This window comes from Notolepis coatsorum, assembly GCF_963971535.1.
Source record: "Notolepis coatsorum genome assembly, chromosome: 19".
Lineage (NCBI taxonomy): Eukaryota > Metazoa > Chordata > Actinopteri > Aulopiformes > Paralepididae > Notolepis > Notolepis coatsorum.
The window spans coordinates 31842199-31966095 of NC_140183.1; the positions used below are offsets into that span (position 1 = coordinate 31842199).

The 123897-nt window shown below is 43.6% G+C and overlaps 2 protein-coding genes and 1 long non-coding RNA gene across 7 annotated transcripts; 2 read left to right on the forward strand and 1 right to left on the reverse strand.

Annotated features, from left to right (window-relative positions):
* Window positions 1-8933: 8933 nt before the first annotated feature.
* Window positions 8934-21524, forward strand: LOC311246378 (protein JTB-like). Of its 3 annotated transcripts, XM_084336539.1 has the most exons (6): window positions 8934-9059; window positions 9325-9410; window positions 9522-9559; window positions 9932-10002; window positions 13000-13079; window positions 21190-21524. In XM_084336539.1, exons 2-6 carry the CDS (start codon window positions 9352-9354, stop codon window positions 21344-21346), a joined length of 405 nt encoding a protein of 134 aa, XP_084192665.1. In that variant the 5' UTR covers window positions 8934-9059; window positions 9325-9351; the 3' UTR covers window positions 21347-21524. The 3 variants fall into 3 exon arrangements, 1 of the variants encoding a protein (XP_084192665.1); XR_014620802.1 differs by lacking the exons at window positions 9522-9559; window positions 9932-10002 and adding an exon at window positions 14253-14429; XR_014620803.1 differs by lacking the exons at window positions 9522-9559; window positions 9932-10002.
* Window positions 21525-36897: 15373 nt separating this feature from the next.
* LOC311245797 (E3 SUMO-protein ligase ZBED1-like) lies at window positions 36898-42122 on the forward strand. 3 transcript variants are annotated; one of them, XM_084335783.1, is made up of 4 exons: window positions 36898-37907; window positions 40282-40789; window positions 41183-41369; window positions 41537-42122. In XM_084335783.1, exons 1-4 carry the CDS (start codon window positions 37034-37036, stop codon window positions 42008-42010), a joined length of 2043 nt encoding a protein of 680 aa, XP_084191909.1. In that variant the 5' UTR covers window positions 36898-37033; the 3' UTR covers window positions 42011-42122. The 3 variants fall into 3 exon arrangements, with proteins under 3 accessions (XP_084191909.1, XP_084191910.1, XP_084191911.1); XM_084335784.1 differs by having other exon boundaries at window positions 36898-37399; XM_084335785.1 differs by having other exon boundaries at window positions 36898-37132.
* A 12467-nt stretch (window positions 42123-54589) lies between these two features.
* LOC311246379 lies at window positions 54590-109949 on the reverse strand. Its single transcript, XR_014620804.1, has 5 exons — window positions 109859-109949; window positions 93823-93924; window positions 74630-74721; window positions 73367-73448; window positions 54590-59008 (listed from the first exon to the last, which is right to left on the reverse strand). It is a non-coding gene; the product is annotated as an uncharacterized lncRNA (long non-coding RNA).
* Between the last annotated feature and the right edge of the window lie 13948 nt (window positions 109950-123897).

Here is a 123897-nt window from a genome sequence, read left to right on the forward strand (position 1 = left end):
GGTATGTTGTCTGTGATGCCAGTGTAGTTAAGGCTTTGTGTCGTTATATTTGGGGATCTGTGGGGATTGGTGCTACAGCCAAATGGATAAAGTAATTTACAAAAAAAATATGGTAGATTACATTAGATTAAATGCACAAGTAATATAATAATAATAATACAACTTTATTTGTATAGCACCTTTCATACAGAAACGGCAGCTCAAAGTGCTTCACAACAGAAAAAAGACAGGCATAAAATGAGCACATAAAGTGCAGACATATAAAATCACAGTTTTTCACATTAGGATCTAACATTCCAACAGGCCACCTTGTTTATGGTTTGATTCAGTTTTTAAAATGGACAATAATAAAAAGAGTAAGATAGAATAGACAGAGTAAAATAGTGTGCAGTGCAATAAGTATTAGAATAGAATAGACATGAGATGAGCACAAAGTGCAGACAAAATCAGTTTTTTTACAGTGCAATAAAATAGTTCTGGATTACTGTTTAAAAGTTTAAAGTCGTCTTTACCTTCTCTGTTTGGTATCTACAGTTTAAAACCTGACAGTCTTCCCTCCTGTTTGATACCCACTTTGACCCATCGAACCTCCCACTCAGGGCGCAGTTCTAGGCCTGGGTCCTACACAGTTTTAAAGCCTGACAGTCTTTCTTGTTTGATACCCACACAGTTTAATACCTGACAGTTTTGAATATGTAATAAAAAATCAATAGACAGAGTAAAATAGTGCAATAAAATAGTATTAAAATTATGCAACAGTGCAGTGCAATAAAAAGTAAAAGAAATAGTGCTACAGTACAATCAACAGTATTAAAAGGCTATGGTGAAGACTGAGGTACGTTTTTAGCTAATTTTCTTTTTTAAATATTAAGAGATCTAGCTTCCCTAATGTCCATAGGTAGTGTGTTCCGAAACCGAACCGTTTCAGTGTGTACCGTACCATACCGAGCGGCTGTGTAGTGTACCAAACAAATACAACGGTATGTTAACCACTAACGACCACCCACCGGGGGCTGTTTTTTTCACAATCTAATATAATTATTATTATTTAAAAAAAAAATTCAAGTCGATTATTAATTTCAATATAGAATATTCGTTGACAGCCCTACAAGTACAATTAGTTACTGCACACTACATCACCCCTGAGTGGAACATGGAAAGCCAAACTTTCCCCCACTGTACCGAAAACCCGTACCGAACCGTGACTTCAAAACCGAGGTACGTACCGTACCGTGGTTTATACCGTTACACCCCTAGTGGATATAGTGGTATAATGAAAGTAGGTATGAATACAGTGTAAGACGGTTGTAGGCTAGATAAATATGGGTTGAGTAAAGACAACAGAGTTCATGAGCAGCATGAAAAGTTTGATGGTAATTTGTTTCACTGTGGTACCAGCCATGGTATGAATAATTTACCATAGTACTGCCAAGGGAAAAGCCATGATTGCCATGGTACCACATTTTGATTTAAATAATACCATGATTATAGCGACAAATGGATGTACCAGGATACCTTTTATGTAAGGGACACACCCACTATCCACCAGAGCCATGTATTACCAGAGTTTGGACAGCAAGGTTTCAGAAAGAGTTCTAGCGAGTCCTTATGACTCACTATGATAAGGAGGCCATAACACGCCAACCTTCTTTTTGTTGCTTCTTTTTTCAACTCTTACAATGTCCAGTTTACCATATTTACATCAATGTATCAACAGGGGGTCATGAAATACTAGTCTACACTGCCCAAATCACACTCACTACATCCCTTCCCACTCTGCTATACGTGTCTATTTCTCAGGTTTCTGGGAGGGACTCAAGACTTCTCCCAACAGCTGCTGCACACCTTCTCCAGAAATCTCTCTGCATCTACAATTATGTGAATTCTCTCAGATGTTCTTTCTACTTCAGCAGCAGTTAATTACTGTTACCAAAAAGGTGAAAACCTTCACCTGATCCTTATAAAACCAGACCTCTACATTCATTCTTCCAGACTGATCTTTCCTCCTTAGCTTTTTGTCTCACATCATCATCTTTCTTACCTCCTTCCTCCTTCCAGCAAGGCCGACGGCTTCTCAGTTACAGTGGGTGACAATATTGTCACAAGGAAAGAAGATATTACCTACCTGGGTTCCATCCTAGAGGCAAATCTTTCCTGTGACAAAATGGCATCCAATGTAATAAAAAAAGTCAACCAACGAACTCGATTCTTGTACCGGATCTCCTCACTAGTAAACAAGAATACCCTGAAGACTCTGGCAGGAGCACTCATTCAAGGGTACTACGACTATGCTTGCACCTCATGGTACCAAAGCACCTCAAAGGCGCTAAAAACAAAATTACAAACATCTCAAAACAAACTGGTCAGACTACTGCTTGACCTTACTCCTAGAACCCACCTCACCCCTGCCCACTTTGACAACCTAGGATGGCTTAGAGTAGACGACAGAGTACAGTAACTTGCAATGGGCCTGGTCTACAAGATACACTACTACACGACCAAGGTACCCATGTACATGTCAATATACTTCCCAAAGGTCAGTGAATACCACGATCACAACACCAGAGGGAGCTCCACAAATCATGTTAAACCCAGATTCGGCTCAAACAAGGGACTAAACACGTTTCGCAATTATGCCACATCAATGTGGAACGCGGCGCCCTACCCAAAGCTGTAAAGGAATGTGAATCACTACCCACTTTCAAAAACACACTAAAAAAACACCTACGGGAGACTGCAATTTGAAACTGGCCCCTGTAAATGTTCTAACACAACCCCCTCCAATGTACAGTAAATGACCAAGTATGGTCTTGTCAATATTCCAATGTACAGTTTTGCTTGTACAGTTGTACAGTGTCCCCCACCCACCCCTCCTACCCAACCCCCCCCCCCCCCCCCCCCCAACCACCTCCAATGTACAGTGCCCCCCCCCCCCCCCCCCACCTACCCAACCTCCTCCAATGTACAGTTTCTACGTCAAATGTATATACTCTCTTTTCTGGACTCTTTTCGTATCACAAACAGTACTGTATTTGCAAATCTGGTATGTCATAAATGTATAGATGTACTGTCTATCTGTATGTCATGTATGTCATATAATGTTATGATGAATTGAAAATGGGGGACCCTGATGTAAACAAGACGAAAGTCTTTCTCTGGTCTGCATCCCCTTAACAATTGTATGTATTGAGCTGTACTGTACTGTACCCATTCTGCAATCTGTTAATAAAGTTTTCAATCAATCACTTATGCTTAGGTCTCTTCTCAGATCTAACCCTGATTACTTCTGCCTCCCTTACTCTCTCTGGACACGTAGCCTCTCATGCTGCATGATTCTCTTTAGACATGTAGCCTCTTTAGACACGTAGCCTCTCATGCTGCATGATTCTCTTTAGACATGTAGCCTCTTTAGACACGTAGCCTCTCATGCTGCATGATTCTCTTTAGACATGTAGCCTCTTTAGACATGTAGCCTCTCATGCTGCATGATTCTCTTTAGACATGTAGCCTCTTTAGACATGTAGCCTCTCATGCTGAATTATTCTCTTTATACATGTATACTCTCATGCTGCACAATTGCATGAGTGTTCTAGATAGAGTCATCAATAAATAATCATACATCTGAGTATTCCAATGCTTTTCTAATGCTCAAAGTGCATAAAATCACCAAGTTTGCCTAAAGTTATGGTAAAACAAAGTTGTGAGCAATCACCATCTTGGAAATATGCAAATTCACTGATTATAAATATCTTGGTGTGTGGCTCGATGAGAAATGTAGGCTACATTTAATTTCCATGTGGACAACCTTGCCTCCAAGTTGCGACAGAAAAGTGGCTTCCTAAACCAGCTTTCCTTTGATTAGTAGGTTGTCGAAGCAGTTTTCTTATCAGTCTTGGACTATGGTGATGTAATTTATAGACACGCTGTGGCCTCAACCCTTAAATCCCTGGACTGTGTCTATCACTCTGCCCTCAGATTCATCACTAATGATAGATATGATACTCATCACTATGTCCTTTATGAGAAGGTTGCTATGTCCTTGCTGATGGAGAGGCGCAACAGACACTGGTATTTGTTCATTCTTAAGGCCCTTGGTAAGCTACCTCCAGTCCTTATACTACATTATTGGAATGGAATTTTGGAACCTATGGAACCCATTCTAGTGACTGGCTGATCCTCAAGGTCCCCAGAGTTTGCTCTGAACAGGGTAAATCTGCATTTTGCTATGATGCCTCTAGCTCAGGGGTGGCCAACCAGTCAGAGACTAAGAGCCACAAAAAAATGACTGTGGTACCACAAAGAGCCACACCATATACCAGCGTTTCTCAACCTTTTTTTTCAGTCACGGCACCCTTCATGTGTTTATAGGTCTCACCCTCTGGCCTCTGAAGTTGCTAATGTCTTTTTTATTTGGGCCTCACAGGGTTAAAAGTACCCTGTGAGACCCACGGTTTCAAAATTACAAAATCACTTTTAGCCATTTAAAAAAATAATGTTTATTTAAATTTTTTTAAAGGGGAACTATTTTACTATTTCTTTCACTATTTGGGCACTTTTACACAATTCCTGTGAGTCTATGGAACACCTAGGTTTTTTTCAAAAAAAATGCATTGTTTTGTATTTCTAATCAAGTACTAAAAACCGCATTTTTCTACCTTAAGATCTTAAGCCGTTTTGAGGCTGGGCTCCAACCACTGTGTGGCCTGGTGCCAACTGCCACATCAACTGCCACATTATTATGCAGCTGAGAAATCTCTGACATCACAGATATGCACATTTTCAGATGACTCAGTTCAGTGAGGGTGAATATTGTGAGAGGAGAATTGGAAGAATTCGCCAATATGAGAATTAGAGACATATATCCTATTAATATAAGTCCACATAGCTAAGAAACAATGGTAAACACTGAAAAAAGCCATTTATAAGATAGTTCCCCTTTAAGCACATGTATAGTCAATTGGTCCTGTTGTTCAGCCTCACAATGCTATTTGATAGTAAATGTGTTTATATGTCCCACCCTCTGGCCTCTGAAGTTGCTAATTTCTTTTTAATTTGGGCCTCACAGGGTTAACCTCTTAAGCCCGAGATATACAGTAAAAGTGTATATTTTCAGCATTATGTTTGTTTACCAATTATTTGAACTGTTATTAGTGAAATATAAGATTATAGAAATCTCAGGGCATTGAGTCGGAAACCGGCGCATATTGACAGGAGGAAGTGGCACAGCCAAAAGTGAGTGTAGTCTTTTGAAGGAAGAGACTCAGGGCTTTCAAATTTCGAAAAACTACCCTACCCAGCTCACACCAGCCCCTGTCAATCATCTGACTTCTGGATTTACTTTTTAATTTCTCTTATTTTTTGGGATTATCTCCCACAAACCTGAACGTTATTGCCATAAAACAGAACGCAGTTAGTTTCTCTACCTTTCTGTGAACGTCTTGCAAAAAACGGTGTTGCAATATGATGAAAAATGGTGGAGAAATTTACATTATAAAAAAGATGGCAGAATTCAGTACTGTATCTACAAAACCTTCTGTTTAATCATCTTCCCTTTATTCATTTGCTTAGATTTTTCAGGTCTGGTCAATTTTAGCATGGTGTTATTTACAGTTAAAGATAATCTTTTTTTTTAAATAGAATTGATATTCTCCTTTGGTTCATTACAATTTACTCAAGCCTAGTAACAGACACACTATTTCTGACACTGATCCATATATGTCCCTAGATTCAGATACCAAGAACATGCAAATGGACCATTTAAAAAAAAAATGTAAATGTTTATTCTACGTCCTTATGGAATGAGTGACATAAAAAAAAAAAAAGTAAAAAAAAAAAAAAAGTAAAAAAAAAAAAAAAAAAAAAAAAATTATTTTTTTTTATTTTTTTTTATGGATGGAAGAGCCGCACATTGACGGGCAAAGAGCCGCATGCGGCTCGCGAGCCGCGGGTTGGCCACCCCTGCTCTAGCTCATGGAATGTAACTCCAACAAGCTTGAGATTCTCCCCTTTAAATTTAAAACCTTGATCTCCAACCATTGTCAATCAAGTTGTACGTGTTTTAATTGATTTGTTATCACACATAATAAACCTCTCCATAAAACAGGGACACGTCCCCAAGGACTTCAAAATTGCGAGAGTAACACCCCTGCACAAAAAGGGCAGCAAATTAGACCCGGGTAACTACCGCCCTGTTTCTATCCTTACATCCATCTCGAAAGTCATGGAAAAAATAGTATACGAACAGATCGAAAAGTACCTCGCGGAAAAAAATCTAATCTACGAATTCCAATCTGGCTTCAGAACATCCCACTCCACTGACACATGCCTTCTCTACTTGAACGACCACATCAAACAAGAGGTGGACGCGGGCAAATACTGCGGCATGGTCATGCTGGACCTACAAAAGGCCTTCGACACTGTCAATCACACCATTCTGATTGACAAGCTAAAAGCAATTGGTTTTGATAGTTTATCAGTGAGCTGGATACAATCCTACCTGGAGGGGAGGGAACAGATGGTGGAAGTAAACGGTACCCTATCCCCCCCCCCTCACAGTGAGCTGTGGTGTTCCACAAGGAAGCATACTAGGACCGCTACTATTCCTAATTTATGCAAATGACATGTCGTCAGCTTGTGACTGCAACTTGTTCCTGTTTGCGGACGACTCAGCCCTGCTGGTCTCTGACAAGAACAAGTTACAGGTTGAAAAAGCCCTCAGCTCGGAACTAGGCAAAATCTGCATATGGCTCGCCGACAACAAACTATCATTACACATGGGCAAAACAGAGTCCATTCTCTTCGGTTCAAATAACAAACTCAGCAAGACCGACGGCTTCTCGGTTACAGTGGGTGACAATATTATCACAAGGAAAGATGAAATTACCTACCTGGGTTCCATCCTAGAGGCTAATCTTTCCTGTGACAAAATGGCATCCAATGTAATAAAAAAAGTCAACCAACGAACGCGATTCTTGTACCGGATCTCCTCTCTGGTAAACAAGAATACCCTGAAGACTCTAGCAGGAGCACTCATTCAAGGGTACTACGACTATGCTTGCACCTCATGGTACCAAAGCACCTCAAAGGCACTAAAAAACAAATTACAAACATCTCAAAACAAGCTAGTCAGACTACTACTTGACCTGACTCCTAGAACCCACCTCACCCCTGCCCACTTTGACAACCTAGGATGGCTTAGAGTAGACGACAGAGTACAGCAACTTGCAATGGGCCTGGTCTACAAGATACACTACGCGACCAAGGTACCCATGTACATGTCAAAATACTTCCCAAAGGTCAGTGAATACCACGATCACAACACCAGAGGGAGCTCCACAAATCATGTAAAACCCAGATTCGGCTCAAACAAGGGACTAAACACGTTTCGCAATTATGCCACATCAATGTGGAACGCCCTGCCTAAAGCTGTAAAGGAATGTGAATCACTACCCACCTTCAAAAACACTCTCAAAAAACACCTACGTGAGACTGCAATTCGAAACTGGCCCCTACAAATGTCCTAACCTAGTTGTACAGTAAATGACCAAGTAAGGCTTTGTCAATATTCCAATGTACAGTGTAAAATGTGTGTGTGTCCCATACCCAACCCCCCCCCCCCCCTCCCCACCTCCAATGTACAGCCCTCACCCAACCCACCCAACCCCACCCCACCAACCTCCTCCAATGTACAGTTTCTACGCCAAATGTATATACACTCCTTTTCTGGACACTTTTGTATCACAAACAGTACTGTATTTGCAAATCTGATATGTCATAAATGTATAGATGTAGCAGTACTGTCTATCTGTATGTCATGTATGTCATATATGTTATGATGAATTGAAAATGGGGGACCCTGATGTAAACAAGACGAAAGTCTTTCTCTGGTCTGCATCCCCTTAACAATTGTATTGAGATGTACTGTACTGTACCCAGTCTGCAATCTGTTAATAAACTTTTCAATCAATCAATCAATCAAATTACTTTTGTCTCGCCTTGTTGTCTTGTTATGATTTTATATGCCTTTTTTGGCTGATTTCTGTATGTACACTCGACGTGACTGTAAATGAGGGAAACCTCAGTTGCCTTTCGTTTAAATAAAGGTTTGAAATTTTATTAAATGAAGATTAGGGGTCCAGATGTTTTCAATTACAAATAAGTATTCCATGTGTTTCTAATGGTCAAAATACATGAAATAGACACCAAGTTTGCATTTGTAGCTCATCTGGTTCATAAGTTATAAGGTGGGCATATTGGATTTGGCTGCCATGGTGACCCAGGTGTCACCGGCTCAGGTGCTCTCACTATATCACTACAACATGCCCTGGGCTACATCTGGGCCAAATTTTGTACTTTTTGCATGAAAATATCCCTATTGGCTCTCAACTATTGGTCACTTTTCAGAAATCATCATCATCAACCTTTATTTATTCTCAAATACAATTGAGGTCACCCTCATTTTCAATGCCGTCGAGACTTTACAGACATTTCAATGCACACATTTCTACAATATAACAATTATACATATTAATAATTATCTATATAGTATGTTTATTGTTCTAAATAGAGTGATAAAACACAAAGCTACCACAAGGCTATCACATATTTTCTATCTCTAATGTATACAAACATCACTACGAGCATTAGTCCCCTCGATGGTACCGACCAACCCTACTGGCTCATAGACTCGTTTTACTTTGGCAAATGTACATAATAAAGTATCATACATTATATATATATTTTTTGTGTGTGCAGTTTTACATTCATAAACGATTTAATAATAATTAGATAATAATTAGATAATACTCTTTTTCATACATTGTGTTGATCATTTGAAAAACTAAAACCACAACAACCAAAAGCCAAACAGGTAATTCAGGGCTCTGCTACCTGCAGTAAGTCAGTCATCAGCTGATCCCAACGGGAAGCAGAACAAGACACCGTGACGTCAGGTCTACCTGGAATAATTTAACACTGAATTTGCGACCATACTTGATTATACCGCGTTTAATGTTATCTATTGAACGAACAACAGCATTCATTGACAAGTATACATTTTGGTAAGTTTAAGTAATCTCCCGGCCGTTACATTATTTATATTTACTTCTAATTTCCTGGTTTGTTTACAGTAGGCTATGTATTGCTGTAGGAAACATGAGCTCAGCCTCAGTTTGAACATGAAAATGGAACTCATAGAAACTCAATGTGATGACTGTGATGGCCACGCGTTATAATAAAGAAATGAGCAGTCACATGTTGTTTTCATTGAAAAAGTACTCGGGAAAAGTTTAGCTTGGAATGAAACCATGACTTTGTGTTGCTCAGGTTGTAGTGTGTTTCCTGGCCAGCAGGATGCGCTGTTTCCCAACATTCCCGCTCTGTACATTCCTTGTTGTTGGTCTACCAGTCAGGCAAGTATTACCTAGATAAGAACGTTACCTCTCCATTCATATGTATTTGGCTAAATCAGTGGATGAATGAGTTGACCATTAACAGTTACAGGTGTCTTGTCTTTGCTGTAGTGTGTATTGTGCTGCTCTGCTGGGGAGCCATGCAACAGGTAGACTTGTCATTGCTTGAATGTAATGCTGTAGGTTAGGTTTGAAAAGCATAATATCATGTCTCATTATAGTTCCCTTAGGAAAAAGCATCATGGTCTTTTCAGTTTTACCATGTTACCAGCCATTGTATATAATTGACCAGTGCCACTTTTGTATAATATGATGGTATAATTTAATTTAAACCAAGATACTGGTGGGAATATAATGATATTTCCATCATACCATCATCATAGTAGTGACCAAAAATTATGGTAATGCCATGATGCCATTTTGTAAGGGATGTAATGTTAGGTTAAGGTTGAAAAGCAACAATATCAGTTATATGTCTTGTAGAGTTCCTATGACCATTTCACATTCTCATATCACTACAACCCTACCCTGCTGGCGAGAGGAGGACTTTACCGTTGTGAAATATTGTACACATTGCAGTCCATTTCAGATGGTATGAATCAAGGAATTCGTTTTTATTTATTCATGTTATTGTCATTTTACCACAGCCAGTGATTCTCATGGAATGGTTTTGAAACCATTCCTCTTTTTTGTTTAAGCATCAAGCTATTCCTTCTAGCATCCTGGCCTGTCCTACAGAGCTGTCAGATATCTGGTTTTGACAAGGCTTCACATTTACATGAAGTCTTATCTAACTACATTTAAATGAAGAAGTGTCTTCATGAACTATTATCTAACTACATTTACATTAAGAAGTGTCTTCATGAACTATTATCTAACTACATTTACATTAACTCATTCCCCGCCAACGACGAGTATACTCGTTATTGGCCGCCAATCGTTGGACGCCAACAACGAGTATGCTTGTTATTTGACCGTTATTTCTTTTATTCGCTATTTCCAATCGTTATCCATCCAGGGAGCCTGTGTAACTATAGGGAATGAGTCTGAGATCACAAAAGTCCAATACCGCCACCTGGTGGTATGCGGCCGATGTTTCATTCCCTTTGAGACTCTGTGTATGTGGCTGTGCGTCGATGAAATTTCTCCGGGCAGACTTTTCTAGTAGCCTGGACTGAGGGCTACCCGATCGCATTGAATCGTTTTCGGGACCCACGATTCATTATGCTGTGGTGGGTTATGTCGTGGCCCAAATGGACATATGATCTACCAGATGGCAATAGTGTTGTCAAAAATATCGAAGTATCGATACATATCGATACTGAATATTTAAAATGGTTTCGATACTAATTTCCCGAAATACCGATACTTTCTGCAGTATCGGTACCAGCTGGCGAGTGTTCTACCGCAAGTTGTTGACACGCTGTTCAGAGCACGCTTGCCCCTCCGCCTCCTCCGAGTCCAGCCCTCCCCCTCACAGAGCCGTCTTCAGTTTGTAAACAAACATTTTAGCTGAAGATGGCAAATGCAGAGCCTCCGCAACTTGTGCTTGTGGATAAAGAAAACAGCAGAAGTACTGTTTGGAGGTACTTCGGGTTTGAAGTAAACAACGAAGGATGAGCTAAAGATGCCCCAATGCTATTTGCAAGCAGTGTTACAGAGCAGTGCCAACGCGGATGTCCATAAAGAAATGATAGAGGTTCGTGACAGCTGCTCTTTCAACGTCACTGTGACTGAAGCATTAAACCATTAACTCTAGTTTAATACATGATACGTTGTCTACTGATGGCGCATAATATCAACAGCTGATTCGTTGTTAGTAACGTTACAGGCAGCTATCGGCTAACGTTAGCTACTGCTAGCCGTTAGCTCCCTTAGCTTAGCTGGCCACCTTTTATAATTACTGCATGGAAACGGAGTAACGTTAACGTTTAAACGTTATGTCAAGGTCATACAGTTGACATAAGGTTAACGTTACCCCGTTTCCATGAAGTGTTTAAATAGCAGCAATCTTGTTGAAAATGTAACGTTACTAAAATGCTCCGAGCATAGCCTCTCTCTATCTCTCTCTCTCTCTCTCTCGTTATCTTTAAATGAAAATCGAAACTGTTACTAACTGTAATACAAACAGTTCAGTTTGTCAGGTACATGCAACACAGATTACAGTGTTTACATCTGTCTGCTTGAGAAAATACCATGTTCTGCATCTGCAATAAAAATGATTGAAGTGAGATGAACAGTTATTTTTAAATGTGTGATCTAAAGATAAACAAAGGGTTTTAAAAGTGTTATATTTATCTTCTCTTATAGTACCAGAGAGAAGCTGAGGAGAATCAACCAGCAACAAAAGCTAAATTTGTTTATTAAAAAAAAAATATATATATATATATAATTATATATATATATAAGCGTATGCTGTTGTACTAACAAATGCCGTTATTGACAATCAATTAATCAGAAACGACCCCCCCCCCCCTTTCATGCATTCATGATGGAACATAATATACAGATCATATGCATTTGAATTTTTTATTGTAGCGTGTATAGGGACGAAATGCCAATGGATTAAGTATAATATGCGTCGCGGTCTATTACTAGCCTCCCAGGAATGACCCTAAACCACTCTAAAACCATACTTATATTCACCACGGTATAAAACGGGAATGTATGGATGGAAAAATTCTTCCTTTTTCACATCTTGAACGATAGATACTCGATGTCAAATGGGCCATAGTATTGCATCCATAGCTATAATATATATATATATATAGTTATAGCCCTGCAAACAAGGTGAGCGACTCCATTGGTTTAATACGTGGCAGCACATAGTCATATCCCAGCGTGGCAGAGAAAGAGTTAAGAAGTGTCTTCATGAACTATTATCTTAACTACATTTACATTAAGAAGTGTCTTCATGAACTATTATCTAACTACATTTACATTAAGAAGTGTCTTCATGAACTATTATCTAACTACATTTACATTAAGAAGTGTCTTCATGAACTATTATCTCTATACTATAGTTGGTTCCACGTCATTACTGAACATCTTTATCACACTACCATTGATTCTGAAAAGATGTCAGAATCAGAACACCACATAAACCCATGTACATGTAAGTCACATTCGAGGTGCATTAATTTTCCGGTAACGTTTTTAATTGATTTTTTCTGAAAAGGCTCTATTGTGCCTTAATACGGTGTCTAAAAGGAAGAAGAGGAATTCTTTCTGAGAGAACTTTCAGAAAACGGTGATTAAAATGATAGCATGACATTTTAGTCAGATGTAGTGACTTTCTTCAATTTATGTGGTGTTTGAGACACATTTTAGATACAATAGAAGCCAATAGCAGTAGTAAATCGGCAGAGAATAACTACCACAAATTTCAGTACTGTTAAAATATTGTGAAAAAAAGAAGGGTCTTGACTTTTGCAACATGGCAAGAATGACTTGGAACTCACATGTCAAAAACATTGAACCCCAAAATACAATATATCCACAGACGGGAAAGCCTAAGTAAAAGTATAGGCCTGTAAAACACAACAAGCGTTTGATCTATTGTCTACGTTTTTTTTATTGTAACCATCAGAAATCATGGTCACCGTGTCACTCAACTGGATACATCGAGGAGGTCAACTGTTCGCTGTCCAACAAAGTTGAATATAAGAGGTATGTACACTGTACAGTATCTTTGATCTAAAGAAATTATTAGGGTGCATTCAGACCTGCCTTGCTTAGTCCGGTTAAATCGAACCCTGGAGCGTTTACCCCTGTGGTGCGTGCGGTTCACTTGGGTCAGTGTGAATAATAATAATAGCTTGGATTTATATAGCGCCTTTCATGAAACCCAAGGATGCTTTACAAAGCAACAGAAAGACACATAAAACATAAGCAGAAGAAATAATAATAACAATGAAGGACAGAGGGACTTCTAGTGAACAGATGGGGTTTCAGGGCCGTCTTGATGGAGTCCAAGGATATAACGGAGCGGATCTCAGCCGGGAGAGAGATCTAGACGGTGGGGGCTCTGTCCCCAAACGTTACTAGGTGTGTGTCCAGGATGGAGAGCAGATCCGTGTCTGAGGATCCCAGCTTCTGGGAGGGGGTGGAGGGGTGGAGGCGGTCAGATAGGTATAGGGGGACATGGCATGGAGGGATTTGAAGGATGAGGATCTTGTATGATATACAGGACTTGACAGCGGATACAGTAATCAAACTCATGTCTGCACCAAACAACCACACCCTGGTCCACCTGTTTGAGGTGGTCTCACCCTGGTCCTATTTGAGGTGGTCTCACCCTGCTCCTGTTAGAGATGGTCTCACCCTGGTCCTGTTTGAGGTGGTCTCACCCTGGTCCACCTGAGGGGGAGTGAGGGAATGAAATAGAATGCAGACAACAAGGCAATCTAAAGCTCTAGCTCTAGCAGAGTAATGAGTCAGAAAATATCACTGATATAGGTTGCTTTTTTTTGTTTTGTTTTTTTGATAAGCTCTGACTGCTCTCAAAATATGAAATCACCTTAGAGAAGTGTATCCATGTAGCTCTGCAACAACACAGCATGCATGTAACTGATGTAGCTGGTAAAGTTAGTCTTCTATAGTCTTTTATAAAGTTGTTTTCTTATATCTTGTATTGTACCCCATGAAGCTCTACAGTTAGTCTTCTATAGTCATTAATAAAGTGGTTTCTTATATCTTATATTGTACCCCATGAGGCCTTACAGTTAGTCATTAATAAAGTGGTCTTCTTATATTGTACCCCATGAAGCTCTACAGTTTGATATAGTCATTAATTAAGTGGTTTTCTTATATCTTATACCCCTGATCTTGTGTCTCACAAAGACCTAGGAGAGGTAGAGAAGACTCTAAGTAAGGAGCTTCAGAGTGTGGGAACCTGGCTGGCCGATAACAAGCTGTCTCTCCACCTTGGGAAAACTGAGGCCATATATTTTGGATCCAAAGTTAAGCTGCGAAAGTCCCCAGGGTTGAAGTTTCAAGTAGGAGAGTCAGTCATTGCAGGTAAGGATTCAGTAGTTTATTTAGGATGCACTCTAGACAAACATCTCACAAGGGAGGCTATGGCCTTGAAAGCCCTCACTAAATAAGCCATAAAGCCACATTCCTGGCTCGTAAATCTGAGATGTTGGATACTCAACCCTGAGGATGTTATCAGGTGCCCTGATTCAGAGCCATTTTTACTATTCTGCCCCCTACTGGTATAGTAGTGCACCCCAGGGAATCAAAAATAAAATGGTTAGAGTAGTAATGAAGCTTCCTACCCGCACGCACCTGGAATCTGGATGTAGCCATATTTAACCAACTTAACTGGCTCCCAGTAGAAGAGCGGGTTATACAAATTAAGTTGGGCCTTACCCATAAAATCATGTTCAATAGGGTCCCCTCATACTTGTCCAACTATTTTATGTGCTTTAGGGACACCCACACATATGTGACGACCAGGGGCAGTTTAACTGACATTAAACTGTGCAAATTCAAGAGCTCAATGGTGAAAATACCTTCCAGTACTCAGCAGCTAGTGAGTGGAATAAACTGCCAGTGTCCAGAAAAAGTATTGAGTCAGAAAGAATCTTCAAACAGGCCCTGAAGAAATGGCTTAGTCACTCAGATAGGGAAAGATCAATGCAGGAGGTGCACTGTTGACTTTGTGTTTGTTTGTTTTAATGTATTTTTTATATTCAAGTGTAGTGCTTGATTGCATTTGTGCATGTCATATTTGTGCCTACTCGTCATCTCTGAAGTTCATCCTCTCCTCCTCACTCTTTCTGTCTTGTTTCCTCCTCACTCTTTCTGTCTGGTTTCCCCCTCACTCTTTCTGTCTGGTTTCCTCCTCACTCTTTCTGTCTGGTTTCCTCCTCACTCTTTCTGTCTGGTTTCCTCCTCACTCTTTCCATCTTGTTTCCTCCTCGCTCTTCCTGTCTTGTTTCCTCCTCACTCTTTCTGTCTTGTTTCCTCCTCACTCTTTCTGTCTGGTTTCCTCCTCACTCTTTCTGTCTGGTTTCCTCCTCACTCTTTCTGTCTGGTTTCCTCCTCTCTTTCTGTCTGGTTTCCTCCTCACTCTTTCTGTCTTGTTTCCTCCTCACTCTTCCTGTCTTGTTTCCTCCTCACTCTTTCCATCTTGTTTCCTCCTCACTCTTTCTGTCTGGTTTCCTCCTCACTCTTTCTGTCTTGTTTCCTCCTCTCTTTCTGTCTTGTTTCCTCCTCTCTTTCTGTCTGGTTTCCTCCTCTCTTTCTGTCTTGTTTCCTCCTCACTCTTTCTGTCTGGTTTCCTCCTCACTCTTTCTGTCTTGTTTCCTCCTCACTCTTTCTGTCTGGTTTCCTCCTCACTCTTTCTGTCTTGTTTCCTCCTCACTCTTTCTGTCTGGTTTCCTCCTCTCTTTCTGTCTGGTTTCCTCCTCTCTTTCTGTCTGGTTTCCTCCTCACTCTTTCTGTCTTGTTTCCTCCTCACTCTTTCTGTCTGGTTTCCTCCTCACTCTTTCTGTCTGGTTTCCTCCTCTCTTTCTGTCTGGTTTCCTCCTCACTCTTTCTGTCTGGTTTCCTCCTCTCTTTCTGTCTGGTTTCCTCTTCACTCTTTCTGTCTGGTTTCCTCCTCACTCTTTCTGTCTTGTTTCCTCCTCACTCTTTCTGTCTCGTTTCCTCCTCACTCTTTCTGTCTTGTTTCCTCCTCACTCTTTCTGTCTGGTTTCCTCCTCACTCTTTCTGTCTGGTTTCCTCCTCACTCTTTCTGTCTTGTTTCCTCCTCACTCTTTCCATCTTGTTTCCTCCTCACTCTTTCTGTCTGGTTTCCTCCTCACTCTTTCTGTCTTGTTTCCTCCTCACTCTTTCCATCTTGTTTCCTCCTCACTCTTTCCGTCTGGTTTCCTCCTCACTCTTTCTGTCTGGTTTCCTCCTCACTCTTTCTGTCTTGTTTCCTCCTCACTCTTTCTGTCTTGTTTCCTCCTCACTCTTTCTGTCTTGTTTCCTCCTCACTCTTTCTGTCTTGTTTCCTCCTCTCTTTCTGTCTTGTTTCCTCCTCACTCTTTCTGTCTTGTTTCCTCCTCACTCTTTCCGTCTTGTTTCCTCCTCACTCTTTCTGTCTGGTTTCCTCCTCACTCTTTCTGTCTGGTTTCCTCCTCACTCTTTCTGTCTTGTTTCCTCCTCACTCTTTCTGTCTTGTTTCCTCCTCTCTTTCTGTCTGGTTTCCTCCTCACTCTTTCTGTCTGGTTTCCTCCTCACTCTTTCTGTCTGGTTTCCTCCTCACTCTTTCTGTCTTGTTTCCTCCTCACTCTTTCTGTCTGGTTTCCTCCTCACTCTTTCTGTCTGGTTTCCTCCTCACTCTTTCTGTCTGGTTTCCTCCTCACTCTTTCTGTCTTGTTTCCTCCTCACTCTTTCTGTCTTGTTTCCTCCTCACTCTTTCTGTCTGGTTTCCTCCTCTCTTTCTGTCTGGTTTCCTCCTCACTCTTTCTGTCTGGTTTCCTCCTCACTCTTTCTGTCTGGTTTCCTCCTCTCTTTCTGTCTGGTTTCCTCCTCACTCTTTCTGTCTTGTTTCCTCCTCACTCTTTCTGTCTGGTTTCCTCCTCTCTTTCTGTCTGGTTTCCTCCTCACTCTTTCTGTCTTGTTTCCTCCTCACTCTTCCTGTCTTGTTTCCTCCTCACTCTTTCCATCTTGTTTCCTCCTCACTCTTTCTGTCTGGTTTCCTCCTCTCTTTCTGTCTGGTTTCCTCCTCACTCTTTCTGTCTGGTTTCCTCCTCACTCTTTCTGTCTTGTTTCCTCCTCACTCTTTCTGTCTGGTTTCCTCCTCACTCTTTCTGTCTTGTTTCCTCCTCACTCTTTCTGTCTGGTTTCCTCCTCTCTTTCTGTCTGGTTTCCTCCTCTCTTTCTGTCTGGTTTCCTCCTCACTCTTTCTGTCTTGTTTCCTCCTCACTCTTTCTGTCTGGTTTCCTCCTCACTCTTTCTGTCTGGTTTCCTCCTCACTCTTTCTGTCTGGTTTCCTCCTCACTCTTTCTGTCTTGTTTCCTCCTCACTCTTTCCATCTTGTTTCCTCCTCACTCTTTCCGTCTGGTTTCCTCCTCACTCTTTCCGTCTGGTTTCCTCCTCACTCTTTCTGTCTGGTTTCCTCCTCACTCTTTCTGTCTTGTTTCCTCCTCACTCTTTCTGTCTTGTTTCCTCCTCACTCTTTCTGTCTTGTTTCCTCCTCACTCTTTCTGTCTTGTTTCCTCCTCTCTTTCTGTCTTGTTTCCTCCTCACTCTTTCTGTCTTGTTTCCTCCTCACTCTTTCCGTCTTGTTTCCTCCTCACTCTTTCTGTCTTGTTTCCTCCTCACTCTTTCTGTCTTGTTTCCTCCTCACTCTTTCTGTCTTGTTTCCTCCTCACTCTTTCTGTCTGGTTTCCTCCTCACTCTTTCTGTCTGGTTTCCTCCTCACTCTTTCTGTCTTGTTTCCTCCTCACTCTTTATGTCTTGTTTCCTCCTCTCTTTCTGTCTGGTTTCCTCCTCACTCTTTCTGTCTGGTTTCCTCTTCACTCTTTATGTCTTGTTTCCTCCTCACTCTTTCTGTCTGGTTTCCTCCTCACTCTTTCTGTCTGGTTTCCTCCTCACTCTTTCTGTCTTGTTTCATCCTCACTCTTTCTGTCTTGTTTCCTCCTCTCTTTCTGTCTGGTTTCCTCCTCACTCTTTCTGTCTGGTTTCCTCCTCACTCTTTCTGTCTGGTTTCCTCCTCACTCTTTCTGTCTTGTTTCCTCCTCACTCTTTCTGTCTGGTTTCCTCCTCACTCTTTCTGTCTGGTTTCCTCCTCACTCTTTCTGTCTGGTTTCCTCCTCACCCTTTCTGTCTTGTTTCCTCCTCACTCTTTCTGTCTTGTTTCCTCCTCATTCTTTCTGTCTTGTTTCCTCCTCACTCTTTCTGTCTGGTTTCCTCCTCACTCTTTCTGTCTGGTTTCCTCCTCACTCTTTGTCTTGTTTCCTCCTCACTCTTTCTGTCTGGTTTCCTCCTCACTCTTTCTGTCTTGTTTCCTCCTCTCTTAAGTCTCTTTCTGTCTTGTTTCCTCCTCACTCTTTCTGTCTGGTTTCCTCCAGTCCTCACTCTTTCTGTCTGGTTTCCTCCTCACTCTTTCTGTCTGGTTTCCTCCTCTTTTAAGTCTCTTTCTGTCTGGTTTCCTCCTCACTCTTTCTGTCTGGTTTCCTCCAGTCCTCACTCTTTCTGTATGGTTTCCTCCTCACTCTCTGTCTGGTTTCCTCCAGTCCTCACTCTTTCTGTCTGGTTTCCTCCTCTCGTAAGTCTCTTTCTGTATGGTTTCCTCCTCACTTCCTCCTCACCTCCTCAAACATAAACATAAAGACGGACAACACGCTCATCACAGAAAAGCTGGATGTAGCCAATTACTTAAATAGTTTCTTCACAAACATAGCCACAACACTGGTAAACAAACTACCCTCCCACTCAGGGCATTATGGGGTAGAACACATAGTAGCTTACTACAAAAACCTAGGGGTCCACAAAGACGACTTCAAACTGGAAATGGTAACAACAGATGAGGTACTCAAAAAACTGAGCGCCCTCCAACCTAACAAGGCCACTGGCCATGACAACATCCCCTCCAAATTCCTCAGAGACTCAGCAGCCGCCATCACCCCAGTCATCACACACATAATAAACCTCTCTATAAAACAGGGACACGTCCCCAAGGACTTCAAAATTGCGAGAGTGACCCCTCTGCACAAAAAAGGCAGTAAATTAGACCCAGGCAACTACCGCCCTGTTTCTATCCTTACCTCCATCTCGAAAGTCATGGAAAAAATTGTATACGAACAGGTCGAAAAATACCTTGCGGAAAAAAATCTAATCTACGAATTCCAATCTGGCTTCAGAACATCCCACTCCACTGACACATGCCTTCTCTATTTAAACGACCACATCAAACAAGAGGTGGACGCGGGCAAATACTGCGGCATGGTCATGCTGGACCTACAAAAGGCCTTCGACACTGTCAATCACACCATTCTGATTGACAAGCTAAAAGCAATTGGTTTTGATAGTCTATCAGTGAGCTGGATGCAATCCTACCTGGAGGGGAGAGAGCAGATGGTGGAGGTAAACGGTACCCTATCCCCCCCCCTCACAGTAAACTGTGGTGTTCCACAAGGAAGCATACTAGGTCCGCTACTGTTCCTAATTTATGCAAATGACATGTCGTCAGCTTGTGACTGCAACTTGTTCCTGTTTGCGGACGACTCAGCCCTGCTGGTCTCTGACAAGAACAAATTACAGGTTGAAAAAACCCTCAGCTCAGAACTAAGCAAAATCTGCATATGGCTCGCTGATAACAAACTATCATTACACATGGGCAAAACAGAGTCCATTCTCTTCGGTTCAAATAACAAACTCAGCAAGACCGACGGCTTCTCAGTTACAGTGGGTGACAATATTGTCACAAGGAAAGAAGATATTACCTACCTGGGTTCCATCCTAGAGGCAAATCTTTCCTGTGACAAAATGGCATCCAATGTAATAAAAAAAGTCAACCAACGAACTCGTTTCTTGTACCGGATCTCCTCACTGGTAAACAAGAATACCCTGAAGACTCTAGCAGGAGCACTCATTCAAGGGTACTACGACTATGCTTGCACCTCATGGTACCAAAGCACCTCAAAGGCGCTAAAAACAAAATTACAAACATCTCAAAACAAACTGGTCAGACTACTGCTTGACCTTACTCCTAGAACCCACCTCACCCCTGCCCACTTTGACAACCTAGGATGGCTTAGAGTAGACGACAGAGTACAGCAACTTGCAATGGGCCTGGTCTACAAGATACACTACACGACCAAGGTACCCATGTACATGACTAAATACTTCCCAAAGGTCAGTGAATACCACGATCACAACACCAGAGGGAGCTCCACAAATCATGTTAAACCCAGATTCGGCTCAAACAAGGGACTAAACACGTTTCGCAATTATGCCACATCAATGTGGAACGCCCTACCCAAAGCTGTAAAGGAATGTGAATCACTACCCACTTTCAAAAACACTCTCAAAAAACACCTAAGGGAGACTGCAACTCGAAACTGGCCCCTGTAAATGTCCGAACACAACCCCCGCCAATGTACAGTAAATTACCAAGTATGGTCTCGTCAATAATCCAATGTACAGTGTTGTTTGTACAGTTGTACAGTGTCCCCCACCCACCCCTCCTACCCCCCCCCCCCCCCCCCACCCACCCAACCACCTCCAATGTACAGTCCCCACCCACCCCTCCTACCCAACCCCCCCCCCCCCACTCCTACCCAACCCCCCCCCCCCCCCACTCCTACCCCCCCCCCCCCCCCCCCCCCAACCACCTCCAATGTACAGTCCCACCCCCACCTACCCAATCCAATGTACAGTTTCTACGCCTAATGTATATACTCTTTTCTTTCTGGACTCTTTTTGTATCACAAATACAGTACTGTAATTGCAAATCTGGTATGTCATAAATGTATAGATGTAGCAGTACTGTCTATCTGTATGTCATGTATGTCATATATGTTACGATGAATTGGAAATGGGGGACCCTGGTGTAAACAAGACGAAAGTCTTTCTCTGGTCTGCATCCCCTTAACAATTGTATGTATTGAGCTGTACTGCACTGTACCCATTCTGCAATCTGTTAATAAAGTTTTCATTCATTCATTCATTCATTCACTCTTTCTGTCTGGTTTCCTCCTCTCTTAAGTCTCTTTCTGTCTGGTTTCCTCCTCACTCTTTCTGTCTGGTTTCCTCCTCACTCTTTCTGTCTTGTTTCCAGCTGCCGTTCCTATGAGACGGAGGACAAGGTCTTCTGGAAGTTCCAGGGCGTCGTGATGAGTCTGACGGTGGTCTTTGTGCTGGTGGTCATCAGACGGCATGGGACCCTGGACCGTCAGGCCACAGAAAGAGTCCGCAGGCAAATTGAGTCCATATGAACCGCTCTTCTGGCTTCAGATACCATTAGATGGGACTCTATTAGAGATTCTATTTATTCAGATGAAGAACCATTGGAGATACATTTTCTAGATTTTCAGATGAGTGAGACTTCAAGATATCACAGGCTGTAAATGTGAGTGTTTGGGTGTTTATATAATTAAAGGATATTTCTGGTTATTTTTGTCCTAGAGACTACATGTATGTTCTCATCCAACACCTCTTTACCTATGTGTTTTTTTTGTTGTTGCTTCTTTAAAGCGTATTCATGATTTGAAAGCTGAGTTTTAGAAATGAGAAATGTGTTTATTTGTTTAGAAAAGAGCAAGCATGGAGGTTTTAAAGCAATGCATCATGCAGCTCCAGACTTTATACCTGATGAGTCATGCCATCGCAAGTTTGAGTCTGACTCTGATTTCTAGCTTTGGTATAGAGTAACTCATGTTCACAAATATTGATTGAATTTCCCAGGCCATGGAAATAAAATTGAACTTCTTTATTTTGATGGTATTGCCATTTAAAAACAAAACTTGTTCAGCAGTAGCCCAATTAGAATGATGCAAGACAATATAACAAATACTGTCTAGGTTGAAGATGAGCAGAATTATCCTTTAAATATAATAGATAATATAATAGTCTACTTCCTGGTGAACATTCACACTCCAAACTATATAGAATACATCAGTAATTATGGTGATTATTCAAAACATGGACTTGAGTGGTTTTTCATACCTGTTAAGCTGTAGCCCTATTTTCAGAAACTTCGCCTAAAGGTACATGCCTAAGTAAATGTAAGATTGCTCCACTTCTACAAGGTCAATTTGCATGTTCTTGGTATCTAGGAACATCTAGGGACCTGGGGCTATGTATTCCCAGTGTCAGAAATATTGTGTCTGTTACTAGGCTTGAGTAAATTGTAATGAAATAAAGGAGAATATAAATTATGATTTTCTTTTTTGCATCTGGCCAAATCATACATCTATGGATAGGGAAAAAGCTCCTATTTCCAATGGCAGTGTTAAATCTGGATTTAGTCATTTCCTCACGGTTTTACGATAAAAGAGATATAATTAGATTTTTTTTTCGATAAATTCTTATTTTCGGTAAAAAGAAAATTGTATCCACTTTTTCTCCCCATTTTCTATTTTTTTCCCATCCCAATTTCATATTTCCAATTCTTCCCTCCCCTGTCTTGAACGTTGCTAGACTATGCCTCCCACTGGTCGGCTGTAGTGAGGATAGAAGCCTTGCATCACGTGTCCCCTCCGGTACACGAGGAGGCAGCCTGTTGCATCTTTTCGCCGCAGCAGCTCGAACTCTGTGGCGAGGAGTAACGTGTGGGAGGCTCACGCTGCCCCCGATACTTCCTGGTTCCGCCGCACCGGCGTCAACCAACCGACCTGTAGGAGTCGCTGTCCACAACGTCCAATCCCCACCCACCAGCTTTCCCACCCTCTAACACTAACAACCAATTGTGTTAGTATGACAGCCGGCCAAGCCGGTAGCAACGCAGAGAGCTTGGCTCGATACCAGCATCTCCTGCGTTAGTGGCGAGCGCCTTGCCCACTGCGCCACTCAGCCGCACCATTTTCGGTAAATCTTAAAAACATCGGTAAAAATGTAAATATACACTTTGACTCAGGGACCGAAACTAGAGAGCGCCACCCGCCATTTGCGCTCAGTTTTTACGTTTGGCGCCTCCCACTGAGACGTCTGAGCGCCGTGTGACGGGCAATCAAATAGTCATGTGAAAACCGAAAATCATGATCCAATTCTTTAGCGGAGTTCTCACTCGCTGTCTCAGCACAGACATGAAGCGCGCACTGCGCACTGCTGCTACCCCCTCCCCACCTGTTTCTGTATGCCTGCATGTAAACAGAGGCTATTGCCTCCGAGTCACCATGACGTTAGTTAGCACTGCTGCTGCTGCTCCTACCCCTGTATGCCTGCATGTAAACAGAGGCTATTGCCTCACCGTGACGTTAGTCTAGTCAGTGTGGGACCTTCGTGAGATAACGTTAGCTACCGTTACAAAATTACCCAGTCAACTATTCACTTAGTTTAATACATGAGGCATTGTGTAACGTTATCCAGCCGGCTAGCTACGGATAGCTCCCGACATCAACAAATCCTCCAGCAATAGTCCAGTGCATAATACCTCCGTTGGCTAGGTAACTAGTCACTACGAAATGTCGCAGTAAACTAAATAGTTCACTGAGGCGTTGTCCCAAAGCCATCCAGCAGTAGCTACAGAAAGCTCCTGACATCAATGTCCTACAACAACAACATGCGTATTCGAGTCCCTGGCTTACATCGCATGAGTGAGGGCTGCTGACTAGGGTCCAGGTGCAGCGCCGGAGAATTCTTTTGCATGCTGAATGTAGCGTTTAGGGTCCAGCTGCACCCCCGGAGAATCCTTGCTGGAGCTGGAGGCCACTCGAGTATACACACAGACAGTGGAGCTGTTTGCAGACAGCGAGGTGGCGATGTCTCGCAGATAACACAATCACAAGTATGATTATATAATATATATATTTTATTAAAAAAAAAATGTTATATAAAATAATAATAAAAAAAAAAATTTATCAAAAAAAAGTTGGCAGGTAAGAAATATGCTTGGCGGGTAGATTCTTCCCATCTACCCGCCACTGGCCGGTGAGTCAAAAAGTTAATTTCGCTCCCTGCTTTGACTGCTGTTTTGATAGGGTTAAGGTCTTTACTCTTGGCTACATTTGAAAAAGAAACACAACATTAACCTCCACATGTGGGCCCTCTTGAGGACGATTCGCGACGCGCCACTTTGCCGACCTCTCGCGGCTCGGGTGTGCATTTATTTTAATACAATATATATAGAGAATTAAAGCCCTATTTGTTGCCTGTCGATTGCCGTTTCAGACGACCAAATGCGTTCAGCGGTTCTCGAGTTACATGCCGATATGTGAGGCGTGCGCCAAAGTACACATTACCACCCCTGACTCCAGGGGCTCTAGCTCCGTCAATAATTTGGCGATCTCGAGAATATTTGGACAGGGTTGTAGCCAATGAGTGTGGCTTTCCAATGATACCCCACGTGGGGATCTAATATGGTCTGTATTGATCGATTTATGATTTAAAAACAGCTTAACAGTTTACAGCTTAACAGGTTAAGAGATCATTCTGATTTGTGGCCCACTATCCCTGTTTCCTACTTACCAGTGATGATGTTGATCAGTAGGGGGAGCTACAGTGGGAGGAGCTACAGTAGGGGATATACAGTAGGGGAGCTACAGTAGGAGGAGATACAGTAGGAGGAGCTACAGCAGGATGAGCTACAGTGGGAGGAGCTACAGTAGGGGAGCTATAGCAGGGGGAGCTACAGTGGGAGGAGCTACAGTAGGAGGAGCTACAGCAGGAGGAGCTACAGTGGGAGGAGCTACAGTAGGGGAGCTATAGCAGGGGGAGCTACAGTAGGATGAGCTACAGCAGGAGGAGCTACAGCAGGAGGAGCTACAGTAGGATGAGCTACAGCAGGAGCTACAGTAGGAGGAGCTACAGTAGGAGGAGCTACAGTAGGAGGAGCTAAACCTTCTTTCTGTTTATCAACTCGAACATTAGAAAATAATTTCCTTTCTCAGTCCATGTGCCGAATCGCCATCATCCTTTCTCAGTCCATGTGCCGAATCGCCATCATCAGCAAGAAAACTGTATTAATCTGATGAAGCCGGGACTCCGTGTAGGCAGCCTGATTTGTGTTTGCTAGGATCGCTCATGCATTTGTGTTATAGCTTGGCTTTATTGCTTGCATTTGACCTATCCGTGTGTTTATTATGCTGTGCCTCCCTCAGATCAAATGTCTAAATAAGATTGTATGTTGTATGTTTGTAGCAAAATTGCACAGTCTGATAGATGTAATATATGGCTGATCTTGCTTGCCATACTATGGATTACAGACGTGTGCCTGAATTCAGCACAGAATCGTCAGGAAACGGCGGTGGAAAGCAACAAACGTAAATCTACAGTCCCATTGTGACTTTTACCTGTTGAATGGCTCGGAGAGGAAACATCCGGCTATTGGAGCGGCAACTATTCACAGGCTGTTGACGGCGAATCCCGAAAGAAAGAAACAACCCCCGACAGGCAAGTTTGATAGAAAATCGATGTTTTTATTGTATTTGCTCCTGTCTGGAGACATCCACCAGAACCCAGGACCTGTTTTAACACGCCAACAGGCGAAGAATCAACAGCTCATCCTCACACCGTCGCCGGCCGACGACAGCGTCAACAACAGCAACGCAGCCTCCACTACAGACAGCAGATGCACCAACCCACCAGCAGGCGGCGACATCCCCTCACCGAAGCCCATGCAGAGGAGCCGAGAGACGAGAGGGAGAGAGCTTGTATGGGACAAGGGACACAGATCAGCGCGGGACGAGATCACCAGGGACCCGCTGGTTGACTCGGCTAGCCCCGCCAGGCCAGGTAGGCTACCCGGGCCAGGACAAAGGACAGACCCACCCCCCCTCCCCCACAACGGAGGGCCTCCAGACACACATGAGGACAGCAACCAGCCCCCCCCCCCACGTCGCGGGCTTTCACACCGACCAAACACACCAGCAGAGGACAAAGGATCATCCCCACCCCCCTCCCTTCGCGGGACACCCACCTTGATCAAAGGATCCCCCACCCCCCCTCCGGACATCACAGAGCCCCCCCCCCCTTCCCACAGAGATTGACGACACAGCAGATAAAAACGGATTAGGATCCCCCACCCCCCCTCCGGGCATCACAGAGCCCCCCCCCCTTCCCACAGAAGAAGAATCCTACCTATATCTCAAGGATATTGACGAAACAGCAGATAAAAACGGACTACATATCTTTCATCTCAATGTAAATAGCCTCAGGCACAAAATGGCAGAAATAAGACAACATTTCAGTAACGGAAAGGTAAACATACTATGTTTCTCAGAAACTAAACTGGACGTATCAGTAACAGACCCGGAAATTGAATTAGAGAACTATTCTTTAGTCCGCAATGACAGGAACAGGCATGGAGGAGGTGTCTGTATGTACATCCATCAAGACACCAAATTTATTAACCGTACAGACCTAGATCATGAGGCTATTGAAACTGTTTTTGTAGAAATTCTATTTGAAAGGGCTAAATCTGTTCTAGTCGGCACAATTTACAGACCGCCAGACCAAAATGGCTTTTATGACGTGTTGGATGCGTGCTTAGCTGGAGTCGAGGATACAGAAATTATTCTTATTGGGGATTGGAACACGGATATGCAACAAAAAGATGCACCCGTCTTCAAATCCTACAATAGGTTTTGTGATCTGCACGGCCTCAGCCAGCTAATCACACAACCCACACGTGTGTGTGAGTCAACTCAAGACTACCATTGACCTCATCCTGACCTCTGACAAGTCCAAGATCGCCAATAAAGGGGTTATAGCATGCGGGTTAAGTGATCATTATATGATATTCTGTACCCGCAAAAAGCTAAAACAAAAGGCTGGCTGTCACAAAACAGTCACATCTAGAGACCTCAAAACGTACTCTAGCGAGGCCTTTAACCTTGAACTGAAGAGCCTGGACTGGTCAGATGAACTCAATGGTACACTGGTTGAAGAAACATGGCTTGGCTTCAAAACCAAATTTTCAACGATACTAAACAACATGGCCCCCCTAAGAACCACTAGGGTAAAAAATCGCGCGGAGCCGTGGATGCACGCTGAAATACTGACCGCTATGAAAACCAGAGACAAAAAATGCTCTGAGTTTCGTAAAAGTCAGTCAAAGCTTAACATAAGCACGAGCAGTGAACTCCAAGCCCACGTGACTGAACTCAAACTAGAAAGAAACAGACTAAGAAATGATGTAAACTCCATGATCAAAACAGCAAAGAAAAAATTCATCAATGACAAAACCGAGGAAAACAAAAACAAACCCAGTGAACTTTGGAAATTACTCAATAACCAACTAGGCTGCAGTAAAAAACTTAAAACCAGATTCTCAAACATAAACATAAAGACGGACAACACGCTCATCACAGAAAAGCTGGATGTAGCCAATTACTTAAATAGTTTCTTCACAAACATAGCCACAACACTGGTAAACAAACTACCCTCCCACTCAGGGCATTATGGGGTAGAACACATAGTAGCATACTACAAGAACCTAGGGGTCCACAAAGACGACTTCAAACTGGAAATGGTAACAACAGATGAGGTACTCAAAAAACTGAGCGCCCTCCAACCCAACAAGGCCACTGGCCATGACAACATCCCCTCCAAATTCCTCAGAGACTCAGCAGCCGCCATCACCCCAGTCATCACACACATAATAAACCTCTCCATAAAACAGGGACACGTCCCCAAGGACTTCAGAATTGTGAGAGTGACCCCTCTGCACAAAAAAGGCAGTAAATTAGACCCAGGCAACTACCGCCCTGTTTCTATCCTTACCTCCATCTCGAAAGTCATGGAAAAAATTGTATACGAACAGGTCGAAAAATACCTTGCGGAAAAAAATCTAATCTACGAATTCCAATCTGGCTTCAGAACATCCCACTCCACTGACACATGCCTTCTCTATTTAAACGACCACATCAAACAAGAGGTGGACGCGGGCAAATACTGCGGCATGGTCATGCTGGACCTACAAAAGGCCTTCGACACTGTCAATCACACCATTCTGATTGACAAGCTAAAAGCAATTGGTTTTGATAGTCTATCAGTGAGCTGGATGCAATCCTACCTGGAGGGGAGAGAGCAGATGGTGGAGGTAAACGGTACCCTATCCCCCCCCCCTCACAGTAAACTGTGGTGTTCCACAAGGAAGCATACTAGGTCCGCTACTGTTCCTAATTTATGCAAATGACATGTCGTCAGCTTGTGACTGCAACTTGTTCCTGTTTGCGGACGACTCAGCCCTGCTGGTCTCTGACAAGAACAAGTTACAGGTTGAAAAAACCCTCAGCTCAGAACTAGGCAAAATCTGCATATGGCTCGCTGATAACAAACTATCATTACACATGGGCAAAACAGAGTCCATTCTCTTCGGTTCAAATAACAAACTCAGCAAAGACCGACGGCTTCTCAGTTACAGTGGGTGACAATATTGTCACAAGGAAAGAAGATATTACCTACCTGGGTTCCATCCTAGAGGCAAATCTTTCCTGTGACAAAATGGCATCCAATGTAATAAAAAAAGTCAACCAACGAACTCGATTCTTGTACCGGATCTCCTCACTGGTAAACAAGAATACCCTGAAGACTCTAGCAGGAGCACTCATTCAAGGGGTACTACGACTATGCTTGCACCTCATGGTACCAAAGCACCTCAAAGGCGCTAAAAACAAAATTACAAACATCTCAAAACAAACTGGTCAGACTACTGCTTGACCTTACTCCTAGAACCCACCTCACCCCTGCCCACTTTGACAACCTAGGATGGCTTAGAGTAGACGACAGAGTACAGCAACTTGCAATGGGCCTGGTCTACAAGATACACTACACGACCAATGTACCCATGTACATGACAAAATACTTCCCAAAGGTCAGTGAATACCACGATCACAACACCAGAGGGAGCTCCACAAATCATGTTAAACCCAGATTCGGCTCAAACAAGGGACTAAACACGTTTCGCAATTATGCCACATCAATGTGGAACGCCCTACCCAAAGCTGTAAAGGAATGTGAATCACTACCCACTTCAAAAACACTCTCAAAAACACCTAAGGAGACTGCAACTCGAAACTGGCTCCTGTAAATGTCCGAACACAACCCCCTCCAAGTACAGTAAATTACCAAGTATGGTCTTGTCAATATCCAATGTACAGTGTTGTTTGTACAGTTGTACAGTGTCCCCCACCCACCCCTCCTACCCAACCCCCCCCCTACCCAACCCCCCCCCACTCCTAACGAACCCCCCCCCCCCCACCCACCCAACCACCTCCAATGTACAGTCCCCCCCCACCCCACCTACCCAATCCAATGTACAGTTTCCACGCCTAATGTACATACTCTTTTCTTTCTGGACTCTTTTTGTATCACAAACAGTACTGTAATTGCAAATCTGGTATGTCATAAATGTATAGATGGAGCAGTACTGTCTATCTGTATGTCATGTATGTCATATATGTTACGATGAATTGAAAATGGGGGACCCTGATGTAAACAAGACGAAAGTCTTTCTCTGGTCTGCATCCCCTTAACAATTGTATGTATTGAGCTGTACTGTACTGTACCCATTCTGCAATCTGTTAATAAAGTTTTCATTCATTCATTCATTCATTCATTCATTCATTCATTCATCAGCTTCTCTGTCTCCGTTTTGGCAAAACTGCACTTTTAAGAGTACACAGTTTATTCAGAGCTAGGAGGAGAGAGGCGTAATCAGGCACTGGTCCAAATCAGGAGATATTTACTTGCTTTAAAAGTGAAATACAAATACTCATTGAAAAGAAATATGTGCTTTAACTCAATCAGCGCCGGAAGCCTAGAGCATCTTTGTTCTTGTTCCTACCACGCCAACGCTCTAAAATATATGAATAAGTGGCTGTGTTTGCAGGGCTATATATATATATTCTATATTATAGCTATGGATACAATACTATGGCCCATTTGACATCACCTATCGTTCAATATGTGAAAAAGAATACTTTTTTTCATCAATACGTTCGTGTGTTATACCGTGGTGAATGAGTATAGTTTGAGTGATCCTGTCTAATCCCAGAAAACGACGATATGCAGCAAAATGTGAATTTCACTAAAAGCGTTGCCGTTTCTCGCCTGGATGCCTATTCTTTAATTGGAGCCGAAGAGTGCTGCCGAGTGCTTCCGCGTTTTCCCTGATTGGCTGCGACACGCCCCGCGGCAGCGCGGCAGCCGCGGAGCGGAGCAGCAGAGCTTGCGGCATTATGTAGCCGTAATCCCAGATGTTTTTCATTCGACGCTTAGCTCAACTGGTATGCCGCCGTGCTGTGGAGCCTGCGGTGCGGTTGGTCACAAGTTCGAATCACTTCAATTTTTTTTTCTTTTTTACGTTTATCCGCTGGTTAAGTTTAGGCATTCTTTCGGAGTTGGTTAAGGTTAGGGTTAAGTTAAGGTTAGGCATTATTTCGGAGTTGGTTAAGGTTAGGGTTAAGTTAAGGTTAGGGAGGGTTAAGGTTAGGCATTCTTTCGGAGTTGGTTAAGGTTAGGGTTAAGTTAAGGTTAGGCATTATTTCAGAGTTGGTTAAGGTTAGGGTTAAGTTAAGGTTAGGGAGGGTTAAGGTTAGGCATTATTTCCGAGTTGGTTAAGGTTAGGGTTTGTCACAGAGAATGCCTGTCTGTCTTTCTTGACGTGGAGGATGCAGCCTATTTCCGCACTGCCGCTCTCTCGCGCTGCATGGGCGTCATGGCCAATCAGAGAAACGCAACGCACTCTTCCGCTGGGATTAAGCTACACGCCGCCTGGACACGCTACTATTTCCAAATCAAATATATATAACGGGTATTATGTTTCATCATGAATGCATGAAAGGGGGGGGGGGGGGGGGGGGGGGTCGTTTTTTTATGCTTTGATCGTCACCAACAGCATACGTTGTGGAGTAACGTTACACACACACGTTGCGATCGAGGTGAAATGGTTGGATCAAAGCAGGATTGATATAATTTAATCCTTACCTTCACTAGGAGGTACCCCAAAAAGAATATTTCAATTGTCTGATCGCGAGTCCAAGTACCGGTGTCCATCGTGTCGCCAACATAATCCACCACAACAGATGCAACGGAGGCATTTGACGCTTCTCAATGGGATCAGGATACCCACTCGCCTCGCCCGACAAAGAAAAGTGCGCCCGGAGACATTTGATCGACGCACAGGCCAAGATATGTTTCAAAGGGTGCTCGATACTGCCACCTGGGTGGATGCGGCCGGTATTGCACTTGGGCATTCTCAGGATGATTCCCCATGTTAACCCAGAGTCTGTGTGCCTGTAATGAATGGAAATATCGAATAAAAGAAATAACGATGAAAACCCGACTATACTCGGGTTTTCGGGGGTCCTGGCGCTCAACACATGGCGAGATAACCCGACTATCACCGGGTCTGGCGTCCAAAGAGTTAAGTGCAGAATTTCAGCTTTAATTTGGGGGTATTTACATCCAAATCAGGATCAACCATTTCTATATGTGCCTCCTCCTTTTTTAAGGACCAAAAGTAATTGGACAATTGGCTGCTCAGCTGTTCCATGGCCAGGTGTGTGTTATTCCCTAATTATTATATATTTTTTTTGATTATCTTTTTTCCCCTCCTTTTTCCGATTTTTCTCCCATCCCACTGTTAATCGTTATGCCAATTCCCAACCCCCTTCCTGGTTGTTGCGCACCCCCCCCCTACTGTTGGTCCGGGAGGCCGGAGACTGTCACATGCTTTCCTCCGAGACATGTGCAGCCAGCCGGCAGCCAGCCTGGCAGCGCAGATTCTCACCGGGAGAGTGTAACGTGTGGAAGGTCGCACTACCTCTCTCCAGATCCTACCCTCGCTGAGCAGGCGCCCCGACCGAACTGTAGGGGTCGCTGTCCACAACGCCCAGGACCCACCCACTGCTCCCCTCCCCCTAACTCAGCCAAACGAGTTAGTATAGCGATCAGCCCGAGCCAAGGCAATGCTGACTCTCCGGGAGTCGAGATCGCAGCCTCTTGCATTGGTGACGAGCACAATCTCCGCTACGCCACCTGACCGCCCTCCCTAATTATTTAATTTACACGAATCAGCGGGCGACAGTGGCTCAGGAGGTAGAGCAGTCGTCTGGTAATCCGGAGGTTCCCGGTTCGATTCCCGCTCCTCCCAGGCAGCGTGTCGATGTGTCCTTGAACACTTAACCCCTAATTGCTCCTGATGAGCAGGTTGGCACCTTGCATGGTTGCCTCCGCCATCGGTGTGTGAATGTGTGAGTGAATAGGTAAAAATGTGAGGAACAAATTGTAAAGCGCTTTGGCGCTATATAAATGCAGTCATTTACCATCTTCATTTACAAGGAGCAGATACAAGGTCTAGACTTAATTTCTGACTTAAAGTGTGGTATTTGCATTTGGAGTCTGTCAACTCTCAATATGAGGTCCAAAGAGCTGTCACTATCAGTGAAGCAAGCCATTATTAGACTGAAAAACCAAAACAAACCCATCAGAGATAGAAAAAACATTAGGTGAGGCCAAATTAACTGCTTGTTTTTAAAAGAAAGAATGCACTACACTCAGCTAAACCAAAATACCCAGAAGACCACTGAAACAACTGTGGTGAATGCCAAGAATTCTTTCCCTGGTGAAGAAAAACCCCTTCACAACAGTTGGCCAGATTAAGAACACTCTCCAGCTAGGCATATCTGTGTCAACAATCAAGACAGTACGGTGCGGCCGGGTAGCGTCTGTCTACCACCGCAGAGACAGTGGGATCGAATCCAACTGCCAGCGGTACCTCCGGCTTGGTCGGTCGTCCATACTGACACAATGGACCTGTCTCAAACCCTGCCCTCTTTTCTTGATCCTCCAATCACAGCTGTCGCTTACCTCGGACTTCCTCGTAAGCGACAGCTGTGATTGGAGGATCAAGAAAAGAGGGCAGGGTTTGAGACAGGTCTATTGGCAGTGTCAGCGGGTGGAAAGCCGGTGGGGTGGGTCCTGGTCGTTGTAAACAGCGACTCCTACAGGTCGGTCAGGGCGCCTGCACAGCGAGGGAGGGAACTGGGGAGGGTGAATGAATGAAAACTTTATTTAACAGATTGCAGAATGGGTACAATACAGTACGGCTCAATACACACAATTGTTAAGGGAATGCAGACCTGAGAAAGACGTTTCTCTTGTTTACATCAGGGTCCCCCATCAGGGTAGTGTGATCCTCCCACGCATTACACTTCCTCAGTGAGAGTCCTCGCTGTCAGGTGAAAAGAAGCGGCTGACTGTCTCCACATGTGTCGGAGGAAGCATGTTATAGACTTCAGGGCTCCCTAGACTGGCAAGTGGGGGGCAAATGCGCACAACGACCAGGAAGGGGAGGGGGGAATTGGCATAACGACTAAATTGGGATGGGAGAAAAATACAGAAAAAGGGAGGAGAAAAAGTAGATAATCAAAAAAAATCAAGACAGTACAATACAGAGGGTTCACCACAAAATGTAAACTATTGGAGAGCCTCAAAACAGGAAGACCAGATTACAGTTTGAAAAAAAAAAAACATTAGAAAAGCCTGCACAGTTCTGGAACAACATCATATGGACAGATGAGACAAAGATCCACTTGTACCAGAATGATGGGAAGAGAAGAGTATGGAGAAGGAAAGGAACTGCTCATGATCCAAAGGTAGTGTTATGGCGTGGGCATGTATGGCCATAGATATATATAGAACACTAGATAGCTTACCCGCGCTGCCGGCCAATGGAGAGCGACGTCACTGAACCGCCGCCATCTTGCCGAGGTCAGCCTTGAGTGAGAGTGAGTGAGCTGCACAGACAAAAATATTCATAACTCGCTGAAATATTGACGGATTTACAAACGGTTTGGTTTATTACAAGCAAACACTTTGACTGCCGGAAAACGCTTAAAAGCATCATTCCCGGCCATGCTCAAGTTGCCGGAGGACGCTTTACAGCGTCCTTATATCAATATTTCAAAAATCTGCGATCGGATTCATATTTCCCCTCCGCTGGCCTGAGATCCACCAGGAGGACCCACTGAGCTCTCTGGCGATTCAGGAGCGCCATCTGGAAGTGCTATGGAGGTTGTGCTGGTCGGCCGTATTACTTCCGGGCAGCCTATTCCTTAATGACAAGCAAGCAGTGCAAGAATGCGGAAGCATTCTACCGTAGTGGCGTGCGGTAATGCGCCTTTCATTTTCCTTCGCCCAGCGCCCAGGTGCGTGCACCGGCGGCGGCGTGCTCGCTCAGGTGCGTGCGTGCGCCGGCGTGCTCGCGCGAGGTGCCCGCGCATGCGCATGAGATCCCGCCTTGGTTCGACACGAGCGGAGCTCAATATATATAAGTCACCGCCCCTTATTCAGTATCCAGAAATAGCTCAATTGGCAAGACTGCATGGCTGTGGATCCTATGGCTCGTTTGCTGGCGAGTTCGAATCCCATCAAATTTTTTTTTTAACGTGATTTTTTTTTTAACGTGTATTCTTTCGCCGGTTAAGGTTAGGCATGGTTAAGGTTAAGGTTAAGGTTAGGCATTGTTTCGGAGTTGGTTAAGGTTAGAACGGTTAAGTTTAGGCGCTGTTAAGGAGCTGGTTAAGGTTAGTTTGTCAAAGAGAATGGCAATATTCTTTCTATGGTTAAGGTTAGGCATGGTTAAGGTTAAGGTTAAGGTTAGGCATTGTTTCGGAGTTGGTTAAGGTTAGAACGGTTAAGTTTAGGCGCTGTTAAGGAGCTGGTTAAGGTTAGAGTTTGTCAAAGAGAATGGCAATAGACAGCCTATTTCCGCGCGACAGCTCCCAAAGCGGGCCTGAAAAGAAAGGCGCTTTACCGTAGTGGCGTGCGGTGACGAATGCTTCCGCATTCTTGCACTGCTTGCTTGTCATTAAGGTACACGCTTCCGGGCACTCTGTTTGGCTACCGGGACTCGATCTCGACACAATACATAGCGATCGATTGCCAATAACTCGATAAACAACATGATTTGGACATATATACTATTATACAAGCTGGAAATGGACCCGATATTTCTACATACCATAATAGGTAAATGACTGTTCCACGCTCATCGCCCAACGGCGCGAGGAGGATACGGTAAGATTCAGCGTTATTTTTTATCGTATTCCATATAAACTGTTATGATGAACATATCACCCACACTAGATGAATGATATAACGCTGCCCACGGAATTATAAACGATCCCCCGCCCATCCGGTCATCATCCGATCATACGTAGATCATTCTAGAAGTACGTCCAATTGAAATTTTTTATATCGCCCCGATTGCCATCAAACTGTATTTCATCATCAATATAATGCATTTGGGGCTATATATCACGTTCTGGAGAAAGCTGCAGAAAGAGATGAAAACATACTTATACATTAGACCATACTTTACTATGAATATGTGAATGAAAAAGTTTAACGTTGCTACACAATGAACAATACATATAGGACTTTGAATGGGCCCTAATAATGGCAATGTAGCAATAGAATTTAAAAAGTTATAGCCCTGCAAAGAAGGGGAATTTCTCCATAGACAAATAGCGCTGGCAATCCACAGTCATTTTCCGGATTTCTGGCCGGCACCCATAGTGTTAACGTGGCTATGATTCAAGCGGTTTGAAAAAAAAACATCTTTAAAAAAAAACATTTTTATAAGTATGCAGTATCATAACTACATCTTCGATGTTTATAGCAAACCAACCCGTTTGTAAATCCGTCAATATTTCAGCGAGTTATGAGTATTTTTGTCTGTGCAGCTCACTCACTCTCACTCAAGGCTGACCTCGGCAAGATGGCGGCGGTTCAGTGACGCTGGTGACTTCGCCTTAAGCTATCTAGTGTTCTATATATATATCTATGTGTATGGCTGCCAATGGAACTGGTTCTCTTGTATTTATTGATGATGTGACTGCTGACAAAAACAGCAGGATGAATTCTGTAGTGTTTCAGGCAATATTATCTGCTCATTCAGCCAAATGCTTCAGAACTCATTGGACAGTGCAACAATACTGCAAAAGCAACCAAACAGTATTTTAAGTCAAATAAGTGGAATGTTATGCAATGGCCAAGTTAATCACCTGACCTGAATCCAATTGAGCATGCATTCCACTTGCTGCCCCGAAATGCCCCAAGAACAAGCAGGAATTGAAGTCGGTTGCAGTAGAGGCCTGGCAGAGCATCACCAGGGACGAAAACCAGCGTCTGGTGATGGTCTATGCCGTTCCACTCATTGACAGCAAATGATTTGCAACCAAGTATTAAAAGCGACAATTTGATTTATGATTGTTAGTTTATCCAATTACTGTTTTAATTCCTACGCTGTTCACCTGATTTGGATGTAAATACCCTCAAATTAAAGCTGAAAGTCTGCAACTAAAGCACATCCTTTTGAAATGATTGTTTCATTTCAAGTCCATTGTGGTGGTGTACAGTGCCAAAATTGTGAACATTTTGTCAATGTCCAAATATGTGTGGACTTGATTGTATGGACACTGATCAAACACACTACTTCTCTCAAGGATCATTAACACTTTTAATCACTTCAGTTCATAGTATGCATATTCTACAATAATAAAGTTATGACACAACTGACAACACATCACTGATCGTTAACACGGTATACACTTATCATACACAGAGAACCACTTACTAGAATGAAGTTACACTAATGGACTTACGTAACAACCAGAGGAAGGATCAGAGAGGTTTTAGTATCATATCACCATTGCCTGGGGCAAGATGGCCGCCCTACGACGACGTCGCTCTCCATTGGCCGGCAGCGCGGGTAAGCTATCTAGTGTTCTATATATATCTATGTTTAAGATGGCACGGTAATGTTGCGACAGTGCTGTGAAATATACCGTAAAGCGTTGTAACGAGAGTTGGTGTGGTGTGTTGTTGTTGTGGTGGAGCACGCAAATAAACGGTAAAACGTTACGTCGCAGTCCGGTGCGTTTTTTAAACATAATAAACGACACGTCCGAGCGGGTCATGGGTGAAAATAATTACCATATCAAAACATCAGCTGCATGACAATGGAGGACGCTGTGAGCACTGTGAAGCCGCGTTTGCTTCAGGGCTATTTTATTTACAAAAAGCTTCCCGATGGAAACCTCGACAAGACCAAGGTGATTTGCACTTTGTGCAACGCTCAAATGGCTTACTGTAGGAGTTCCTCGAGTCTCAAATATCACCTAAGCAAAAAGCATCAAATTGATGTTAGCAAGGAAGGTGCCGCCGGGCCAAGCACTGCTGCACCGGGGGAAAGTGTCCGTCAAACTACAACGTTTGAGTGCAAGATGGAGGACGCTGTGAGCAGTGTGAGGCAGCCGGGTTTGCTTCAGGGCTATTTTATTTACAAAAAGCTTCCCGATGGAAACCTCGACAAGACCAAGGTGATTTGCATTTTGTGCAACGCTCAAATGGCTTACTGTAGGAGTTCCTCCAGTCTCAAATATCACCTAAGCAAAAAGCATCAAATTGATGTTCGCAAGGAAGGTGCCGCTACTGCACCGGGGGAAAGTGTCCGTCAAACTACAACGTTTGAGTGCAACCGAGGCAAGCCGATCAGCACAGCTTTATCAGCCAAGCTAACTAACCTCCTAGCCCAGTGGATTGCAACCAATTGCCGGCCTATCGACGTGGTTGAAGATGATGGACTCGAGCTTCTTCTCCGGGCGGCAACAGGCGACCCGTGTTACAAACTGCCTGCGAGGCGAACTATCGTGAGGAGAATCCATGACCAACACGCCACTGAGAAAGCGGTGAAAGATGAGAAGTTGGCCGGGGCGGCGTGTGTAGCACTGACTGGGGACCATTGGACATCTGTCAGCAACGATAACTACCTAGGCGTTACTGTACACTTCATCGATGTCAGCTGGGAACTTCACTCGTTCGCCTTGGGTACGTTTATGTAATTTATTTAATTGACCACGGTTAAGTTGGTTTTAGGCTGGATACCCAGCCATCCAACCATAGCATATAACCATCCAACTGGCTGAATATTCATTCCAACCTGAAACCAACCCACCGCGCCGCGGCATGTAATATTAAATACAATTTTAAACATCAGTTTGCACGTACCACACTTAAACAGATGTGTCCTTCAGTTATTGGTGTAAAGTTGTGGAATTATCTCCATAGCCAGTTGCTTAAGGTATGTAATAGTGTTTGTCAATTAAAAAAGAATTATAAAAAAAATAAAAATCAGTATGAAAGTCAAATGTGATAGTGAGATCTTTTCTTTCTTTCTTTTATTCTTTATTATTATTATCATTTAATTTTGTCTTGTTTAACACTTTGAGGACCGGCCGTCGCCGTCTAATATGTGGCTGGAGGACAAAGCTTTGTAAACAAACCGATGTACTTCGGTTGGTTGTCATTTTATAGCGCCGTGAATATAAGGTTTATCGCACTTTTCGTCTCATATATTTTCTGGGAAGCTAGATATGAGGCTAAACGTTATATCGAACGGCATTTCTGTTGTATATATTCGAATGAAATAAAACAAAATGCTTATCATCCGGACTATTCCAGAGCATCTATGGATGAAATGGGGGCGGCGGGGGACGCCGATTAGTAGGGGTGGGAATCACCAGTTTCATCATGATACGATACGATATCGATTCTTTGGACAACGATACGATATTTGCCGATATCACAAAGTCTCTCACGATACAATACGATACGATTAGATTCAGGTGCCTGCAATCGATATGAGATGATATCATATGCCCATTTAACACAATCAGTAACATTTAGATCAACAAAAAAAAGGTAATGAAAATATCATTTGACATTTGTATTTTTGAGCTCTTCCAGACATTTAAAGGAAAATCAATCTATTGTTTTTAATACAAATAGACCTCCTGTTCACTGTAAAGTGCCACGTTTTTATATATTGAGCTTTAAACTTTAAGCTACATTTTTTGGAACTCAAAACTCACAACCTCCCTCTCCCAAATCGTTCCTACAACAATTTGTTGATGTTGCATGATCATGTATAGGCCTACATTTATTATGTATTATATTGTTTATGTTTAAATAACATTTAAACATCAAACTCCTCTGACCTCATCTGGTCTTTCCAAAGACACGCGCACACACACACACACAGAAAGGGAGAATGCTATGCTGTAACATCTACACACACGGAGCTACTGCTGTTGTTTTTGGGCGGATATGAGACTCGCCACATGATTTTCAAAATAAGAGTATCGATATGAATCGATCTTATTACATCGCATCGATCCGATTCGATTGTTGATCATTACATCGATGTATCGATCTGGATCGATGTATCGTCCCACCCCTACCGATTAGTATTATTGATTAGCAATAGAGTGTCCGTGCAACTAGCCACATTCACTGATAGATTGCTTGCGTTTTACAAAAAGCTCCAATCCGGCTATAATTTTGGTTAATAATGTCTTACCGTCAGCCCATGTGATAGCCGGCAGCATTTTGCCCTTATCGATCGGCATCTGGTAGATCGATATGCCCATTGGCCGATCATAAATCCCATTATTCCAGGCTGAAATCTGCTAATCGAAACGTGAACAACGGTGCGGGCCCTTCGTTTGGGATCAGGCTAATATGAAACGGCCATAGACAGTAACATTTACTCAATGATACTGCAGTGGAGCGATGGCGCCCTTAAGAGGATCTGGCCGGTATTGCATGTTGCCGAAATCACAGATGCGGGTAGATCTGCAGAGTCGATGGGGGATGTTGATACAGTGATTAATATGGAATAAAACAATAACAACTTGCCACAAGTTAACTCGTGGCTCTGGTCCTCAACGCATGGCACCGAAACCCGAGTTAACTCGTGGTTGGGCGGCAAAGTGTTAAACTGTGGATTGTTTGTTTCTTTGTATATGGTATAAATGATTATTTTGTGTAAATTAGGTTATACGCCGACCATCAAGTAATACTTGTTTAGTTTAGGAATAAGGGGCAGGTAACTATAAGATTTATTCTTCTTCCTGCTCCTTTTGCTCATGGTATGGTATTTATGATTTTGTATGAAAAACTCTATGATTGTATTGTTTTTCCATGTGGCAAATAAAACTCTGAATCTGAATCTAATTTAGTTAATTCAGCTTAACATTTACACAGCTTTAGCTAAAGTTATCAGGGATCGATTGATACATTTGACCACAGGCCAACAACATTAGCTACGTTTGCTATAGCCCCGACAACACCAGCCTGCTGATTTTTAGTTGACTACTACTAGCAAACTTATTCTGATCTACTTTGTCTGTCCTAATGTTAGGTGTGATTAAAACAGAGGAGCGCCACTTTTCAGAAGCGTGTGCCAAGCAGTTTCTGGACGTCGCTAATCAGTGGGGGATAACCGACAAAATCACCACCATTGGGACAGACAGCGCTCCCAACATGATACCAGCAGGGAGGATACTGCCATTTGAGCACATGCCCTGCGTTGCGCACCTTATACAGAGGGCCATTGTAATGTCACTTCGGGATAGTGGTTTTGATGGTGTCCTGGCCAAGTGTCGAAAAGTGGTCGGACATTTCAAACACAGTCCGGCCAACTCAGATGAGCTGAATGTCCAGCAAGCATCCAGTGAACAAGAGCCAGAGTCACTCGTGCAAGATGTTCCAACACGTTGGAATTCCACCCTTGAGATGATCAAGCGTTTGAGGCACAACAGAGTCCCAGTGCACGCAACGCTGGCCCAGCATAAACACAAGCTGGTCCTCCCAACAGATGCTGAATATGAGAAGTTGGCAAAGCTGGAGAAACTGCTGGAGCCATGCAGGTATGGTCTACAAAGATAGCATGTTCTTAAATTGGCATACAACTTCTTTAAAAGTCACTTTGTATTTCATTAAGAAATGCATGCCCTTAAATACTATAAATGATTCAGAACTTATAAAAGTGTAATCTTAGTTAAAAGGTGTGTGTGTGTGTGGGGCTGTGTGGCTGTGCCCGTGGCCATGTTTCCACCGGGGTTGAACCGGTTCAGTTCTTTCAAAAATAACTCATAGCGCAGCACCGAGTGCCATGCTATGAGCTTGTATATCTGCTATTTTTTTAAGAACTGAACCGGTTCAACCCCGGTGGAAAAGGGGCCTGTGTGTGAGATTCAGAACTTAAAAAAAGTGTAATCTGAGTTAAATTAATTGGCCATATTTTGTGTGTGTATGTGTAGGTACATCACTGAGGTCCTTGGTGGGGAAAAGTATGTATCCTGCTCTGTGGTTCTACCTGCCCTGCGCCACCTCCAGCACGCAATGCAGATCTCGGATGATGATCCTGCCTACATCGTGCGATTCAAGAATGCCTTCACCCAGGACCTCAACCAGCGGAGGGAGAAAACAAACCTGGAATGGCTGAAGGTATGTGAGACTGACCAGAAAATAACTGTATTGTCTGACCATTATAGACTGTTAAGCCAGTAGACTGATCAATAGATAGATGAATGAGTCATGAAGAAATATGGTGGTTGGATTTGCAAAGTTACTTAATTTTTTTTCCATCAATTATTTCTTTTTGTTCATCAAAGGTGGCTACTGCTGTCGATCCACGATTTAAGGACCTCAAATGCCTGCCCAAAGCAGAGAGGGGGCCAGTGTGGGCAACACTGAGTGAGTTGGTGAAGGCAGAAGAACCTGTTCTGCAGCCGCAGAGGGAGGAGAACCCTGAGCCACCTAAAAAGAAACCAGCCCTTCTACTGATGGGATCAGACTCTGAGTCAGATGACGACTCACCAGTGCCCAATGCTGTGGAGAGGTACAAGGTGGAGCCAAGTGCCAGCTTTGACCAGTGTCCACTGAAGTGGTGGTCAGACCACACTGCCGTCTATGGTACGCTGGCCCACATTGCCCTGAAGTACTTGGGTACCCCTGCCTCAACTGTCCCATGCGAGAGACTGTTCTCTTTATCAGGCCATATTGTGCAGAAGAGGAGAGCTAGTTTGTCACCAGACAATGTGAAGGAGCTGGTCTGCCTGAGTGACTGGTGGAAGAAGGAGAAATAGAGATTGGACTGATTGAGTCAAGCCATGTCACATAGTTCAAGTTCAAGTTTGAAATGCTTCTTTCTGTTTAGCTCCTGAGAGTGTGCTAGATACTGTACTGTTCTGTACTGGTAACATTATATATTTGTGTTAACTTCTGAATAAAACAATTTATTAAACACAAGTACATCTTATTGAACATTATTTTGATATTTCATTACCAATTATAATGGCAAAACAGTCTGTAATGCATTTTGGAAACGGGAGATGGGCTCATGGTGTAATGGGCCACCTGGCCTGAGAAACGTAGGGGAGGAAAGAAAAAGTAAGGACTTAATTCTGGTCATTATTTGGGTAGAACACACATATTTTGAATGCCTTCGGCAGACTTCAAACGAGCCATTTTAATCTAGATTAACTCCAGGATTGCAGATAGATTAATCTAGATTTTTTTTTTATCTATGCCCACCTCTCTCTATATATATATATATATATATATACCACCAATGACCTTTTTTATACCAAATGGGGTAAAGTGGACCTGATGAAGCTCTGTGCACAGCCCTCCTTCATAAGATGGAAAATGTGATGAGTTCTTCTTTGCCGGCAACATTACATACATACTGTGTGTGAACGATGTAGAAGGCCTATTAACTGGTGACCCGTTGCATAAAGAGCTCGGATGGCTCTCCCCAACGTAATCTTTTCCTTATTTAGATGGAATTAATGCTCTGTGGAAAACCTCACGTTACATTCATCCCCCCCTCTCTTCTCGGGCGCTAGAAATCAGCGCCAGCGTCAGTGCGCAACTCAGCCAATTGAAAAATAAATTAATTAATCTAGCAACACGTCTTAATCACGGGACGTTCAACACTCCGGTCATCGCTCCGAGACAGCCGGAGACATGGAGATAGGGGGCGGCGCAGAGAGGGTCGCAACCTCCCCGTCATCATCGCGGGACGTCCAGCACTCCGGTCATCACTACGAGACAGCCGGAGACGGAGACAGGAGGGCACGCAGAGAGGGTCGCATCCTCCCCTGATTGGATACAACAAAATTGTATCCAATCAGCGTCTTCAAATATGATGCCTGTGGGCGCTTTTATTGTCGAATTGTCTATTCACTCTATTCTTGGCTGAGTGTGGCACGTCCACCAGGAAAATCCCATACGTTCCGCTCGGCTACTAGTTGTTGTCATAGATATGTCTACTCTATGGTTGTTGTAACTTGTCATCGTCATTGTCGGAAATTGATAATAATCACAAGACCGTGTTGGACTTGGATCTAACTAAATGAATTTATATGGACACGTTTATGGAAAGTTCAAGCTGCGACACGGCTTTAAAAAAAATAGTGGATTAAGGCTTGTGAACGGCCGAATGTGGACAAATTGGACAACATCAACAACAAGGCTGTATGCTCGAAGGTAAGCAAGCAAAAAATATGCTTCAGTATGCTTCAACATTTGAGTTAAACAGAAGTCATCACTTATCTTATAGATAGATAGATGGCTTAGCAACTGAGCTAACGTTAGCTATCTGCTCCGTCCGAAATCCGAATTTCATGGATATATCCTTGGGTAAAATAGTTCGTTTATTAACACAATGGACGCCAGACCCGACATAAGTCGGGTTAACTCGCCATCGCTTGAGTGCCAAACCCGAGAAAAGTCGCGTTTTGGTCGTTATTTCTTTTGTTCGATATTTCCCTTCATAATTCATCCATCCAGCCTGATGTTATCATTGGGAATGTGTCTGAGATCGCAAATGTCCAATACCGCCGCCTAACGCCTTGCGGTCGCTATTGCACTCCATTTGAAACGATGTGGCTTGGTGTCTGGGCCGAGCTGCGGTATGCGGGCGGGGTCTAACTACTCGGGCAGGGCAATCGGTTATAACGGATGCATCGACGAGGGTCACCCCCCCCCCCCTGTTCATGTTCAATGCTGGATTACGTTGGAAACACGATCGCGTTCAGTACTTGGAATGGCGATCAGATAATTGGAATATTCTTTTTGCAGTACACCATAGACAAGGTAAGGGCTATATGTTATCAATCTTGCGTTGATCCGATAATTCCTTCCCCGCTATCAGAGCGTGTGTCTGTAATGTACTGTGTAACATATTCCGTTGGTGACGATCGAAGCATATAAACACCCCCCCCCCCCCCCCCACCTTTTCATGTGTAGCAACCTGAATAGATCTGGCTATTATTCAGAGTGGCTAACGTAATCTTTTGCATTCCCTGTGTTCACAAGGACGTTGTAACCAGTTGTCCGCTCTTGATCATACCTGCCCGGACATGGGCAATTAACGTGCGGTTCTCTTTGATCACTCCTCCCTGACATTGGCTATTAACTTGCTGCTCTTTGATTATCCTATTCAAAACATTGGCGTTTCATAGCGAGACAGTACTACAGGTGCCGGCAGGCGGCGGTGGTGGTCGCTGGGCAGGAAGGACATCAGACGAGGAAGAAGGGAGTTCAACGGCAAGTGCACCAGAGGAGGACTTCCTCTTGGACGTTCTACTCGGAGGAGGGAGGACGTCTATCCCAGGAGCAACAGAGGAGCGAGCGTGCGAGGAATAGACTCAGCTACCAAACGGGTTATTCCAGAAATACATGCAGTAGTTGAGCGTTTGATTAATGCGCCAGATAAAGGATTAGACTCAGCTACAAAACGGGTTATTCCAGAAATATCTGCGGTAGTTTAGCATTTGGTTCATGTGCCAGAGACACGGTGAAGGCTTCACCCGGCGAGCAGAGCCGAAGACCAGGTGATAGGCATTGGTCACCTTGCGTTAGCTGTGTATATAGGCGTCATAGTATAGAGGGTTCAATATGACCCACAGTTTAGCTGTGTTTAGGCGAGCCCCACAGTTTAGCACGCGCGACGGCTACCCGCTTCAGCCCAGCAGAGGACGCCACTACACTGCACGCTTCTCCAGCCTCTTCAAGCCGTTGCCAGCAGCACCTGCCCCAGCATCCACTCCGCCCCGCTGGCTGTTATCGCGGGATCTCCGTCGGCCATCTTAGCATCCGGACTAGCGGTGCTGAGGTTGGGCCCACCATCTTGGATAAGTAGCTGCGCTCTGAGTGTTGAAACGTGTTCGGTAGACAGTACACTGTGGGGAGCAAGCTCTATAAGAGTGAAGATAAACAGTGCTTTGAATGCACACTGGAGAGCAGTGTAAATGGGCGCCCCAACCATTACAGCCGGCTTTATATAGGAGTTTATTTGCTAAAAGTGGGCCCACTGTTAATTTCTTTTGAGTGTAATAATATGTGTGTTCCTTTATAAAATTCCCATTCAGTAACCCCTTTTATCCCTTCCCTTTTCCTCCCCTCTCTCCCCACCTATGGAGTAGTGGAACAGTATATATAAACCCTTAACAAAGCGCTGCCACACACGGCCATACACCCACATCTGGCGCTGAACCTGTTTATTCAACGTTTATTCAACATAATAACAATAACAATAACAATAATAATAATAATAATAATAATAATAATAATACATTTAATTTGTAGTGCACTTTACATTTGGAACCAAATCTCAAAGTGCTAAGGTTTGACATCAATACAACGTCAAAACTGTCTTGCTAATGCTAGCTAACTGGTAGCTAACTGGAACTGATTTGCCGACAGGAAAGCAACCAACAATATTGTCCGTGCGGAACCCTTATCCCCAACACATAGTTCCGCCCCACCTAGAATAATCTTCAGCAGCCGCCACTGGTATTCAGTAGGCTACTTTAAAACACTTCTTACTGTCTTTATAGGCTTCTTTAAAACGCTTCTTACTGTCTTCAGTAGGCTACTTTAAAACACGTCTTACTATATTCAGTAGGCTACGTTAAAACACTGCTTACTGTCTTTAGTAGGCTACTTTAAAACACTGCTTACTGTTTTTAGTAGGCTACTTTAAATAACTTCTTACTGTCTTTAGTAGGCTACTTTAAATCTCTTCTTACCGTAGGCTACTTTAAATTACTTCTTACTGTCTTTAGTAGGCTGCTTTAAAACACTTGTACTGGATCTCCTCACTGGTAAACAAGAATACCCTGAAGACTCTGGCACGAGCACTCATTCAAGGGTACTACGACTATGCTTGCACCTCATGGTACCAAAGCACCTCAAAGGCGCTAAAAACAAAATTACAAACATCTCAAAACAAACTGGTCAGACTACTGCTTGACCTTACGCCTAGAACCCACCTCACCCCTGCCCACTTTGACAACCTAGGATGGCTTAGAGTAGACGACAGAGTACAGCAACTTGCAATGGGCCTGGTCTACAAGATACACTACACGACCAAGGTACCCATGTACATGTCAAAATACTTCCCAAAGGTCAGTGAATACCGCGATCACAACACCAGAGGGAGCTCCACAAATCATGTTAAACCCAGATTCGGCTCAAACAAGGGACTAAACACGTTTCGCAATTATGCCACATCAATGTGGAACACCCTACCCAAAGCTGTAAAGGAATGTGAATCACTACCCACTTTCAAAAACACCTACGGGAGACTGCAATTCGAAACTGGCCCCTGTAAATGTCCTAACACAACCCCCTCCAATGTACAGTAAATGACCAAGTATGGTCTTGTCAATATTCCAATGTACAGTTTTGCTTGTACAGTTGTACAGTGTCCCCCACCCACCCCTCCTACCCAACCTCCCCCCCCCCCCCCCCACCCACCCAACCACCTCCAATGTACAGTCCCCCCCACCTACCCAACCTTCTCCAATGTACAGTTTCTACATCAAATGTATATACTCTCTTTTCTGGACTCTTTTCGTATCACAAACAGTACTGTATTTGCAAATCTGGTATGTCATAAATGTATAGATGTAGCAGTACTGTCTATCTGTATGTCATGTATGTCATATATGTTATGATGAATTGAAAATGGGGGACCCTGATGTAAACAAGACGAAAGTCTTTCTCTGGTCTGCATCCCCTTAACAATTGTATGTATTGAGCTGTACTGTACTGTACCCATTCTGCAATCTGTTAATAAAGTTTTCAATCAATCAATCAATCACTTCTTACTGTCTTTAGTAGGCTACTTTAAATCACTTCTTACTGTCTTTAGTAGGCTACTTTAAATCACTTCTTACTGTCTTTAGTAGGCTACTTTAAATCACTTCTAACTGTAGGCTAGTTTAAATCACTTCTTACTGTCTTTAGTAGGCTGCTTTAAAACATGTCTTACTGTCTTTAGTAGGCTACTTTAAAACACATCTTACTGTATTTAGTAGGCTACTTTAAAACACTTCTTACTACCTTTACTTGCATGCATCTGGTCACCAAGTAAACGTTTTCAAATATCTTAATACCAGAACGGAGCCCAATGATGTAAAGAAAAATTTAAATAGAAAGAAATGGATCAAAGAAATGGAGCTTTGAAGTTATCCACAAATATGAGTCTTTCATGTCTGGTAACAAACACCTCCACCCCATGTCTTCCTTCCTCTCTCTGTAGGAGCTGCTTGTCTTCTGCTCTCCCACCATGTGGAGCCTGTGGAGTGACTGGCCTCTAGAGGGGGTTTTCTTCCAGTACAAATACATGTAGAGACGCAGACAGATGTTCTGTATCACCTTCCCTCTATATCTACAGCTGAAAGCATACATTTCCAAGGGCTAGGTGGTGTGTGTGTGCGTGTGTGTTGCCTGACGGCCCTGCTTCTTGGGCTTCATGTCTCCAACTTTCACTGAAAATGTAGCATTGTAGCCCACAGTATGAACACATCAGTGTAGCTGCTGGCCACACTGGGCCATTTTGTAGCTTTGTAGCACCTAGTGTGAACACAGGTCAGTGTAGCTGCTGGCCACGCTGGGCCATGTTGTAGATTTGTGTCCGTTACCACCAATACCACCTCTGAACGCTCTGTCACTATTAACTGCAAACGCCCACATCCTCTGTTGAAACTCTATAAGCTGTGTGTCTGTGGATAGATGTACAACACACCCCTCACTGTTCTGTTCATCATCATTACAGACCAAGTCCATCCGCCCATCCCTCTGACCTGACCTCCTCCCTCACATTCATTACAGTAATACCCTCCCAGGGTTGATGAGTCATTAATTATAATAATACCCTCCTAGGAGGGCGGCTGTGTGGCGCAGCAGAGATTGCGCTCGCCACCAATGCAAGAGACTCCGGTCTCGAATCCTGGTGTCAGCATTGCCTCCGGCTTGGGCCGGCCGTCATACTGGCTCAATTGGCAGAGTCAGCGGGTGGAAGTCGATGGGTGGTAATCTGGACGTTGTGGACAGCGACTCCTACAGGTCGGTTGGGGGACGCCTGCACAGAGACAGGAAATAGCGGGGGTAGTGTGAGCCTCCCACACGTTACACCTCGCCAATGAGAGTCCACGCTGGCAGGTGAAAAGATGTGACAGGCTGCCTCCTCGTGTACCGGAGGGGACACATGATGCAAGGCTTCTATCCTCCCTACAACCGACCAGTGGGGGGCATATGCGAGCAACGTTCAAGACAGGGGAGGGGAGAATTGGAAACATGAAATTGGGGTGGGCGAAAAATTGAAAATAAGAAGAAAAACTGGATAAAGAAAATAAAAAAATACCCTCCTAGACAAAGATACAGGGTTGATGAGTCATTCATTATAATAATACCATCCTAGACAAAGATACAGGGTTGATGAGTCATTCATTATAATAATACCATCCTAGAGACAGATACAGAGTGGAGTCATTAGTTATAATAATACTCTCATAGACACAGGTACAGGGTTGAGTCATTGATTATAATAATACTCTCCTAGACACAGGTACAGGGTTGAGTCATTCATTATAATAATACCCTCCTAGACACAGATACAGGGTTGAGTCAATCATTATAATAATACCCTAATAGAGACACAGATACAGGGTTGAGTCATTCATTATAATAATACCCTTCTAGTAGGGCTGTCCCCGACTAAGGATTTGGATAGTCGACTTTGATTGGCTGAAATTTGCAGATAGTCATATTCGACTAAGAGGCTGGCAGTCGACTATGGCTCCTTTCGATCGATTAGTCGACTAATTGGGGTCAGCTCTACATCCTACAGACAGACCTAGATACATCGATACACCGATCAATTTGACACCAGGCTGTTTTAACTGTATAAAACATAAAAAGGTCAACATTTTACACATATTTGTTTTGATTGTTTAGGATGGTATTGAGGTGACTATTACATGCAAATGTATAATCTTAAAAAAACATCCCTCTGCTTTAGGGGCCTAATTTAACATACCATACCTGCAGTGCGAGAACCACATAGTTCACATGGGGGAGGAGAGACTACCCATGAGAACTCTGATATTTCCTGTGAAATGGGGAGGGGGGATGTGCATATAACCCACTTTGCGAGAACTCTGATATTTCCCGCAACATCGGGCGGGAAACAGTTTTGATTATGATCATTTTCTGGAGGTTTACACTGCAAAGCGTTGCTGAGCACCTTCTGACTAGGCTCAGTATACACCCAAGAAATACATTTTACGCGGACTCTCTTACATCTGTCAAATGCGGATACAGTAGATCATTGATTAAAGACATCCGTGTTTGTCACTGAAGACCAATGACGTTGTATAAATGAAGGTGTGTCGCTGCAGTGCTATTTTCACCAAGAACAGCAGAGAGCAGCATCACAGCATCCTCATCTTCAACACAATGCATATTAGCGATATGCTCTGCACTGACCATATAATTTTTCTGAGACAAATTCTTAACAAATTCTTTATTTGAAACAAATTACCTTTATTGTCTCTCTCCAGACCACAGATTGTAGAGGATATGACATTGTTATCAAAAACTTGTTCTCACCATAGCAATATAAAGTAGTCCTTGTAAAAACTTTATATTTTCAAAGGTTATATTTGACGTGATATTGTCTGTAACCACCAAACATAAAATGATTTAATCATACTAAAAAGTTAATTAACACAGTTGCTGCCTATTTTCATAAAACAATTATTTTCCAAAATACATCTTTGACCTCACCTGAATGTGTCATATGTGTCTGAGATGTCTTTGATCTTATATCACATGTATCATATGTGTCTGAGATGTCTTTGATCTTATATCACCATATGTGTCTGAGATGTCTTTGATCTTATATCACCTGTATCCTATGTGTCTGAGATGTCTTTGATCTTATATCACCTGTATCTTTTAATCGCTTTCACATAGTTTTGGTGGACTCGGTGCGGTTCTGGGGGTGAAGTTGCAACATTGTTGCATTCTTCATTTGGTTCGCCTGCGTTCACATAGAAATCTGTGAGGCAGACCGAGACCTTCTGAACAATGTCACGCGTCGAAAAGGGCGCTTGTCTATTGGACAGTGGAAATGTGTGTGTGGCTGCGAGCGCGTGTGTGCGCGCGCGCGTGTGTGTGTCTGTGTGTGGACTGTCTGCGAGCCCTCCAGACAGCGGAGCGAGTTTTGACATGGCATTGATCCATTGTTCTATTGAAGCACATTACCACCATCCTCTCGCTAAACAACTTGTAGACCAATAATAATAATATAATAATAATAATAGTATTGACGTGGCATTGATCCATTATTAATGCGTGCGCCTCAGTAATAATAATAAGCCATGTTTTTTCTTCCTTCTTCCCAAGATGCACAGTTAGATATATAGATAGATAGATAGATGGAGAGATAGATAGAGAGATTAGATGCAGTGTGCTTGTTTTGCAGTGAGTGCTGCGAGCAGTGGTAATAATAATCACTTCCTATATTTGGTTCGCGTTTGGTCCGCTGAAGCGAACCGAGACCGACGTTTTCAGGCGGACCAGATGTCTTTGATCTTATATCACCTGCATCCTATGTGTCTGAGATGTCTTTGATCTTATATCACCTGTATCCTATGTGCAGGGAACAAAATAAGTACCCGCCAAGCGCCAATGGCGGGCAGATTTAAGGTTTGGCGAGTAACAATGAGAGGTCTGCCCGCCACCTGGCCGATAACAAAATAGTTCATATCGATACTCTTATTTTGAAAATCCTGTGGCGGGTCTCATTTACGCCCCAAGCGCAGCTCCAGCTATAATATCTATGACTCCGGCAGCTAGCAACGTTCGGTTCATATCGATACTCTTATTTTGAAAATCCTGTGGCAACTCTGTGAGTCATATCCGCCCAGTCCGTGCTGTCTGCTGGCATTAAGCAGAGCAGGGCTACACAGCAGTGCGCCTATTTTGCGACCCGAAATAAGTCTGTGGTGTTTTTTTTTCTCACAATGGGTCAAATGCATCTAACATGCTTTGCATCGTCGCCATTCCTTTATGCCCACATCGCCCGAAATTAACGTTACGTTAGCATAAGCTAACAAGCTAATCCTGATCAGAGGCAGAGCCATAGAGAACAGCAGAAAGTGGGGACTGAGGAAAGGGAAAGGGGGGGGGGGCACTCCCTTTCTCTGTGTGTGTGCGCGTTTGGAAAGACGATGAAGTCAGGAGTATATTATAGTAAACTGAGGATTACTGAGGATGGACAGATAATGTTGATATTCAAATATAAAAAAAAAATAATAATAAATGAATTCATGATCATCATGCAACATAAAACAATTGTAGAAACGGTTTGGGAGAAGAAGGGGTTTTAGGTTGCGTGTTGTGAGTTGTGAGTTCCAAAAAAAGTTCCAATGCCCTGATAATATATAAATATATATATATATGCAGTAATTAAATATATAAATGTAAATATTAGGGCTGTCAGTTTATTGCGTTAATTAGATTAATGAATTACACAGCAAATTATCTCGTTATGAAAATTAACTCAAAATTAATTACAAAAATAAAATAAATTGAAATAATATTTTTTTTTATCTCATTCATTCCATAAGAATGTAGAATACACATTTACAGATTTTTTTTTAATATGTTCCATTTGCATGTTCTTGGTATCTGATAGGGACATCTATGAATCTCAGGGAATGTATTCCCAGTGTCAGAAATACTGTGGGCTAGATCCACAAAGAATGGATTGCACTATGATGAATTGAAAATGGAGGACCCTGATGGAAACAAGACGAATGTCTTTCTCGGGTCTGCATCCTCTTAACAATTGTATGTATTGAGCTGTACTGTACTGTACCCATTCTGCAATCTGTTAATAAACTTTTCAATCAATCAATCACGGTGCAAGTTGCACCCTTACTTACAATTCATTATGAATTGAAAATGGGGGACCCTGATGTAAACAAGACAAAAGTCTTTCTCTGGTCTGCATCCCCTTAACAATTGTGTGTATTGATCCGTACTGTATTGTACCCATTCTGCAATCTGTTAATAACATTTTCATTCAATCAATCAAATCTGCGCGGTGATTGATTGAATGACAATTTTATTTTGAGTAAATTGAAATGAACCAAATGAGAATATCAATACATTTTTTTTTATCTTTGACTGTGAATAACACCATGCTCAAATTGACCAGACCTGAAAAATCTAAGCAAATTAATAGATGAAAGATGATTAAACAGAAGGTTTTGTAGATACAGTACTGAATTCTGCCATCCGGACACATGCAATTTGAAATATGATTATAGAATATAGAATATCAGGCATAAAATGGTTATGCGATTAAAATGCGATTAATTAGATTAATTAATTACAAATCCTGTAATTAATTAGATTAATTGTTTGAATCACCTGACAGCACTAGTAAATATTATTATTATTAAATGGGTTACAATTACAAATATGTGGATGTGGAACCATATGGAAGGAGTAAACCTGCCGCTAAAAAGAAAACCCACCACGCCTTTCTCAGACGAAAAATAAAGTTTCGAGAGGAGTGGAAGTTTGAAGACAGACTAGACTACAATATGATGCAGGGGTGGTGAGTTGAAAGTGTGTGTGTGTGTGTGTGTGTGTGTGTGTGTGTGTGTGTCCCCACTTCTATGTTTCAATAAATTATTTGCATTTAAAACTATAAAATCTAGTTCCCTGCCTATGTGTCTAAGATGTCTTTGATCTTATATCACCTGTATCCTATGTGTCTAAGATGTCTTTGACCTCGTATCAAGAGAGAGAGAGAGAGAGAAAGAGAGAGAGAGAGAGATGGAGCATGTGCACGAGCATATAAGTTCATGTGTGCATGCCATGCACAAGTTTGTCTGCAAGATGTGTTGCAAAGTGAGACACTATTTCTCTCAACTATTCTCCTTCAAATAAAACATACAGTGATTTTAATATTACATTATATGTCCAAAATGTTTGACTCACCAGATAATGTAACAACCACTGGATAATGTAATACGGTATTACATTACAAAAAGTTGTTATAATAGTTGTTCCACATATTTATTACATTATCCGGTAATTTATTACATGATCCAGTTTTATTACATTATAAAGTCATTCTAAATGAAAAAGTTATCACATTATGAAAAGTTATTACGTTATCCAGTTTGATTACAATATCCAGTATTATTACATTATCCGGTGTTACAAACCCCTTCATGGAGGTTTAGGTGATACTTCAGGACAGATGGATTAACTGTTTTTTGTCAATCCTGTGGAAATGAATTGGAGACAGAGTTTATAAACCTCCAACATGATGTGCAGCTCAAATCTCAACAGCAGTCACAGTATCTCTGGAACCTAGCAGAGCCAGAAAACGACAAGAACCTTTGCCAAGCATTTCTGGAACTTAGCAGATCCAGAGAACTATAAGAACCTTCACCAAGCAGCTCTGGAACTTAGTAGAGCTATAAAACTATAAGAACCTTCACCAAGCAGCTCTGGAACCTAGTAGAGCTATAAAACTATAAGAACCTTCACCAAGCAGCTCTGGAACCTAGTAGAGCTAGAAAACTATAAGAACCTTCACCAAGCAGCTCTGGAACCTAGTAGAGCTAGAAAACTATAAGAACCTTCACCAAGTAGCTCTGAAATTGTCTGCTTTGTTTGGCTCTACCGACATTTGTGAAGCAGCTGTTTCTGACATGAACGAGACTGACAGATTGTTGTAATATGTTTGATTTAAGTAATTAAATCAGGAAATGCATGTTTAGTTTAAACTGTATATCAAGAAATATAAAATACATACTATTTACAGTATTTACATTTATAGTCTTTTAGTTCATTTGACACGCCATGATAAACTGGTAATGTTAATTATTCAATGTTACTATGGAGAATATACTCAACATACATTGTTTCATGTTACAGACGTAATTATTCAATGTTACTATTGAGAATATATTTAAAATACCTTGTTTCATGATACAGACAGAGATGCTTTTATTTTGAAATGTCAAGGAAATACGCAGCTCTATGCTTTGTTGCTAGTTTTCAGGTTTTCTTTCAGCTTTTCTTTGCTATTTGTAAAACCTGCAGCGTGAGAATAAAACAAAGAGTTGAATTATACCTGTTGTTGTCATGAAGAGTAAGCTTCCACTACACAACCCTGAGGAACATTTACATGACTCAAGATCCACTCCAGCGGACACTTGTTGACTGAAGACTGAATGCAGGTCACATGCATGTGAACTACAGACGATGAAGGAGATGTGAATGATACGTGGACAGACAGAACACAAGTCAAATAAGTAATGTTTGGTTTCTATTACAAATATGAATTTAATAGTGTGGCGCATTGAACATGTAAAGAAATGCATACAGAAAATAACGTGCACATGCTGGCTAATTTACCATGTTTTGATACAAAATGTGAATGTTGCATATCAATCAACATTTTGTAAATGTTCACACAAAATAAACGTATTCAGACGGATTGGGTGGAGATCAGCTGTGTGAATGAATGTTACTAATAATATAATCACTTTCTTTTCACTTTCTGCTCTCAGGTGGAAAAGGTTGGAGACCCCTGGTCTACTGTCAGACCGTGTTGTCGTTGTACCATTATGTGTCTCTGAAGTGGCCACCAGCTTCCTGCACATTCACTGTATTTGATGAGTAAAGTGATCTGACTCCGGTGAATGAAACCGTTAAATTAAATCGAAGCGCTAATCACAACATCACTGCCTGGTTTGGAAACAGCACGGCCCAGGATAGGAAGGCCCTACAGAGAGTGGTGCGCTCAGCAGAATGGACTACGGGTATTGCACTACCACCCCTGCAGGACTTATACAATAGGAGGTGCAAATCCAGAGCCTGCAGAATAATGAAGGACCCTCACCACCCCAACAACAGCCTGTTCAAGCTGCTGCGGTGAGGCAAGTGCCTCCGTATACACGCAACAAGAACAGAGAGACTAATGCTCAGCTTCTTCCCTCAGGCCATCAGAACAATGAACACTGATCTCTCCACACACAAGCACACACACAACATTGTGCACTCGCACACACACAAATGCACCATAGGTCACTTTAAACACACAAGAAAAGGACACTTTAAAGGAAGAAAAAGGACACTTTAAGAAAAGTGCTTGTTGTGATTGTTGTATAGTATAGTTAGTAACAGCAAGTATAGCATAGGGACATAGAAGAAAAACTGCACATTGTATAGGAATGTACATAGGATCCAGTGCCTTTAAGCGATTTATTAACATGTCTATTTACCATGTCTATTCTAGTTATCTTTTTATTATTATTACTATTACTATTGTTTTATTGCACAATTGTAGCGGGCATGGCCAACCGCATTTCACTGTATGCCCTGGTATGTATGTGATGAACAAACTCTTGAATCTTGAATCCAATTCTAAATTAATTTGCTGGGATCTGACAGTGTGACCTGTTGGTCAGTGTAAACTTTCGATTATTAAGGATTTCATTCCAGTTTAATGTGAGGGGAAAGAAAATGTTAGATTCAAATTATTACTCTATATTTCCAATAGACAGATAATGATATTTACAATTATGTTACAAAAATATTGTAAGAAGAATATTGTAAGAAGCTGAGCTCTGGTGGAGAGCTTCCCACCCCCTCTATGAGGAGTTAGCCAAGATGAGGAGCACGTTCAGCTACAGACTCATACCCCCCTGACACTCCACTAACCGTCGGGCCAGTCCTTCATGACAGCAGCAGTCAGGCTCCAACTGTGGGCATGGACTGCTGCCAGCAGCTGGATAACTCACGGCTGCAGAACTCGAGAACTATTAGGAACATCTGACCACTTAGGGCTAGATCCACAAAGAATGGATTGCACGGAGCAAGCTGCACCCTTACTTACAATTCATTATGAATTGAAAATGGGGGACCCTGATGTAAACAAGATGAAAGTCTTTCTCTGGTCTGCATCCCCTTAACAATTGTATTGAGCCGTACTGTATTGTACCCATTCTGCAATCTGTTAATACAATTTTCATTCAATCAATCACCGTGCAGATTGATTGATTGAATGAAAGTTTTATTAACAGATTGCAGAATGGGTACAATACTGTTACGATGGGTGGCGAGGGAAGGTGAGGAGAACCCAAATGCAGAACAACGATAACGAGAGAGAGGAGGCAGAGACGAAGGAGTAGGATATAGTGAAGGATATTTACTGAGCAGCCGGTACACAAAAGCGGGCGGCTGGGTGGCGCAGCCGACATTGCGCTCGTCACCAACGCAAGAGACACCGGTATCGAATCCGGCTGTCACTGTTGCCTCCGGCTTGGGCCGGCCGTCATACTGACTCAATTGGCAGAGTCAGCGGGAGGGGAGTCGATGGGTGGTAGTCTGGTCGTTGTAAACAGCGACTCCTACAGGTCGGTCAGAGCGCCTGCACAGCAAAGACAGGAAATGGCGGGGGCAGTGTGAGCCTCCCACACGTTACACCTCGCCAATGAGAGTCCACGCTGGCAGGTGAAAAGAAGTGACTGGCTGCCTCCACATGTATCGGAGGGGACATGTGATGGGCTTCTATCCTCCCTACGACCGGCCAGTGGGGGGCACATGCGAGCAACGATCAGGACAGGGGAGGGAGAATTGGCACGAGAGGAAAATTGGGATGGGAGAAAAAAATCACAGAAAAAGGAGGAGAAAAAGTAGGTAAAATATATATATATATAATAAACAAAAGCGAACTGTAAAACATGGAAAAACAAACCTCAGCAAAAATACAGGGTAAACGGCAGACAGGGAGCTTCACAAATGAAAAACAGAGACACGACAGGATACCGGGGTAGAACAGAGACAATGACGCCACAAGGAAGTCAGTAACAAGCAGGTCTTAAATACTACCACTGATTGTAATGAATAACAGCTGGCAAAAGCCAGGCAATAATACAAAAAGGCTAAATCTGATAAACACACTAGGAATACACCAAACTAGACACAAAAGACAACCATAATACAAAACCCAGACAGGAGGAAGGGAGAGCCAAAGACAACATGAACAAGGACAGAACATTAATCATCTTTAGCCACCCTAGGCATAAATATATAATAGAGTGCACTATCTGGAGGTGCCCGCCAGAGGGCAGCAGAAGGCCACTGTTCACATTGTTCACACTGTCCAGGACAGGACCCCGTCTGGGATCATGACACAATACAGTACGGCTCAATACATACAATTGTTAAGGGGATGCAGACCAGAGAAAGACTTTCGTCTTGTTTACATCAGGGTCCCCCATTTTCAATTCATAATGAATTGTAAGTAAGGGTGCAACTTGCTCCGTGCAATCCATTCGTTGTGGATCTAGTCCTTAAGTGTGTCTGACTCTTAACCACCAAAACCTGTATGGACTACAGTGTATGACGTATATCATGTCAGTTAGGGTACCTTGTGTATACTGCACCTTGTGTATACTGTTTACTTTTACTCTTACTCATAGTATATATTCAGATAAAATTTATTTATTGCCTATCTTTATTATAACGTATAATATAACCGATAGAGCATACAGCCCCTAATCTGCACCTTTGTTTACACTGTTTATTTTTCTCATATTTTACTTTTATATTCAGATCTAATGTTATTGCCTATATTTATGTCTTTCTTCTATTACCCTGCCCACACCTGTACCCTCCTTTCCCCCTCCCCCATGCTGCAATCATGCCCGAATTTCCCCAAGGGGATCAATAAAGAAATATCTTATCTTATGTGCTTTACTTCCATGCTGACAAACATTTTCTGTAAAGTGCCACTTTTTCTCTTCTCAAATGGATCGTATCTATCATATCATCATATCATTTTGTATCATATGATATATCTCACTTTAGAATGAAACTTGAATCTGTTCTTGGTGGAAAAGGTTGTTCCTATGTGCACTTTGTGAATATATACACTCCTTAAAGGGGAACATCATCCAAATGAAGAATTCAAACATGTTATTTCCATGGTCTAGGAAAGTTCAATCAATATTTGTGAACATGAGTTACTCTCTCCCAAAGCCAGAAACCAGAGAAGTAAGAATCAAACCTGTGATGTCATCAAGTATAAAGTCTGGCGCTGCTCCATTGTGATGTCATCAGGTATAAAGTCTGGAGATGCTCCATTGTGATGTCATCACGTATAAAGTCTGGAGATGCTCCATTGTGATGTCATCAGGTATAAAGTCTGGAGATGCTCCATAGACAATGAATGGGAGACAAATTTTCTGATTTAGTTGTATTCTATAGTAGCGTTCTCAGTTCTGAAATAAACAAGTGCAAATTCTCAATAGCTATGACCACAGATTTTTGTGGACCGACCAACCTACAGAGCAATCTATAGAGCTGCTGGTTGCAGCTAGAAACTCAGTGTCATCTTCACAATCTTTCCCAATTAATCTTCTATGGAGCAGCTTCAAACTTTATACCTGATGACATCACAAGTTAGAGTTATTTTTTATTGGTTTTTACTCCCGGGCAGTCCGGTAGAGAGAGAGAGAGAAAGAATGGGAGATAGACGGGGGGGGGGGGGGGGGGGGGATAGTTGTTTGTTTTCACTAATGTTGTTGGACTGTTGAGACCAAAGGAATAACATGCATGAATTCTTATACTGGACGTAGTTCCTCTTTAAATTCATTCTTGTAAATAGTATTTGATGGTTCATCTGATTCCAATGTGGTTCCTGGTCCTCAACGCCAGCTTGTCTCTTCTCGGATAGGAATCCTGGATGTCTAGAAGAGGTTAGAGACTCATGTTAGTTAATTTACAGCCTTGTCTCCCAAGCGCTGAGGACCAACTTTAGACAGGAAACTGTCAACGCTTGACCTGGTTTGTGTTTGAGAGCCTGCGAGAGGTGAGGAACCATGCGGTCCTCTTGACACTTTGCCTCACCCTCGACCTGTGGGTCAAGGTTTAAGGTTTAAGGTTTCCTTCAGCAGAGACCAGCTGTTTCCTTCACTATACACTAGCTGTTTCCTTCACTATACTAATAATAACAATAATATTAATAATAATAATAATAATAATAATAATAATAATAATAATAATAATAATAATAATAATAATAATAATAATAATAATAATATATAATAATAATAATAATAATAATAATAATAATAATAATAATAATAATAATAATAATAATAATAATAATAATACATTCAATTTGTAGTGCACTCTACATTTGGAGACCAAATCTCAGAGTGCTACAGGGTAAACACATAGGCAATTAAAAAACAAGGGATAAAAACATAGAAGAGTTTCCTTCACTCGAGTCGACACTAGCTGTTTCCTTCACTAGACACTAGCAGTTTCCTTCACTAGACACTAGCTGTTTCCTTCACTAGACACTAGCAGTTCTATATCGTATTAGCTGCCGCTCAGCGTCAATCTGCACATATCTCACTCCAGTGACGTGCACTGAATAAAAACTTCACAAATATACCTTTACATACCAGCATCCGTCTGGCCACACCCCCATCTGCTACCTACATAAGCAGGGGTGGGGCCACACACTCATCTCCTTCTCAAATTTCACCCCAAGAGAGTGCCTGTATACCAATCACTTGACGTGGGAAAGAAAGTATTTAGCTGAAGAAAGGAAAACAGAAGAACAAGGAGATACGTTGATGTTATATCTTTATTTTCTCTCTCACTTTTTTCGAGAAAATACGGCGATAATGTCTTCGTCACTGGAGTGTCTGGAAGATGATGATCATTCTGACCTCCACCGGTTTTTTCGTATTAGGGGCTCGCGTCGCTGATATACTCCCCACCTGCAGTCCTCCTTGCTGCGGCTGGATAGGTATTGAACCTCCGGTTATACAGCTGGACTGTGGGAGGCACCGGCTGTTGTGAGAAACTGGTTGCTTCCGAGCTGGGTGAGTAATGTTTTGCTTGCGAGCGCCAGTTGTCTGCTAATGCTATGGGGGTTAGCTGACAATTTTACTAAGGCCGGCCCCAGATTGGGGTCCTCTGCTCTGCCTCTTAGGCGGCGGACGGAGGGTCCTGATCTGACGCCCATAATGGTCAAACTAGTGGGCCGCGACCGAGATCTGGTTTGAACCCGGGATTCTCTGGACAAGCGGATGCTTCTCTGTCCCGTGGAGGCCCCATCTTTCACATGAATGTGAGAGTACACCCTACACACGAGTAGTTCGGTAGTTCCATGCTCAAGTCGGCTGCAGCCCGTATGGGAATTGTGCCGACTCCGCTGTATGTCTGGTAAATCACAGTTGAAAACTGTGTTGGCATTTCTTTTTCTCTTCTCTCTTCGGATGAGGAGGGTTTCAGGCGGCGGCCTGTCTGAAGTGTGGCTTGTTATGTCGTTGTGTACAGTTCAGGTGATAGCTGCTTAGCTTGCGTGCTAGTTTGTGGCCTACTGTTAGCCAGTCAGCTGTTAGCTGCGGCGCTAGCTCGTTGTGTTCACTAGGCTAGGAAACGTTAGCTTGTTGCTATCAGTCGGGCGGCTGTTAGCTTAATGCTACACTGTTGAACGTTACTGTGAGTATAACATGCCTTAAACACTTTGACTACGACGTCATCTTTGACAGAGGATGTTAGTCGACCCTACACCGGGTGCCATGCCAGCGAGGACTTCGTCAACATGGAGAACGGCGGCTGGGTGGCGTAGCGGACATTACCCTCGTCACCAACGCAGGAGATGCCGGGTTTGACTTCGGTGTCCCGTTAACCAGTGTTGCAGTCCTCTCGGCCTGCGCTCAGGGTGGAGGTAGGAGTCCTGACCGGACTTTAAACACTTCTTCTTTCCTTCCCTTCTAAATGTTTTGTAATAAACGTGTGTTGCTGCAATACATTGAGGATACGACGTGTGTTGTGTGTGAATTGTCTTGTCACTGGTATAGCTTCTCTCTATATAGAAAATCGGGTTTGTTTTTTACATGTGTAAAAATGAACTGGTTAGTTGTGATGAGAACATGTGTGTTCATGTAACGTTTGTAACGTGGTTGAACTCACAACTAAGTGGGGTAATTAACCTGTGAAGCTATGCTTAGTGACATGTGATTGAGGAATGAATCCTTTTCTCAGCCTGTGATGACAATGAACAGCATGTTCACATATTAACAGGGGTACCTGTTCAACCTGGTCGTATCAAGGGTAAGGTAGGAGGGGTGACCCCCCCGGTTTCCCTGGGGCTTCCCCCCCTCCTCTCAGACATGTTTGTTTACAGTATATTGTGTCACTGTGTTTGTGGGGATACGATGTAACCCTCAGCTTAAGCTGCTGGGGTTGTGCTTCCGCTTGAAAAACGATTATTTTCCTAGGGAAAAGGTTGTTTGGTCACTATCATGTGTGCTTAGCAAGGCCTGTGGCCAATACGTAATCAAGGACTTATGTCTCTCTCGTTATGAAAAACGGCGTTCCTCTGTAGTAAGAGTGTACTTTTGCCATTTTTTGTTGTGATGAAGGGTTGTGTGTGTCGTTGAGATCTACAACTGCATTAGGTTTTGGCCCACAGAAGCACATGTGTAAGTCTGGTACCGGGGCTCTTAAAGGGGCCCTCTCTGTTCTGTGTTTTTTTCTTAGTAAAGATCAGATAGCAGGTTAGCACATGAGCTATGTGAAGCTGTTAAATGCTTCATGTAGCATGCTATGACTGGGTCATGGCTCTACTTTGTCATTACATCGTATCAGGGGTGAGGGGTCGTAAAAAAGGGGTGAACTGGTAAACCTTTCCTCTCCTTTTCTGATTGGTCAGGGGTTAAAACCACCTGTCCTTCAGGGTTCCTGTCACGTTGCTGTTTGGCATGTTATAGGGTAGGGGGGGGGTTCCTGGTTCCACGCCCAGAAAGATTGGGCGTGTGAACCGCGGAAATTCCCCCGCCATAGAGTATGTCACTGAGCGTGTTTCTATTGGTAAGACTTCCGTGAGTTGTTCAGGTTCCATGTTATGGATCTGTTTCAGGGAGTTGTCAGAGTCTCCTCCTCATGAAGCTCCTCCTCAGGGAGAAGAGCCTTCTGTGAGTTCGGACCCTCCTTCCCAGTGAGGGAGCCTCCTCAGAGTTTCAGAGCCTCCTCCTCAGATTGTCAAGGTGAGTAGAACTTCAAAAAGGAGTTCTGCTCTATTGTATGTGTATTCGATTCAATTCGATTATTGAGTGTGTATTGGTTCAGAGCCTCCTCCTCGGAGAGTCCTAACCCAAGTGTTACATAGCTCAATGTTGCAATATTTCTTTTCAATCTATACAGCTCGCGTGGGAAGTCTCTCGGGGGGTTCCCCGTCCTCTCCTTTTTGGAGTAGGTGGACGGGGTATTGTTTAGGGTTTCCCTGACTCCTCGCCTTACAGGTCTGTTGAGTCATGGGTTTCCCCCCGTCATAGGGGTATGTCGCTCACCGTCCCCTCTTATGAAGTGTGGTTGACGGGGTGGTGTTTCCCTCAGCCGCGTCGCATGGGACCCATGTCCATATTATTTTTTCTTTTTTCTGAAGAAAATTTTAATTAAAAAGCGACTTCTTGTCGTTCCCCAGGCAGCTTGGAGGAACGGTATCTGGTGTCTTGTTAGACTATCCATTGATGTGTTTTGGGTCTCGACGTGTACATAGTGCTGGCTCTGGGTGTTTCTGATAGGAATCACGCATGAGGCTGGCGCGCCTTGGTTGCTCGTTATTAAAACAGCGTTTTTATAGGGCAACTGGGATGGAGTTTGTCTCTTCCGAGCGCCAGTTTACTAGGTTTGTCTTGACGAATTCTCGTTCATATCTGGGGGATGTTAACGGAATAGATCAAAGCATAGGTAGAGGGGTCTCACGCCCTTGGGGTGGGCCACTGAGCGCGGTACGAATAGGACCGTCTGGGTGGCGCCCTCTATAATGTTTTAGATCGACACGCGTACCTACCCCCTCTCCTGGAGTGGGGATGTCGGCGTGTTTAGGGCACGGGACTGGTTCTGGTCACGCTGGTCCAGGTCAGTTAACCCGTTGTCCGCCGGGGACGCAGATCTTCTGTTCTGGTACCCTGAGGGACTTGTGCTTTTTTCAGGGGGAAAAATGCCGGGTCGGCCCGGGTGTCACAGGGTTTGATATTATGGAGATGTTCGTTCTCCATTCTTTTCGCCCCTCTCTTCTCCCGCTTACGCATGGCTGAGAGGGGGCTGTTGAGGTGGTTTTTGTAGTACTCCTCTGGCATCCCTGTGTACGTCCCGGTCCGCCGGGCCCGGTCCGAAGTCGTTTTCGTCGACCCGTAGGCCTGGGATAACCCCTTTTTGAAAACTGAAACACTTGTACTGCGGTATAGCCAGTGTATACCCGCAGGTGTGTTTTGGAGTTTTTTCCTGAGGGGTTATAGGAACAACCACCGCATGAAGAGGGTGGTTGATTCCCTGGTGTGTTGGAGCGGAGTCAACTCCCGGGTTAACCGGTTGAGTGTGCCCCTGCACGTTCATGACGTCTGCCAATCGTGTCAGCCTTCTCTGCCTTGGCCCCTCTAGAGCATCGGGTGGAGGCTTTGACATGGTGCTCAACAATGCCAGCATATGCCCCTTCCGCCGGGGTGCTGTTTTCACTTGACCCCTTTGGCGCCTGTCTCGTCCGCAGTGCTCCAGGCTCAGGTCAAGTGCCTGCTGCCTGGATTGAGGGATCGGCCTCTTCTGGAGGTCGTCTCCCCGGTGCGCTACCTGCTCCCGCTGTAGTGTAGCCTCTTGAGTGCTTCGAGTTACAGCCATGCTGACTGCCTGAGTATGCCAGGGTCAGTGTGCCAGGCGGCGTGCTAGTGGGGGGAAGGGCCTGCTCTTGGATGGGCCCTGTCCGAATACGCTGGCGATGTGGGGGGCGGTGTCACTAGTGACCACCTGGTGAGGTCTTGATGCTGTGGCGTCATTGGCCTCTCCGGGCCCCCTTTTTCCGGGGGGATCCAGTCCCTTCTGGGTCTGGGTCTTCCTTCGCGCTCCGCTGCTACGGCCTTGCCACAGGGTTGAGTTTGCTCTTGACCCCGTGATTTTGGGGGCGGTAACGAGGTTTGTTCCTTCCGTTCGTTCCCTGGTGGCATGCGGGTTGTGCGTGTGCGTAGTCGTGGGGTCAAGCCACGGTCTGCTCACCCTGTGCGTTGAGTTGCTCGAGTTCCTCTTCGCACGGTCGGATCCGTCTCCCTCCCGTCCTCCAATAGGGAGGGTATCCCTCCATTAGGGAGGGTCGGGGGGCTCGGTCCTCCCCGGTTCTGATGGTTGTGGGGGGCCTCAGCGGGGTACATTTGTCGAGCTTCAGCTCCCACTCAGCTCCTGTTGTGCAGATTGACGCTGAGCGGCAGCTAATACTATATAGAACGATAGGTTATGAATATAACCATAGTTCTATGAGTATTAGTGACGCTCAGCGTCTAGACGCCACTGCGGCCCTTGATCTTACCTTGTGGTGAAATGATTGAGAAGGAGATGAGTGTGTGGCCCCACCCCTGCTTATGTAGGTAGCAGATGGGGGTGTGGCCAGACGGATGCTGGTATGTAAAGGTGCATTTGTGAAGTTTTTATTCAGTGCACGTCACTGGAGTGAGATATGTGCAGATTGACGCTGAGCGTCACTAATACTCATAGAACTATGGTTATATTCATAACCTATCGTTTCCTTCACTAGACACTAGCTGTTTCCTTCACTAGACACTAACTGTTTCCTTCACTAGACACTAGCTGCTTCCTTCACTAGACACTAGCAGTTTCCGTCACTAGACACTAGCTGTTTTCCTTCACTAGATACTAGCTGTTTCCTTCACTAGATACTAGCTGTTTCCTTCACTAGACACTAGCAGTTTCCTTCACTAGACACTAGACGTTTCCTTCACTAGACACTAGCTGTTTCCTTCACTAGACACTAGCTGTTTCCTTCACTAGACACTAGCTGTTTCCTTCACTATATTAGCTGTTTCCTTCACTAGACACTAGCAGTTTCCTTCACTAGACACTAGCTGTTTCCTTCACTAGACACTAGCAGTTTCCTTCACTAGACACTAGCTGTTTTTCTTCACTAGACACTAGCAGTTCCCTTCACTAGACACTAGCTGTTTCCTTCACTAGACACTAGCTGTTTCCTTCACTAGACACTAGCTGTTTCCTTCACTAGACACTAGCTGTTTCCTTCACTATACTAGGTGTTTCCTTCACTAGACACTGGCTGTTTCCTTCACTAGACACTAACTGTTTCCTTCACTAGACACTAGCTGTTTCCTTCACTAGACACTAACTGTTTCCTTCACTAGACACTAGCTGTTTCCTTCACTAGACACTAGCTGTTTCCTTCACTATACTAACTGTTTCCTTCACTATACTAGCTGTTTCCTTCACTAGACACTAGCTGTTTCCTTCACTAGACACTAGCTGTTTCCTTCACTAGATACTAGCTGTTTCCTTCACTAGACACTAGCTGTTTCCTTCACTAGATACTAACTGTTTCCTTCACTAGACACTAACTGTTTCCTTCACCAGAGACCAGCTGTTTCCTTCACTAGATACTAACTGTTTCCTTCACTAGACACTAGCTGTTTCCTTCACTAGATACTAGCTGTTTCCTTCACTAGATACTAACTGTTTCCTTCACTAGACACTAACTGTTTCCTTCACCAGAGACCAGCTGTTTCCTTCACTAGATACCAACTGTTTCCTTCACTAGACACTAACTGTTTCCTTCACCAGAGACCAGCTGTTTCCTTCACTAGATACTAACTGTTTCCTTCACTAGACACCAACTGTTTCCTTCACTAGACACTAGTTATTTCCTTCACTAGACACTAGCTGTTTCCTTCATTAGACACTAGCTGTTTCCTTCACTAGACACCAACTGTTTCCTTCACTAGACACTAACTGTTTCCTTCACTAGACACCAACTGTTTCCTTCACTAGACACTAACTGTTTCCTTCACTAGACACCAACTGTTTCCTTCACTAGACACTAACTGTTTCCTTCACTAGACACCAACTGTTTCCTTCACTAGACACTAGCTGTTTCCTTCACTAGACACTAGCTGTTTCCTTCACTAGATACTAGCTGTTTCCTTCACTAGACACTAGCTGTTTCCTTCACTAGACACCAACTGTTTCCTTCACTAGACACCAACTGTTTCCTTCACTAGACACTAGCTGTTTCCTTCACTAGACACTAGCTGTTTCCTTCATTAGACACTAGCTGTTTCCTTCACTAGACACTAACTGTTTCCTTCACTAGACACCAACTGTTTCCTTCACTAGACACTAACTGTTTCCTTCACTAGACACCAACTGTTTCCTTCACTAGACACTAACTGTTTCCTTCACTAGACACCAACTGTTTCCTTCACTAGACACTAACTGTTTCCTTCACTAGACACCAACTGTTTCCTTCACTAGACACTAACTGTTTCCTTCACTAGACACCAACTGTTTCCTTCACTAGACACTAACTGTTTCCTTCACTAGACACTAGCTGTTTCCTTCACTAGACACTAACTGTTTCCTTCACTAGACACTAGCTGTTTCCTTCACTAGACACTAGCTGTTTCCTTCACTATACTAACTGTTTCCTTCACTATACTAGCTGTTTCCTTCACTAGACACTAGCTGTTTCCTTCACTAGACACTAGCTGTTTCCTTCACTAGACACTAGCTGTTTCCTTCACTAGATACTAGCTGTTTCCTTCACTAGACACTAGCTGTTTCCTTCACTAGATACTAACTGTTTCCTTCACTAGACACTAACTGTTTCCTTCACCAGAGACCAGCTGTTTCCTTCACTAGATACTAACTGTTTCCTTCACTAGACACTAGCTGTTTCCTTCACTAGATACTAGCTGTTTCCTTCACTAGATACTAACTGTTTCCTTCACTAGACACTAACTGTTTCCTTCACCAGAGACCAGCTGTTTCCTTCACTAGATACCAACTGTTTCCTTCACTAGACACTAACTGTTTCCTTCACCAGAGACCAGCTGTTTCCTTCACTAGATACTAACTGTTTCCTTCACTAGACACCAACTGTTTCCTTCACTAGACACTAGTTATTTCCTTCACTAGACACTAGCTGTTTCCTTCATTAGACACTAGCTGTTTCCTTCACTAGACACCAACTGTTTCCTTCACTAGACACTAACTGTTTCCTTCACTAGACACCAACTGTTTCCTTCACTAGACACTAACTGTTTCCTTCACTAGACACCAACTGTTTCCTTCACTAGACACTAACTGTTTCCTTCACTAGACACCAACTGTTTCCTTCACTAGACACTAGCTGTTTCCTTCACTAGACACTAGCTGTTTCCTTCACTAGATACTAGCTGTTTCCTTCACTAGACACTAGCTGTTTCCTTCACTAGACACCAACTGTTTCCTTCACTAGACACCAACTGTTTCCTTCACTAGACACTAGCTGTTTCCTTCACTAGACACTAGCTGTTTCCTTCATTAGACACTAGCTGTTTCCTTCACTAGACACTAACTGTTTCCTTCACTAGACACCAACTGTTTCCTTCACTAGACACTAACTGTTTCCTTCACTAGACACCAACTGTTTCCTTCACTAGACACTAACTGTTTCCTTCACTAGACACCAACTGTTTCCTTCACTAGACACTAACTGTTTCCTTCACTAGACACCAACTGTTTCCTTCACTAGACACTAACTGTTTCCTTCACTAGACACCAACTGTTTCCTTCACTAGACACTAACTGTTTCCTTCACTAGACACTAGCTGTTTCCTTCACTAGACACTAGCTGTTTCCTTCACTAGACACTAACTGTTTCCTTCACTAGACACCAACTGTTTCCTTCACTAGACACTAGTTATTTCCTTCACTAGACACTAGCTGTTTCCTTCACTAGATACTAGCTGTTTCCTTCACTAGACACTAACTGTTTCCTTCACTAGACACCAACTGTTTCCTTCACTAGACACTAGTTATTTCCTTCACTAGACACTAGCTGTTTCCTTCACTAGATACTAGCTGTTTCCTTCACCAGAGACCAGCTGTTTCCTTCACTAGACACTAGTTATTTCCTTCACCAGAGACCAGCTGTTTCCTTCACTAGACACTAGTCATTTCCTTCACCAGAGACCAGCTGTTTCCTTCACTAGACACTAACTGTTTCCTTCACTAGACACTAGCTGGTTCCTTCACTAGACACTAGCTGTTCCATTCACTAGACACTATAGCTGTTTCCTTCACTAGACACTAGCTGTTTCCTTCACTAGACACTAACTGTTTCCTTCACTAGATACTAGCTGTTTCCTTCACTATACTAACTGTTTCCTTCACTAGATACTAGCTGTTTCCTTCATTAGACACTAGCTGTTTCCTTCACTAGATACTAGCTGTTTCCTTCACTAGACACTAGCTGTTTCCTTCACTAGACACCAACTGTTTCCTTCACTAGACACTAGTTATTTCCTTCACCAGAGACCAGCTGTTTCCTTCACTAGACACTAGTTATTTCCTTCACCAGAGACCAGCTGTTTCCTTCACTAGACACTAGTCATTTCCTTCACCAGAGACCAGCTGTTTTCTTCACTAGACACTAGCTGTTTCCTTCACTAGACACTAACTGTTTCCTTCACTAGACACTAGCTGTTTCCTTCACTAGACACTAGCTGTTTCCTTCACTAGACACTAGCTGTTTCCTTCACTAGACACTAGCTGTTTCCTTCACTAGATACTAGCTGGTTCCTTCACTAGACACTAGCTGTTCCCTTCACTAGACACTAACTGTTTCCTTCACTAGACACTAACTGTTTCCTTCGCTAGACACTAGCTGGTTCCTTCACTAGACACTAGCTGTTTCCTTCACTAGATACTAGCTGGTTCCTTCACTAGACACTAGCTGTTCCCTTCACTAGACACTAGCTGTTTCCTTCACTAGACACTAACTCTTTCCTTCACTAGACACCAACTGTTTCCTTCACTAGACACTAACTGTTTCCTTCGCTAGACACTAGCTGGTTCCTTCACTAGACACTAGCTGTTTCCTTCACTAGATACTAGCTGGTTCCTTCACTAGACACTAGCTGTTTCCTTCACTAGACACTAACTGTTTCCTTCACTAGACACTAGCTGTTTCCTTCACTAGACACTAACTGTTTCCTTCACTAGACACTAGCTGTTTCCTTCACTAGACACTAGCTGTTTCCTTCACTAGACACTAGCTGTTTCCTTCACCAGAGACCAGCTGTTTCCTTCACTAGACACTAGCTGTTTCCTTCACTAGATACTAGCTGGTTCCTTCAATAGACACTAGCTGTTCCCTTCACTAGACACTAGCTGTTTCCTTCACTAGACACTAACTGGTTCCTTCATTAGACACCAACTGTTTCCTTCACTATACACTAGCTGTTTCCTTCACTAGTTTCAAGATTCAAGATTCAAGAGTTTATTCATCACATACATACCAGGGCATACAGTGAAATGCGGTTGGCCATGCCCGCTACGATTGTGTAATAAAACAATAGTAATAGTAGTAATAATAATAAGATAACTAGACTAGACATGGTAAATAGACATGTTAATAAATCGCTTAAAGGCACTGGATCCTATGTACACTCCTATACAATGTGCAGTTTTTCTTCTATGTCCCTATGCTATACTTGCTGTTACTAACTATACTATGCAACAATCACAACAAGTTATTTTCTTAAAGTGTCCTTTTTCCTTCCTTTAAAGTGTCCTTTTCTTGTGTGTTTAAAGTGACCTATGTTGCGTTTGTGTGTGTGCGAGTGCAGAATGATGTGTTGTGTGCGTGTATGTGTGTGTTCATGTGTGCTTGTGTGTGGAGAGATCAGTGTTCATTGTTCTGATGGCCTGAGGGAAGAAACTGAGCCTTAGGCCATGGTTACACCATTGAATACAGGAACGTTTTTGTTGCTGAATTATTACGTTTGCTGTCCTAGTTAAAAAGAAACGCCGTTTTGGCAGGATAACGCGTTGCCAGTAGGGCAACGCTGAAATTGTGTTTCCGTTTTGGATACTCGCCAAAACGCGCAGAGACAATGCTGCCATGTAATCTGCGCGAGCCGGATACGGAGCCGTTGTTGCTCAACGCCCATGCGCAGTAGAGACCTGCGCGGTTATTTCCAGTGTTTACAGCAGAGCTGTCCCAAATAGCTGCAGCTACCATGTGCTGTCAAGTTATTGTTATAAGGAGCCCAGTCCAAGCTACAACAGTCTGCATTCCCTTAACAATTGTTTGTATTGAGCCGTATTGTATTGTACCCATTCTGCAATCTGTTAAATAAAGTTTACATCCATTCATTCTGCTAGCATTAACGATTGCATGAGCAGCTGGCTAACGTGAGCTAACGTTAGCTACCTACCGTAGCTATCTAGCTACCAGACCCTGTTAGCTCAGAGCTCCTCTTTCAATCTTAACAAGCATTAAACAAAATGGCCCAGTCATCTATTCACTTTTGTTTAATACATGAGGCGTTGTCTAATGTTATCTAGCTACTGATAGCTCTGATATCAATGTCTGATATCATCAGTTTGGCTGGCTCGTCGCTCGTGAGCTAATGTTAGCTACCTAGCTAACGTTAATTTCAGACCCTGTTAGCTGCGGCTACCGTGTTGTCAAGTTATTGTTATAAGGAGCCCAGTCCAAGCTACAACTTTTGTTTAATACATGAGGCGTTGTCTAATGTTATCTAGCTACTGATAGCTCCTGATATCATCAGTTTGGTGCTGGCTGGCTAACGTGAGCTAACGTTAGCTACCTAGCTAACGTTACTTCCAAACCCTGTTAGTTGTTATAAGGAGCCCAGTCCAAGCTACAACAGTCTGCATACCCTTAACAATTGTGTGTATTTAGCCGTATTGTATTGTACCCATTCTGCAATCTGTTAAATAAAGTTTACATCCATTCATTCTGCTAGCATTAACGTTACCAAGCTGCTAGCCACAATGCTATACTGTTGTACTGGCATATTCCATTCACGTTAGCATGTAGCTAACAACATCAGAGATCTTTTTGTGAGACTAAACTATCCGCTCTTGGTGGTCAATTGTGTTGATGTTAGTTTTGTTTCATCAACAAATGAGGCAGAACACACAGTGAATGTATCCGTTTTGTTTATTGCACTTTCTTTGCTGAAAAATAAATGCTACGTCAGCTAAATGGCTCACGCGAGGCGAGGTGTTTTTATTTTTATTTTTCAGGAAGTGTATTGGCACATTCAACTTCTGATTGGTTGAAAATTGCCTTCATGTTCGCCACCTACTGCCACCTACTGCTTTGGCATTGTACTACATCACTGTGCTCAAAAGGCAAAACTAGTGTCTAACTTGCCTGCCATTACGTTGTGTTCTGGAAAGCGAAACTGACCCTGACAACAAAACAAAAACTGGCCATTAGTGTAACCGGCGCCTCTGTTCTTGCTGCGTGTATACAGAGGCACTTGCCTGACCGCAGCAGCTTGAACAGGCTGTTGTTGGGGTGGTGAGGGTCCTTCATTATTCTGCAGGCTCTGGATTTGCACCTCCTACTGTATAAGTCCTGCAGGGGTGGTAGTGCAATACCCGTAGTCCATTCTGCTGAGCGCACCACTCTCTGTAGGGCCTTCCTATCCTGGGCCGTGCTGTTTCCAAACCAGGCAGTGATGTTCCCAGTCAGAATGCTCTCTACAGCCCCGGAATAGAAGGAGTGGAGTATCTTCCCTGATACTCTGAACTTCCTTAATTGTCTCAGGTGGTAGAGGCGCTGTTTTCGCCTTTTTTACCACAGTGGCTATGTGAGTTGACCATGTCAGGTCCTCTGTGATGTGGACTCCCAGGTACTTAAAACTGCTCACCCTGTCTACGATAGCCCCATTTATCCACAGTGGCTTGTGTGTCCCCTGCTGTATTCTCCTAAAATCCACGATCAGCTCCTTGGTTTTACCAATGTTCAGGAGTAGGCTGTTATTCCGGCACCAACGTGCCAGTACATCAACCTCCTCCCGGTAGGCTTTCTCATCATTGTTAGAGATCAGCCCCACCACCACTGTGTCGTCCGCAAACTTCACTATGGAGTTGGAGCTGAACCTGGCCACACAGTCATGTGTGTACAGTGAGTACAGCAGGGGGCTGAGAACACAGCCCTGGGGCGACCCGATGCTCAGGGTGATTGAGTTGGAGGTGTGTCCACCCACCCTGACCGCCTGGGGCCTGTTGGTCAGAAAGTCCAGGATCCAGGCACTCAGAGCGGGGTTCAGACCCAGATCAATCAACTTGTCAACCAGTCTGGTGGGGACTATGGTGTTGAAAGCTGAACTATAGTCAATGAACAGCAATCTCACATATCCCCCCTTCTGACTGTCAAGGTGAGAAAGGGTGTTGTGCAGTACCTAGGAGACCGCGTCGTCAGTGGACCTGTTTGTCCTGTATGCAAACTGCAATGGGTCCATGTTACAGGGGAGGGAGGCACAGATCTAATCCTTGACCAGCCTCTCAAAGCATTTCATGACCACCTCTGAGGTTTTTGGCACAGGGATTATAGTGGACACCGTGAAGCAGGCAGGGACCATGGACTCGGCCAGGGATAGGTTGAATATAGTGGTGAACACTGGGGCCAGCTGATTGGCACAGGACTTAAGTATTCGTCCTGTTATCCCATCTGGGCCTGCAGCTTTCCCAGTGTTCACCCCCAAGAATGCTCTCCTCATGCTGTGTTCCGTCAATTTGAGAGTGTGCTCCTCCCCCGCGGAGCACCCCCTCCCCTCCACGACAACTGGCGCGCCAGTGACGCCGTTAGCCGGTGAGCTAACGTCGCCACTGTTCGCCCCGAATCTCGCGTAAAAGGAGTTAAGCTCGTTCGCAAGGGAGGCATCGGCACTCCCCATTATAGTCAGTTATCGTTCGTAGTCCCCGCCATTTTAAGTGTTTAAGTGTTAAGTTTAAGTGTTAATTCACATGTACTCACAGCTATGCTAGGAAAGTGGCTTGGCTTTGCAAGTTGGCCAAAATGGCAAGTTATGAATATAAATGAAGTTTGGCTTTTGTAAGAATATCACAGTCTCCACAATTTCACTGTTTGGGATACCATGGTACCAAGGACACCTTGGGAGAGAGAGAGCTTACATTCAAGTGTACAATGATGTGTGCAGTGATATATTCAGCTCTGTTCTAAAATGTTATTGTGGCCCAGTTCTTACCTGTTCATAGCATCACATTCACATAATGTTGAGCAGCCAATCCCAGGAGCAGCACTGGGCTTAATAGACCAATCCCTGAAGCCTGAGAGGGTCATACAAAGGTTATGAGAACATGAGAAAGGCTTAATTCCAAATCATTGTATATCCCTATACATCAGGCAAATCCAGGCACCACAAAACAGTTTTGTTGGTGCATCAAGTTAAGTCAACCAATTACTTTTCAACACTGGCCATCATTAAGCATCAGTGCTATTGTGAAATGTTATGTTTGATCTGTTTTAGGCAAGCTCCTTCAGTCTTCCCCTACCTAAAGCTAGGTAATTCGGTAAAATGCCTATTTCTGGATGACATGATCTGACATGATCTGTTTGATTATGTTGTAGTTTGTGAGCTAACGCTGTCTAACCCCTGTTTTCCTGCAAGAAGAGGTGTGGAAGATGTGATGTCGGTCTGATGAAGAGATCTGGGCAGTCACGTGATCCTTCTAAGACCCACCTGGTTCCAGAAGAGTTCTGTCCATGGTCTCTAGTGTCACAATAGGTAATTGTATGATGCTATAGATAATGTTTTTTATGTAGACAAATCATTGATAAAAAAAATATATAATAATTTATTATCGTTTAAAAAAAGAAATTGTATTCATCTCTGTCTGTCTGCATGTCACATATTTTTAGCAATTTCTCAAACCAGAAGTCACACACTGCACATCACGTTACGTTTTCTCGAAACACCACTGGGTGACTGGAACACTAGCTGGCTATCACGTACAATTCACGCTGATTTCAATGGTGAAATCTGTACTGATCACTTTCTCGGTTGCTGGGAAAATAGTGACTACAGTGTGGTAGTTAAAGGGTTAACCATCTGTAGTGTGTTAGTGAAAGGGTTACCCCTTTGTAGTGTGGTAGGGAAAGGGTTAACCCTTTGTAGTGTGGTAGTGAAAGGGTTCATCTCATTGTACACAAGGTTGGGTAGGTAATGATTACAGTTATTCAATTACAAAAAAGATTGGTAATTGTTGTTACTGAGGAAAATAAACAGTAATCACATTGCAGATACTGAAAAGCTGATTACATGTAGGATCTCAGGAGGGAAAAAGGCTTCTGAGGGTGAGATTTGACCCGTTTCACTTCCCCATTCAGTATGAAAGTGCTTCCAGTCTAACTGATTTGACAGACGGTGATACAAACAAAGGTAACAAAGAAAAATATGGATGCATTTTGAATGTAATTATTTCACAATGAAGGAAGGAAAATGTGGCACCTTATTCCCTGGCAATTTGGTGTCAGCCTCCCCCTGGTCTCCTCCGCCTGGACTCTCAAACAAACCATAGTCTACCTCATGACTGGAATTATCTGAGAAGATGAAGAGGAAAAGAACGAGAGGAAGAATGAATTACAAAAATATATACCATGTTTGCCCAAGTAAAAAAAGTATACTTAATTGTATCTTCTTTTTTGTATCAACTTTTTCTCCCCCCTTTTTTCTGTATTTTTCTCCCATCCCAATTTAGTCGTTATGCCAATTCCCTTCCTGGTCGTTGCGCGCATTTCCCCCCCACTTGCCGGCCTAGGGAGGGTTGATAGATACTATCACATGTCTCCTCCGATACATGTGGAGTCAGCCAGCCGCTTCTTTTCACCTGACAGCGAGGACTCTCACTGGGGGAGCGTAACGCATGGGAGGATCACACTACTTCCCCCAGTTCCCTTCCTCACTGAGCAGGCGCCCCGACCGACCTGTACGAGTCGCTGTTTACAACGACCAGGATACACACCCCACCGACTTCCCACCCGCTAACACTGCCAATTGTGTTAGTATGGACGACCGACCAAGCCGGAGATACCGCTGACAGCTGGATTCGATGCCAGTGTCTCTGCCGTGGTAGGCAGGCGCTTAGTCCGCTGCGCTACCCAGCCGCCCACTTAATTGTATCTTCTGATAGTATACTTTGTATGTATTTGTAGTGGAAACCCGTTCAATCTTTCGGTGTCGACTTCTTCAACCATTATCAAAAAAAAAAGAAAAAAAAATATATATATATATCTAACCCTAACTAACCTTACTGTCATGCACTTGTCCTAATAAACTAACCTACACTGTAGCACTCAACACTTTGATGAACATCGTTACTCAGCTGATAGAGTTGTGCCCTTCCTGATGACTTGTCGTACAGAACTTGTAAGTCAGTTTTGGATAAAAGCGTCAGCTAAATTACTAAATGTAAATGTAAATGTATTCAGAAAGTGTACTAAAGTTGGGGCGCCCTCGTGGCGCACCGCATAGTGCCTCGCACACCCACGCGGCCGTCCTGGGTGAGTGATTACTTTACCCAAGGCAGTTGTCCTTCCGCGTTCGGTTTGCGCGCCCTGATTGGCCTCTCAGCGCCCAATCGCGTTAGCCCTACTATCGCTAAGGTTTGCATCACGTCCCACGGTTCTCGGCACTTATTCTACCGGTAGTGCGGTAGTTGTTGCCACGGGTCTTTGGGTGAATACTTCATTGGCGGGGAAGAAGAACACTGATAGCGGGGTGTGGACCGTCCCGCGAGCCGCAGACCACAGTCCCGCGAGCCCCAGAGGCTCCCCAGAGTCTGAGGGGCCTTTCTCACTCACGTATGGGATTGAATCACTGCTCCCGGGAACGGGGGGGAGTGTTCTCACTCAGACGGACACACCCCTTTTTGGGATCGAGCCGGCACTGATTCGTTTTACCCCCCGCTGAACCTGGGACAGTTGGATTAGGTGGTCTCGGAATCGGGCCGTGGGAGCGGGGGGCGTGACACACACAACGTCGTTACTGTCATGCTTGCTTGAATTTTGGGCAGATAAAACCACACTGGACAATACCCACAAAAACGATATTTATGGGCAATTTGAGAGTTCAGACCTCAACCAAAAACAAGCATGTGGAACCTCACAGCTCAGTGGATGAAAACATGAAGCCACATTACAAAGCACAGCACTTCTGGCTCGCATTAGGCCTGGCAATTTTTGTTTGCCATGCTATTGCTATACATTAGTTTCTTGTTTGAATGCATTTATTTCTATTAGACCAGTGGTGCCCAACCAGTCGGCCGTGGTCGACCAGTAGATCAATGACATGTAATATAATTGCCACGAGCGATGGGATAATGTTAGCTGCTGGACAGGCTAAGCTAACTAGTGTTAGCCGTTAGCTTAGCGTTAGCCATTGCTGTATACTATACTTTCTTGTTCGAATGCATTTATTTCTATTAGACCAGTGGTGCCCAACCAGTCGGCCGTGGTCGACCAGTAGATCAATGACATGTAATATAATTGCCACGAGCGATGGGATAATGTTAGCTGCTGGACAGGCTAAGCTAACTAGTGTTAGCCGTTAGCTTAGCGCAGTGTTTCTCAAAGTGGGGGGCGCGCCCCCCAGGGGGGGCGCAGAGGCATGACAGGGGGGACCTTGAGATTAAAAAATAAAAATAAAAAAAATTGGATTCCAGAAAATTATCACTAAAGTGCTATCTGTTGCAGCTGCACTGTTCTCCATGAAAATACCATTTCTCAAAATCTGAAAATCATTATTTAATAAAACACAGAAAAGGATCACCAAGTTACTCTGGATAAAAAAAAACTTTATAGACAACATTGAGACAAAGCTTCCTGACACATCTCCATCCAAACTCTTGGAAGAACTCTTTGAAATCTCATCTGATACCACCTAGAGAGCTAGTTTCAGAGTGTGGTGCTGAGTACCAATCTCATCTCATGGCCCACCAAGTATCTCATGATGCAGCAGTTAAGGTGTTGATACCATTCAGCACCACATACAGTATCTGTGTGAAGCTGGCTTTTCATCCATGACGGCTCTGAAAACAAAATATAGGGCCAATTTGAAAGGTCACGATATTGGTGTTATTTCAATACATTTAAACATGGCCCATTTCATGACTATTTTGTTGGGGCGAGGGGGGGGGGGGGGGGGGGGGGGCCCAAAATATTTTGGTCCGCCAAAGGGGGGCCTGACAGAAAAAGTTTGAGAAGCACTGCTTAGCGTTAGCCATTGCTGTATACTATACTTTCTTGTTCGAATGCATTTATTTCTATTAGACCAGTGGTGCCCAACCAGTCGGCCGTGGTCGACCAGTAGATCAATGACATGTAATATAATTGCCACGAGCGATGGGATAATGTTAGCTGCTGGACAGGCTAAGCTAATTAGTGTTAGCCGTTAGCTTAGCGTTAGCCATTGCTGTATACTATACTTTCTTGTTCGAATGCATTTATTTGCATTTATTTCTTTTAGACCAGTGGTGCCCAACCAGTCGGCCGTGGTCGACCAGTAGATCAATGACATTCAATATAATCGATGCAGCAATGTTACTAGTAAAAGGCTAAGATAACTAGCGTTAGCCGTTAGCTTAGCGTTATCGTTATCCCTGCAAAACGCTCAAAAGCGGACTCTACAACACCATCCATTCGTGATAAAATGGGGTGGGTTATATTGACAAGGCTTGACAACAGAGGTTCAAATATAACTTCATATTTATTGGTTATTTGTTTCTTTTATATCAGCATACAGTCTCCAGTCTCCGTGTTAACACACTTCCTGTTTACATTTTCGAGCATGACATCATCGCCTACGGCAAGCGTAAACGCTCAAAAAGCAAACCGTAAACAGAACCCGGAGCGAACGAAGACTGAGTGTGTACACAAACTAGAGGGGGGAGAGGGGGGGGGGGAGTTCGCACTCTGACCCGGAATGAGGACGGTACGGACCGGTACGGACAGAATGAGTGAGTGAGAAAGGCCCCTGAGAGTCTGGGGCTCGCGGGACGGTGGTCTGGGGCTCACGGGGCGCTGGTCTGGGGCTTGCGGGACGGTGGTCTGGGGCTCGCGGGACGGTCCGCGTGTGGCTTTATGACAGGTCATGAGTGCAAGAATGTGACAATTTGACCATGTGACCGCGGCAACGCGGGAGAGCGGCAGTGCGGAAATAGGCTGTCTCTAAGACAAACTCTAACCTTAACCAGCTCCTTAACAGCGCCTAAACTTAACCGTTCTAACCTTAACCAACTCCGAAACAATGCCTAACCTTAACCTTAACCTTAACCATGCCTAACCTTAACCATAGAAAGAATATTGCCATTCTCTTTGACAAACTCTAACCTTAACCAGCTCCTTAACAGCGCCTAAACTTAACCGTTCTAACCTTAACCAACTCCGAAACAATGCCTAACCTTAACCTTAACCTTAACCATGCCTAACCTTAACCGGCGAAAGAATACATGTTAAAAAAAAAATCATGTTAAAAAAAGAAAAATCATGGGATTCGAACTCATCAACAACGAACCGCAGGACCGCGGACCGCTGCTATGCCAGGTGAGCTGAAGCGCCGAATGAAAATCATGGCGGATTCCTGCGGCAGTTACCTAATTCCGCTCGCGCTCTGCCGCTCCGCCGCTCCGCCGCTCTGCCGCTCTGCTCTGCGGTTGCCGCGCCTGCCGCGGGGCATGGCGCAGCCAATCAGGGAAAACGCGGAAGCAAAAGCAGCACTACTGACTTGTCATTAAGGAATAGGCGGACGGTCCCCACCCCACTATCAGTGTTCTTCTTCCCCACCAATGAAGTATTCACCCAAAGACCCAATACCGACCGTGGCAACAACTACCGCACTACTGGTAGAATAAGTGCCGAGAACCGCGGGAAGTGATGCAAACGGTCTTGTCGTGTTTTGAACATTTATGTTGTGTTGATGGAATCACGTTAACACTTTGAGTGCCACTCACGAGATATCTCGGGTTTTTAATAGTGACGTTGAATGCCACTCACGAGATTTCTCGGAATCTTTTTTTTTTAGCGATCTGAAAAATTATTGCATCACCCGAGCCTACCCGAGTATAGCAGAGCGGCGCCGGCGATCACTGTGGAAAAAAGCGCCCCCTGTCGTCTCCCAGATGACATAAGTGATTTTGGAATGGACTCAATGAAAATGAATGGGGAAAAAAATCCGGTACTCCACATTTTCCAGTCCACTGATCCAGCCGGGGTTACCACAGTTCATTCTGGAACCTCAGATCCCCGCTGATCATGGAGTTCTACAGTATCGCGTTGGATCCATACACGTATCGATTTTTTCGAATGGTGATCAGGAATTGGAATATACCAGTTGGATACCATCTGATGTCAGGTAAGGACTCTATGTTATCAGTGTTAGGATAATCAGAGTAAGTTTGATGAAGATATAGGCTGTTTTGTGAAATGTCTTCTTTCGGTTTTACTGTAAAAGTCAGAAAGGAAATCAACGAGGCGATTATCCGTGCGCGGCCGTAATGTGCTTGCGTGCACGTATAATATTGATCATCTAGCGTTTATTTGAAAACGATTCATAAAAAGGCCGACGAATATCAACGTTGTGGAATATTCCACTAAAAGACGATTTTCATAGAATGCTCCAGAATGAGCTGTTTTTTATATCAAAACGGGGGCTTTTCTAACTGCTCTGAAACGGAAACGACGAGATAAAAAAACAATCTGCCTTGACAGTACTGACTGGAAAATAGTCTTTGATAATGCGATGGGCAGATTAGACACATAGCCATAATTTAAAACATAGATTAGGCGATATTAACGTTAACATTGGCGCCGATGGTGGCATTCAGCCGGTAAAAAGGAAAACCAGGCGTGGCGCTCAAAGTGTTAATATAGAGAGGATTGATATGAATTGGATAATGCAGGCTGTTGGTAGAGGCAGAACTAGCGAGCCGTTAATATAGAGAGATACGTTATTTCGATTGATATGAATTGGATAATGCAGGCTGTTAGTAGAGGCAGAATTAGCAAGCCGTTAATATAGAGGACTTGGGCTGTGGAACTGAAAGCTGATGCACGGCGATAGTCGATTGGGCGCTGAGAGGCCAATCAGGGTGCGCAAACCGAACGCGGAAGGACAACTCATCATCATTAGGTGGCTTCTTCGTTCCGAAGGTTGCCTATCACTCTCCAACCCATTCTGTGCCCACTTCTTCTCTCCAACTCCGTGACTCCACCTCTCACTCCGCTCCAATCACAGACGTCGTCTACCCAGCCTCTTCTTGGTCTTCCACTTCCTCTCTTTCCATCCACCTTCCCCATCACCACCTTCTTGAACATCTCCCCGCTGGATCCTCTCAGAACATGCCCGCACAACTCCATCTTTCTCTTTTTCAACCTCTCCAGCAGCTGCATATCCGCTCTTCTCAGTACCTCCTCATTATTGATCTTATCCTTCCATGTTATCTTCAGCATCTTCCTCAGCGTCCACATTTCAAAAGAGTCTATCATCCTCTTTGCCTCTTCATTCAGCGTCCATGCTTCTGCTCCGTATGAAAAGACTGACATAACATACGTTTCCAAAATCCTGGTCTTCGTTTTCCAACTTATGTTTCTTCTCAATAATTCTTTATGGTTCCAGAATGCGCCCTTTGCAATTCCGGTTCTTCTCTTAATGTCCATGTTAGCTCTTCCACCTTCACTGATCCAGCTTCCAAGGTACATGTACTCCTTCACTTGTTCAAGTTTTTCTCCATCCACCTGTATTTTACAAACAGTTCCTGGTGTTTTTTCAATGATCATTACTTTAGTTTTCTTTGTGTTTAGCGACATTCCATAGTTTTTGCATTCGACATTCAGCTTATTCATCATGTCCTGTAGATCTTCTTGACAGTTACAGACTATAGCAGTGTCATATAGCAGTGTCAACTGCCTTGGGTAAAGTATTCACGCGTCCCGGGTTCACCTCCCGCTCCCGGGGGATAATTTGTTGCATGTCTTCTCCCGTTCACCCTCTCCTCCTCTGTTGGTCATGTCTGACCATGAAAAAGCTGGAAAAACGCTAAAAATACATCTTTAAAAAAAGAAAGTATACTAAAGTTGTGTTAAATTGAAACCACTTAAGTTATACGTGTGTTATCCAGTGTGTGAGTTAAATATATTGAAATGACTTTTGATGTATTTTTGGTTACTTTTGCTTACCGAAATAGTACACTACACTCTTAATACGTTTAATTAAGTACAACTTAAGTTTTGGTAAAGAGTTATTTTAGGTTACATTTACAGCATATTAATGACTATCATACTAAACATGTACTTTGCAAGTGGGATGGGTAAGGAGTGAGTGCATTGGGTGGAAGTGGCTGAGCACCTCTGATCAACACCAGAGTGGCCAACAGGGGGCAGGGTATTCCCCAGAGTGGCCAGCAGGGGGAAGGGTATTCAACAGAGTGGCCAGCAGGGGACAGGGTATTCACCAGAGTGGCCAGCAGGGGGAAGGGTATTCACCAGAGTGGCCAGCAGGGGGCAGGGTATTCACCAGAGTGGCCAGCAAGGGGCAGGGTATTCACCAGAGTGGCCAGGCGGGGGGCGTCTATATTTTCTACAACGGAGTTCGGCGATTTGCTAATCTGATTGGCCACTGACGTTTCTGGTCATGTGACATGTGCGCCCAATAGCGTGACGAGCTGTGTCTTTGCCCATTTCCGCGTCGAACAGCCTGCAAAGCACCTGGCGTTCTATCGCCATGCTCTAAGACAAACTCTAACCTTAACCAACTTCGAAAGAGTACCTAAGCTTAACCGTCGGAATCAGGGCAGGCGTTCTATGGCCATGCTCTAAGACAAACTCTAACCTTAACCGACTTCGAACGAGCGCCTAAGCCAATGTGACCAATTTGAGCTGTTCAATGTGAGTTGACCATTGTGAGTTGACCAATGCGACCAATGTGAGCTGATCAATGTGAGCTGATCAATGTGACCAATGTGAGCTGACTAATGTGAGCTGACTAATCTGACCAATGTGAGCTGAGAGAGCTGGGGGCGATGCTGTTGAGGATGAGGAGGCAGGATTGTGCGAGGAGGAGTTGGAGGGAGTGGTTTACGGGAGGATTAGTTCAGTATATGGAGGCGAGGCACTGATGTGGGGTTCCAGTCCGCGTGAACACTTTAGGCAACCAACTTGCGCTTCCGCGTTGCTCTGATTGGCCGAGCGCCTTCCGCGTTTCTCTGATTGGCCGAGCGCGGCTCCCCCTTAAGCTCCAGGAGAGAGGAGAGAGGCTGAAAACCCGCAGTTCTTGCCCGACTGATGGGAGCCGAATCCCAGATCCGATTTTTCTGATGAATACCCCCAAAACATGGAGGCATGGAAGTATTGATTGCGCCGTAATGAATCATTAAAAAAATATACTGTTAACTGGAATATGTTGTGCCTTTACACATATGTTGGATTATGTAATTGGTTTGTCATGACAAACTAATAAAAAATCGCGATTTACCCGGTGGCTACAACAACACGCATGTAGTTTCAATATTTGTCAATAATGTTACATGTTGTGGTATATTATCCCGAATAATAAGAGTTATTAATATAATGCATACATAACTATGAACCTTGAACCCCATAGAACCTTTCAGGAAGTGTAGTTTTGCTCTGGATATCCGCTACAAAATGGCCGCAAAGAAACTACAATTTCCATGATTCAAGGGGTTCCAAAATGGTCGCCTCTCGCGAAATAACATTGACATTTCGAGAAGGAAAATCGATCTAATAACACTTTAACCTATTCCTAAACTAACGTATTGATGATAATATACATTATAAATGCTGTTGTGACATGGTTACGATGTTTATACTTTTGAAACGTTTGAAAATAAAAACGCTATGGGGCGGCTAAGTGGCGCAGTGGGCAAGGCGCTCGCCACTAACGCAGGATATGCTGGGATCGAGCCCAGCTCTCGGCGTTGCTACCAGCTTGGCTGGTCGTTCATACTAACACAATTGGCAGTGTTAGGGGTGGGAAAGCTGGTGGGTGGGGATTGGACGTTGTGCACAGCGACTCCTACAGGTCGGTTGGTGCGTCTGTGCAGCAGAATCAGGAAGCATCGGGGGCAGCGTGAGCCTCCCACGCATTACTCCTCGCCACTGAGAGATCGCGCTGTACAGGTGAAAAGATGCGACAGCTGCCTCCTCGTGTACCGGAGGGGACACGTGATGCAAGGCTTGGTCCTCACTGCAGCCGACCAGTGGGAGGCATAGTCTAGCAACGTTCTAGACAGGGGAGGGGAGAATTGAAGGGAAAATTGGTGAGGCGAAATTGGGATGGGAGAAAAATAGAAAAATAAGGAGAAAAAGTGGATAAAAAGAAAAGAAAATAAAAACGCTACTTTTATAGAACAATCTGGATGGACCGCACGGGCGAAGAGGTTAACCTCTTAAGCCCGACGAGACCGGTACCGGCCCCAAAATGACATCACGTCATAAATCAATCTCTCCAGACTGTTTGACAAAAGTAGCGTTTAATTTTTCAAACGTATTCAAGTATAAACATCATAACCATGTCACAACAGCAGTTATAATGTATATTATCATCAATACGTTAGTTTACCAATAGGTTAAAGTGTTATTACTGGTAGATTGATTTTCGTTTTCGTTTGGGTGTGGTATCGTTTGTGAAAGTCGACCATTTTGAAAAATTTGAATATCGGGAATAGTAGTTTTTTTTCTAAATTGAACTCGGCATTTGAAATATAAGATTTGGCACAATCCATAAATGTGCGAATTGGCTATACTAAGGTAATTTATAAGCCTGCTATTCTATAATATTTCAAATTACATTGGTCCGGATGGGAGAATTCAGTACTGTATCTACAAAACCTTCTGTTTAATCATCTTCCCTTTATTCATTTCCTTCGATTTCTTTGTACACATGATCTCAAGAAGGAGATCAGTGGCAGTTTTTCATGTCTAGTAATTTTTAGCATGGTGTTATTCACTGTCATTCACTGTATGAATCATAATTCATATTCTCATTTGTTTCATCACAATTTAAGCAAGCCTAGTAATAGACACAATATTTCTGACAGTGGGAATACATTCACTGAGGTCCATAGATGTCCCTAGATACCAAGAATATGCAAATGGACCTTGTAGTGGAGCAATATTCCATTTACTTAGGTATGTATTTTAGGCAGATTTTCAGAAAATAGGGCTCCGGGCTTAAGAGGTTAATGAGTTGGCCAAAGCGGTGCAACTACCAGCTGACATCCCCATAGTTGAACACTTTAAGTACTTGGGCATAGAGATTTTTCCCACACTAAATCAGACAACTAAATATAACTTCACAGGTACATATAATAAAATACACCAAGATCTGAATAGATGGCCGAGCATTCCTAAAACATTACAGGCCCAAGCATCCATAATCAAAATGAACATACTACCTAGGATATATTTTGTTAGCTCAATGCTCCCCCTGCCTCCTCCAATAGACCACTACCGCAAGACAGAAACTATGATATCTAAATTTATTTGGAATAACAAACGCCCAAGAATCAAAAGAACTACCACTCAACGTAGGAAACAGGATGGGGGCTTGGCCATCCCCGATTTTAAGTTGTACTTCTGGTCCTTCTCGCTGAGACCCCTGATAAGCTGGTTTGACCCTGAAATTGCGGTGTCTTGGTGCTCCTTAGAAGCAGCAGCGGTCTCACCACAACTACAGACTATACAGGATGTAGTATATTCCAATATCCCTATATATCAAAATGCCAATTACGATATGGACCGATCATTTCCCACGTAATTCAAACATGGTGTAACGTTCAGAGGTCTTGTGCTATCAAATGTCCATGGCACCTCGACTTTCCAATTTTTCATAACCAGCAACTACTTGTTGGGCACAAACCTGTTAATATTCCTCAATGGGAGAGGAGGGGAGTTCATACTCTGGAGGATATATATGATAAAAACAGCCTTTGAGCATTTCAGGACGTAAGAGAGTTTTATGATCTACCCAGCGAATCATTCTTCCTCTACTTGCAACTATGGTCGGCGCTCAAGGCTCATGGCGTGCCGTGGGCTCAAGCGTTGCACCCACACCCTTTTGTCAGGCTTATCGGAGACAGGACAACCTCAAGAGGGTTTGTCTCAGATTTGTATACACTCTTAATCAGGAATTGGAATTGGATCAGGAATTGGAATATACCAGTTGGATACCATCTGATGTCAGGTAAGGACTCTATGTTATCAGTGTTAGGATAATCAGAGTAAGTTTGATGAAGATATAGGCTGTTTTGTGAAATGTCTTCTTTCGGTTTTACTGTAAAAGTCAGAAAGGAAATCAACGAGGCGATTATCCGTGCGCGGCCGTAATGTGCTTGCGTGCACGTATAATATTGATCATCTAGCGTTTATTTGAAAACGATTCATAAAAAGGCAGACGAATATCAACGTTGTGGAATATTCCACTAAAAGACGATTTTCATAGAATGCTCCAGAATGAGCTGTTTTTTATATCAAAACGGGGGCTTTTCTAACTGCTCTGAAACGGAAACGACGAGATAAAAAAACAATCTGCCTTGACAGTACTGACTGGAAAATAGTCTTTGATAATGCGATGGGCAGATTAGACACATAGCCATAATTTAAAACATAGATTAGGCGATATTAACGTTAACATTGGCGCCGATGGTGGCATTCAGCCGGTAAAAAGGAAAACCAGGCGTGGCGCTCAAAGTGTTAATATAGAGAGGATTGATATGAATTGGATAATGCAGGCTGTTGGTAGAGGCAGAACTAGCGAGCCGTTAATATAGAGAGATACGTTATTTCGATTGATATGAATTGGATAATGCAGGCTGTTAGTAGAGGCAGAATTAGCAAGCCGTTAATATAGAGGACTTGGGCTGTGGAACTGAAAGCTGATGCACGGCGATAGTCGATTGGGCGCTGAGAGGCCAATCAGGGTGCGCAAACCGAACGCGGAAGGACAACTCATCATCATTAGGTGGCTTCTTCGTTCCGAAGGTTGCCTATCACTCTCCAACCCATTCTGTGCCCACTTCTTCTCTCCAACTCCGTGACTCCACCTCTCACTCCGCTCCAATCACAGACGTCGTCTACCCAGCCTCTTCTTGGTCTTCCACTTCCTCTCTTTCCATCCACCTTCCCCATCACCACCTTCTTGAACATCTCCCCGCTGGATCCTCTCAGAACATGCCCGCACAACTCCATCTTTCTCTTTTTCAACCTCTCCAGCAGCTGCATATCCGCTCTTCTCAGTACCTCCTCATTATTGATCTTATCCTTCCATGTTATCTTCAGCATCTTCCTCAGCGTCCACATTTCAAAAGAGTCTATCATCCTCTTTGCCTCTTCATTCAGCGTCCATGCTTCTGCTCCGTATGAAAAGACTGACATAACATACGTTTCCAAAATCCTGGTCTTCGTTTTCCAACTTATGTTTCTTCTCAATAATTCTTTATGGTTCCAGAATGCGCCCTTTGCAATTCCGGTTCTTCTCTTAATGTCCATGTTAGCTCTTCCACCTTCACTGATCCAGCTTCCAAGGTACATGTACTCCTTCACTTGTTCAAGTTTTTCTCCATCCACCTGTATTTTACAAACAGTTCCTGGTGTTTTTTCAATGATCATTACTTTAGTTTTCTTTGTGTTTAGCGACATTCCATAGTTTTTGCATTCGACATTCAGCTTATTCATCATGTCCTGTAGATCTTCTTGACAGTTACAGACTATAGCAGTGTCATATAGCAGTGTCAACTGCCTTGGGTAAAGTATTCACGCGTCCCGGGTTCACCTCCCGCTCCCGGGGGATAATTTGTTGCATGTCTTCTCCCGTTCACCCTCTCCTCCTCTGTTGGTCATGTCTGACCATGAAAAAGCTGGAAAAACGCTAAAAATACATCTTTAAAAAAAGAAAGTATACTAAAGTTGTGTTAAATTGAAACCACTTAAGTTATACGTGTGTTATCCAGTGTGTGAGTTAAATATATTGAAATGACTTTTGATGTATTTTTGGTTACTTTTGCTTACCGAAATAGTACACTACACTCTTAATACGTTTAATTAAGTACAACTTAAGTTTTGGTAAAGAGTTATTTTAGGTTACATTTACAGCATATTAATGACTATCATACTAAACATGTACTTTGCAAGTGGGATGGGTAAGGAGTGAGTGCATTGGGTGGAAGTGGCTGAGCACCTCTGATCAACACCAGAGTGGCCAACAGGGGGCAGGGTATTCCCCAGAGTGGCCAGCAGGGGGAAGGGTATTCAACAGAGTGGCCAGCAGGGGACAGGGTATTCACCAGAGTGGCCAGCAGGGGGAAGGGTATTCACCAGAGTGGCCAGCAGGGGGCAGGGTATTCACCAGAGTGGCCAGCAAGGGGCAGGGTATTCACCAGAGTGGCCAGGTGGGGGGCGTCTATATTTTCTACAACGGAGTTCGGCGATTTGCTAATCTGATTGGCCACTGACGTTTCTGGTCATGTGACATGTGCGCCCAATAGCGTGACGAGCTGTGTCTTTGCCCATTTCCGCGTCGAACAGCCTGCAAAGCACCTGGCGTTCTATCGCCATGCTCTAAGACAAACTCTAACCTTAACCAACTTCGAAAGAGTACCTAAGCTTAACCGTCGGAATCAGGGCAGGCGTTCTATGGCCATGCTCTAAGACAAACTCTAACCTTAACCGACTTCGAACGAGCGCCTAAGCCAATGTGACCAATTTGAGCTGTTCAATGTGAGTTGACCATTGTGAGTTGACCAATGTGACCAATGTGAGCTGATCAATGTGAGCTGATCAATGTGACCAATGTGAGCTGACTAATGTGAGCTGACTAATCTGACCAATGTGAGCTGAGAGAGCTGGGGGCGATGCTGTTGAGGATGAGGAGGCAGGATTGTGCGAGGAGGAGTTGGAGGGAGTGGTTTACGGGAGGATTAGTTCAGTATATGGAGGCGAGGCACTGATGTGGGGTTCCAGTCCGCGTGAACACTTTAGGCAACCAACTTGCGCTTCCGCGTTGCTCTGATTGGCCGAGCGCCTTCCGCGTTTCTCTGATTGGCCGAGCGCGGCTCCCCCTTAAGCTCCAGGAGAGAGGAGAGAGGCTGAAAACCCGCAGTTCTTGCCCGACTGATGGGAGCCGAATCCCAGATCCGATTTTTCTGATGAATACCCCCAAAACATGGAGGTCCCGAACGCATGGAAGTATTGATTGCGCCGTAACGAATCATTAAAAAAATATACTGTTAACTGGAATATGTTGTGCCTTTACACATATGTTGGATTATGTAATTGGTTTGTCATGACAAACTAATAAAAAATCGCGATTTACCCGGTGGCTACAACAACACGCATGTAGTTTCAATATTTGTCAATAATGTTACATGTTGTGGTATATTATCCCGAATAATAAGAGTTATTAATATAATGCATACATAACTATGAACCTTGAACCCCATAGAACCTTTCAGGAAGTGTAGTTTTGCTCTGGATATCCGCTACAAAATGGCCGCAAAGAAACTACAATTTCCATGATTCAAGGGGTTCCAAAATGGTCGCCTCTCGCGAAATAACATTGACATTTCGAGAAGGAAAATCGATCTAATAACACTTTAACCTATTCCTAAACTAACGTATTGATGATAATATACATTATAAATGCTGTTGTGACATGGTTACGATGTTTATACTTTTGAAACGTTTGAAAATAAAAACGCTATGGGGCGGCTAAGTGGCGCAGTGGGCAAGGCGCTCGCCACTAACGCAGGATATGCTGGGATCGAGCCCAGCTCTCGGCGTTGCTACCAGCTTGGCTGGTCGTTCATACTAACACAATTGGCAGTGTTAGGGGTGGGAAAGCTGGTGGGTGGGGATTGGACGTTGTGCACAGCGACTCCTACAGGTCGGTTGGTGCGTCTGTGCAGCAGAATCAGGAAGCATCGGGGGCAGCGTGAGCCTCCCACGCATTACTCCTCGCCACAGAGATCGCGCTGTACAGGTGAAAAGATGCGACAGCTGCCTCCTCGTGTACCGGAGGGGACACGTGATGCAAGGCTTGGTCCTCACTGCAGCCGACCAGTGGGAGGCATAGTCTAGCAACGTTCTAGACAGGGGAGGGGAGAATTGAAGGGAGAATTGGTGAGGCGAAATTGGGATGGGAGAAAAATAGAAAAATAAGGAGAAAAAGCGGATAAAAAGAAAATAAAATAAAAACGCTACTTTTATAGAACAATCTGGATGGACCGCACGGGCGAAGAGGTTAACCTCTTAAGCCCGACGAGACCGGTACCGGCCCCAAAATGACATCACGTCATAAATCAATCTCTCCAGACTGTTTGACAAAAGTAGCGTTTAATTTTTCAAACGTATTCAAGTATAAACATCATAACCATGTCACAACAGCAGTTATAATGTATATTATCATCAATACGTTAGTTTACCAATAGGTTAAAGTGTTATTACTGGTAGATTGATTTTCGTTTTCGTTTGGGTGTGGTATCGTTTGTGAAAGTCGACCATTTTGAAAAATTTGAATATCGGGAATAGTAGTTTTTTTCTAAATTGAACTCGGCATTTGAAATATAAGATTTGGCACAATCCATAAATGTGCGAATTGGCTATACTAAGGTAATTTATAAGCCTGCTATTCTATAATATTTCAAATTGCATTGGTCCGGATGGGAGAATTCAGTACTGTATCTACAAAACCTTCTGTTTAATCATCTTCCCTTTATTCATTTCCTTCGATTTTTTTGTACACATGATCTCAAGAAGGAGATCAGTGGCAGTTTTTCATGTCTAGTAATTTTTAGCATGGTGTTATTCACTGTCATTCACTGTATGAATCATAATTCATATTCTCATTTGTTTCATCACAATTTAAGCAAGCCTAGTAATAGACACAATATTTCTGACAGTGGGAATACATTCACTGAGGTCCATAGATGTCCCTAGATACCAAGAATATGCAAATGGACCTTGTAGTGGAGCAATATTCCATTTACTTAGGTATGTATTTTAGGCAGATTTTCAGAAAATAGGGCTCCGGGCTTAAGAGGTTAATGAGTTGGCCAAAGCGGTGCAACTACCAGCTGACATCCCCATAGTTGAACACTTTAAGTACTTGGGCATAGAGATTTTTCCCACACTAAATCAGACAACTAAATATAACTTCACAGGTACATATAATAAAATACACCAAGATCTGAATAGATGGCCGAGCATTCCTAGAACATTACAGGCCCAAGCATCCATAATCAAAATGAACATACTACCTAGGATACATTTTGTTAGCTCAATGCTCCCCCTGCCTCCTCCAATAGACCACTACCGCAAGACAGAAACTATGATATCTAAATTTATTTGGAATAACAAACGCCCAAGAATCAAAAGAACTACCACTCAACGTAGGAAACAGGATGGGGGCTTGGCCATCCCCGATTTTAAGTTGTACTTCTGGTCCTTCTCGCTGAGACCCCTGATAAGCTGGTTTGACCCTGAAATTGCGGTGTCTTGGTGCTCCTTAGAAGCAGCAGCGGTCTCACCACAACTACAGACTATACAGGATGTAGTATATTCCAATATCCCTATATATCAAAATGCCAATTACGATATGGACCGATCATTTCCCACGTAATTCAAACATGGTGTAACGTTCAGAGGTCTTGTGCTATCAAATGTCCATGGCACCTCGACTCTCCAATTTTTCATAACCAGCAACTACTTGTTGGGCACAAACCTGTTAATATTCCTCAATGGGAGAGGAGGGGAGTTCATACTCTGGAGGATATATATGATAAAAACAGCCTTTGAGCATTTCAGGACGTAAGAGAGTTTTATGATCTACCCAGCGAATCATTCTTCCTCTACTTGCAACTATGGTCGGCGCTCAAGGCTCATGGCGTGCCGTGGGCTCAAGCGTTGCACCCACACCCTTTTGTCAGGCTTATCGGAGACAGGACAACCTCAAGAGGGTTTGTCTCAGATTTGTATACACTCTTAATCAAATCCACATATAAAAACGTATCAGTAGATACAATCTGGCGAGGGGACATCCCAGAATTAGACTCTGAGTTTGACTGGGATGATGTTTGGACAAATGTTACATTAGCCTCCCGCAACCCTAATCACCAGCAAATACATTTTAATTATATTCATAGGACATATCTCACACCTAGGAAGCTGTTTGCTATGAGACTGGTGACTGACTCTCGGTACACTTTGTGCTCTCTGAGGGCCACTGGCATTTATATGCACATATTTTCGGATTTCCCACCAGTAGCTCGTTTTTGGAAATCCATAACGACTAAACTTTCAAACATATGTAACCTAACAATCCAACTTACGGCAGCAACACTACTTCTGAACGATATATCATTGCTACCAGCATCCATACAACAGAAAATAATCATTCTGGTGGGCGTTACTGCAGCCAGAGGGGGGTGGGAGTGGGGGAGGAAATGTCTAATGTATTTTGTGGTGTTTGTATTGTTTTAAAATTTTACTCTGTATTTTGTATTTATTATTATTTTTGTTATCGTTATTGCAGTTAATATTATTGAAGTTTTGTCCTGTGATATCTTGTGTTTTATTGTATTATTGTATTGTGTTTTGTTTGTTTTGAAAAAAGGAAAAATAAATTAAAAGAAATAAATAAATAAAAGAAGCCACTCAACTCCTTGTCCAAGCAACAGACTCATGTCTCGCCTCGCCTTGGACCTGCACTGGCTCCCCATCACCACACGAATCCGCTTCAATGTCCTCGACCTGGCATATCATGCAGCAAAGGGAATGGCTCCCGCCTACCTCCGGTCAATAGTCTCTAACTACACACCCTCAAGACCCCTCCGCTCTACATCTTCTGGCCACCTCAGACCCACTCCTATCCGAGCTCCTGGAGGGTCATCAAAGAGAAGCCGGCTATTCTTGGTCCTCACTCCACAATGGTGGAACAAACTCCCCACCACAGTTAGCACAGCCGAAACCTGACCAATCTTTCGCCGTCGACTAAAAACTCATTTCTTCAATCAATATCTGAAATAAAACAAATTCTTTACGAACCTTCTTACTGTCTTCTTTTTTTTTTTTTTTTGTCTTTTTCCCCCTCCATTTTCCTCCGATTTTCTCCCATCCCAATGTTAGTCGTATGCCAATTCCCAGTCCCTTCCTGGTCGCTGCGCTTTACCCCCCACAGTCAGATCATTTGGGAGAGTGGAGGCTACCACGTGCTTCCTCCGACACACGTCCAGCCAATCACCGCTTCTTTTCACCTGGCAGCGCGGATTCTCATTGAGAGGGCGTAGCGTGTGGGAGGACCACACTATCCCCCTCACGTCCAATCCGCGCTTAGCAGGCGCCCCGACCGAACTGTAGGAGTCGCTGTTTACAACGACCCGGACCCACCCCGCCAGCTTCTCCCACCCTCTGATACAGCCAATTGTATCAGTGCAGACGGCCAGCCAAGCTGGTGACAACCCCGGAGCTGTGAGCTGGATTCGAACAGGCGAACCAAGCTCACAGCTCCGGGGCTGGTGACGAACGCAATCTCCACTCGACCACCTAACCGCCCCCTTCTTACTGTCTTCTATCATGCACGCTTCCTACTATAATAATATGCACTCAACACTGCAGCGCCCAAGTTTCAACACTGTTTGATGAACATTGTTACTCTGAAAGAGTTGTACCCTTCCTGCTGACTTGTCGTACAGAACTTTGGTTTTAAAAGCATCAGCTAAATGACTAAATGAAAATGTAAATGTAGTAGTAATAGCAGTAGCAGTAGTAGTAGTAGTAGTAGTAGTAGTAGTAGTAGTAGTAGTAGTAGTAGTAGTAGTAGTAGTAGTAGTAGTAGTGGTGGTGGTAATAGTAGTAGTAGTAGCAGTAGTAGTAGTGTGTGTGGGCCAGGAGGTGGAGGTTCAGGACTGCCGCGGGAGGCGAGGTGTGTGCCTGCATTGTGCAGGTAGACAGGTAGGAGCAGGTAGACAGGTAGAAGTAGGTGCCTAGGGGCCGGGATATAGAGTTGTGTGTGTGTCATGGTGCTGGTTTTCTCTTTTTTTGTATCTACTTTTTCTCCCCATTTTCTATTTTTCTCCCTTCCCCAATTTCGTATTGTCCAATTCTACCCTCCCCTGTCTCGAACGCTGTTAGGCCATGCCTCCCACAAGCCGGCTGCAATGTGGACGAAGCCTTGCATCACGTGTGCCCTCCGGTACTCGAGGAGGCAGCCGTCGCATCTTTTTTCACCTGCACAGCGCGATCTCTCAGCGGCGAGGGTCTGCGTGGGAGGGACACGCCGCCCTCGTCGCTTCCTGATTCTACTGCGCAGGCGCACCAACCGACCTGTAGGAGTCGCTGTCCACAACATCCGATCCCCATCCACCAGCTTACCACCCCCTAATACTGCCAATTGTATTAGTATGAACGACCAGCCAAGCTGGTAGCAACGGCGAGAGCTGGGCTCAAACCCAGCATCTCCTGCGTTGGTGGCGAGCGCCTTGCCCACTGCGCCACCTAGCCGCCCAATGTGCTGGTTTTCTCAAAGTTAATTAATATAATACCAAATACTTTCAACACACTGGATATAATATACTTACAGTACTAATTCTTGACTTAGGCATGCAATATCCGCCTGATTACTCTTAGATTACTTACTGTAAAATATGTAATCGAAGGTAGCGTTGTAGTCGTAGTCTGGCGTTGGTGTAACGTCATCGTATTCATCAGTGACCTCGTGGCGGTGGCTCCCTCCGTTTCCTGTGGAGGGAAGGCATTAGTCGATGACTTGGTTGGTTTGTTCTTAGTCCACCAAGATTTTACAAGTGGTCTTGATGTCCATGCTGATTGATAATATTTAGATTCTACAAGTGGTCTTTACTGCTTTTTGTCCAGGCTTAATGCATTATTTCTTGAAAAAGGATATGCACATTTGCAAGAACTATGGTTGATTTATGTTGGAACAGGGCCCACATAGTGACTACATCACACTATGGTTGATTCATATTTGAACAAGGCCTAGCTCATAGTGACTACATCACACTATAATAATAATAATAATAATAATAATAATAATAATAATAATAATAATAATAATAATAATAATAATAATAATAATAATAATAATAATAATAATAATAATAATAATAATAATAATAATAATAATAATAATAATAATAATAATAATAATAATAATAATAATAATAATAATAATAATAATAATAATAATAATAATAATAATAATAATAATAATAATAATAATAATAATAATAATAAGAATTTGTATTTGTATTGCACTTTTCGTTCACTAGGATCCCAAAGTGCTACAGGGCTAAAACATAGTTTAAACAATTAAATAATTATTAATAATAATAAAATAAAATACAGAATAAAAATAAAATAAAAATAGAACATACAGTAGTAAAAACAGCAAAAAAAATCACATGAAAAAAAGAAAAAGCTAGCAATCAAAGGCCTTTTGAAATAGATTTTTCAGGCCTGCTTTAAAAGAGTCCAGGCTCTGTGGTGCCCTCAGCTGGATGGGGAGGCTGTTCCACAGGCGTGGTCACCGTGGTGCAGCCGAGCAGAACTATCAACTATGGTTGATTCATGTTGGAACGAGGCCCACATAGTGACTACATCACACTATGGTTGATTCATATTGGAACAAGGCCCACATAGTTACTACATTCATTTCCAAGATTAACACAGAGAATTCTGGAAACTCTTTATTATTATTCTCCGCCATCAACCAGCTACTCAACACTGCCCCCACCCCTCCACAGTCCTCTCCATCAAAATATGAAGAATTCACATTATTCTTCAATAACTAAATAACTTCAATTAGAGCCAGCATTAGTCCTGGTGCAAACACAGATACCATCAGCAAACCCTGCAAAAAGTAATCATAGGAAAATTCAACTGAGCTTTATAAAACTGTCATGGAATGGAACTCCTCCACTTCCTGTATTGACCCTATACCCACAGCAATTTCTAAGTGAATATTCAAGAGTATTGTCCTAAAGATTATAAATACATCGCTTCTGACAGGCATTTTCCCAGATGCATTCAAAACAGCCGTCGTAAGACCCTTACTAAAAAAGCCCAAACTAGACAGTAATGTACTGACCAACTATAGGCCGATATCCAACCTCCCATTCATCAGCAAAATGGTCTCAATACAAATAAACTCATTTCTCAAATAAAACAACATCATGGATGAATTTCATTCAGAACGCACCATAGCACTGAAACTGCTCTTACTAAAACAATTAGTGACCTCAGACTAAACTCAGATGCAAATAAAGTTAAAATTCTCATCTATTAGATCTAAGCGCAGCGTTCGACACAACCGACCATGATATCCTAATAAATCATCTAGAAAAGTTAGTTGGTCTATCTTAGAACATATATCAAACGGAGAAAATATTACGTCAGGCTTGGAGATCATCCTTGCAGAACGTTGTCAACCTTAAAACACCACTTGATACTTGGAGGAAGTGTTGTTGGGGCCCTAAGCCACTCACATAGTGTTTGCTTATAGGGCTTATAGAGTTACACAGTATCACTACATGCAAACAAAAGCCCAGCGATGTGTTCAGACGGAGGGAGGACGTTAGTTAAATCAACACCACTGTTCGTTTAACACACCTCAGGGGAAAAACCTATAAACACTCATGTGTCGCTAATTTGTCTTCCCCCCCGCGGATGAAACGCCCCCCTGAGTTATGGTGAGTGTGGAAATAAAAGGAGGAGTGCAGGGTCATCATGAGGGACGTGTCTTCTCCCAGGAGGGACCTTCTGTGTAGGAGTTGGCAGGAGGACAATAAGAGAGAGGAACAGGACCATCATCCATCAAACACTATTAGAGAGCAGTGAGGGGATGAATGGCTGAACAGAATCCTTCTGTGTCCTGTGTGTCTCTTTGAGAGTCATGTTTCCCTGCTGGAAATCTCTTGTGACTGTGGCGGGTGGGAGTTTTTAATGTGAATTCCTTTGCGTAAGTAGAATTATAAATACCCAGGTAGTATAGTACTCTGGAGGTACTCTGCTTCAGTCTGGTTAAGGTTAAGTCGAAAAGTATTTGCTACTAACTGTATAGGCTCAAAAGTGCGAGCACACGATGGTATCACTGCTTGGGAGAATTCACTTGATTCTGGTTCTAACCACTACTGTAACTGTAACTGTAACTGTAGTGGAGTACAAAGTAGGATATTTCCTTTGAAATGTAGTGGAGTAGAAGTACAAAGTTACCTAAAATGGAAATACTACTGAAGACAACTGAACTTGAGCCTGTTGACTTGTCATTGCTTTGTGGCTAACTAGCTGGACCTTATGTCTTACTACAACTAAGCAGTAATGCCTACATAGCGCGTGGCAAGGATTACACACAATATCGGACCTTAATAAAAGGAAAGGCAGGGGCACAACCAACGAGCTGGACAAGTCCCCTCCACCGCTGAAACGAGTGGCTGACTGAAGGTATTCAAGCGCATCAACGTACACAAGCAGCTGGACCAGAGGGCATCCCAGGTCAAGTGATCAGAACGTGTGCGGAGCACATGTCATCCACCATTGTGCCGGTGCCAAAAAATAACAAGGTAACGTGTCTGAATGACTGGCGCCATGTTGTCCTCACTCCCATAGTGAGCAAATTGTCCTTCACCAGCCCCCACCCTTGGACTACCTTCACGCAGCTGTCATAGTTTGTGATTAGCGCCCCAGAGGGCTTTATATACCTGGACCTCCCCTCCAGTCCTTGTTGGGTCGTTCTGTGTTCTGGACTCTGTGTTCATGGAGTTCTGTACGTTACCATCCTGTACGTTACCATCACCTGCCGCGTCTCCGGCGTGAGACGACGTGCCAGCCATCACCACCTGTTGCCGTTTGCCTGGAGTGGGACACCGTCTTCGCTCTCTAATTCTCTACGGGAGGTTTTCCAGTGTTCCCACTCCAGATGTCAAGCCGGCTCGCCATCGCTCCCGATTCCACGGGAGGAAGGCGTCTCTTCGTGATCCTCGTTCCTGGGGTGAGGCTCGTCGTCGCTCCCTAGTATTCCACGGGAGGACGGCGTGTGCCCATCCCGTTCCCCTTGGACCCAGGCTTGTCGTCGCTCCCTAGTATTCCACGGGAGGATGGCTTGTTCCCATCCCGTTCCCCTGGGACCCCCTTTGTTCTGCGCTGCCCGTCTGCAGCATCCGAGGAGGAGGATTCCTTCCTGAGCAGCAGAGCCCTACTCTGTGTAGGGACGGGAGAAGGATCTCCGTGCCCGGCCCCCACTGTCGGGCCCCTGTCCCCGTGCCAGGCCTCCGCCGTCGGGCCCCTGTCCCCGTGCCAGGCCCCCGCCGTCGGGCCCCTGTCCCCGTGCCAGGCCTCCGCCGTCGGGCCCCTGTCCCCGTGCCAGGCCCCCGCTGTCGGGCCCCTGTCCCCGTGCCAGGCCTCCGCCGTCGGGCCCCTGTTCCCGTGCCAGGCCTCCGCCGTCGGGCCCCTGTCCCCGTGCCCGGCCTCCGCCGTCGGAACCCTGTCCTCATCCCTGTAAGCAGCTCTGGCCCTTGCCCTGTCCAAGGCCTTAACCCTGTTCTCTGTCCCTGTCTCCAGCCCGCCTCTCCGGGCCTCTGTCCCTGTCCCCCTCTCCAGTGCCCCTGGTCCTGGTCCTTGACATTTAGCCCTGGCCCTGTCCCTTAGCCTTAGTCCCTTAGCCTGTTCGCCTCTTAAAGGCACAGTGCCGCATTTTCCAGATTTCTTTGACTCTAGTGTTTTTGTGTTCTCCCTTAAAGGGACTGTGCCGCTTTTTGTTATGTAATAAATAAATGCCCTGTTTTGGCTTACTCTCATACCTGTCTTGTGTTGTGCGATTGGGGTCGGTTACAAACCATAACACAAATGTTTTGAGAAGCATGTTAAGAAATTAATCTGTAGCAGACTACCGACCATCACCGAAAAAGACCTTCACTGATTAGTTTACCGGCAAAACAGATCCGCCGACAATGGAATAGCCGCAACACTCCACAGTGACCTCAACCACCTGGAGGGAAATAACTCATATATGTGAGGATGCTGTTTGTTGACTACAGCTCAGCATTCAACAGCATGGTCCCCACCAGACTTGACACCAAACTTAGGAACCTGGGACTTGACCCCAACCTGACCTCCTGTCTGATCGTCACCAGGTGGTGAGGATGGGACCCAACACCTCAGCCCTTCTGACCCTCAACACAGGAGCCCCCCAAGGCTGTGGTCTGAGCCCCCTCCTCTTCTCTCTGTACACCCAATCAACATGGTGATTAAGTTTGCCGACGACACAGCGGTCTAATCGACAACGATGACACTACAGTCTAATCACCAATGATGACGAGGCGGCCTACAGGGAAGGGATTGACAACCTGGTGCAGTGGTGCAGGGTGAACAACCTCTCTCTCAAAGTTGACAAGGAGCTGGTTGTGGACTACAAGAGAGGGGGAGAAAAGCTGGACCCCACCAACATTGACAGGTCTGCTGTGGAGAGAGTTAGCAGCTTCAAGTTTCTCACTTGAGGAACACCACTGAGGACCTCACCTGGGATGTACACACTGGCCAGGTGGTAAAGAAAGCACACCACCTCTTTCACCTCAGGCAGCAGAAAAGAAGAAATTCGGCCTGGGCCCACAGATTCTAAGGGCCTTCTACAGAGGCTCGACAGAGAGCATCCTGACTGGATGCATCACCGCCTGGTATGGACAAATTGCTCTGCCCTGAACCGCAAAGCTCTACAGAGGGTTGTGCGAACAACCCAGAAAATCTGTGGTTGTGAGCTCCCCTCCATCCAGGGTATTTACAACGGACGCTGTGGCAGCAAAGCCTGCGTGATTATTAAGGACCCTAACCACCCCAACCATAAACTTGTTTCAGCTGATGCCGTCTGGCAAACGGTACTGCAGACTCTGGGACAGTTTTTTTCCCCCAGGCAGTCAGACTCATGAACAAATAGCACTGCTACTGCTACTGATTTGCACACATTACTGACTTGCACATACCACTGATTTGCACACAGTACACGTATAATGTATATTTAATATCTGTTATATTTGCTATTCTATTTTTTGCACACAGTACATGTATAATTTATATTCTATAATTGATATTTTATATTTTATTTGTTAATACTATGCTGCTATTCTAAATAGTTGTTATCATTTACACCAGTGGTCAACAACCTTTTTAATCCCAAGATCACTTTTTTTTTGGTGAAGGCAAGATCTACCTATTGAAGCGTTGAGAGAAAAAGACAGCCAAGATTGTACTTTAAACTAAATTACTTTTATTTGCCTGTATTCTAATTACATGCAATGCTTTGGTCCAACATTAAAACGTCAAAGTAGAACTGTAATATGTACTTTCTCAATCAGTGCTAAGGGCAGTCATCTTATGCAGCATCACTTTTCACATCAAAACAAAAGTAGAACTGTAATGTGGACTTTCTCATATTATTAACATTGACAAACATATTTACAATTAGCATTTTATAAAGTAGAACTGTAATGTGTACTTTCTCAGTCAGTGCTAAGTGCAGTCATCTTATGCAGCATCACTTTTCACATCAAAACAAAAGTAGAACTGTAATGTGGACTTTCTCATATTATTAACATTGACAAACATATTTACAATTAGCATTTTATAAAGTAGAATTGTAATGTGTACTTTCTCAGTCAGTGCTAAGTGCAGTCATCTTATGCAGCATCACTTTTCACATCAAAACAAAAGTAGAACTGTAATGTGGACTTTCTCATATTATTAACATTGACAAACATATTTACAATTAGCATTTTATAAAGTAGAATTGTAATGTGTACTTTCTCAGTCAGTGCTAAGTGCAGTCATCTTATGCAGCATCACTTTTCACATCAAAACAAAAGTAGAACTGTAATGTGGACTTTCTCATATTATTAACATTGACAAACATATTTACAATTAGCATTTTATAAAGTAGAACTGTAATGTGTACTTTCTCAGTCAGTGCTAAGTGCAGTCATCTTATGCAGCATCACTTTTCACATCAAAACAAAAGTAGAATGTAATGTGGACCTTCTCCTATTAATTAACATTGCCAAACATATTTACAATTAGCATTTTATAAAGTAGAACTGTAATGTGTACTTTCTCAGTCAGTGCTAAGTGCAGTCCTCTTATGCAGAATCACTTCTCACATCAAAACAAAAGTAGAGTAGGCAAGAGGAAACATCAGGGATATCCTGACACAACTTGTATTTATTCTTACCCTGCCTACTCTTTTACACTGCCTATCAAATTCATGTGTCGGTTATTGCACTTTTTACCTCTTACTGATGACTTTTTTTAAACTGAATCATTTTAAACTATTCTTATTATTTGCTATGCTCGCTCATGCCTGTATTTTTTATGTCCGTCGGTTATTGCACTTTTTAATTACTGAATAGAGAGCCTATTAGGATGCTAGATCCTAATGTGAAACACTATGCTTATGGCAGATCAATCAGCATGGATTGTCTGTAAACTTTAATACATGGCAGTTTGGTTTGTTAGAACAGACTGTAATCTTATGCTTATGGCAGATCAATCAGCATGGATTGTCTGTAAACTTTAATACATGGCAGTTTGGTTTGTTAGAACAGACTGTAATCTTCACTTGCTTATGGCAGATCAATCAGCATGGATTGTCTGTAAACTTTTCACTTGCTTATGGCAGATCAATCAGCATGGATTGTCTGTAAACTTTCACTTGCTTATGGCAGATCAATCAGCATGGATTGTCTGTAAACTTTATGCATTGTTGTCACTTGCCATATCTTGCTATGCTCGCTCATGCCTGTATTTTTTATGTCCGTTCTATTTTATAATTTTTATTTTATTTTATTTTATTTTTATTTTACTATTTTTAAACTGAATCATTTTAAACTATTTTTACTATTTGTGTTACTGAAAACTGTAAGCGGAGAGCCTATTGGGATGCTAGATCCTAATGTGAAACACTGTGATTCTACCTGTCTATCTTTTTATGCTCGCTTATGCCTGTATTTTTTACTGTTGTGAAGCACTTTGAACTGCAACCTCTGTATGAAAAGTGCTATACAAATAAAGTTATTATTATTAACTGTAATGTGGACTCTCATATTATTAACATTAGAAAATGCTAATTGTAATATGTTTGTCAAAGTAGAACTGTAATATGTACTTTCTCAGTCAGTGCTAAGTGCAGTAATCTTATGCAGCATCACTTTTCACATCAAAACAAAAGTAGAACTGTAATGTGGACTCTCATTTTTTTTACATTTTTTTTTCAGGGAAAGATCTACAGGGAAGGTCTCAAAGATCGACCAGTCGATCAAGATCGACGGGTTGGTGACCACTGATTTACACTGTTCTTATTGTCTTTATTACTATGTTGCTGTGACTGAGGAGCCAAGAAACAAGACTTTCACCCCCCAGTAAAAAATCATGAATGTGACAAATAAACTTGAAACTTGATAATTTAAACCTAGTATAAGATAAGATATTCCTTTATTAATCCCCTTGGGGAAATCAGGAATGTAAGGAATTGTGTGAGGTGTGAGGAACAGCATGGAATGGATTGTGCTGAGAAAAGTCCAACAACATAATCAGCTAAATCAGAACCATCCCTTGTTCTAGTAGAATGTGCCTAGTTACTCTCCATCTTGCTCGCTCTGGGTCCTTGGTGAAACACAACCGCCGTGTCTCATGAAACCCAGTGTTGAGCAACATGTCCTGTAACAAAGAATGTTTGAACCTCGAGACACATTTTTTGTATTTCATTTTTTAATTTAATTTAAAAAAGAAAATTGGCTTTCTGTATTTTTCACCCATCCCAATTTAGTCGTTATGCCAATTCCCTTTCTGGTCGTTGCGCGCATTGCCCCACTGTCGGCCTGGGGAGGGTGTAGATTAGAACTACCACATGCCTCCTCCGATACATGTGGAGTCGCCAGCCGCTTCTTTTCACCTGACAGCGAGGAGTTTCACTGGGGGAACGTAACACGTGCAGAGGTTCACGCTATTTTCCCAGATCCCCTCCCTGCTGCACAGGAGCCCCGACCGACCAGTAGGAGTCACACTTTACAACGACCAGGACACATACCCCACCGGCTTTCCACCCGCTAACACTGCCAATTGTGTTAGTAGGGACGGCTGACCAAGCCGGAGGTATCGCTGACAGCTGGATTTGATCCCAGTCTCTTTATTATTTATGTACTCCTAATATCAATACCTTCATTAATAATCTACTCCTAATATCAATACCTTTATTATCCCTCTACATTTATTATTAATTGACTCCTAATATCAATACCCTTGTTATTCCTCTACTCTTAACGTCTTAACTGGCACCGACCCGGCCCTGGGACGTTTTAAGGACGATTTGCCCTTTGACGATTTGGCGACCTCTAGCGGCTCGGGTGTGCATTTTTTTTTAATATATATTAAAGCCCTATTTGTTGCCTGTCGATTGATTGCTTCAGGCGATAAAATCCACTCAGCGGTTCTCGACTCGAGTTACATGCCGATATGTGAGGCGTGCGCCGAAGTACACGGCAGACTTTTTTATTTTTTTGAATACCACTCCCGACGCTCTAGCTCCGACAATCATTTGGCGATCTTGAAAATTATTGGACAGGGTTATAACCAATGAGTGTGGCTTTCAAATGCTACCCCAACTGGGGATGAGCGAATCAGGGATCTAGGTGAAAAGTCACGAGCGCAAACAGGAAGAGACATTTCCGCCAAATGCATTGGAGTCAATGAGGAAATGGGTTTCTGAGCTCCTAATCACTCATTTCTGAACAGATTCTTATGAAATCTGGACATGTACTACACAACACGTCAGGCTATGGACCCAGGCTATGGACCTCAGCCATACCAATTGTTTTGGAAATATACTTTCGGATATTGCAACTACTACAGAAAAACGTGAGTAACAAGTTTTTCTACAACTCAAGTTCAGACCTATGTTACTCTATTTAATTAGCACTAAAAGTGAATTTCCTTTACAGTATCAGAAACTTCAGAATGTTATCTTTCAAAAGAGACCAAGCTATAAGTATAAAGTATAGTATTTTGGTTTGCAAAAAAAGTTCAAGTTCAAGTTCAAAAAAGGCCTTTATTATTCATCTACTCTTAATATCTATACCTTTATTATTCCTCTACTCTTAATATCAATATCTTTATTATTCCTCTACTCTTAATATCAATACCTTTATTATTCCTCTACTCTTAATATCTATACCTTTATTATTCCTCTACTCCTAATATCAATACCTTTATTATTCCTCTACTCTTAATATCAATACCTTTATAATTCCTCTACTCTTAATATTAATACCTTTATTATTCCTCTACTCTTAATATCAATACCTATATTATTCCTCTACTCTTAATATCTATACCTTTATTATTCCTCTACTCCTAATATCAATACCTTTAGTATTCCTCTACTCTTAATATCAATACCTTTATTATTCCTCTACTCTTAATATTAATACCTTTATTATTCCTCTACTCTTAATATCAATACCTTTATTATTCCTCTACTCTTAATATCTATACCTTTATTATTCCTCTACTCCTAATATCAATACCTTTATTATTAGATTATATCTACCAATCAACTACACAATTTCATTGGTAAGTAGCAAATAGGGCTAGGGTTAAAGAAAACTGTAATTATCCCTTTAAGTAGCTACACCAGAATTAGTGATTCAGCTCTGCATTCAGATACTTCAAACTAGCTGGAGGTGCAAAGACAGGTATAAATAAAGTATAAATGTATACATTTAAAGTAAACATTTATAATGTATACATGTATAAAGTTGTATTGCAGTGGTCATTGTCACATGGTAGAGCTCTCCAGCCTGGGAAAATGGCAAATTAGATCTTGTGCCCACAAAGGTTACTCACCTCTGCTTTAGTTTGTATGTGTATTGCTGTGCACTGGCAGGCCACCTACTGCATGTGTGTTGTTGTTGTGCACTGGCAGGCCACCTACTGCATGTGTGTTGTTGTTGTGCACTGGCAGGCCACCTACTGCATGTGTGTTGTTGTGCACTGGCAGGCCACCTACTGTATGTGTGTTGTTGTGCACTGGCAGGCCACCTACTGCATGTGTGTTGTTGTTGTGCACTGGCAGGCCACCTACTGCATGTGTGTTGTTGTTGTGCACTGGCAGGCCACCTACTGCATGTGTGTTGTTGTTGTGCACTGGCAGGCCACCTACTGCATGTGTGTTGTTGTGCACTGGCAGGCCACCTACTGCATGTGTGTTGTTGTGCACTGGCAGGCCACCTACTGCATGTGTGTAGTTGTTGTGCACTGGCAGGCCACCTACTGTATGTGTGTTGTTGTGCACTGGCAGGCCACCTACTGCATGTGTGTTGTTGTGCACTGGCAGGCCACCTACTGCATGTGTGTTGTTGTGCACTGGCAGGCCACCTACTGTATGTGTGTTGTTGTGCACTGGCAGGCCACCTTGTGTATGTGTGTTGTTGTGCACTGGCAGGCCACCTACTGTATGTGTGTTGCTGTGCACTGGCAGGCCACCTACTGCATGTGTGTTGTTGTTGTGCACTGGCAGGCCACCTACTGTATGTGTGTTGTGTTGTTGTTGTGCACTGGCAGGCCATCTACTGCATGTGTGTTGTGTTGTGTTGTTGTTGTGCACTGGCAGGCCACCTACTGCATGTGTGTTGTTGTTGTCCACTGGCAGGCCACCTACTGTATGTGTGTTGTGTTGTTGTTGTGCACTGGCAGGCCATCTACTGCATGTGTGTTGTGTTGTGTTGTTGTTGTGCACTGGCAGGCCACCTACTGCATGTGTGTTGTTGTTGTCCACTGGCAGGCCACCTACTGCATGTGTGTTGTGTTGTTGTTGTGCACTGGCAGGCCATCTACTGTATGTGTGTTGTGTTGTTGTTGTGCACTGGCAGGCCACCTACTGCATGTGTGTTGTTTGTTGTTGTGCACTGGCAGGCCACCTACTGTATGTGTGTTGTTGTTGTTGTTGTGCACTGGCAGGCCATCTACTGTATGTGTGTTGTGTTGTTGTTGTGCACTGGCAGGCCACCTTGTGTGTGTGTGTTGTTGTGCACTGGCAGGCCATCTACTGTATGTGTGTTGTTGTGCACTAGCAGGCCACCTACTGGATGTGTGTTGTTGTGCACTAGCAGGCCACCTACTGTATGTGTGTTGTTGTGCACTGGCAGGCCACCTTGTGTATGTGTGTTGTTGTGCACTAGCAGGCCACCTACTGTATGTGTTGTTGTGCACTGGCAGGCCACCTTGTGTATGTGTGTTGTTGTGCACTAGCAGGCCACCTACTGGATGTGTGTTGTTGTGCACTAGCAGGCCACCTACTGGATGTGTGTTGTTTTGCACTGGCAGGCCACCTTGTGTATGTGTGTTGTTCATTGATAATTTGGTTCATACAAGAAGAGCTTAGTGTTTGTCTTGTTCAAACCAAGCTATCTAAGACCTCACTGAAGGGAGTGAAGAATCAAGTCTGCATGAATGCATCCGCCCACTCACTCCTAACAGGATGACCTGTAGGTCTGTTAACACACCCTCTCCTCAAATCAAACACAGGCCAGATGAACAAGTCAAACATGTCACAACCCGCCTTGGTCTGAACTCGAGACTATGGGTAGCGATTCACAGGGCTGAGGGGGGAAATATGAGGATTCAGCTCAGGAAATGAGTCGCATGACTTCTTCTGAACTGCTGCTGTTGGCATAGTTTCTGGGCTTGGCTATGATCTGGCTATGATTCAGCACATAATCTGTGCTGTGTTACATGTACAAAATAAAGTATACTTAATTATATTTTATGGAAGTATGCTTTGTATACTTGTATACCTTGTATGTATTAAGAAAGTATACTAAAGCTGTGTTAAATTGGAACCCCTTGAGTTGTACTTAAATACATTGCAATTATACTTTTGATGTATTTCTGTTTACTTTTGCTTACCAAAATAGTACACTTTTAATACATTTAATAAAGTACAAATTAAGTTTGGTAAACACCTCAGTATCATATGTGCTTTGAATTAGTACAATAAACCAGAAGAGGTACCAAATAGGGATGCTCGATATTGGCTTTTTTACCGATAACGATATACCGATATTGTCCAACTCTTAATTTCTGATACCGATATCAACCGATACCGATATATGCAGGGTCCCCCCCCCCCCCCAAAAAAACAGAATAATTTCAGGTAATTAACATTACTTATTACATGGCGTTTTCACATTCGCCGAAATGCTTGCTTGTGATTGGTCAATAGCGCTCGTCAGAGGTCCGTTACTACTTGATAACGGACCTCTGCCGAACAATAATGACCGCTGTGCGCAGCTGTTCGCAATCAAGGCCACTGACACACTGCATCAGTGCAGCCAATCAGACACACCTGCTGGCTGCACTGACAGCGGAGTGTGTGTGACGATGACAGCGGAGCCAGAACAGAACTGCGTCTGCATTTGATCTCGTCTTGTCGATGTAAAATGAATTAGGTATATTGTTAGTAAGTTAGCCATGTAATAAGCGGGATAATGTATAGCTATACTCGATCATTGTCGCAAAATAATTGACCTTCACTGACGTTTAAAACACCTCAGCGCGGCGCCTCTGTATTTTAAACTCTGTGTCGGTCAATTATTTTGCGACAATGACCTCGTAGCTATACATTATCCCTTACATATCTCTTATCGTGTAATTACCACAACACTATGCATACTTTGACAATAAATAGAATAATAATTTGTTCTTACTTGCTTGCCTGGGTAAATAAAGGTTAAATAAATGTAAAAAAAATAAAAAAATTAAAACCGATAGGCCTACCGATATTTTCCGATATCACATTTGTATGCCACTTCTAGGGTGGAACCTCGAGAAAGCAGGTACTAAAAAAGTACCTGGTACCAGGTACCAAATGCAAATTTCGGCAATGGAAAACCGAAAAGGCAGAGTAGAGTAGAGTCGAGTAGGTTGAAAATGTATTGAAAATGGGGGACCCTGATGTAAACAAGATGAAAGTATTTCTCTGGTCTGCATCCCCTTAACAATTGTGTGTATTGAGCTGTACTGTATTGTACCCATTCTGCAATCTGTTAATAAAATTTTCAATCAATCAATCAATCAATCAATCAATCAATCAATCAATCAATCAATCAGGTACTAGGGAAAAGCGGCATTTGTGGTACCACAGTAATTTTTGTGGCTCTTAGTCTCTGACTGGTTGGCCACCCCTGCTCTAGACTCTATCGCTATATTGTATATCTGCAGCTCTGAATCTAGACTATAGCTTCTAGACTCTCTCTGGATTATATGCAGCTTCTAGACTCTAGCTTCTAGACTCACTCTCTTATTATGTAGCTTCAATCTAGACTGTAGCTTCTAGACTCTCGCTGGATTATACAGTATCTGTAGCTTCTAGACTGTAGATTCTTTTTTGTATTTTATTTTTTTATTATTTTTTAAACAAACACATAAACAAACATGACAACACACGATAAGATATACAAGCATTAGTTGACAGTGCACATCCAATGAAATCACCATTTAGTTAATTGTCTTATACAGGATATACCCCTAATACCTGTTATCTAAAAACCTATACACATATGCTCTAGCTCGGACCCCCCCCTCCCGGACCCCCCCCATTGGATAATCCAACCATTATAACTTGTTCCTAACCATACACTACCATTATATGCTAGCTTTTATTCTCTCCACCACTTCTAACCACATTGTCATTTTGGATTCATTGAGACCCAAAATTCTTGCTGTAGATATTTCTTGATAAATCACATTGAGATATGTAAGAATCCAGACCTTCCAGCACATTTTTTCCGGTTGAAACCATCGTGATGCTATCAGCTTTTTAGCCACTGTGATACCAGATAAAACCAATCTCTTTCGCTGTGGATGTTCTGCATATTCAAAAACATCATTCAGCAGTAATACAGAGGGGTGTACAGGTATATTCAGAATTAAGAGATTTGATAATTGCTGGGTCACTTCTTTCCAGAATATCTTAACTGGTGGGCAGTCCCAGTACATGTGCATAAATGTCCCCTCTTCCCCATTTGTACATAAGGAGCATTTGGAGTCTTGTTTAAGACCCATTCTGTTCAGTCTTATAGGAGTCAAGTATGTCCTATGGATATAGTTAAGATTGATTTGTTGATGGTCCGGGTTCCTTGATGCAAGTCGAGCATTTGCCCAGGCTTCTTGCCACTCAAAGTCTATTTCCAGGTCTGGTATATCCCTCCTCCAAATAGAGTCTAGGTGGAGGGTTTCATACAAGGCCGTTAGTAATTGATGATAAAAATCTGATACAAAACCTCTCGATGTCTCTCTTTCATAGAATTTTTTTTGGTATCTGTGGTGTGCAATTGGTATCGTTAATGGAACACTGTGAGCCTTCAAACATGCCAATAACTGCACGTAAAAATAATATGTGGACTTGGTGAGATTAAATTTTTTGCGTATTTCATCGAAACTACAAAAACCCTGTTTGTTGAAAACGTCTCCTAATGAGTGTATGCCTTGCTTTTCCCATCTAGGGAATCTTATAGGTTGTTTTCCAATCAAGAGTGCATTGTTATTGAATAAGGGAGTATGATTATGCCATTTATGTGGGATAGAATCTTTTTTTTGTGTTTCACGCCATATCCGGATCGCATAGACTGTAGATTCTAGACTCTTGCTGGATTATATACAGTATCTGTAGCTTCTAGACTGTAGCTTCTAGACTCTCGCTGGATTATATACAGTATCTGTAGCTTCTAGACTGTAGCTTCTAGACTCTCGCTGGATTATATACAGTATCTGTAGCTTCTAGACTCTCTCTGGATCTGCAGCTTCAGCTAATAAAAAACAGGGAGAATGGTCTGGGTCAGGTCCACAGGGTCCTCCGGAGAACTTTGATTATTTTCTCTCTCCAGTGAAAGCTCTATTTGGTGCCTGAGAAACCTCCTCATTGCCCGCTGTAGGGTTACAACAACACAGCCTGTTGAAAAAGACTGCTCCTGCTGCTGGTTCTGGCTAACTAGCAATTGTCATGTCTGCTGATGTCCAGGACACCTGAACTTAGGTGAAGTCATTCATAATGTTATTCATAATGAAACACCCCTTTATCCCATGCTGTGGGCCTATTGTACACCCTTCCCACTGTCACCCCTTTAGTCTCTCTACGCAAAAGGAGAGAGAGAATAGAGAGAGAGAGAGAGCCTCCACAAGTAAAAAGAAAAAAAGGGTTATATTTTCTGAAAGTACTTTTTATGTATTCAGAAAGTATACTAAAGTTGTGTTCAATTGAAACCACAAGTTCTAGTGTATTAAAAGTTGTACTTAACTGCTTAATAAATACATTCAAATGAATACACTTTTGATGTATTTTTGGTAACTTTTTCCTTCAAAATAGTACACTTTTAACAAGTTTACTAAAGTACAACTTTTTGGTAAACATCTCAGTTCTTTTTTTTAACATGCGCTTGAATTAGTACATGAAAGCAAGAGACACCAAAAATACATTGCAAGAATACTCTCAGAAAGAAATATACTTTGAACTACACTAAAATATATACTTTCAGCATACAAAGGTAAACAGGTTTTTTCACTTTTTTCGGACGGACCTCATCTGAAGCTCGCTGAGGGTCAAAGGTCGGTAGGTACTCACCCCGGCACAACGGTAGAAGCAGCAGTGCCCCGGTCACCCAGAGAGAGAATAGACAACCATGCATACTGGACAGCAGGCAGACAGAGAGTGGGAAGGAACTGTGAGGAGCAGACTCTGTGTGTGTGAGAGAGAGAGAGAGAGAGAGAGAGAGAGAGAGAGAGAGAGAGAGAGAGAGAGAGAGAGAGAGAGAGAGAGAGAGAGAGAGAGAGAGAGAGAGAGAGAGAGAGAGAGAGAGAGAGAGAGAGAGAGAGAGAGAGAGAGAGAGAGAGAGATAGAGAGAGGAGAGAGAGAGAGAGAGAGAGAGGGAGAGAGAGACAGACAGACAGACAGACAGACAGACAGACAGACAGACAGACAGACAGACAGACAGACAGACAGACAGACAGAGAGACAGACAGACAGACAGACAGACAGACAGAGACAGAGTGAGTGATTGTGTGTGAGAGAGAGAGAGAGAGAGAGAGAGAGAGAGAGAGAGAGAGAGAGAGAGAGAGAGAGAGAGAGAGAGAGAGAGAGAGAGAGAGAGAGAGAGTGAGTGATTGTGTGTTGTGTGTGTGTCAGTGGGGGTCTAGGGGGGGGGCTGTATGATTGTGTGTGTGTAGTGAGGCAGGGAGGCGGGGCTTGGAGAAACAGCCAGAGGCATGTGGGTGTGCTTCTCTCTCAGTTCCCATCCCTCATGCCACTTTCTCTCTTACCCTGTCTGGGCTGTTTACCAGAAATCACCTACTCCTTTCCCTCTAAGAGGTAACAAGGAACGACAAAGTGAAACTATAGCCTCTGGGGAGGGCAGATCCCGACATGTGCAGGTTTGTTGTGTAATCTAGCCGCTGGATCTTCACAGGGTGACGGTTTCCATTTGCATTTTTGTTATTGTCTGAGCTGAGATTCTTGTGCGCTAGAAGAACGACAGGATGTTGGCGATGTGTCAGGGGGCTTTCACACTAGGCCGAATCAGAGCGCGATCGCACCAAAATAGGGTGTGATGAGAACGCTCCCCCGCGTCCCCGGGGACGCTGATTCGCTCCAAACCTGGACCGCTGGAATAGGTGGTCTCGGGTGCGAACCAGCGTCCCAGACGACGGAGCGGGGCGTGGTGTGCAAGCTTACTGTAATGCTTTCATGCTTGCTTGAATTTTGGGCAGATAAAAACATACAGCAACAACTGGACAATACCCACAAAAACGATATTTATGGGCAATTTGGCGAGTTCAGACCTCAACCAAACAAGCATGTTGAGCCTCACGGCTCAGTGGATGAAAACTTCGAGATGAAGCCACGTTACAAGCCCAAGACTTCCCTGGCTCACATTAGGCCTGGCAATCTTTTTGCCATTGCTATGTCTATACATTGGTTTCTTGTTCGAATGCATTTATTTCTATAGACCAGTGGCCGTGATCGACAGGTAGATTGCAGGCTGATTTTCAAGTAGACTGCGAGATTATTTTTATATAACATCGAGTATGTTGTCACGTCGAGGCTGAGATGAGACTTGCTTTAGCGCAGAGCTTTCCTCTCATTTCATTATAGACACAGACCAGCGCGGACCTTCAATGACATGCAATTGTAATTTCATTAGACACAGACCAGCGCGGACCTTCAATGACATGCAATATAATTGACGCGAGTGTAACCCAGGTTTCAGATTCATAACTATTTAGTTATAAGAACATAAATAGTTAATGCCATTGAATAAGAACATAAATAGTTAAGGCTATTATGTAGGAACATAAGTTTGATTGATTGAAAACTTTATTAACAGATTGCAGAATGGGTACAGTACAGTACAGCTCAATACATACAATTGTTAAGGGGATGCAGACCAGAGAAAGACTTTCGTCTTGTTTACATCAGGGTCCCCCATTTTCAATTCATCGTGGGTACCAAGTCCCTTTGAATTACAGCATTGCCCTTTAATTCGCGTCATGACGTGAGTGAGATAGATGTTGCGACAGCCACGTTTTGCTTTACGGCGCACGCCTTGCCTTACAATGTCTCAACGTTACAGAGTCTCGCGCTATGCAGGTGCAGACACTCATTCCACGGAGAAGCCGCACTTGAACAGAGCTGGATAACTAGATGAAAGAGCATGATAAAAACAGTTATAAAAACAGTTATAAAAGATTCCCCACATGCTAATAACGTTAAACGTAGTTTCATTCTGAGTCATACACGAACTGCCCCAAGCTCAATTTGGTTAAAGGAACCATTTCAGAAGTACTTATAATTGTATTGATATGCTGTACGATAAGAACATGGTCTATATACATTTTGACTGTTTTGAGAGTTTTATATGAACGTGGGGAATGTCCCATATGCTAGCGCACTTTAGCCTAAATTAGCATGTGACATATGATCCCACGTGCAGTGATAAGATAGCCTGCTTTAGCTTAGCATAGCTAAAAGTAGCCTGGTTGATTATTCATTCTGAAAGAAATTAAAAGATGATGATTTGATAAAGATGGTAAATAGCTTTTATTTTCTGAATGCCTGCTCACAAGCAGGCCAGGTTTTTCTAGCACTCCGTTCCACCCTGGGAGCAGTTCCAGGAGTCCATCCATCACCACGTGTGCCCACGAGGGGAGGAGGCGGTGTGCCGGACGATACAAGATGGCGAGCCAACCCATTGAACCTCTGATATAGCTTAAGGCTAATGCCAGCCTGATTCGAATACCCCTGTTGCCCAACTCCTGTTACCTCAACAGTCTGGTAGGATTGAACTGATTGAACTTGAATCATAAGAACTTCCACGGATTGAACTGATTTAACGAGAACACAAGGACATTCCAAGGGCTTCAACCCCGTTCACCCTTTTGTTACTTTGATATTGTATTTTGTATTTGATTTAATTTGATATATGGGTATTGATATTCTCCTATAGGAAGGGAGACTTAAAGAGAAATTACACCCAGTAAGATACTTGAACCACTGATAAGCTACTTGAACCATTGATATTCTCCTACAAGAAGGGAGACTTAAAGGGTAAATACCCCCAGTAAGTTATTTGATCTACTGATGTTCTCTTGTAAAGAGGACGAGTTAAAGGGTCAATGTACCAATAAGATACTTGAATCCCATTGATGACATTGATTATAGTTGAATCACTGATGGTTCTCCTGTAAAGAAAGAAGGTTTAAAGGGTAATTTCACCTAATAAGGTATTTGCATTCCCATAACCTAGAATATTCCATTTGGTACTTTTGTTGTGTTACACCTTCAAAGGAAGAGTTTAAAGGAGCATTTCACCTAGTAAGGTATTTGCGTTCCCTATTTGCACTTAAAGGTTTAAATTAATATGTTTAAACATTCACCCATTGAAATGATAAACTGAAATAGAGTTTACTGATGATAAAAGGATACATCCAATATCCAATCTTGAATCTAGCTTTTAGCTAGAGATAACCTCAGAGACGTCTGAACCAAACCTAATGTGTTGATCTAATCAATCTAGGACTTGATATCGAACTAACCCTCCTTAAAGGAGAGGTTAGGGAAAGAACCTAAAATGGATACTTCACCACTACTGTTTACGTCTGTATGTATTCTGTATGTCTAGCTAGCGCACATTTAGTAATAAACACCGGTTATTGTTATAATTCTGTCTCTGGTCCACTATTCTTAAATTGTGCATATTACTCCTCTCCTCGTTTCGTACCTAGAACTGTGCCCGTGGCGAACAGCTGTTACAAGTAGGTGACACAAGTGCTACATAAATTTGGCGAGCCAGCCAGGAGGAGTATATCACAATTAAGAGGACCAGTCTTTAAGTCAGAAACTTAAATAGCGTGAGCGATGGACGTAGTTCAAACTAGCAGCGTGAAAATCCCTAATTCGGTCATAGTCAGCGGTATAACCGATATTACCACTGACGATGAACTGAATGACTTTCTGGTGAAACACGGCTCCATTCCGAGAAAGCTCCTCGTAGACCCTTCCGAGTCAGAGCCAGAACCACGTGTTATTATAGAATACGAAAGTAGCGAAGCCGTGCAAGCACTTTCCAATTACCGACTAAACACGGCCAACGCTAGTTACCTCATTAGAGACTTAGCCAGCGTATATGGACCTGTAGTCAGCAAGACGGCTACACAGACTTATCTCTCAGACCTAAAAGAGATAGCGAAACTGAGTGGCGAAGACCTCGCGGAAGTCCTCAGGAGAGAACTTTCCACCATCGGCGACGGCCTCACGCTGAACGATCCTGAACCCCGAACTGACAAAGAAACAGGTGGGGAATTATACGACGAAGAAACAGGTGGGGAATTATTTGAATTGGAAGACCAACATGTCCCAGAGGCTGCAACACAAGCTAGCCCCTCACCCAGAACAATCCCAGGGCAGCAAGTCCGACTAGAGCACAGTCGGTCTCCTTCACCAGCGCGCTCTCAAGATAATGCACAACCTGCTCTGAGACTCTCCGATGTCAGCCCACCGGAGGTGCAAAAGATGATTGTGGAGCACATAGTGCGAAGCGAAGACTCAGCCATGCACAGCCAAGCATCACTGAGACTCAGACTCTTCTCTGGGCGAAGACCTCGGCCCGACAGAGAAGTAGACTACGAGACATGGGGTTCCAATGTGGGGCTTCTTCTCAAAGACACAAAATTGTCTGATCTACACAAGTCCCGGAAACTCCTAGATAGGCTCATGGCACCCGCCATTGACATCATAAGACACCCGACACCTGAATGTCCCCCAGGAATGTAACTGGAGATCCTCGACTCCACCTTCGGAACCGTCGAAGATGGAGATGACCTTTTTGCAAAGTTCCTCCATACAATGCAAAACAATGGAGAGAAACCTTCAGCTTACCTTCCACGACTACAGGTGATGCTGAACACCACCTACAGAAGAGGAGGAGTAGCTGCAACCGACCTTGATCAGCAACTTCTAAGACAATTCATCAGAGGCTGCTGGGACAACACCATGATAACCGAGCTGCAGCTAGAACAGAGGAAGAGAACCCCACCTACCTTTGCAGAGTTCCTCCTGTTACTCCGCACAGCAGAAGACAAGCGCTCTTCCAAAAAATGCCGCATGAGACAGTACCTCAACGTTTCAAAGCCAAGGGTATCGAGTAACTACCAAGGCATCTGGAACCAAGGCGAAGAGGAATGCACTTCACAGCCGATTCCGGACACCAGCTCCGAAGTCCAAAGTTTAAAGGCTCTAGTTGCAGACCTACAGACACAGCTCACAAGAATACCGAACGATAACAAGAGAAGACAAGCGAGGCCAGCTCCCAAGCAAGAAGCCCCAGCATCAGTTAAACCGAAGCCGATGACTGACAGAGGTACTCCCAAGTCCCAAAAGTCAGAGACTCCAAACCCAAAGAACTACACAAGCAATAGACCAAGACCCTGGTATTGCTTCAGATGTGGAGAAGATGGACACATAAGACCCCACTGCGAGAGTGAACCAAACCCCTCTCTGGTGGTCTCGAAAAAGAAATTACTAGAGGAGAAACAGCATGCATGGGACGCTGAAAACAAAGCCTCCAAGCCTGATTTAAATTAAAGACAGTTTCTGCTGAGGGACAGGCGGGAACTGAGTCACGAGAGAGACGTCCCAGACGGAAGTGGCGAGCCTCCAATATGTGCTCGGCCTCCCATACCAAAGAAGTAGCCATACCAAAAGGACTGGTTGGAGCTAAATGCACTGCACAAGTAACCATAGAAGGTAAAGAGTGCAGCTGCTTACTCGATACAGGCTCCCAAGTGACAACGATCCCGAATTCCTTCTATCAAGAGAACATGTCTCATCTACCCATCCACTCCTTATACGACCTGCTTGAAGTAGAAGGAGCCAACGGTCAGGAAATTCCCTACCTCGGCTATGTCGAGAATACAATCAAGTTTCCCAAGAGCATGTTCGAAGTAGACATCGAAGCGCCCACCCTAGCGCTGATCGTGCCTGATATGCGCTCCTCTCTGTCATCAGCGCTGATAGGCACAAACGCCCTAGATATCCTGTACAAGCAGTACGCAGACACCACATCTCAGAACTACCAATCCCTGCCATACGGCTACAAGGTAGTCTTGAAAACCCTTGGAGCCAGACATAAACAGTCTGCGGATTCCAGCATGGGCGAAGTGAAACTACATAGCAAAGACCCTGAAACTATCGCTCCAGGTCAGACCAAAGTCCTCGAGGGATTAGTGAGTTGCAGAGCAACCAACGCAGGAAGATGGGTGATGATAGAGTCCCCAAGGTCAACGGCCTTTCCAGGTGGAATACTGGTATCAGATGGCTTAGCAGAGCTACCACGAAAACTGCCACATTGTATACCAGTCATCCTCAAGAACGAGTCCGACCACGATATCACCCTGTCCCTGAAGGTTGTGATAGCCGAGATACATGCAGTCATGAGTGTCCAATCCCTCAAGACACTTGACGCAGAACTATTGACAGACCCTAACCAAAAATCAAAGTTCAAGTTTGACTTTGGAGACTCTCCAGTACCCCAAGAGTGGAAAGAGAGGATAACTGAACGGCTGAACTCCATGCAAGAAGTTTTCGCACACCACGACCTCGACTTCGGATGCACTGACAAGATAAAGCATCACATAAATCTCAATGACAAGACGCCATTCAAACATCGGGCGAGACCTATACACCCTCCCTCAAGATATAGAAGCTGTGCGCAACCACATTCAACAGCTCCTCGACACTGAAGTCATCAGAGAATCTGAATCACTCTTCTCATCGCCAATTGTAGTCATCAGGAAGAAGAACGGCGATGTCAGACTATGCATAGACTACAGGAAACTGAACCTCCAAACAGTAAAGGACTCATACGCCCTGCCCAACCTGGAGGATTCCTTTTCAGCACTGACTGGATCCAAATGGTTCTCAGTGCTAGATCTCAAATCTGGTTTTTACCAGATCGAAATGGAAGAAAAGGACAAGCACAAGACAGCATTTGTCTGCCCGCTGGGATTCTTTGAGTTCAATAGGATGCCTCAAGGAATAACAAATGCCCCAAGCACATTCCAGAGGCTTATTGAGCGGTGTGTGGGAGAACTGAACTTGAAGCAAGCCCTCGTTTTCATGTACGATCTGATCGTTTTCTCTTCAATGCTAGAGGAACACGAGGGGAGACTCATGCGAGTCCTGAGCCATCTGAAAGAGTATGGGCTAAAACTATCACCCGAAAAGTGCAAATTCTTCCAGACCTCCGTAAGGTATCTAGGCCACATAGTGTCTGAGAAAGGAGTCGAAACGGACCCAGAAAAGACAACCACACTCAAAACCTGGCCAAAGCCAACCAAACTGAAAGAACTGAGAGCATTTCTAGGATTCTGCGGTTACTACCGTAGATTTGTCAAAGACTATTCAAAGATAGTGAAACCCCTCAACGCACTTACTGCCGGATACCCTCCAATGAAGAAGCACGGAAAAGCTACAGTGAACACCGAGAAGTATTACGACCCTAAGATCCCTTCAATGACAGATGGACCCCCGCTTGCCAGACAGCTTTCGACGGTATCATAGAAAGGCTGACAACTGCCCCTGTTCTCGGTTTCGCAGACCACAAACAGTCCTACATATTGCACACAGATGCAAGCACACTAGGTATCGGTACCGCCCTCTACCAGGAGCAGCAAGGACAGAAGCGTGTCATCGCTTATGCAAGCCGCGGATTGTCAAGATGTGAAACCAGGTACCCTGCCCATAAATTGGAGTTCCTTGCCTTAAAATGGTCGGTAACTGAGAAATTCCAGGATTACCTCTACGGAAGACCATTTCTCGCTGTCACTGATAGCAACCCACTGACATATGTCCTTACCACTGCTAAGCTTGATGCCGCAAGCTACAGATGGTTATCCGATCTATCAACCGTCGATTTCCAGCTGCAATACAGGGCTGGAAAACAGAATCAAGATGCTGATGGGCTGTCCAGACGACCACACAGCAGACCAGCTGATGACCCAATATCGAGAAAAGAGATGGAAAGAATACAACAGTTTGTGAAAAGACACCTCCCTGAACCAGAGCACGCAAACATGAGTGAAGACATCATTAGAGCCATCTGCGAAAGACAGTTAGTTTGCGAAGTGATCGACAACGGCTCTAAGGAGACACCATCCAGCATTGCATCGGTGGTATCACTTGCCCTCCACCCAAGTGCAATCCCAGACAGCTTCCAAGGAGAAGATCAGCTGGGTGGCTTACCCGTCGTTCCGCTGATAACTTCAGCCAAAATGAGAGAAAAGCAAAGAGCCGACACCTGCATCCGTCAAGTACTACAGCTTGTGGAGTCAGGGGAGAAACCGCCGCCGACACTCAGAAAGGAAATCCCCGAACTTTACCTTCTACTAAGAGAGTGGAACCGGTTAGAAGTATTGGACGGAGTCCTGTACCGGAAGAGACAAGAAGGCGCACAGACCCATCATCAACTTGTGCTGCCTGAAGACCTGAGACCTATGGTCTTAAAGAGCCTTCACGATGACATGGGCCACATGGGCGTGGACCGAACCCTAGACCTCGTCCGAAAGCGATTCTATTGGCCCAAAATGTCAGCTGAAGTAGAGACAAAGATCAGGACCTGCAACCGTTGTGTACGGCGTAAAGTTCCACAAGAGAAAGCTGCCCCGTTGGTGAACATCACAGCCACACGACCACTCGAGTTGCTGTGCATGGACTTTCTCAGCTTGGCACCAGACTCCAGTAACACAAAAGACATCTTGGTCATTACGGACCACTTTATGAAATACGCAATAGCGATCCCTACCGCAAATCAAAAAGCGCGGACAGTCGCTAAATGCCTATGGGACCACTTCATTGTCCACTATCGTATCCCGGAGAAACTCCACAGCGACCAAGGTGCGGATTTCCAGTCCAGCACAATTAGAGAGCTGTGTGAGCTAGCCGGCATCAAAAAGATACGAACTACCCCGTACCATCCAAGGGGAAACCCAGTTGAACGCTTCAACAGGACCCTGCTTAATATGCTGGGCACCCTGTAGAATCAGAAGAAAAGCCATTGGCGAGACTACGTCAAACCTCTAGTACACGCCTACAACTGTACTAAGAACGACACTACTGGATTCACCCCGTATGAGCTGATGTTCGGGCGACAGCCAAGGTTGCCTGTGGACATAGCCTTCAACTTACCTGTCAACTACCAGCCAGGCTCACACTCGCAGTACGTCCGCAGTCTGAGATCCCACCTTGAAGCAAGTTACAGAGTAGCTACAGAAAATGCAAAGAAGACGGCGGACCGTAACAAAGCAAGATTCGACAAATGAGTTGTTGAGTCTACCCTGCAGGAAGGTGACAGGGTTCTCGTCAGAAACGTCCGCATCAGAGGCAAGCACAAGCTAGCAGACCGGTGGGAAGCAGATATCTACATTGTAGTGAAACAAACTGGAAATGTCCCAGTCTATGTAGTGAGACCTGAAACCAGAGATGGTCCACTATGAATGCTCCACCGAGACTTACTGCTACCTTGCGGATTCCTTCCTACTACCCCTGAGGAAGATGGACCTACTGTAAAAGACAGACCTAAGCGACCAAGAACTCGACAGAGCCCAAGAGAAGAAAGCTTGAATGAATCAGAAGGAGAAGACCCAGATGATGACTATCTTGATCTCACTTATCACTATGGCCATGGAGGTCTAGTGGTGGAAACACAACCCTTTCCAGTGCCCACTGTCGAGCAAGACCCCTCAGACGCAGTCATTCTTCCTGAGGGAGCTCCAGGGACAACTGATGACCCGACGACACTGAACAAGACTATCCCATCCGCAGTGAGACCTACTGAAGGCAGTTTACCTGACCCAGATACAGCGGATCGGGAGAAACACTTACCTGACATGGATCAGGAAGAGAACAACCTACCTGAGAAGACCTTACCAGTTATGAGTTCAGAGGAGAACAATACTAACATGAATGAACCAGAAACCGAACCAGATGGACAGGAGAATGTCCAAGACAATGTGGAAAGAGAAGAGGAAAGAGATGTCAGAGATGGACCCCCAAGAAGGTCGACAAGACATAGAGAACCACCAAAAGTCCTGACTTATCCCCCCGACTAGGAAACCCACTAGTAACGATAATCCAGTCACTATTCCAGAGTCTAAGCTCAGTAATCGCAGACTCTTTAGATGACTCAGACTCCCCAGAACCCCATAGGATTGTGATAATGTAGTTCTGGGATAATATGCACAGGGACGTGCATTAGGATAGAAGGGGAGGATGTAACCCAGGTTTCAGATTCATAACTATTTAGTTATAAGAACATAAATAGTTAATGCCATTGAATAAGAACATAAATAGTTAAGGCTACTATGTAGGAATATATGTAGTATCATTGGGTACCAAGTCCCTTTGAATTACAGCATTGCCCTTTAATTCGCGTCATGACGTGAGTGAGATAGATGTTGCGACAGCCACGTTTTGCTTTACGGCGCACGCCTTGCCTTACAACGTCTCAACGTTACAGAGTCTCGCGCTACGCAGGTGCAGACATTCCACGGAGAAGCCGCACTTGAACAGAGCTGGATAACTAGATGAAAGAGCATGATAAAAACAGTTATCAAACAGTTATAAAAGATTCCCCCAGTTGCAAAACCGAAGAAGCGTTGCAGTAAAGTAGCTGTAGCCTGCGGTTTTCGTGAGTTAAATCAATATTGTGTGATATTCAATTGTCAAGTCTACATAATGGTTAGCTTCATGCTACATGCTAATAACGTTAAACGTAGTTTCATTCTGAGTCATACACGAACTGCCCCAAGCTCAATTTGGTTAAAGGAACCATTTCAGAAGTACTTATAATTGTATTGATATGCTGTATGATAAGAACATGGTCTATATACATTTTGACTGTTTTGAGAGTTTTATATGAACGTGGGGAATGTCCCATATGCTAGCGTACTTTAGCCTAAATTAGCATGTGACATATGATCCCACGTGCAGTGATAAGATAGCCTGCTTTAGCTTAGCATAGCTAAAAGTAGCCTGGTTGATTATTCATTCTGAAAGCAATGAAAAGATGATGATTTGATAAAGATGGTAAATAGCTTTTATTTTCTGAATGCCTGCTCACAAGCAGGCCAGGTTTTTCTAGCACTCCGTTCCACCCTGGGAGCAGTTCCAGGAGTCCATCCATCACCACGTGTGCCCACGAGGGGAGGAGGCGGTGTGCCGGACGATACAAGATGGCGAGCCAACCCATTGAACCTCTGATATAGCTCAAGGCTAATGCCAGCCTGATTCGAATACCCCTGTTGCCCAACTCCTGTTACCTCAACAGTCTGGTAGGATTGAACTTGAATCATAAGAACTTCCACGGATTGAACTGATTGAACGAGAACACAAGGACATTCCAAGGGCTTCAACCCGTTCACCCTTTTGTTACTTTGATATTGTATTTTGTATTTGATTTAATTTGATATATGGGTATTGATATTCTCCTATAGGAAGGGAGACTTAAAGGGTAATTACACCCAGTAAGATACTTGAACCACTGATAAGCTACTTGAACCACTGATAAGCTACTTGAACCATTGATATTCTCCTACAAGAAGGGAGACTTAAAGGGTAAATACCCCAAGTAAGTTATTTGATCTACTGATGTTCTCTTGTAAAGAGGACGAGTTAAAGGGTCAATGTACCAATAAGATACTTGAATCCCATTGATGACATTGATTATAGTTTAATCACTTATGGTTCTCCTGTAAAGAAAGAAGGTTTAAAGGGTAATTTCACCTAATAAGGTATTTGCATTCCCATAACCTAGAATATTCCATTTGGTACTTTTGTTGTGTTACACCTTCAAAGGAAGAGTTTAAAGGAGCATTTCACCTAGTAAGGTATTTGCATTCCCTGCACACTTAAAGGTTTAAATTAATATGTTTAAACATTCACCCATTGAAATGATAAACTGAAATAGAGTTTACTGATGATAAAAGGATACATCCAATATCCAATCTTGAACATAGCTGTCAATGTGTACGGTTTGACCGGGATTCTCCTGTTTTTCGACCCTCTGCACGGCCTCTTTACGGCGTACGGATTGGTATGTATTTTGTGCTTATTATTATTATTTTATTTTTTACAAAATGGGTGCAATTCTCCTCCGTGACGACAGGTGGCAGCAGTGTAGATTGGACCGTTGCGACCAGAAGAAGACAGCGACGCGACCGGAGCTCAGAGCTCAGGGGAGAGAGTAGATGATGCACCGAGGCGGCCGCGGACCGAGGGTGTCATCAAATCAACTTAGCCAGTGTCTCTTGATTGCCCACTCTGTGGCTTTTGTCTCTGGAACAAAAGGTTTGCAAATCTTCTGTGGATAAAACAATACAAATGCAGGAATGTGTAAATGTGATGGTTGGTGAACACTAACAGCCGTTTGCTCCTGCTCCTGCCATTCCTCCACGGATAGCATGCTTTCACTGACGCCCAATTTCCTGAATGCGATTTATACATATAAATAAATTGATCCGTTTTAAAAGTTGTTGTGAATTGTCATGGTATGACAAATACAGTTACTGGTAACTCGCAGGCATTGCAGAGATATTGAGGAAAAACACAAAATCGCATTGGCTTTTTTTCTATCTCATTTTTCTCTGTAGAATGAATGAAAACTTTATTTAACAGATTGCAGAATGGGTACAATACAGTACGGCTCAATACAGACATACTACACAGACTTAATAGACACACACACACTGTTCCAAAAATGATATTCCCATTTCCCACTGCTAAATTAATGACCATAGGTATTGTAACTGAGGGGTACAATTCCCTGACTGTATTGATAAGTATGGTATCATTAAACCACTACCGCTTTATGTACTTTAATTACTGGCCATACAGTACATGATATATAAATATGATGAACACTTCCCACAATGAATCGGTTCCACACAAAGTGGTAATTAAGTATTTATTGCAGCAAAAGGTACATAATATACTTCTCTATTTTACTTTGGATGCGCTTATAAGGCAAAGGAATGTGCGTAGGCAAATCAATAATGAATGTCCATTCTCTGGTTACGCAGGAGGTAATTATACAACCTGAATCTTAGGGAATTATATCTATGGTACACTAGTAATACATAGCGGGAGATACTGGAAGGGTCCCCCCGGTTGTAAGCCAGCAGGGGTAGAGGATCTGTCGGTAGTAGAGAGTCTGGTCAACGATGACTAAGGAGACTCCAAGTACAGGAGACGGTGCAATAGTCTCTTGATCCACAGACGAATACAGCTGTTCTCCGTAGACTGTAGCTCCACAGTGAAGAAAGCTAGCCGGCCTCAGGCTCTCTGAGGCGCAGACTCGACGTGGCTCCTCACAGGGTAAATCCCACACGTGTAGGCGTCGGCGATTCTCCGCTCCATAAATCACAGGACCAAAACAAATATAATCCAGCCGCAAAGGGCTATGTAGTCGTCGGGTAGATTAATCCAGTGTACATGTCCACACGGTTCTCGTCTAGGTCTCCTCGGGTGAAAGCGCCATGAAAGCAGCCCAGCCTGGATAAGCACTCTAGCTGGTACGAGGAAGCGTTGGTGATGCTGGTCACTGTAGAACTTTAGCCGCACGATACACTATACACAAATAGACTATTACTGACTTAATAGAAATATGTCGCACTCGACGGTATAGCGCCAAACTCTGACAATTCAGTTATTAATTTGCACGCTGTCTCAATGCTCTTATTTGGGGCCAAACAGGCCATACTTCACCGCACGGAGTATCGTGGGTGAGGCTTCAACTTATTGGGTAACTCTACTTCTGTATTCACCTGCGCCATATTTATATGCACGGCGAACAATCTAGTGCCAACCTCATTTCTGTCTCGTATCCCTGGGCAAGGCCGGGCATGTACAGACATGTCTTGACGGTGGCCTTGAACCTGACTCTGGAGGCATGGCCCTGGCGCCTGGGGACCGCTGTCCAATAGGAGAATGAAATATTATGGTCTGGTCTAGGCTAAAGGGATATTCCGTGTATATGTACAAGGAATATACAAGGGATATCAAACGATATACAAATACTATGCAATATATATCAATCAATAAATATATATATTCGG

Coding starts and splice junctions, on each gene's coding strand:
- LOC311246378 (XM_084336539.1), top strand. CDS start 9,352: ATGCGCTGTTTCCCAACATTCCCGCTCTGTACATTCCTTGTTGTTGGT. Junction 9,411..9,521: donor GTTGTTGGTCTACCAGTCAG/GCAAGTATTACC, acceptor TCTTTGCTGTAG/TGTGTATTGTGCTGCTCTGC. Junction 10,003..12,999: donor ATTGCAGTCCATTTCAGATG/GTATGAATCAAG, acceptor TGTAACCATCAG/AAATCATGGTCACCGTGTCA.
- LOC311245797 (XM_084335783.1), top strand. CDS start 37,034: ATGACAATGGAGGACGCTGTGAGCACTGTGAAGCCGCGTTTGCTTCAG. Junction 37,908..40,281: donor ACTTCACTCGTTCGCCTTGG/GTACGTTTATGT, acceptor TCCTAATGTTAG/GTGTGATTAAAACAGAGGAG. Junction 41,370..41,536: donor CAAACCTGGAATGGCTGAAG/GTATGTGAGACT, acceptor TGTTCATCAAAG/GTGGCTACTGCTGTCGATCC.